Source organism: Balearica regulorum, chromosome 14, assembly GCF_011004875.1.
Source record: "Balearica regulorum gibbericeps isolate bBalReg1 chromosome 14, bBalReg1.pri, whole genome shotgun sequence".
NCBI classification, from domain to species: Eukaryota; Metazoa; Chordata; class Aves; order Gruiformes; family Gruidae; genus Balearica; species Balearica regulorum.
The window spans coordinates 21,581,078-21,688,719 of NC_046197.1; the positions used below are offsets into that span (position 1 = coordinate 21,581,078).

General features: G+C 41.2%; 2 protein-coding genes across 10 annotated transcripts; both read right to left on the bottom strand.

Annotated features, from left to right (window-relative positions):
- Positions 1-1,800: 1,800 nt before the first annotated feature.
- On the bottom strand, positions 1,801-66,795 carry JAKMIP2 (janus kinase and microtubule interacting protein 2). Of its 9 annotated transcripts, none has more exons than XR_012837703.1 (22): positions 66,645-66,795; positions 35,985-36,252; positions 31,030-31,527; positions 28,827-29,036; positions 27,829-27,927; positions 25,754-25,900; positions 23,814-23,954; positions 22,824-22,880; positions 20,828-20,947; positions 20,230-20,358; positions 19,151-19,234; positions 18,786-18,848; positions 17,112-17,210; positions 15,610-15,708; positions 15,220-15,273; positions 14,282-14,347; positions 13,359-13,427; positions 12,221-12,298; positions 11,163-11,324; positions 8,899-8,964; positions 7,427-7,600; positions 1,801-5,858 (listed from the first exon to the last, which is right to left on the bottom strand). XR_012837703.1 is itself a non-coding variant. In XM_075766357.1 (22 exons), the coding sequence occupies exons 2-21, from the start codon at positions 36,111-36,113 to the stop codon at positions 7,652-7,654; spliced, it is 2,421 nt and encodes an 806-aa protein (XP_075622472.1). In that variant the 5' UTR covers positions 36,114-36,252; positions 66,645-66,795; the 3' UTR covers positions 1,801-5,858; positions 7,630-7,651. The 9 variants fall into 9 exon arrangements, 5 of the variants coding, with proteins under 5 accessions (XP_075622472.1, XP_075622468.1, XP_075622470.1 ...); XR_012837701.1 differs by having other exon boundaries at positions 1,801-2,032; positions 11,163-11,366; XR_012837700.1 differs by having other exon boundaries at positions 11,163-11,366.
- A 6,508-nt stretch (positions 66,796-73,303) lies between these two features.
- CDC23 (cell division cycle 23) lies at positions 73,304-84,594 on the bottom strand. The gene is made up of 16 exons (XM_075766450.1): positions 84,414-84,594; positions 84,270-84,342; positions 83,109-83,246; positions 82,801-82,843; positions 82,334-82,439; positions 82,115-82,247; positions 80,702-80,879; positions 80,511-80,608; positions 80,196-80,277; positions 79,451-79,604; positions 79,180-79,299; positions 78,924-78,999; positions 78,544-78,605; positions 77,598-77,676; positions 77,379-77,498; positions 73,304-76,524 (listed from the first exon to the last, which is right to left on the bottom strand). The coding sequence occupies exons 1-16, from the start codon at positions 84,539-84,541 to the stop codon at positions 76,354-76,356; spliced, it is 1,761 nt and encodes a 586-aa protein (XP_075622565.1). The 5' UTR covers positions 84,542-84,594; the 3' UTR covers positions 73,304-76,353.
- Between the last annotated feature and the right edge of the window lie 23,048 nt (positions 84,595-107,642).

Here is a 107,642-nt window from a genome sequence, read left to right on the forward strand (position 1 = left end):
GAAACAGACTACTTCAATAAAACGTGGTCATTCTGTAAGTTAAATTAATTTTAAGGAGCAGGAAAAAAAATCACTTGCTAATAGCTTCTAAGCTTTGATGGAAGACTTAACACAGTCTCAGGGCACGCAAGAAATGAGGGTGTTAGGAGACTTTGTGAAGAAATGGAGCCCAGCCTTGCAATCCAGTTGGGTGAATGGAAATTAATGATTAAAAGCTATACTAGCCAAAAAATATCCTCAGTACTAGAGGAACTTCATCCCTGCAGTAGCTGAGGAACTGCTTTTGACCTGCTGAGTTGCTACGACAAGTTACTTCACTGCTTTGTGCCTCAGTTGCTTCATCTGTGAAAATAAACAAGCAAAGGAGAGACTCTAAAACACTTTTAAAGCTTCTGATGGGCGGAGTCTGTGTGCATAAGGTGTTGGTACATGTGAGCCCTGTTTTGAAGGTTTAAGTAATGCACAGGCTGTAATTCCGGCTCTTAGTTTTCTGTTTTGTAATGCAGACATCCGTTTCAGTTAAAATCAAGGCTCTGTTGTGGAAGACACAGCTCACATAAGGAGCCTTCTTGCCACAGGAACTTGAAATCTCGACAGGCACAACTGCATTTCCAAGGAAATTAGAGCCACAGAGAAGTGCATTGTCATGCCTAGCTCATATAGCACATCAGTAAGAAAAGGAAAGATGATGCAGCTGGCTGCTTTGCTCCCAGCAGGCACAGGACAGTCACAATGTTTGCTGCAGGCATGACACTCCTCAGGGTTTGTTTCTTACTGACTAGAGGGGGCATGGACCTGTGATGCCTCAGGGAGACACCAGGATTGGGTTCCAGGCTTTGATTAGAGAGGTAAGTAATGCTTTGAAATGCAAACTACTTCTAGTTATTCTTAACTGTAGAAAAATCTAAACAGACTAGTGATACTTCTTACTTCTCTAATAAGGATGTGTTCACACAGCTTTTCCCCATTTTTGGTTTGTGTGTCATTGATCAGCAAGCCAACTAACAAAATTACTTTGACAAGCCAAACCAAAACATTTGTTCCAAGCTGGGACAAAATAGTTGGAAGCTGATGGTTTGTGGACCATACCACACGGACAAGGGGATTGGCTTTTCCCCCCCCCCTCTGTCCTCCAACACATTTCTTTCTCAGAAGCTACTCTGTAGGTCCAATCCAGTGATCCTCAGTGTATTATTCAAATAGTAAAACCAAGTATGGTCGTTATTATCTTAATGGCAGTCTTTAAAGAACATGAAGAGTATCTGACAATAGGGTGTTCTTCATGGAGGGAGTATGGAGAGAGACAAGGCTACAACTGTCAGAAATCCTCCTTAGGCCAGACACCCTCTTCTTCCCTTCCTTTGTTGAGTAGGGTGGTGCTTTGTTACGATCTCAAGAGCAAAACACGGTGCCCTGTCCTGCCCATCCTGCAATAAGCCAGAATGCATTTTTCCTTTCTTCCCCCCACATTGCAGCTGTCATTTGTTCCTGAGGTTAAAACCAAAGAGGGAGAGAAGGAGTCCCTGCAGTGAGAAAGCCAGATAGTTCAAACTGACTGCTGTGTTGTCAGCATCTCGCCACGGCTTGTGTGTGTTTCTCCTGCTCTGTCCTGGTAACGTTTGATCCATTCGTGGGATGACAGTGTCACATTTAAACAATTGCCCTGCACAGCAGGGATAGATTTTTCTGTTGTAACTTTGGTTCCATGCCCAAGACACACTGACTTGATCAGCTGAAAGTGGTTCCTTCCCTTTAACTTCTTCCTAAGTGATGTAGGTTCACAGTTTATTTTTCTTCCCCTTTTGTAATTTCAACATACAGAATTTCGTTAGATGCAGCATATATCATAGCTTTAGACAGGAACTGTCAAGTAACAAATCTTGAGTGATGGCTTTAAAATACAAGGTGGTTGCAGTCTTGGCTACAGGTTGTTCATTTTTATACTTTTTTAAATAGGTGTAAACAATGTTCTCTTCATCGGGGGGGTGGAAGCATTTGCCTTTATAAGGACTTATCTGTGTGGTCGGGCACTCTAAAAGTAAAAAAAAAACAAAACAAAAAAAAATCTGTATCAGATAAGTGGTAAGTTCCTCTACCTACGTATCCCAGCTGACAAGATGCAGTCTATCAATCAGAAAGTTGAAAAGGTCTGTTCTTATAGTTATCAGTGTTAAACTGTTTCTGTCCATATGAAAGGCATTTGTGAAAGTTCTGAGTATTCTGCCAAGCCTGTCCACTTAACCCAACAAAGTACAGCCCTCTGGTCCACAAAACTCCCCATAGGGCATCTTCAGATTAATAGTTACACACCAGTTTCAGTAACTCTTCAACTAAAGCTGCCTAAAATTCACCAGTGACCAGAGAGATGACAGCAGGCGAGATGCTTGTGGTTTCTGGGGTTCCCCTGACCTTTGGCGAATTCAGTAGTGAGGCAAACACAGACTGCTTCTGTTCTGAGGGAGCCTTCCCTACCTATGGGAAAGAACTGTGGGTCTCAGGTTTGAAACCAGGGTAAAAAGGGCATATTTTGTCTTTGCTCTCTCAGCATTCAAGCCTATGTGGTAAAATTCACTGAGTGCAAAATCCATGCAGACCAGACTTCCTTACATGATCACAAATAAGTGAATGTGTGTATTCACAAGCACAGAAGAAATGCAGGTAGGAAAATCCCACATAAACAGGAATTAGAGAGCTGCTGGTCTGGATACTATATATTGCTGCACATCGTTTCATTCATCCTTGTCCTTCCTTACCTGAAAAGAACAGCACTGAGTGCTGTGCCCTCTCAGAGAGAGAAAGAAATCAGAAAGGATTGTCTGCGATTGCATCATGGTTTGCTCTAAGCTAGTTAAAAGGCTGGTAAAGGATAAACTGCAGCAAGTCACGAACAAAACCAAATACCTTTCATCATCAAATGATTCCCAAGGTGCATTTCATGGATGCATTGTGCTTTTTTTGTTGTTGTTTTATCAAGGATCTGTTTGAACTCTCTTATGATAAGGTTAACAAAGTTAACTTGCATCCAGTGGAACTAAAGCAATTTTGCAAAGATCCCCTTGATGATATATATCTCAGTAGTTCTAAGAACCAGAAATGCTGATAGAACATTCCCCATGCCATGCTCATGCTTGATGAGTGACTTACTTCAAATGTCAAAGTCACCTGGGTAGGCAGGTGTTTTTTTAAAGTGAATGGGAAACACAAACCATTGTTAGTTATTCTCTCTGATTCCATGTACTCCAGACTCAGAAAATATGACCTTGCTAAAATCCTTCTCAATCTTGCCACCACCATTCCCAAATTGCTTCTGTCCCGAGATTTCCCCTCAGGTATTGAGGAGTGAGGATCCCATGGAGGGAAATGGAGGGGGTGAAGACTGGGATCAGGCAGGGGACAAGGACCTAACAGCTGCTTACCATAGCCTTGTTTTTAAGGAATTGCTACAAGACTTGATGCTTTGCTCTTGTAGAGTGACTCGCCCTGGTAAAATACTACAGATATGCTTGCTGTGATCCTGGGCCTGCTGCAACTCTCTTTACAGTCCAAGGGAGTTCACAGCAATGCAGATCCTCAGGAAAAGCACAAAGTTTATATATCCCCCCCCCCCCCCCCCCCCCATTCTTCCATTTTCATAGCCAATGTCCCATTTTCTGCATCACTATATCTCCACCACTGTCATGGCTACTTCCTCTGCTGTTCAGCTCACAGTAATCCATCTTCTTGTCCCCTACCTGACATTCATAGCCAAATATACAAACGCAGGATGTGAAAGTGGCAAAAGAATCATTCATCTCCTGGGTGGTCCTAGGAGTGGCACCACACACCAGCAGGCTCTCAGGGGCTGTAAACCACATTTCAGATCTCTCTGATGATTCTCATCCTCCCTATGGGGAGTAGAGACAAGTCATTCGAACTAGACCCTCGTGTACTCCTGGGGCCAGTCCCTATGGAGCAACAGTGAGCAAAACTCTTCTCATGTTGGTGCGGTAGTTAGAGCAGCCTTCCTGGGCTCAGTGAAGTTACACCAAAAGGATTTACACCTGCTAAACCTCAGATGACAAGCAGAAAACCTACTGAAGGAGATTGGGCCAGGGGTGGGAAAGTGAAGCCTTGACACGGTCCTGAGGGAACTTTGTCAAACCCCAGCAATGAAATCGGCCTCAATGCTGCTCTGGTTCCGCTGCAGCTGTGACAGTCCTGCCAGTCCTAGAGGGAGCAGAAAAATGCTTTCTTTTGACTATTAGTCCTACTCAATGAATGCACCAGCAACGACTGCATCAAATTAGCGGAGAGCTTCTGCTAGATGTGACCCACCAGCCACATGCAGGTAGAATGACTGCAAGTGAATAATAATAAATCTGCTACAATTTTAGAAGGAATGTAGAGTTCTGACCTTACGCACCTCGTTAGCTTTTCTAACCAGCCAATACCTGCCCCCAAATTAGGCCAAAAGGGCCTAAGCGTTATCAGCAAATGTGGAGATTTTGTTGTATTTTTTTGATGGTCCTGATTCTTGTCTTTTTATATGTGTGGCTCTCCCGTTTCTGCTTCAGGAAGAGGGAAGGAATGGCTCCTCTGCAACAAAGAATTCAGTCTGTCTTTGAATACATTGCAGAGCTAATTGTGAGGCTGTTAAAACAGCAATCTGAAAGTCACCATGGAACCCACGCACACAGACATATTCTGAAGGGGTTTTTTTTCCTTAGCATGCAGACACTGCCAGGGCACTTTAAGATATTTCCACAGGCTCCAAGACAAAGAGTTAATCAGTACTGCTGGAATTCCGATGCCAGAATAATAGGTGTTTTTCTTCTATTTTGGGAAATGCTAATTTCTAAAGATACTGGTATATAACTGCAATTCCTGAAAAGCCAAGTGACTCATCCATGTTACGTCTATAATTCTCAGTTCGCCTTCCTTTCTCTTCCGCGCTGGCATACCAAAACCATGCATACAGCCTCAGGAAGCATACACTGACATTTTTGTCCTGGGACTAGGGATTTCCTATTCTAAGTTCAATTACAGGTAAATTAAATTTTTCATGTGAATCATGTTTTTCTTTTCTAATGAAAAATGTCATATCCATAAACAAAAAAATATTTATATGCACTTTTTGTGGATCTTTTTGGCATTTGCATCTACCACTGAGGGGTTTTTTTAAGTTTCTGAAAAAAGTTCTTTCCAAAACAAAAAACAATTTTAAAAAATCAGGAAGACAACATTTCCTGATGAGTTCTAATATTATTGAAAATTTTAATTTTGATTTCTCAAGATGCATGCTCTACTGCAAAGACTTCACTGGATGCTCCATCTTAAAAGAGATGGGATTAGGAAAAACTGTTCAGTAGTTTAGTGTCATGAATGCATTTTTAATCAAGGTGACCTAAACTGAGCAAGGTATATCTTTTGAGGCACATTTTCAAAGAAATAAGAAATGTCTCGGTTTCTTATATTTCTTCCACCTTAGTTGATGCCAGCATTGGTAAAACTAGGATGTATGAGCTCCTTAACAATTCTGTAGGTATACAGAGGCATATACTCAATATAAAACCAATTCCATACCCATACAGGTGGAAAATATAGCTGCAAACTATATATACAGAAAATTCTGAACCTCTTATTGCCCCGTTTTTTCTCATATGCTTTACAAGGACTTTATTGTAGCTGTGATGTAAACTTAAAAGAAGGACAACAGTATAGGCAAATGGGAAAAACTCAAACTCATGCAGACAGGGTCTTGCAAATGTCACTATCAATTCCTGTGAGTTTTCAAGATGCACCTTAAATCCAAGGGGGGGTTTTGTTTGGGTTTTTTTGACTCTCCCTCTAGGTTGGCTGCTTGTCCTGGACCCATGATTCTGTGGTACAGCAAAAGACAGAGTCATATACAATTATTTGCTACTACTGTGTACTGTGAAAATTTTGGCTTCTTAAAACTAGCCTATACATAATTTTGCTGTTTCAGAAGACACTCTGATTTTTTTTTCCCCCACTATGAATAAGCAAGAAACTGTAAAAATCAAATTTTCACCATTCATGGCCATTCAAAACATCTCACAGCTGCTGTGCTGTGTCAGGGTTCCCCCAAATGCTGCAGCAGGAACATTAGTGAGTATGCAGTCATAACAATCTGTTTAACGTTCACTGGATCAAGGCAGTATGTTTGAAATAGCAGAAACTCTATAATGATATTGGCCATTATTTACAAGAGCCATGATCACTGATCTGTCCACACTCCTCTGATTCTTTCCTATACATTCCCTATTTAGCCCAACCTACAAGTATATTGCTGCCTCAGCCCAAGAAAATACTCATTTTGAGATCTGGCCAGCCAAGGAGGCAGTGGATTCCAGTTGATGTGGGTAATTCTGGGAGTTATCTCTGCATCATCACAAAACTGCAAAAGAAATCCTTGATCTAGCTGAAATGAAGCACAAAGTAGGGGGCTTTTCCTTAGAGGGAAAAGGAAAACCCACTAAACTGGACCCATGTCACTTAGTTATAATCAATACTTTGAACTGCACCTGGAAACAAAGGCTGAGCCAGTACAAATCGTGGAAGGGCATGGCAAAACATCTTTTACACACAACTGTATTCTCAGCTTGCCTCAAGTGCAGGGCAAAAGAATTTATTCATTGACATAGCTCAAGGCAGATCCAAGAGAAATTTAATGGATTGGGTCTGTCCCCAAATCAGAAAGTTTTGATCTGTCATTGCATGTCCTTGAGTGTTTAACATAACATTATCGAGGCTATGTTCTTCTACTGTTATGCTGGATCAGAAGAAAGATCCTCCTACACCAGTATCCTGGTTCTGAAAGTGGCTAGGCACAGAGGGAAAAATGTGAAGGCCACGCACATTAGAGTTCCCTGATCTATTTCCCCATCTTCATGTTGCTTTTTGAACTCTGAACTTCCAACTGCTAAGTGTGTGTGACAAAGACTTCTTTACGTCCTACATCATTAACTATCAATTTTTGTTTAGTTTAAACTTATTATGTGATAATTGCTTGTACTGGAGGAGACCATGAATGACAGCGATCTATCCATCCAGTCTACAACAAGTTTTCTACACCTCCCCTGTACCTCCTTTTAACAGTGTCTCGCTTTCTCAGCCAGAAAAATCCTTCCATCTCTCTGTCTTGCAGCAGCTAATTATTCTTCCTTGCCTTTCTTTGTACCTCTCCTACTTCTGCCACTGAGATCTGCCTGTTGTAACCTCCTGATCTATGTCATGAGTGTCAGTTCATAGTGTGCATATGGTTGAGATTTATAACTGTTTTCTCCCTGCATCACTTTGGAAATATCAACATTGAATTTCACCTGCAATTCTCTTGGCTATTTGATACTGTGAAATTCTTGTTAGCTTTTAGTTTTACAATTCTGAATAGCAGTGTATCACCAGCAAGCTTACGCAATTCACTTACAAGTATGTTGGATGGTGTTGGTCTGACTGCAACTCTCTGTGTCTACTCAGCAGTGTGACAACCCTCCATTGTGAACTATTACAAATTGACAACGACCTGCTGAGTTCTCTGACGCCAGACATAGGCAAAAAGCACACAAGGATGCGATCCCCAGCTCTGTGCACGAAGTGCTAGCTTTGAGGAAATAAATAAAATAATCTTACCTTTCCAAGAGGCACATTGACATCAAGGCCAAAGAATAAAGGCAAGAGAGAAGAACAAGAATAGAAATAGAAACTGCAGGAGAAAGAGAAGATTGTGTAAAAACTAAAGGTCATGACATTGTAAGCATCATGATTATTTTTGCACTCTGTAGGACAATTAGAATAACTACGTATTCAGAAAACACTGTATTTCACTAGTTACTTCTGTAAGTACCATACCACCTCTCCCAGGCTTAGAAAACAGATCCCATTAATTTCGGTAATGAATTACAATTGGCACTATATTGAAAGCCTGAGGTATAACTGTCACTATGAACCACCACGGGTTGACTGAAGTCACAAAACTGGATATCAAAAATAGCACGGGTAGTATTTTTAAGCGCATTAAAAACCAGTGCCTGCAATCAATGTTGGAAATAGGCTGGGAAAATATATATATACACACACATGCATAATATCAAACCCAAACGATTAAACGTTTAATAATTTTTGGATGTCTCATTTGAATCATGAATGCATTGTCTTCAGAGATGTGAGTTTTTGTGAGTCTGAAGCTCTTTTGAAAATTGACACTAAAGGTCTCCTATTCAAGGTCTCCTTTTGACCATGGCATAAGTTTTGCTTTGTTTTTTTATTTTCATCACGTATTATCATCTGTTATTTTTCCAAGTTAGAAAGACACTGAGTCCTTGTATCACAAAAATATTGGCAGAAAATTGGAAAGAATTACGTGTATCAAGTTTTGCATTATGCCCACTTGTTTCAGTGCATATTTTTAGAGAGGGAGAGAATGTGTGTATATATATTATATATAAAGAATGTGCATATATAGTTCTTTGATCAGTTTAAGAGCAAGATTCTGGTACCAAATTTGTATCTTATAGTCAATTACAAGCTTCAATAAAGAGGACAGCATCAGAACCTGAGTTCTCTAGTCCTGCCAGATAAGGACAATCTTGAAATCTTCACTCGGTTTCATTCAGTCTTTCCTGCTTGCTAGCCTCACCTTGCCTTTAATGGAAGTATTGTCTGTCTACCAACACAGCATTTAACAGCCAATTTAACCACAATTGTGTTTGACGTTTATTTCCTAAAATGAAATGTTGTGGAGGAGACTCTAAAGTCACAAATTGAAAAGAAAGCATAGTAGAACACCACCAACAGGTCCAGCTGATTCAGCTAAACAAAAAGTTAATGTAGTTCAAGAGAACTAAGTCATTACTTTCAAAAAAGTTGATCAGCGTGCTTCAGAAGCATAACAGAACCAACCTTTTCCTCCAGATCCTTAATTTGTCTCTTTTGGATGTCAGTTTTATCTTCTAAATCTCGGATCCTCTGGAAATCAGAAAAGAAAGCATCTAGACTAAATTCTCGGTAAATTTGCTCTGCTGAACAACTAACTTAAATGTTCCAAGTGCCAAAAGCCTAGAAATTAACAAATGCATTTCTTTGGCAGGAATAATCTTTTGTAGTACCATGACTCCATCCACTAACTCTGCCTAACTACAATTTTACCATGTGTACAACTGCTCAGAATACGCTACTGCATATATGTGACTGTATCCCTCAAATGCTGGAAATTAATATCAATAGTGGATCTGTTTCATATTATCTATTTTATATTAATCCTGCGTTAAATAGATGGAAAGCCTAAGATGATGGTTGTATTCTTTAGAATTACATCATGATTCATTAAGATTTCTCAGTTTGATGTGTTGAAAGAGAATTAAAGTGTTATCATTAGATCTGAAATGATAAATGTATAAAATTGTTTGTGTTTTGGCTGAGATAATTTTCTTTCTAGTAGCCAATATAGTGCTGTGTTTTGGATTTAGTATGAGAATAGTGTTGATAACACACTGATATTTTTAGTTGTTGCTGGGTAGTTGATGTGTCTATACAAAGTCAAGGACTTTTGAGCTTCTCACACCCTGCCAGGTGCACAAGAAGCTGGAAGAGCACAGCCAGGACAACTGACCCAGACTGGCCGAAGGGATATTCCCTGCCATATAGTGCCATGCTCTGGATATAACTGGGGAACCTGGCCAGGAGGCAGGATCGCTGCTCGGAAACAGACTGGTTTGTTTTTGTTTTTCCTTGTGCAGGTGTTGAGCAATTGCATTTGTGCATCACTTGTTTTATTACCATCATCATCATCATTATTATTATTACTACTACTATTATTATTATTCTCTTCCTTTGTTATCCTATTAAACTGTATCTCAACCCACAAGATTTTTTTATTCTCCTCCCCATCTCCTTGGGGGTGGGAAGGGGTGAGTGAGCAGCTGCATGGTGCTCAGTTACTGGCTGGGGCAAAACCACGACAACAATACTATGAAAACATTGATTTTGTGGTGAGTGGGATATATGTAACTTAAGAGACAAGGTGTATTTTTTTTAGCAGAGCTAGGTGCTTCTGGAAAGATTATGTAACATGAGTTAAACATTTGGCCCCTCAGGGAGATCCCACAGAATAGGTAGCAGAACTACTAAGTATGAAAAAGGCGGCCTTGAATCTTGGTAGCTTTTCTCTATTTAGTCAGGGCATATGACAGCTGGCCAGCACACAGCAGAGATCCAGAGGGCCAAAGCAGGAGACACCTGGAGCCCCTGGCACTTGGGGAGCAGATGGCACCCCTGTGACCATCTTCCTAATTGTCTCAAGGTGAAATGACTAGCTTATGGCAGCTTTCAAGCACTACCTCTTCCCTTCCTTGCCTCTCAGGTTTTCCCACCCCCACCTGCACTGAGGCTGGCTAAGAGTTGTTCAAGGCAGCCAGAACTGCTGTGGCAGTGTTAACCAGGGCTGAAATCAAGCAGCTCCTCACGCTGCAAAGGCCTGGTAAGAAGAAGTAAGGGTGGACCAGTCTCAAGTCTCCAACTCAGGATCAGGCAGGACTGTGGCAACCAAGTCTTCCTGTGAACCAGAAACTCTGACCACTGGACATATGCTTCGTCTCTAATTCCCATAAACATTTGAGTAAGTTTTGCTTCATGGTGCAGCTGTCGTATTAATCAGCATGCTGTGGCTGTTTGCCATTTTGCTCTGGGACCTCACAGCTTGCATAGCAGCAAACATTGGTCTTTGAACCTGAAACGTAGTACTACCTCTCAGCAGTGAAACATAACAACTGCCCACTTTGGGGGGGGACACAACAGAGCAGAAGTGTCTGGAAAAAAAAGAGCTCTCCTGTGTAACATGAGCCAGAAGCACTCATACAGTTCCTCTTGTGCCCAGTCCAATAACTAGGGATGACCATTTTATTACAAAGCTAGATTCATGTGGACAGAATTCTGGATGAAAACTTTAGTTTGGAATTTTAAGACTCAAAACATGCCAAAACAATCCTCCACAAGCTAGTATCATATGTGTTTATTTACACAGTAAAGACACAAAGTATGGAACAACTCAAAAACCTAGATGCCAGGCTCCCTCAATGACCAGGAGCTTGCCTAAATATGACCTCAGCTTATGTTCTTAGACAGCAAAGCAGAGTAGGTAACGCATGTGCTCGGTTCCTTTTTCTTACCTGATGAGCCTGCTGAAGCAGCTCCATCCTCTCCTGAAGAATCTGGCAATCATATTCTCTGCTTTTCCTCAGCATCTGACGTCTTAGCTTTTCTACAGCTGTCCTCAGCTCTTCCTGCTGTTTTTCAGTGAGTAGTTCCCCGAACTTTATCACGGTTTCTTGCTGCAAAGCATTGTACAAGGTGGCTTCAAGCTCCTGGATCCTCTGGTTGATGCAATACCAAAAGCCAATTAGAGATGAACCATTGTTTAAAACACAGTGGGAACTAAGGGGTTGGTGGCAGATTCAGATGCCTACATGAGAGGTGGTCCCTGTGCTCAAATGTGCAAAAAATGTGAAAAACAGAACTTATAAAATGGTTTGACAAAGGGATATGAACTTTTATTTTTAAAATATCTTAATATTAATTTTCACTGAAATCCCTCACTTTGTTTTGTAAGCAGTTACAAAGATGATTAGGAGTTGGATAGAATATACCTATTTTACAAGCGTAAAGATGAATATTTCACCAATTCTAAAATTTTGACCCATTGTGCTAAAAAACAAAAGAGGAGAGATTGAAGGGTCACTGTCAGACTACTTTGCTTTTAATCCTGCTAATCAATGAGCATTCTCATTAACATGACAAACCAAACATGATGAACTTGCACAACTAGTTATCAGACCTATGTATCAGAATTTCATACAGCAGTGTTTATAGCAGGAACTCTTGCTTTTTGTGGCATATTGTCTTCTTGCTGTGACATGTGCAAAATGGCCAAGATTCCAGACCTGAGTTCTAGTTGGTTGCACTGACTCCAGTTGGACAAGCCAACATTAATGAGAAATATCTGCCTTTAACTGAAGAAGAGTTTCAGACTTCTGCCTTTTCATGACATGAAAAAGCTAGGTGTCACACTGAAGCTGTGCAGATTGCAAGGTAGTGCATTAGAAGAACGGGAGAAAACAAATAAAGTTACTAAGAAAAAAGCAAAAAATCTCTCTTTCTAATCCAACAGGAGTCTGAGTCCTGTCACAGTGCTGGCCAATATGTGCTGTAGAATTTCCTTTGTACATACCATGTATGCTTGGTCAAGAGCTTGCTTCCTGTAGTCTAATTCTTCCTCCAAATAACCTTTTATTTTGCAAAATTGTTCCTACAATGAAGGATCATTTGGACAGAAAAAATAATTAGTTACTCAAAATACTTTGGAAAGTTTTATTAAATCAACTACAGATATCTGACTCAGGCAGGACTAGGAGACTAGTCTTCAACTTACACTCTGCAAAGTTATCAATGACTCAGCTAGAAAAGGAGGAAGGGAAAACAGCTGTGGATTGCTTTCGTGTGGTCATACATCTGATCTATATGGAACTAAATCCATCATCTCTTTGTTAACTTCAGTGACATTGCTTGCCATTTTAGTAGTGTCATTTATGAGTTTCTGTGTGATTTCTAAAGATACCTTCTCTGGCATCATGGACAACTCCTTTTGTGCTTTCTCTTATTTTGGAAGAGGTGTGAAAGTGCAATAAACTGAACAGGCATATTCACGTTCACATGATTTGGGAGAAGCTGCTGTGCTTTAACTTCTCAGCCTACCTTAAGCTGAATTGACTCAAGTACGGACATACCCTAGGAACAGACTGTAAAGCACTACAGCTATCCAATTCTTGTAGTTATGCTTGTTCATCTTGTAGATTAGTTCCATTAACTAGAATAAGAATAGGGTAAGAATACTGGTGCTATAGCAACTTCAGTTCAGCTGTGAATGCTTTGCCTTTAGGATAGTATGGGCTTAAAATGTAATAAAACAAAACAGTGTGATAACTCATTAGTTTCCCACATATTGGTATTGAGTAAAATGTGATGCAACAGCTGATGTTTAGACTGTGAATCTTATGAGACAAAGAGTGCGGTCATTTACATCTGTGAAAATCGCACAGCAACCGTTGAGCCCTTTGTACTTATTAAGAAACAGTCACTCTCATGGAAAGAGAGAGAAAGTTGTCAAACCTTCACTTTCTGTTTCTATGTTATTCTGCTGTTGCACGTGAACCAGACTAGTAACAATTTTATGGATTCACCAATAATCAGAGAAAGCCTGCATACTTAATTTACCAAAAGACCTTTTTAGTTATCTTTTGGCACACCAGGTAAATGTGACACACTCAGTGTCTTGCCCCTAAAATGTGTATTAAGGAAAGTTTGCTGACCATATCACTTTCCAGTTCCATCATCTTCTGATGCAGAGCAGCTTCAGCTCCCTCAATCTGCTGGATCCACTGGAGAGAAGACAATGAGAGCTGTAACCTGCTGTGTTTTCTAGGCACATGTGCAGTGGCAAGCGGGACATCTACAGCATCTTGTTAGTCTATTTTTAGTAACCTGTTGCTAGTTGTGGGCCCTTCTTGAAGCTGTTCTCCTGTGACAGGGGCAGCCACAATGTCTGTGGGTAGCACTTGACAGAGAAGCAGCAAGAAGACCACCATTACCAGATCACTGGAAGATGGAAAAGCACACTTCCTTGGATGGACAGGGAACTCATTTCATCCCACGGATGAGGCCCCACAATGGGGCTCTAGCATCTCACAAATAGCTTAGCTGGGTAGATGGCAATTCTCTTTGCAGAGGAGGAGTTGTTGAGTAGAATCCTTAGAAGCCATCATGTTGACAAAACGGTGTGCTGCATTTGAGCCACAGAAAATAATTTTAACCAACCCTCACTTTCTTTTTAATTTCCAAAAAAAGGAACTTGGACACATACTTTCAGTGGAAATTTTTGCATACAGATCCCTTCAGAAGCTTTGGAAATCTTAGGACTAGAAAAACCCACACTGTAACTATGACTTAGATGTCTGATGGTTTCTCATTCAGTTTACAATTTGACAAGTTTCATTTGACGTTCTTTTTGTATTTGCAGTTGTTTTGACTTCACAGCTTAGAGCAGCTGAATCTGGTATTTTTGCTGCTTTAGCAAGGTGTTTGGGACTGTGCTGGCATAGTTTACTTTATCTGGGGAATCACTTCCTACACTAGAAAGTTTGACAATATCGACAACAACAACAGAGCAGAAAATTTCCAGTGTTAGATGAGGCCGCCTTAGATGACACATGAGAAAAGCAAGCACATGATTTACCTTTTCTGCCAAGGACAACACAGTGGAAGCCTGAATTATGGCCACTTGTTCTTCATTTCTTAAATTCTGTGAAGAGAGAGCGAAGAAGAAAATTGGCAGCAGTTTCCTGCATGAATAAACATAATCCAGGCTACAGACTAGGTCTACAGTTTTCAGGGGATCCCTGTAGTACTGGGTATCCTATTCCCATCAAAACATTCAGAGTCTGTTAACATATTAAAAAGAACACTGCTTTTGCCTTTTTGCATGATATGGACTAACTATATGTTTTCATTCCATTGCATCTTATAAGAAGTGTAAACTAAAATTAGACCCAGTTGTCTGTCTGCATGCTAGTTTTACAAAGCTGAATTTCCATTAAAGCTTTTGTAAAAATAATGCTGATTTACACCATCATGTGAATAGACAATCACGATCCTTCATTTTTATTTCTTGTATACTTTCTTAAAACATACCTAATGTTGGCCAGAGATACAGGATGATCATTTTTACATGGATGACTAAAGTGGGCAGCAGTGCCCACTTAGAAAGCCACAGGGGATTTGATTATTCTTGCCTATATATATGAAACTGTTTGCAGAGGAATCCTAGTCCTGATGCAGATGTGGTTGGTTCAGACTGCCGAACTCATTCAACATGCTTTCCTGAATGACTGGAGTGCAGACCCAGTTCCAAGTATCAGTGGCCTTTGGACATTCTTCTTTGTCTGCTAAACTAGATGTTAAAGCTGCTTCTTCATTACTAGTTCTCTGACTATTGAAATCTCACAAATCCTTAACTTAAGGAAAGAAACACTCCAACACTCCTTAAATGAATTGTTCTGATATTACATAATTTAACAAGTACCTTTGAAAATAGTTGTGATAATTATAGATTTCACTTACTCCACTGTACAAAATGCAGCTTGTAAAGGGAAAATATCTCCCATTTTAACTTACCCCATTATCACCTAGGATGTCTAACTGCTTTATGAGGTCTGGGATGCTGACATCCTGCAAAGAGAGTATAGGGTAAAGGCATGGCATGCACATTTTATCACAGCTGCAATATTCATCCCTCCTACGAACCATGTTGAAATCAACCATTTTGTTTTATCCCATGGAGATGCATCACACACTGATTTCAGTTGCCTTTGAGCCAGGTTTTATCATTATGGTGAAAATTGTGAGTCCAATTCAATTGTGCCAGTCATCACACACACTTGCATTCGACTGAGTTTAAATGCTTAAATTTTAGCGGAGTTATTAGCAGAGATGAATGTAATGGGTTATACAGGCAGCATCCACCACTCCTGTAGACAGAAGTGCTGCCTTACAAAACTGACCTACCTTAACCCCTTCCTTCATGCAGTAGATCTGTAGAGCACTCACACCATCTGAGAATGGGTGAATCTGGAGATTAAATGGTGGGGACCGTCTCTCTCTTTCCTGATAATAAATTGAAGACACCAGAGAACATATTAGAATGAAGGAGATGCAAACAGAACTCATTAAATGCCATAGCTAATGTTTATATCATGCTTTGCAAAGCCAAGCTCTTCATTTTACAAGTCAAAGAAAGAAACATGTAGACCTAGTTTGAAAAACAATGTGACAAGTGGGATAGGATCCTAAACCGGAGCTAATTATGTTACAGGAGGTTATTTGATGAATTATGTCAATTTGCAAATTGTCTACAGAAAGGCTGTCACCTGGCTAAGACTCGAGTGATTTGCTTAATGAAGTGTTGAAGAACTACATATTGTTGTAAATATTCCCTTTATTTCACTTAAGACTACTAGGATACTCAGATTACACATTTGTTCATCCTGGTACGTTTTATGTTCTGTGGAAAGTAGGAAGTTCAAAAAAGTTGATCAACCTGGCTGTTTATACATTTTCATTGCATAAAATCTACAAATATTTGTCTGCTTTTAAAGCACCAAAGACAAAAATAAAAATTTGAAGATGTTATTTCTTATCCCTTTCAGGTATTCAGGCAAGCACAGAAGTGAAGATCAGATTTCACTTTCAAATACATTTTTGGTTTACAAACATATAATTCACTTGATCAGTCCAGTTCCATTGACCTAATGGAACTCTTGTTGAAAGAGGGGAAAAAAAACAAAGCCAGCATAGTTTATAGATTAGCAGTGAGATTTTCACAGGGGGAAAGGACTTTGAAGACCCTGAAGAAGGAACTGTACCTGCGTCTCTGACTTCTTAGAGGAACACTCTACTCTTCAGCTATTAGAGATAAAAGTACGCTCAACATTTATTTCTCCTCCAAGATCTGCTCAGGTTCATGGAAAAAAACAAAACAAAACAAAAAACAACAACAAAAAACCCAACCCAAAAGAACACCTGGATGTCTACTCTCAGGAGAGATCTTAGCTGTGAATCAGGATGCAGCCCTGAGCAAAGTACATGAGGATGGGGTTTAAGCCTTGCTTATTTGGTTAATTTAAATGTAATTAATTTCTGTTGATTTTAGTAGCCTCCAGGCCAGCAATAAGAACAAAGCATGTTGACAACAGACTGCTCCAAAGTACTAGAAAAAACATACCCGCAAGTGTGGTAACCAAGAGCCACAATGACATCAATCAGCTAAGCTTATCTGTGCACACTGAGCACCTAGCTCAGAGAGAGGTGAACCAGACAAGTATGGAGCTTGCTATTTCCAGGATATTAGAGCTGACATCTTCAGCTCACAATTGAAAATGCTGGGCTTGATTTGTTACTGTGTTATATCACTACAACGCTGGTGTAAACACTTGATTAAAGTTGGTTTCCAGTGCAAGTGCACTAGTTTAATTTGCTACCAGCTCTACTGTAACGAGCTTATCCATCACCTCCAGCTCAAGGTTGCGGAACTCCAGCAGCTCATTCTGGTCTCGGGCATCCTGCAGCTCCTGTTGCAGACGGTTGTTTTCTGCTTCCAGTTTCTCTATCTAACAGAAATATGTAAATTCAGGATCTGTGTGACTGGTACAAGAATCATTCAATATTTGGTGACTAGTAGTTGAGGTAGCATAGGCAGTGTAAAATCCAAACTCTAGAGATGATTCACTGCTTGCTGGTTTACCTCAGTGAGTCTTTAGTTCACAAGTGAACTTCTGCTCATCAACTTCCTAAACATCATAAAATGCTTAGGCTGGAGGTTTTCCTAAAAGCGTCCAATCCTAGTGAAGATCAGTGGGGAAGTTAACACTACAGAGGTGTCAGGTTAGCTATTAGATTAGTCTGCATTAGCTATTAAACACGCTGCTCTCATGGTAAAGCACTGGAGTAGATTATCTGGGGAGGGATGTGGAGACATCTTTGTTGGAGGAGTCTGGGAACAGGTTGGATAAATGTCTATCAGGATTGACACAGAAACAGCTGCATCTGCCTTGGAGAAGAGCTTGGGCTAGATCAGAGATGCCCAGTGTGTAGTACATGAAGCACAGATGGCATGCAGGGAAAGCTATCTTTGTGGAGGCAGTTACCTGAGCAGCCATCCCACCCCATGCAAGCACTTGCATGAACTGCACAGCAAGCATCTCCACACAAGTAGTTGTGTCAATTAGCAGATAGACTTAAATACCACCCATTGGCCAACTGTCTATAGCTTGCTTGTTGTGGACAGCTCCACCACTAGCTCCTCAGCCTGCTCTCTTCTGCAAGTCTCCAGACAGTGCCAGGACATGTATTTTGCAGTCAGTATTTCTGAGTAGGGCCCAGACAAGGGAGCATGGTAAGACTGAGGTCAAATGAGCCCCCATGGGACAGTTTGTCTGGATGGGGAAGGATGGCACAGGGCTGGAGACTTATAGATGTGTTTATGGAAGGGGAGAAACACAGGCTAAGAAACCTCATCTGGGGAGGTGAAAGATGGCAGGAGACCGGGTGCTGGGAGTTCTGGCCTCTTGCTGATGGCAGTCATATGTACGGCAACTGCTGTTACTGTTGGTGATACGCAAGCAATGTTGAGGTCCTTTGTATCCTTATATTCCATGATTAAAAATATATGCATACAAACATACAAATATATATATACACACACATACAACAGGTGATATTCCTAAATGTACCAAGGGACTGAGCAGCACAAGTTCCACTGGTCATAAGGACGACTTTAAGCCTTTACAAACATACAGAATGCACAGGGACTAGGAGTATGAAAGGGCCCTGCTCTTAGAGGGTGACTGCATTTCTACTGCTGTTTCACACTCAGAAGCTAAGCTCAAAACATCCTGACAGCACAGCAGCAGACTCTTCAGTGCAATGCTACTGGAACACAAAGGTCTGCACCTCGGAGCCAGAACGACAAGTAGAGCTTCCAGATCTGAGGCTGGAGCTTGCCAGCAACAACAGTGCCTGAGCAGAGCTGGAGAGGGCTTGTCTTTCCATATGTTATCCTGTCCATATTAATCTATGCTGTTCTATCCTTATACTACACCTATAAGCACCAGGCTACATCCAAAAAGTGTATTGTAGGATCCACATTACCCTTCAGGGCGGGCACGCAAAACTTGGGAACATACCTTGTCTAAAAGCTCTTGGTTCCTTTTAATGAAAAGCTGTTTGTCTTCCACCCAGTGTGAGTCCTGTTGGGTGAAGCAGTACTGTTACAGAATAATCGAATTCCATGAGGTTGGGCGTGTTTATTGAAAATTTGACCCACTATATTCAGGCTTTAAAAACCTACAGGAACAAGCTGTCATTTACAGAACAACAACATATTAGTCTACCAAGCTGTAGCAAGGCTTCTGAATGCACTAGATCTGCCTCTTTACTGTACAGTGACATTACATCTCATGGAAGTCTATACTGAAATTGTGCTAGGTATTTTGTAAGCAGAGCAGGTAACATCCAAAATAGGAAAAGAAAATACACAAGAAATGCTTACCTGCCCTTTCTGTGCCAAAGTTTTCTCCAGATCTTCTATTTTGGCTTTATATCTCTGGACTTCAGCTTGGAGCTGCTCCTGAGCCTGTTGAAGTCAGACAAAGCATTAAACAGTAACTAAACCAGCAATGTGACTGGTATTAAAGGAAACCAAACACAGCAGAGTCTAGGTTTATGCTGTTGCTTCCACTCAGTGAGTAACTGTTACAAAGATTCTGTCTCAGTGATGTTTTGTGCCACCCCTCAGATTGGCATACAGACGACACAAGGGAACAGAGTGGTGTATCAGCCCCTTCTCCCCACCCAAGCCTATTATTACCGTGTCTTGCATTAGAGTAGCGAAACACAAGCTCAGGTATTCGGGATGACAGGTTTGGCTCAAAGACCATAGTAAGGGGCAGTCCCTGGATTGAAAAAAGTGCTTAGTACATGAGAGTGCCAAAAGGTAGTAGAAAGAAGTAATTATAACTATTGGGGTGTCTTCAAGGACTGACTCAACTAAGCGTTAAACAACCTGGTGTGATCTCACAGCTGGCATTGCTTTGAGCAGGAGTTTGGGCCAGAGACTGCCGGAGGTCCCTTCCAGCCTGAATAATCCTATAATTTTATTAGAGGGGCAACATTTTTAGCCTTGGAGGGTTTACTGTAGTCTGCATCACATTCAAATTTGAATGTGGTTTGCATTTCTCTGTTAGAAACATTCGGGTGAATATTCCTAAAGTTGGTGCAATGCGTGTCTTTGTGAAAACCCACAGGCCTCCATTTACCTTTAAAATCCAACCCCTTCACACCTGGGCAAAAGACAAGAAAACCTTTGTGATTCTGTGCCAAATTGCAGAATTACCTGCTTTGGCACATCTGCCTAACTGCAGAGTTTTCAGGTTGAGGTGGAAGACAGCCCCTTGTAAACTGAGCAATGTGTCCATTTTTAATTGTCACTCTCTTTAAATGTACTCAACAAATTGGTGAAACGGACACCTCTGTTGTATGCATGTTGCATGTAACTGCATTCCTTTGTATGTCACTTCAAGGGGCTTGTATGTCCTGATAGCAATGAAATGCTCTCAAACAAATACTGACCTTGGCTTCTCTTTCAGCATCTATGATGCCTCCTGTCTGCTCCTGCAGTAATGCATACGCTCTCTGCAGGGCCTGGTACTCCTTTGTCAGCTGTCGAAACCGCAGCTCTGATTCTTCTGCTGCTAAACCCTGAAGGATAAGAAAGGACATGTCTAAGCACCAGACAGCAGAGCACTGCCAAAGCAAAGAATGCAAGTGTGATCTGTTAAGCACAACAGTTTGTTTACAGGTCTTGATTCAAATAGCTTTTTTGGTGAGGTTGCTGTGATATGAAGTAACAAGAATGTGGAATTTATACAGTGTTTATATGTCTTTTAGCTTAAAGACATGTGACAGGTTTATTTTCTTGAAGGGGGAGAGGAAAAACATCATCTCAGATTACAATGAAGTCATAGCTGTAGATTCTATGGACTAGATCTTGAAAGAACCTCTCAGCATTTCAGTATATCAGTAACCAAAATTGAGGCCAAACTTCATAAAGAACTTATCATTCAATATGCACGGTAAAAACCTAAGTGTTTGAGACCCTGGCCACTTGTTTTAGAAGTCAAAGTCTCTTGAAAACTTGTCCTTGCCCATGGAAAGAGTCAAATCTTACCTCATCCAGATCATCATCTGGGGTTGCTGGTGTTCTGTCTGTTCTATATGAGGCCACAGAGGATGTTTCAGAGTCCATGGAATCATCATCGTACCCAAAAACTGTATCCACCACATGTCTCTAAAGAAGGGAAAACATGATTTCTGAATCTCCTTGGAAACAGGTAGCACAAGTTTCTGATGGGGGGGGTAGTTAGTTGAAAATCACATTGCTAGTTACTTAAAAAAGGCAAGACATGAAAAAGAGCAATGGGCAACTCCTGCATTTATCATCTCCAAACAAACCCAAAGGGTTTGAAGATTAGGTCTTGTACTGTGGAGAATGAGTTTGCTGACTAATTTTTCTGAGCTGAGGATCTGGCTCAGTCTAAAACTTGGAAAACATAATGGGAGCAGCAACATGCTAAAGGAAAAGTCTCTGCCTCTCTCTGGCAGGATAATTGTTTGTTAACCCCAAAGCTGTTCAGAAGACATCTATCAACATGCAGACTGGTGTGCAAAGATAACACCATAAGGAGCTGGAAATGCGTGCAGAATAGGGAACCCTTCTTCTTCTCTCACTGACACTGCTGATATTTGTAATATCTCAGTGCTTCTCTCACAGATATTGCTGTTGGAGTGAGTGAAAGCTATGCTAATACAAAACTAGCGTGAAGGAACTTTTAATCTCGCACATCTCTACAGTACTATAGTAACTGCTACACATTGTATGAGATTGCTCACACCACACAATTTAGTTGTATGCCTGACACCTCACTATCTCCAATCTCAGTAACTAAATTAAATCAAATGAAAACTGTGAGTCATGTCCTATTGAAGGTATAGATGCTTGACCCTGCGGGCTTGGCTTCAGAGTACAGATTTGAGTATTTAAATATTTGCCTTATGAATAATTCTGCAGACAAAATGATCGACGAGCTATTAAGATGCATTTCTGCTTTGCAACATTTTTCACTTTTGCTGACAGGTTACAACCTTCTAAACCTGGCATTTGAATCACACAAAAAACATGTACCAAAGATGCTGATAACCTTTTGCATATATTATCTTTTTTTGTTCATTATTTTTCCAACTGAAGACAATAGCCGTATTCTCCCATGTTATAATCTCTGGTTTAAAAATAAAGTTGACTGATGAAAACACTTTCTAGTCCCTATCTCCCAGTTACGTCCACTGTGTATTGCTTCAAAACCATATAGAAACAAAGTGACGACACATCTAGGATTTACTGGTCTGAAATCCTCTGTGTGTAGGAAAGTGTTGCATTACTTTCACAGAACATGGCTGACGTACTAAGGGATGTCCTTGGAGGGCAAAGAGCAACCAAGCTCTGTTTCCTGCACAGTATTTCCACTTTCTGGAGGTGGGATGGGTCTGTTGCAAAGTCATTCTTCACATCTAGCTGATAAAGGAGCTATTTGAACTACTACTGACTACTCAGCTCTAAAATTGTTGTAAATTATACCAGCTTTGGTCTTGACCCAATTCAGGGTAATACAAGGGGTAGCCAAAGGACTGTGGAACTGAGCAGGAGAGAATGACACTCAATTTCTCAAGGCAGTAACTTCCACTTGAAAAATAAAGATGCACAAGGATTTTCTTTTAGCCCATATGTGCTGTGAAAAATAGACAGCAGAAGATAGATGGGAAAGTCTATGGAAATGTAAATACATCTCAGCCTAATAGATCTTGAGACCAGTATTTATAGAAACCAGATGGGAGGAAGATTACTATATGGGGGGGGACGGGGACGGACAGACACGGACAGGACACAGGGACGACCCTCATTTTGCTGAAAATTAAATAGCTATGCACCTTTAACTGCATTTCAAAGTGGACTTAAAAAGTTCTCCCAATGTAATTAAGGTGTTTATAAACCCAATCACTAAAGCAGATTGTTATAATCTGCAAAGCTCTCTTTAATCAGATTGCTAAAGTGTGTTTTTCTACAGAGCCTACTAGTATTTTCATAAGCTAAAAACAATTTTTCCTCTTACCTTAATTGGCTTTGAGCTTCTTTTATGCTTTCTGCGACGAATGAGTTTCTCCCTGTCCTGGAAAATAAGATTAAAAAGTTACTCTCTCTTCTCTTCTTTGCAGCTGTAGAAGGCCAAATGTACAGAGAAAATAAATCATTTGGCTTCCACCAACTGTGCATATGTTCAGACAGGAATCTGATTCCAGGTGGAAGGGAGGATTCATATCCAAATCTGTATGTGTGTCAGCTGAAAACCACTTGAAGAAGGGAAGATGGGATATCTGAAAAAAATCCCTTGTTGTGCAGTTGCCTTGACAGGCTGTCAAACAACAGGCACTGATGGGTTTCTTGTTAAAATCCCTGGGAGGCCTGTTGTAGGGGACCCGTTTGGGCTTTGTATGAGAGGCTGTCTGCCTTCCCTGCAGAGGAGATGCTGCCTCAGTCTCAAAGTCATTGAATGATGGTAGTGTTGATCTCACCACTCCTAGCAGTGATGTCTTAGAAGAGGCAACAGCCTGTTTTGGAGTCCCTTTCTCTTTCCCCTCAACAGCATAATGCAAAGTCAGCTGAAAAAGGGATTGTCAGTATTAAATGACAGAAGGACTAGTAAACCACTGTCTAGCAGCACAGTTTTCCAGCACATGATATTGCACTATGTGCCTGCATCTTGTTAAGGAAACTTTTTAATGGTACCTTAGTTACAATGGTAAAACAGCTTGGCACAGCCCTGCCTTGGGAACATGTAGGTATCTTCCCAAGCTCCATGGTTCTTAGTCTGCATTCACTTCCAGAGCAAAATTCACACACAAAAGTTATACTTTTGAGTTGTAGGGGCTGATGCCCCACTAGAAGTTCAGTTAAATTGCACCCATACACACCTACATCTGAAAATTTGCAGGTGTTAAAAGATATGATATGAACCCTCAAACTTTTAGTTATAAGAAGAAATACTATCAGTGGTGAACTGTACACAGGAATCATTCCTAATTTCCTGGTGCTCTGGACATACCCGTGTTAACTCATCAATTATGTTCTGTTGTTCTATGACCTGAAGCTTTAAGAATTCCGTTTCTTGTTCCTCATTAGCCTGATCCAGGTCATTGAGAGATCTTAATTTCTTTAGAGGAGGATGTGATGTAATTTTTTCTCTCTGTGTTAAGAAGAAACATAAAATAAGATCCAGGAGTTAAGAGACAAAAAGACCATCTTTCAGTTAAAAATTAGGCATTACCTTTCATTTAAGCTGTACAGTCCTTTAAATATGCTTCAGCTACACTATTTTTATAACTTTATTAATACCCATCAGCACTTCTTAATAATAAAGCAGCACAGCAAGGCTGAGTTCTTCAACCAGAACTACAAAGCTTTATCTATTCACTTATTGCGTGGCAATATAGCCTCTACAGCAGCCCTTAAAGGTCGTATACCATAGTTCTTCCTCTGCCATGCATCAAGATGCCCCAACATGTGGCAAATATAGTTGAACTCCCAACCTGTCCGTACCTGCCTGAGTATGCAACCTGAGTATCTACTCCCATGACCCTGTGCCCTTACTGATACCCACCAAATGACCATACACGATGAGGAAATGGACATGCTTTAGTCATGTGAAAGACATGCATCCAGTCAGAAGAGGAGGAAAGGCAAAAAATATGGTACCAGATCTATTTTAAGCAGAAGTCCACGTCCTGCCTGCTCCTGAGCATGTGTGGGAGAAGGGATGGCTACAGCCTATGAGAATTACTCTAGTCACCCACAGCTTGCTACCTTCTATCATTTGTGCATCTGTAGTGTAAAAAGCAGATGTCAGGAGAGCTAAGTTAGAACATACGTGCTGTGTGCGCATATATGCGCCAGTAGCACTGCCCACTGACACCTAATGCATACAGGTTCCCAAGTCCCTTCTCTTTGCTGTGGGAGAGCCCAAGGGGCTGTGATCTGTACTACCACAGTTGTGGAAGAAGAATTCTGACCCGTGACACCTGCAATAGGTTTATCTGTCTTCTGGGCATGGGTGAATTGCAGAGTCCTAAAGTGGATTAACCTCGTAACACTAAAGCCTTTTTTCTATAAGACAAGAAAGTGAATCCGATTGTCTCATCCTAATCAGCGGGAAAGCTGTATCCATTGCAGAACAGTCAGTCTGCTCAAGATGAGGACAGTGGCTATTGCAAGCCAGACACAAGACACACAAACTCACTTAGCAGGGGAAGCCTTCTCAACCTGCCAGCTTACATCTGGCAACCCAGAACTTCCACCTCATTTTTTTATTAATGCCAAAGCAACATCACTGCATGTGTAGGCACTGGATTCTAACTGATATTCAGGGCAATTCTGTTTGAAGGATATACAGACATAACTGCTGATCCTGCTTCAAATAGCCCTGATATGTGAAATTAATAACCCTCGTCAAATTTATAACACTACCATTCTCCCTTTCCCATATCCATGTACCATGCATATGTTTTATGGAAAGAGTGTATGTGCTCAGTGGCAGAGCAGAACTTTACTTTGCCCTCATCAGCTCTAACAAGAATGTGTTCATTCAAAGATGAACATCATGCTGGCTGAAAACATTGCTCTTAACAGCTTCCTTTTTGAGTTCCAGATGCAAAATAGAACAGTGGGATATGACTCAATGATACAACTTTTTTTTTCTTTTTTTTTTTTTTTAAGCAATTGAAACTCAATATTCTAATTTTGGGGATAGTATTAAAGACTGTGATTATGCATTCACTTAAATATATTGCACACGTATGCATAATGTACAATGTTATAGTATGTACGTCTATTATATACAGGCCTAAGCATGGCTATATCTTATCAATATATTATACACTACATACAACACATTTTCTCTATGTATATACATGCATATGCTATGCAGACGTGGCCACCATAACAGACATAGATCACACAGTAATCCTCATTTTGCTTTTCAGTACCAACCATTTCTATATTTTCTTTAGTGACTGCCTTGAGTTTATCTTCCATGCGCTGCAAAGACTGCATAAGTTCATCATTTCTCTTCGTGAGGCACTTGTTCTTTTCCAGAAGAGGTTTACATTGTTTCTCAGCTTCTCGGACACGCTTCAACTGGATTGATAATAGCAATTAATAATTGTAAATAATACAAATAAAAGATATTTTTTCTCCCTCCTTTGTTAGAAGTATTTTTGTTACTTCCCTGTTGGACTACTGTCCCCGTAAAATGTCAAAGTGATCTAATGGAATTGGTGCTTACAGCTTCCATAACTTACTTTATCTGTAAATCTCAAAGCATAATTCTGCACATCTGTTTCCAAAAGATGGCTTTATCTACGGGAAAACTCAGACATAGAGATGAAGCAACCCAACACACAGGCAATTGCAAAGCTGCTACAAAAGTCTGAAATTACCTGTGCTCTATATGCAAGAAACCCACTGATTTTCTCATTGAAAGACAGATTTGCATAGGTACCTACTCAGTCTGGATGACAGCAATAACAACATAGTTGTAAGCCTGTTTCTTAATGCCACACAGTGAAATACTTGTGCACGTGCACAATGAACTTTGTTTTAATCAACAAATCACATAACATTTAAACAACAAAACCCATAAGATAGGAAGGTATCTTAGGGCATGCTTGGAAGTTCCAGTATTGGTACAACTAGAGTTTTAACTAAGATCTCTTCCTCCGAAAGATTAGTTCCATCCAGTAATACCGAGTGTTTTATAGGTATAATTTCTTGTTCTAAGGGAGGAGAAAGAAGATGGCACATGGCTGTGGAAAGCCATCTTTGTGCTCAGATGATCTACCTAACAAAGGCACCCTCCCAATTCTGCATTACTGTTCATCACTGGGAGGTTCCTGCCCCTTGCAGTTCTGTGAGGAAAGGACTGCAAGAGTTTTCTGTAGCTATTAAGGGCAGTTAACCACATTTGCTTACATCATCACATCATCTTACTAGACTATTTAAACTAATCCAGTGATTTGGTCTGAAGCAGGTTAGCAAGTACCTGAAGATCCCTTCTGCTAACAGAAAAGGGGGGAGCAGCCAGGAAGTGATTACATCTTTGATCAGCACAGTTGTGGGTAAAACTACCATTTGTCCTACCCTAAGAATTAAGTTGTTTGTTGCTAGGCCAAATGTATCTTAAAGTGTACGGTATTTCCAGCAGTACTCCTGGTCACATTTAACAGAATGTGTTTCTTGTAGTCACGTTGTGCAAGATAAAGCTTAGAAGCCTTTTAAAATTATTTTTTCCTTGTGGCTGCATATTTAATGACATGCAATAGCTAATCAAGCTGACTCAGCAGCAGACTCCAAGCTATTCAGTAGCACAGAAATTTGGGGCTTGAGAGCTTTTCATAACCGAAGAGAGGCACGTGAACATATTTGCAATTTGCAATCTTGATAAGATTATTTTGCAAATATTACATTAAGAACATTGAGGAGATCCAAGCCAGCTAAAGTGATATGAAAAGAGAACATTAGGACTCCTAGCTCAGGAATTAAAAAAAAAATCTAGAGTTGAATTTCACTACCCTCATCCTTAATCACAGAAGTAGAAATATGGAGAGGTTAAAAAGCCACGGTGCTGACTTCAACACACAGGTATCACCACCTAGGAGTAAATCAGATCAAGGAATCAATTCTCTGTTGTCCATTCTCCCTAGATCAGATACTTAACTATTCTCAACCTGGACAAATACTGGACTACAGACATTATTTCATTTACAAGGTAAGTCTTACCATACATTGTTTATGCTCAAAAGGTCAAGGAGGGAACATAAGCATTCATATAGAACCTACAAGCCTCTTTGTCTCAACTTCCGTTGTGATTTTGTACTCGTATAACTTCAGCAAAATTACTGATTAAATCTAGGATAAAAAAAAAAATCACCCTCCGCCTCCTGAGTGACTAGGCTGATGGATGGAAAAGGCATATTCATCACTGGCTATCACCCTTGGATCCTCCTCCCTCTGCCTTTCCCTATGTCTCCCAACCTCCTCTGTCTCACAGTGCAAAGCTCACACACCAGTTCATTTCGTTCATCAACAAGCAACGTGTTCCTGTCTTCCAGCTTCCGGATTGTGGCATTCAGCTCTGCTATCCTCTTCTGGTTTCTGCGCAAGTCCTGTTCATTGGCAACAACATAATACAGTTACTGATTCTTTTCAGAATACATGCTTGGGAAAAGAATCCTCAAAAACCACACACCACTCAAGCTGTCATCGTCATCATGAACAAATTATATTTATGGATTTTTTATAATATTGAACATGCTGGCAAATACATATATATTTTTGGAAGAAAGTATCTGGTTTGGGGGATATTTTAATTGAAAATTCTCAGCTGTTTAAAAAAAAAATAAAGAGAAAACAACCAAACAGATGTCGATATTCTGATGGGGAAGAAAAAACAAAAAGCTAAAAGATTCTAATTTTTATTGCCTTTTCCTATACATTGCTTCTATTTGCTGCACCACTATGTCAGGTGAAAAAGGACATCCCTTTCAGCATCAATTGCATTTACTTTCTTATTCCTCATTTGTGTATGTATGTATATATATACACACACACATTTGTTGTGTAAACATCATATATTTATTCACACAACCAGTGAACTGCATGCTTTGTGAATGACAGCAAGGGCAGTATATGTGGAGAATGAGAAAGAGGAGGATCTCCTAAGAGTCTCCCGCATCGCTCCTTCCTCCCCTGCAGCCTTCTCCCTGCCAATCTTCCCAATTCTGTCTGCTTTTGAGAATACATGCTATCCAGGTAGTTATGTTCATGGAATGAATCTTTCAAAGGGGCACTAATTATTTAAGATGTTTTATATTTGTAAATACAGCAACCGAGGAAACAGCCCAGCAAAGCTTTGTCCCACTAGCATTCTCTCTGGAGAATCTATGGACATAACTGCTCTGTAGTGAGTAAGAGTGGGAATGTTTTCCCAGGGCCTGAGAAAATATTTAAGCAAGAGAAACACAGCTATGTTTCTGTTTTGCAGGGGCCAGTAAAACCTGCATACAGGGCTGCTGCAGTGCTCCGAACCATCTCCGGCCCTTCCTGGGATCTCTCTCTTGGGACTGCTCATGTTACATTCTGCCTCCTTCACCAAGAAGAGCTGTTCATCCAGAGCTTCCTTCTGCAGCTGCAGCTTCTGCACATAGCCTGTCTGCGTCTCCAGTTCCTTCTCCAAGGAAAATATGATCCTGTCTTTAGCCTTGATCTCGTCCATCTGAATGAGAGAAACACCAGAACGATACTACTGTGTAAAGGCAACAGCACTTCAGCCTACTCCAATCCAGTAGTATATGATTTACTTAATAGCAGTGTTCACCACTTAAATCTGCTATATCATACTGCACCAGGCTTGTAAAACAATACACTTTGAGGTTTCAGCCATAACTGTATGTTGGCACAGTAGCAGATTCACCAGCGTTACACAGGGTGAAGCCCAGGAACTGAGCGTGGTGTGATGTGTTAATGGCTAACGGGATGAAACATTCAGGCTTGGACATTGCATTTTGGTCAGTTATTTATAGTAGTGAAAAATAAGTATAAACTCTGACAAGCCCAAGAAGGTTAGACTAGCTCCTGCTTGTGTAAATGGAGCTACATTAGCTGAGACAGTAGAGGTTACAGTCTGATTCTCACAAACGGAAGATCTGTGCTGACCTGGTATTTCTTAAAGCTAATCACCATATTATTAATCTTCTACTGAGTGCAAACTCAAGGCTATTCATTTTATTGGTACTTCATTTCTGCCTAATATCCCAGGACTATCCAAGACAAAAAGAAGTGCCTCTTATTTCATCTCATAGCAACTTTAAGAATGATGGCAGAGAAGAAAATTTTAGATTAAAACTTAGATCAGTCCATACAAGCCTTGCAACCATAAAAATTGATACAAAGCTGCTAACATCATTAAGCTCAAGAAAATTTGGTGAACCAGAATTTGCAAATCACTCTGGCAAAATAAAAGTACAATTATCTGGGAATGATATGAATCATTCCCTGAAAACAAAAATTATATATATGCCAAATTTTGCCTGAAGCTGCCAAAGATACTTCCTGGTCTTGCAGCTTTTTACACTTGCTGAAATCCTCCACAAAGTATTTTTCAAACAAGTAGGGCTAGATTCTGTTCTCCATTAACTAGATGTCACTCTGATGTAACTTCCTCCACTCTGATAGCAATAAAATTGATTTAGAAACCACTTGTATAAGTCAGATAGATAAAAATAATTCTGGACTTGTTCAAGGTTCTTATGAAAGTAAATAGCCTTCAAAAAGCCTTTCATCAGTTGATAAAGATAAATTCACACAATACATAGGTGGAACCTGAGTTGATCTTAATGTTACTAAATGTCTCAGTTTTATCCTAAATTTCACTATAGGTCCTTTTTATATTAATCCCCTGAAAAAATAGATCCTCAATTTCAGATGAGAAAAAAAGAACAGCAGTTTGTCCTCATGGCTACACAGAACTGCAAATGGGAATCAAAATAACAGGAAGGGTCAAAATTCAGAAGGCAGATAAGAAGAATCCACCACTACTACTCTGTACTATGTTATTGAGCATTTTAGCAACACAAGAATATACTTCCAGTACACAGATTTTGAATTGAGGAAAACAAACCAACAATCATTCTTGACAGTTCTATTTACCATTTATATTACCTAACTGTCAAATCTTGAATTCCAGTTTTCAAGCCAAATTTTCCACTGCTGCAAGCAGGTCCAACTCCCTGGATGACAGGGAAACATGGCAACTTGGACCATTGCTGACATGGGCCTCATTTTGTTCATTTTCCCCAGTAATTACTGAAGGCTATGCCAAGATCAAACCAAAAGACATCTCCCCTCCTGCCATGGTTTCATGTGTTTAGGATACCACCACAAGGGCTAGAGAAACTAACAAACTGCAAGTGCAGATGCAAACACTCTTTTTCTAATATTTGTATTGCACATGTATTAGCATCTCAGCAAGACAAATCCTTAGGGACTAGGCCAATCGCTCTTACTTTAAGGTGTTAGCTGCCATCACAGTGGTTGCTCTAGCCAGCTCACCGTGATCTATTTACTGCTGAGAAACAACAGTAAGAAGTTTGTAATGCTTTTGCAAACAGAGGTGCATTGCAGAGTTCTGTTATTCACAAAAACCAAGAGGCACAAGGGACAAACTCACTACAGCATAAGAGAACACATGAACTGTTTTGGTTACTGACCAGGCGGCGAATATCCCTTTCACTCTCCCATTTGATCTTGGAAATGGCTTCCTGGTGGGACTGATGCTCACTCCGAAGATCCCCTGCCTTGATCTTATCAGCTTGGATCATGTTGTTAAGGGCCTCATCTACCTGCTTTTTGGCAGACTTCAGTTCAGTAATTTCCTGTAGAAGTTTAAGGCGCTCGGAGTCAAACTGTTTTCTGGCCTCTTCACGAGCCTCAATAGTCAGCGCTGTCCTTACTTTATCACTGCTCCCATCCCGCAGCGCGCACAGCGCTGACTTGAGGCGCTGAATTTCACTGTCTCGGACTTTCACCATCCGCGTCATCTCCTGCTCATGCTGTTTGATGAGGTTCTCCCTCACAGCCTGCAGCTCCTTCATTTTCTCCTCATGGAGTTTTGCTTTTAGCTCTGTGATCTGCACCGTCTGCTTGCGCTGCTCCACCTCGCGGATACGCTTAGTTTCTTGTGTCTTCTCTCTTTCAAGTTTAGCAACCTACATTGAGATAAAATGAAAGTCACCTGCTACCAACATAATGTTATCAAAACAAGCCCACCCAGACATACAGTCACATCAAATTGAGGAAGACCCTGCATCCTCCTACAACAAAATATGGGCCAACTCCTGAGGCATTCACATAGGCAAACGAGAGAGAAGTGCTTGCCTCTATATGATCCCAACTGAGGTAAGGTGCAAGTCTGAAAGTCCAGGAAACATTTCATCTTTTACAGATGTTCTTACCCATACATAGAGCTTTAATGGGCATTTGTAGTCACTTCTTAGACACGTATCTACAGAAAAGCATGCTTCACTCATTATTATGCTTATGGAACAGCTAGCTTTACTTAAAATATGTCCTTTGCTACTCTTTAAAAATTGTTGTTAATTAAGTTCTTTGTCCATTGCTTTGGAATCAAAGTTACACAGCAACCCACCAGTCCTCAGTACACTTACACTAATATATCTTTAGGTGCAACTTCAGACCCCTGAGCAATTCCACAATAGAAACCTGTGTGAATCTACACCAAGAGAAAGTAACGGATAAGGAATGGTTTCAGTTCAAAGCAAACTCGGTAGGTTTGTTATTTACAGTGAAAAAGAATGTGGTTCCAAAGATTGTTAAGAACTTCCTTGTTAAGTCCTTTTTAAATAAAGACCACAAAGAACGAGGAAGAGTGAGCAAACCTTTCAGAAAGAAAAGCCAGAGGAAAAACCAGTAAATATGAATAAGCATAGTAGTAGGTGATCTGAAAGCCCTCCAAGAGACACTGGTGGTCCAGTTTGCAGGCCTAATTGATTACTTGGAGAGGATTTAGTGAAGGTAGAAAGTGCTGTTAACTATATGCAGAGCTGATGATTGACATTCTTTTTTCTCCCATGCTATCCTCATCTTATTTCAGATATACGTTTCCCAAAATAAGCCATTAGAAGAGTTTGAAAGCATACTTTTTACTCTGGTTTCAATAACCAAAGTCATTCTGACAAGTAACAGACTCTAAAAATGAGAGACATCTTCCTCAGAACACTCCAGGGAAAACAAATCTGAAAGATTCTCCTAGGACGCAAAAAGCTTTTCAAAGCAAAAGTATTCAAAACATGTTTTTTAAAGGTGGTCTACACTTGCAACTGCCACTGACTTCTCCGAAGGACTTCAGAGGCTATTGATACAGTAACTCTGTGTAATAATACACGTCATACAACAAGATTTTGCAGCCAGGGACTAAAAAGCAGATGCTTTTAATCACATCTGTACAATTCATGTGAGATATTAAAATGCCTTTACTACATAGATCACTTCTGATAAGAAAGCCACACATAACCTTAGCGCCTCAGCTCCCAAGTCCTTAGGACAGGTTTTCGGTTTGCGTTCACTCCTTTTTCATTCTAGGTTCATCCTTGATTTTGAATACTCATGACTAAAAATGAGCCTGATGCCCTCTTTCTTTCTTGTAACACATCTCTTCCTGTTTAATAAAAAGACAGTTGAATGCACTGCAAAACAAGGTACAATTATTGTAAGTGATCCCTTCTGGCATGACATAGAAAAATACACCTAAACTTTCACAGTAGTTTGAGTATCCACAATGGCGCAATGCAGACCCAGCCAGGGCCCAAGTACAACCCCAGCTAAGCTCTAGGATGCCTGGTTTTATGGCTATTAGTTTCCAGGCTGCCTAGTTTATTAAACTGAAAAGCCATCAGATGTTAGGCTGACTTGTAGATGTACCATTCTGATGGGAAGAAAGGGAAAGTGAATGAGGGCCTTGTAAGAAAAAAAATTATATCTGAAGTAATGGAAAAGAGACCTGCTCAATAAAAGACCACAATGGCCCAGAGGTTTCTACCCTCTTTGGATTCATTGGTAGAGTGAACTTATTGCTAGCAGAGACAGGAAAAGTCCAAAGGTCCTATTTGTTTGACCCCTTTGTGGGATGAACACTTTCTAAAAGCTCCTTCTGATGTGGGCAACTGCCCAGTTCGGTGTCCTATTTCTAACCTGATTTTACAAACAAGGTTGTACCACAATGTCCAATCTGAACCTGCTTATGTCTACACAAAAAGGAGGAAAGAGCTAAAATCTGAATTCTAGGTTGAAATAAAATTTTCAACGATGCCTACTCCTCTCAATCCAAACTGCAGAACAATTCAGAAGTGTGATCTGCTTCCTGAGATTGTATTTTTTAGCCCCTCACTACTCCATGATGACAATTCCTTTAATACCCTGAGCACTCAGTCCAATTTAGTTGCAGGAATGGATGACAGCACCTATGGATGGGCATCCCAAGAGGTACTGAAGCACGCTATTTCATTATCTTGTTCATGTTCTGCTCTCCTTTCCAGCATTACTCAAGCACATCTAAATATATTTTAGATAAGCTTTTCTTGGTTTTGTTTTCAAGACTTACTTATTCTTGTAACTCTCATTATTTTGGGCCATCCTTGAAGTGATATCTGGCAACAAAAATCTGCACTGGCAACTTCCGTATTGGAATTCCATAGCCACAGTGATAACAAAAGCAGCAAGACTCAGAATATAGTGGAAAGCATTACAGAAGCTCCTAGCCATCAGTTATCTGGCAGCCAGCCTGTGGCTCCTTAAAAGAATAACTAAGTCTTGCCTGTGTGCAACACATGAATGCCAAAGCTTGCAGGGAAAGCAAAAGAATCGCAAAACATTTTTGCTTTCCAAGACTGTCATTGACTATCTATGAAAGAAAAGGACGCAGAACGAGCTTGAAAGAGTGATGATTTGAAAGAGTCCGCTTTGTTGCAGCTTGCAAATCTTGTCTATTTTAAAAGGTTGTAAATTAATGGATATAAATCTCACTAGTAGGTGAGGGGAGAATGCCCCCAAAGGTTCTCAGAACATCAGATAACACAGAACTGGCTATTCTTGCTTTCATTTAGCTTCTCCTAAATTATACAAACCAACTTCCACTATGCTGGCTAATAGCTGTCTGAGATTACCAGTATGATTAACCTTAAGATATTGGCATGAACATCTGTCCCTAAAAGAAAGAAATTATGAAAAAGACCTCTTAGAGGCTGAAGGATTTGTAGTTATTCAGGTTTGGAAGATAGAGGCAAGTCATTCTGGGTTTATTTGCCCAGGATATATGCTTATCTGTGAAGGAATGAGAGCCAGGTTGACGAACTTCAATTATATTCCATTTGGAAAAAAACAATATATCACCAGGCATCATCCTTTGAAAATGTGGCTGCCACCAGACTGCAGGTAGGGGCTGCCTGGCTGCAGTTAGCACTGCCTCTAGTCCACTTTGTAAGAATTCACCAGGAGTTATTAAACAGACATTTGTTATCTTCACGGCTCATAAAGAACACACTGCTAAACCTGAAGACTGCCTTAATCTCACCAATGTTCAGGGAACTTTAGCCCTTACCATGTAAGGGTTTATTGCACAAAACCCTTACTCTGACTATAAAACAGTCATATTGTACTTGCCGCTAGAAGCATCTCTAAATGAAGAGGGAGCAACACTGTGGATAGCAAAAAGTACACATTTTTGCAAAACCACTTCACCATCACCTGCGGGAAAATTGATGCTGCTTGCAAGGATTTTAATAGAATGTGGGCAGGGTACATGCAGAGTAAAACAACAGCAAGTATTTTATACTTGGATAACACCCAGCCTGTTACCTCTTTACAGCTTACAAAAGCTGTACTAGTGTAATGAGATAGTGTGTGTTTCACAAGGGCTGTCCTAGCATAGGCAACACAGGAAAAGAGGGTGAAAAGTTCAGTAGATGTAGGCAAGAGCTGAAACTGCAGCACACAGCCCTGAGGTTGTACCAAAGGCTTCTAAAGTAGATGGGAGGCATGTCAATACTTCACAGGTACGTCTATACTATAGGGCCATGGCTATACCCTGTGTGCATGATACTCAGATGGCTTTAGACTAACTACATATCTGAGACTAACTTGGGCAGATTATTGGTACCTGAACAAGCTTTAAACAACGCACACATACCCTGGTGTATACAACACAGCTGGGCTGCACTGCAGATCGATTACAAGGGTCGACATGAATTGTCATGCTACACATTTAAGGAATACTTCACTCAACTTTGAAATAAGGGAATCTCTTGCTGAAATATCAGCCATTGGAAAACAGCAACACTACACAATTTCTAAACAGTGAGTGGATAGGATGAAACCTACTAACTGGAATATGGCCAAAGACGTTACAAAAGACATATTGCTCTATTTGAGAGCCAGAGGCTTCTTAAACTTGTACCTCAGTAAAAAAGGAGTCTTTTCCACAGAAGCAACAGGATATCCACAATAAGAAAATATTGTACGTGGGAAAAGAATCAGACCACTGTTCTAGGAAAGAGTTATGTTGCATCTGTTGATTTTTGTGATACTATTTTTTCCATGTGTTTCTCTCCTTCAGCACAGACACTGTTATTTAAACCAAACCCTCACTCACCTTAGACTTCTCCTGATGCAGCTCAATTTGAATGTCTGTTAGCTTGGTCCTGAGTTCCTCATTGGCAGCCTGTAGGGCAACAATCAGTGCCTCAGGCTTTTCGCCCTTGCTACGTCCTTTTTTTGACATGGTTTTTCTTATCAGCAAGAGTCCACGTGTTTATTTCAAATATGGACTGCCATCTTTTTCTGTTCCTTCCAGTGCCAGTTAATTCAGCACCTACTGCATGATATTCCTTAAGGTCCTGGAGTCAGCTGCTTTGGAAGTCCTGTGAGAAAGAAGACATACTATTATTTGTCAGCAGACACTGCAGCATGACAGCTCACATGGTTACAGAATACAAGAGATAGCTCACTTCTCCAAACACTGCAATCTTTGTCTGAAAACCTGCAAGGGAGATCCCGGCACAATCAGGCTTCTGTAGGCGAGTCTGGCATACTAGGGGAGATTCCATATATGCCCTTTTTCTGTTCTTAGAAAGGGGCACCATGCAATGAAGACAGGAGTTTGTTTACCATAAGGATTAGTGCTGTTGAGAGTACAGGACTAGAAAGGACAGGCCGTTTAATCCAAGCCTTGCAGTCTGAGATAACCACAAATTGGGCACTTTAATCTCAAGGATCTACCAACAATATCTTCCTCTTACCCTTCCCAGCCCTTGATCCACCCCAAGATCCTGTTCCAAACTCAAAGACTTTTCACAACACGCCTACAATGCCTCTGGAAGAGAGGGGAAGTGCTGAAGTCCTCACTAGCATTCTGGGTCTCTGTAGAAGGAGAGAACTAACAACATGCAAAAGCCTGTATCAGACTAGATATTGTCCATTTTGCCATTTCCAAGGGAATGCAAAAAAAATCCAGCAATGGTTTCCATCAACTGATTTTTTGGGGAAAATTCTGTCCTAAGCCAAAGTGTGTGGTAAGCTTAAACCCAAGCACATCAGCAAGATATACAGCTCAGGAAGCCAAGGAGGGTTTCCATATCACTAAGAACACAAGTGTGCCTCTGTCCCATCTACCTGTTGTTTTGAGTTGGTTTTGTTTTGGTTGGGTTTTGTGGGGGTTGCAGGGGGAGGGATATGGGTGTTGGTTTTTTTAGCATTTCTCTTGGTTATTGGCACTGACTGACAGTCTTGGATAAAGAGGTATTTTGTCTACCCACAAAATAAACGTGGATTTAATAAGCTCCCTAGAAATTTCTGTGTCCTTGTGTCTCAGCACTGAACAGGGATTGAGAGATGGTGCCATGTTCATGTTCACACAGTCACTTGGACATTCCTACCACATCCACAAAACGTGCAGAAATGACACACATCCTTTGAGATGACAGCAGAATCCTGAGTAAAGAATGTCATTGCAATTTGAACAACACAGATTCACTTCTTGCCATACTGATCCTGTTATCCTGAAAACACTGCCCTGTATCACCTGGGGGTTCCTATGTTGCTTCCAGTTACAATACCTCTGAAGTCTTGGCATTGCATTGTATACATACAGCTACAAATGAGAGCAGGATCTGATCCATATTTCCCACAGCGTCTCATATTCAATACTGATAACAAAGGATCCAATCATGCTAGTTACACAACAACTTTTTCACCAGGAGGACTGAAACCGTACAACATCAGAGCTGAGCCTGCTGTAGGTACAGATGATTGAGAAAGAAAATGGGCTTTGGAAAGCACTTAATAAAAATGGCTTGTTCTTGTAATGTATCATGTAGCACAGCACATATATATCTGATTTACTGCTGGCTTGAAAAAAAATCAGGTACAGATGGGACAGAAATGGTCAGGATGGCACAAATTTTTGGTTGTCAATACCAAATGAATACTAATACATGAAGACTTGTTGGGTTTGAGCAAAGGGTGACACTTTCACCAGATTAACCATGCAAAGGATGGCTTTTGAGGAGGAAAACAGTACATAAGCAAAGCAGTAAGGACAATAGATTTAAAAAAAAAAAAAAAAAATCACAGATTATCTTCTGCATAGGGAAAATGCTTCTTTGCTGTGTCATTCAAGATCCTCACCCACTCTAAAAGCAGCAAGCGCTTTCAGAGACTCCTCTGGCCCAGAGGCCCCTTCAGCAGAAAGCACAAGAGGCTTTGCGCACGCATGGCAGCTCTCGCTGGCGGAGGCTGCCCTCACAACCAGCACATTTCAATAACCACTGCAGCTGGCACGCAGCACCAAGGGCAGCCCTACAGTCATGGATGTCACATCACGTCATGCAATGAGCTGCTGTTGGGTCAGTCTCCCAGAGGCTAGCAGTAGTTCATAAAAGATTAATGTTTTCATTCAGGAATGAGATACCTTGGATGTTTGGCTTGAAAGAATAAAGACAGGTGATTACAGATATCACCCTGCAGATGGAACACTGCCGTGCTACCCAAACAGGCATGGCATTTGGACAGTGCAGACTGGAACAGCAGCAAAAAAGCTCACATCAAGTGGCAACAGAGCATGCACACGAGTTAGGGAAAAAACACAGGAAAGGGAAAATACAGAATGGGGTGCAAAAAACATGTTCTCAGTCTTATACAAAAGGATAATTTACACCCTAACAGCTAATCAAGCAAGAATTTATATTTTTTTCTCTGCAGATAAAAAATTACAGGCTTAACATTTGTATACAAAGCCATTCTAGAGGCAGCAGTGATATACTGTAGCACTGAGATAACAGAAAGTTCTACTAATGCATTGAGGCCATATAGTCCAAACGTGACAGGGATGCTATTTACTGGGGCGTTCTTGTGATTACTTCTGCTGCCTCTTTCCAGACATGGAGTCAGCAGTCAGCCACAGCTTTAGTGAGGCCAGGTTTTTCCAGTTTTCCCTGAGAGAAATTTAGAAAGGTAATCGGGTAGGGATGGGTTAGGGGAAAAATATCCATCAAAAAAAAGAAAAAAGAACTGAGGCAAAATTTCTGTTACCTGCAAGATGGGCTACAGGAAACATTCCTAACAGTGGAAAATGCTTTAACAGAAACAGAGAAGTGTTTCCGAGCCTAGGAAAGGCACAGTTCCAAAGAGGAAAAGAAGTGAGAGAGGCCTAATTGGTCACTTTCATCTTTTAGTGCTATTCTTCTTTGATTACTGAAATAAAGTAACTACCTCTGAGGATGCCAGGGGGATGATATTAGGCCTAGAATACATTAATGCAGCTGACATTACAGCAGATACGGCATGTATATGAAGCTATACACATACATATGCATATACTCCATTGAGCAGAAAGAGCAGGCTGCTTCATTTTTTCCTCTTCCAGAGTCACCCCCAGATGATGTTACCCTGCAGTTACTTGGAAAAAACCCACTATTTGCAGAGTTTTACTCTGTCAGCAATGAATGTGGGAGCTGTAGCCTCCAACATTGACTAAAACATATCTATAAAACTCAGAATGCTGTCAGTCACTTCATTTTTGCTTCCTTATCTGTATTTCCTTTCTTAAAAGCACTTAGCACTTCTCTGTTAAATTCCCTCACTTCTCCTGCTTTCACCTCTTCCAAGACCTTTTTGAAGAGCAGTGTTCTACAGGGCTCCTCTCAGCATGGGGCCAAGGTGCCCTGGCAGTAAGGGTGCAGCCCTGCTCTCACCTGAGCCCTTGGGTGTTCTGTCACTTACACACAATATTGATGTACAGGCTGCGTATTGCGGGCGGAGGACCACAATGTACGTCTAGGATGGTCTTACTGTCACTGGAGTCTCCTGGCTTATCTAACAGCCATTCCTGCCTTTCTCTATGCATGCACTCAAGGGCTGATAAAGCCACACACACATAGCTGGAAGCCTCAAGGAGAGAGAATGGAGAGTCATTACAGGAAGCATGGGTTGCATCCAGAACAGATAAGGGTGTTTAGGAAAGAAAGTGGGTATATTTGCTATTTTAAAAACATAGGGACAGTTCAACAACAACAAAATGCCCTGGAATGTCTCCCTGCAAGAATATTCTGAAGTTGTGAATGTCAGTCAAGTTTTTAAAATCAGAAGCTGGAGGATAAACAAACAAGCATGAAGCTGGGAGCATTCCATAAAACTGCCTTTACAGTGTGCTGTGTTCTGAATTAAACATAGAATTATTGCTGCATAAACTGCAACAAGTATCCTTCTTATTTATAGTTCAAGCACCTTAAGGCAAAATATGAGGATTTAGACAGTCTTTGCCTTTGTTCTCATTGCTCTCTGCTCTCTCCCTCCTCAGCTCTCTCTGGATCCCAGTGCCCATCTCGTTCCCTTCTTTTTTTCCAAACCTTTTGGACTCTTCCAGGCAATCCCTGAGACCACTGAGTGTGGGACCCCAGGACTGATAACAATCAGAGCACTGCTGAGCTGCTGATCATAAGCCGAGCAGACAAGGCTTCAAGGAAAGTAGGAAAGGGCAAACAGACAAAGCAGAACATTTTCTACTCCTGTGAAAGGAAAATGAGATATAAAGCATGAAATTATTCTCATTCTCCTGTGACAAAACACCACAACTCAATGATTTAGAAGCTGAAGGTGTTTTGTTGGGTTTTTTTGCTTAGGAGTCCCCTTCCTTCCTTACTGCAAGCCTACATGGTTCATTGCTTCCACTAGCATTGTCAGGTTTAATATTATCCTGCAGGCTCTTCCAGTGAAGTCCAGCTCTCACAGACATGCTGCTAACAGTAAATAAACAACAACTTCAGGAATTCTGTTATTCTGCATGCAGTTTGCCCTTTGATACAACTGATACTTGGTCAAAACGTGAAGATTTGCTCTGGAAAGCAAAAGACATCATTCAATAACTAAAGCTGGCATGATAATCTTTTGACATGCAGAACACTGAGAACCAGGAAGCACCGGAACCATATAAAAGGGAATGACAAGTGTAGGTACATGCTCTCTGTCTACCTGGCCTGCAGAGAATCAATGTGATAAGAGCTGTGGGAACAATATCACCAGGAGTTCAGTGTTGTGTGCAACTTTCCTGGTGAATGGAAAGAAAATCTGTATGGCATAAGGATGAAGCAGATGTCAAGGATGGCAGAATGACTGATGAAGGTGCAACTGCTCTTCAGCAGTCAGTGTAAACTGCATCCCAAAGGGCCACAATCTTATTCCTGCCAAAATCACTGCAGACTGTCATCTGCCTTTTCTGAACTGTCTCTGAGAAACAGACAAACAAAATCTTTCAATTTGCCCAAATTAAATGGAGCTTTGAAACAGGAATAAGCCCAGGAGCAGTACTGTCCTCCTCAATCTTCCGATAGCTTTTAAAATTGAAACTAGATGCAGATAACTCCCGAGTCTGGATGCAACAGTAGGGAGGCCCTAAACACCCCCAAAGCTCCTGTACACCTTGGAAGATAGCAGATGGCAAGTCCTTCAGTTACAGCACATCCACCACCCCACATCAGGTTACCTAACAGAGGAGAATGTGAGCTGGGTTACCAAAGCTGAACAAAGCACTTCAGGTATTAATGGCAATTAATTTCAAGAAGTCCCAGACTGGCTGCAGCTCTGTTCAGGAATTATCTAGTAACAGGAATGACTGCTCAGGAAGTGTAACCGCCACTGGTCACATTATCACTTCCTCACCTTATCTGCCATTGAAAGGAGAGCTGCAAGGTTTGGAAGAGAACCACAGCATATTCCTACTGGGTCTCTTGACCTGGACATCAGGCGGGAGAACCAGACTTCACAGCAAGCTATGGGGCACATTTGCTCTGCAGTCTGAATGTGGTTTTCGGTGCCCAATACCAGAGCTTTAAACTTTTTTCCAATTTTTTCTTTAATAAAAGCATTTGGCAGCTGTCTCAAAATGCCTCTGATAATGCCAAGATTATTTGCACTGGTGTAGCTACAGAATAATAACCCTGAAGTCATGGAAGAGATGCCAGTTAGACCACAGTAATTAGAAAGGAAAAAAATCTACCTCCTGCATGGAAATTTTACCCTTAGATCCAACAAGAGGTCTACTCAGTTATCTAGGGTACTGCTCCACAACCAAACCAAAAAGTACAATGGTGATTTTCAGCCATTTTCTTACGCCACCCAGTGGAAGTGATGTGTGGAATAAGTTTTACTGATGCAAAATCTTGGGACAGGTGCACAGTACACAAAAACAATTCTTACATTGCTAAGTTTTCACCTGTGTCTGGTAGAATCACAGAATGGTAGGGGTTGGAAGGGACCTCTGGAAATAGCCTAGTCCAACTGCCCTGCTAAAGCAGGATCACCTAGAGCAGGTTAACAAATGTTCTCTCTTTCCCAAATCACAGCAAAATAGGGTTTGGTTAGACCAATTGTAATTAAACAAGGATCAACACTGGGTTTAATGCAAGAAGCAGAAGAGATGAGTCACAGAGGCATAAGCTCTTCCACCTTCTCTTGCAAACTGGTGAAATACTGCTCCCAGGAATTCACCTGTCTTATGTCAAAACAGCAGTACTCATATCCACAGCAAAAAAACAAAGCTGCATCAGAAGAAGTTCAGACTTGACATGAGGAAGCATTTCTTTACCAAGAAGGTGGTCAAACACGGGAACAGGCTTCTTCGAGAGGTGGTCAATGTCCCAAGCCGATCAGTGTTTATGAGGCATTTGGACAATGCCCTTAATAACATGCTTTAACTTTTGGTCAGCCCTGAAGTGGTCAGGCAGTTGGACTAGATGATCATTGTAGGCCCCTTGCAACTGAAATATTCTTTTCTGTTCTAACACGAAGGATAACGGACCAGACCAACCTTTAAAATTTAGTCTATTGATTTGAATGAGTATCCCATTAAGACATGGGGAGGTATGTAATTGTAAAGATATATTACTCTATTTTATGCAAAGCAGGTCTAAATAGGTAGAGTGAGGTTGGTCAAAAAATACACCCCTGAAACTGCTTTTTCACTGGCACTTCCATTTAATTTAAGTAAATTAATATTTTAGGCAAGAATCATCTTCTTTCTGTGGAACTCTTTTTCACTGAAAGAGCGTTGTGAAATTCAGATGCCCAAAGTTGTATCTTTTCACCTGTCAAGGTAGCCTACCATTCTTTCAGAGCGAAGGGTCCAGTGATTTTGTCAGTTCTCCATCATACTGCTTTAAATGCATAAAGTTTGAATTTTATGCCAAAGCATTTCTAAATATCTGTATTACCAATGCTTGCTCATAGACTGCAGTGAGGGAATAACCTTTCATAAAAATCCCTAGTATCCTGCAATACCACATACTCCCCACAGGGTGCTAATTATATTACTTAAGAGCACTGTCCCTGCAGTCTGCTGTGGCAACCTAGGCAAGTTAGGAGGTTAATTTCTCCAGCTGCCATGTCCTTACTGCACAGAGCACTCTCAATTCCAAAGGACGGAAGGGAGCCAATAAGATGTATTGGTTCTCAGCAGTGCACATGATCAAATTCTAGATTTTACATCTGAGAAGAAGTTTAGTTCCCTAAATAAATTCCCTCGATTTCAGTGGGATGCAGCCTTCAGTATATAGACCTTTCTATGAAGTACACAGGGCACAGTGCTGATACCATTAGCCATATCAACTCAAGGAAATTAAAAACACCACAGCAGTCCCAGATTGTGGGACTAATGCGACCCTAGTAACTGTTTCAAAACCTGGTAGTCTATTTGGCAATGCAACTATTTAGAGATTGCTAGAAGCATCTGTCAGATGTCTGTAAGCAAAAAGACCGGCAGAATTATTTATGATGAATGACTGCCAAGTACAATAGCAGCTGAAGTATCCTATGAGCTGAAGCTCCTATCAGCTTTATCCCCTACCAGCACATGTCAGTATAATCTGTAGGAATTACTGTTGGAGCCCTTGGAGCCATGAAAACCTCTGGTTAAGCAAAAGAAGTCTTAAAAAAAAAAAATAAATAAAAAATCCTATATGCAGACTTCCATCCAAGATGGCAGGATTAAACCCATTCCTAAAGCATAATACATTCAGTCTGGAGCTCACAAGGAAAGATTCTATTTTGCTCCTCTCCCCAGAAAATCCATCCAGTAAATTCTGCAGTAACAGCTGCACACATTTCTGTTGATGCATCTTGAATGAAAATCAAAATGAATTCACTGAAGAATTTGCCACACTTTTTATAAGAATTAGTAACACATTGCTATAAGGCTGTGGAGTATTTATCAGCAAGAGATCATGGCTACACTTGAACTTAAATTAGAAATGCTACTGTGTGAAAAGGCATATTTGAATTTCAAGGTTTGTTTGTTGGTTTGGGGTTTTTTTGTTTTGTTTTGTTGTTTTTTTTTTAAGATCAATTCAAGCTTAGCTGCATGATATAAGCAGGTAGAAGTTTATTTATATTCACACTCCAAGAGGTCTGAAGCAAATATTATTCTCATAGTATGACAAGCATTGAGTGTGTAGATAACGGTGTGCTGCTTCCTGTGGCAAAACAAGCCATAAAAAGCATAAATGCCTTGAGGAAAACACTCCGTAATCTTTAAGTCTGAATGTAACAAGACAAGTACAACAGGATGAGCAATCCCACTAGAAGCTTCTTCCTACCTAGCCTCTTTAATCTTCTATTTTCCTTCCTTCCTACAAATTTCACCCATTGTTATTAATTTTCTTTAGGCTTCCATGCTTTCCTTTTTAAATTCTTTCTTTTCCATGGCATTCTAGGTTACCTTTGTGTTAACACCTGCGTTTGGTAACATGCTAGCAAAAGTACAGAGGAAAACTACAGCTACCTACATGTGCTCCCAGATAACACCATTATCCCTTATCTGAAGCAGCAAAGGAATCTGCTCTGAACATTGCTCCCAATGATAATCTGTGGCTAGTCCATTTTTCTCCCTTTTTCTTCTAGTCATAAGTTGCTTTGTTTTCTCCAAGCCAATTAACAGTTTATTTCCAAAAACGGGCTTTGCATATTATAGAAGTGGATAAATACCTTTCTCTGTCTTTACAAGAGACACCTAGGGATAGAAACACCTTGGAAAGAAGAAAAGAGCAGTTCACCACCACAGACTTTACCCTATTGAATCAGAGTGTTCTGGGCTCTCAGGTAGGTGGGGATACCAAAGTGCTACAAAGCCCTGTGCCTCTGCTTCAAGAATGTTCAGGATCAGTTAATCATTTTCATCAGTAGCTTTCATGCTTTTATTCTCTGCTAAATTGCCCCTGCATGATATTGTCCAGAGCAGGAAAACAGTCAAGGATGTCTAGCACCTTGACCATGAAGTATATGGGTCTCCCTACAGAGGCACAAAGCCTCCACAGGTTACACCTAGATCTCAGAAGCAAAGAATACAAAGGACAGTCCAAACCCACTCCTATCACTCATTTCCCTATTACTTATGCCCTAAAACCTAATTTCAGGCTGAAGATAAAAAAGCAGGGGAATGTAGCTGGCTTTGAATACTTTTTTCCTCCCTCTTGCAGTGCATATCCTGCTGCTGAGGCCTTGGGAATGATCGTTTCATTTCAAATTTCGAATACTTTTTTCCTCCCTCTTGCAGTGCATATCCTGCTGCTGAGGCCTTGGGAATGATTGTTTCATTTCAAATTTCTTTTTAAGCCAGGCATCCCTTTCCCAGGAAAGCCCAGTTAACTGCTCTCTGAGCAATTCCTTAACACAAGACACAGACGTGATCTGTGAGTACATGGGCAGTCAATCAGAATCCTTGGCAGATGAAGAGGTGGCTCTGGTATGGCTGCTGAGAGCTGAATTCTACTGGGTTTGGCAAAGAGAAGCCAAATCGACCTCAGTCAGGCAGCCATACTCATGGCCACAGTCAGACCCCAGACTCACCGCTGCTACTGCAAGTCTTAGCAGGACGTGAACATACCACAGGCCGCTTCCCCCAAGCTCACATGAAAGGCTACCATGATCTTAGGCTAAATGGTCTTCAGCCTCTGAGGTGGTGAGGCCAACCCAGAAGGATTAGTAGAGGCAGGACTCATCTGCTAACATAGGTTTCCCACCTGGCTTGTCTCCTGAAGCTGCCTTTGCAGTCAGTTCAGACACATGCTTGCTTATTCACACCAGGAAAAGGTAGGTCACACTCCCTGATCTAAAGGGATCCAGGACAAAACAATCCTACTAAAGATACTTGAAAGTTTGGGGCAGGGTGGAGCTTAGTATGTATGAAAGCCTTCCCACTGTATTTTTCAAGGCTAGAAGCTCATGCAAACTGCACTCAGACACGTTTCACTGGACACCCTTATTAGTGTAACCACCACGCAGGCTCAGCCCCAAGTAGGGGCACTGAACTAGAGTCTTATATCCAAGGCAGTCCACAGGTGAATCTGGGGAAATGCTCCATGTATATATCGTGGTTTCTACAGTTATGCGGAAGATGCTTTCCAAAAAAGCTATCAGTAGAAAGCCCTCTTGCTGCCTTCCCCTGTAAATACGTAAAAATCACTATGATCATACTGAATGTTAATTTGATAAGTTGGAGGTCAGGCTATTTCAAAACAATCTGTCTTTAGCGAAGGCCTTTGTCGTGGGAGTTGAAGGCTCAAAATTGGCTCCTTTCTCTGTTTTGGTTTGCAATGAATGAGACAAGTTTCAGAAAAATGCCTTCCCAGTCTCACTGGAATAACAGCACAAGCACAAGAGAAACTACACACTCTTTATCGGGGAAGTACAGCCGAGTATGAAGAGGCATGAGCATGTACCAATCCAACAGCCATAGGCATATATGCTCTAGTTTGCACATGTGACAGGCGAGCCTGTATTTCTATTACAGAAATTGCCTGGGGCCTTGGCAGGAAAATAACTGAGGCCATCGTTCTCTTACAGCATTGCAACAGTTCCCTACTTGACTCTCCCCATTTGTAGTAAGAATCTTAGCCATTTTATCTTGTTTTACTGTAATAAAATACATTAGAGGAATCTAGCCAGACCATTTTTGTCTTCTGAACCATGGGTTTGTTTCTTCTATGAATTACGTACAAGATCCACCTGAAATGGCATGCCTAAATTATGTGTGCAAAATTAACTTAATGTAGAGGACAAACATAGTGGACATAACTTGGCTGTGGGTGCAAAGAGGGTCAAGGTCACGCACTTAGAAAATAATACGCCTAATGCCAATTTTGCTCCTGCCCCAGGAAACACTATGTTATACACCTTTTATGTGTGGCTAGACATACAGACCTATGTTCAAGTGCATAGATCTAATGGCATAACTTCAGGCTATGTCTTTTCCACATAGTAGTTACTTGGTAGTTTTTCTTTGTCTAAGAATTTCAAAACTGTCAACAATGCAAAGCTACATCAGCTCAAAGCCACCATTAAAACAGTAGTCCTGAGCTCCTTCTGGCCTCTGGGAAATAATCCTGGGCACATTATCCTCTGTGGGACAAGGACATACTTTACTCTCTCTGTTGACCTCACGTTTAAACTGTCACATCCATGAGCAACACAGGAGGGTTTCACTGGCAACTTGTGACTCAGAAGAATTGGACCAGCCTAACAAGGTATTAAAAAAAACAGTAAAATTATGTTGCACTCCCATGACTCATCTCAATTGAAAAAGACCTGCTGCTATATTTTGGGAATTCCTTGGGATTCCACGAAAAATCTTTTTTCTTATGGGGAATCAGTTTCAAATAAAAAGTGAAGAGACACCAGGCCCAGCAATCCCTCTGCCCCAGCCAATTCTACAGCTTCACATGCTCCTCCTCGGTGCCCCAAGGAAGCTGGTTTAGGATATGGGGGACCGGGAGGATGGGGGTGACACGCAGATAGTTAACCACTAATCATGTACACCCAGGCATCCAGGCACGAGAACATGGGTTCTGGCATTCAGCGTTTCCAAAACAAAAAAGCTCGCACTCGGGAGCACTGCAGCCTTCCCAGGCAGCCAAGGAAAAGCAGCTACCCACTAGCCCATACAGACACAGCTCCGCGTGCCTGGGCCCCTTTGTTTTCCATCTCTCTCAGCTCTTCCTCTCCACCACTCACTGCACTATCTTCTTTCATCGACCCTCCAAAATACCAGGCCTGGAGAGCCATGTAGTGCCAGGTGGCCACTGCAGTTTTTCCTGCTGACAGAGCCTACCTATCTCCTGCCACGGGAGCCCAGCTTTCCACTGAGTGTGAGACGCAGCCAGCCACGGCTATACCAAACAGCCACAAGTGACTATGGCAATACTCTGACCACAGAGGGCAGGTTCCAAAAATTACTTGTTTCTAGGCATCTTTCCTTTATCAGAAATAGATGGTTCTCAAAATAAGACATCATTTTGTCTAAAACTTTTGTCACCTCTTAAGGTAAGCATGCTGGAAGGTGAAGGTTCACAGTGCCTTACGGTGGCGCAGCAGGTTACACGCCACTGGAAGACCTGAGGTGATTTTTTGCAGCTCTGTGCACTTTCTAGGTCCCCACACAGCATGGCCAGAGGAGGAATAAGGCCTCAGCATACTTAGAAAAATGCAGCAAATTGGAATTGATCTAGGTGATGTGGGAATAAGAACAGTTGAAGACTCTGGATCCAAGAGGGCCCCAAGGAGGCCTTGCAGAGCGTGTTCCTCAGGCCCATCTCAGCACTGGAAGCTATGTCTTCGCTTAGGCCCCGCTGAAGTTTCTGTTTAGATCTAGGGCTGTAGCAATGAGCTCCCCTGAAACCCAGCTGGAATTCTGACTCAGAGATCAAGCCTGAACAGTAATTTTTCAGAAAAGCAGTAGCATGGCAGTTTCCACAGAATTTAGAGAATCAATCAAAATACCTTTAAAACACATCCTAAAGCATAAACCCTCCTTAGAGCAAAGCGTCTCATGAGCTAAATTTGACTCACTCCTGAATAAGTTTTGGGCTGTTTGTCCTCTACACATGAAATTTGTAAGTCTCAACACAGGAATAACCTTGATTATGAATGAACAAAACCACATGCTGCGCCTCCTGAGGAACAAGGAAACCTACATTAATTCAAAGTGGTAGAGATCACAGTGCAGGCATCTAGCAAAGGCAAAACTAAAACCAAACACATGCTCCTAATAGCCTTTTGCAAGGGCAGAGAAATCAGCTCATCCCGATGACTCTTTTGTCATCTGGCCTTCAAACACACAATAGAAATGGACCCAAAAAATAGACTAAGAATGCCTCCTCTGCATATTTTGTGCCCAAATATTCAGTGGAGTTTGGGCCTATAACTCTTTTAGGGCTTTATGAAAATTCCAGCTGTAATATTTTCCTTTAAACAAATAAAAACATCATCAGTTCAAAAAAACTTTTTTCTCATTAGTGTTGGGAAAAATACAAAGTATTTAAATCCCATGCATCAGCACGCTGTTTGCTCTGACAGGTGGCAATAGAGTATAACTGTTCAGTATATATTTTGCTTTCCCCTCTGCGCCTGATCTACAGAGAACAGAAGCCTCCCAAAGCTACCATCTGTGGGAATGCATGACCAGATTTATAAAGGTAATAGTGTGCCAAAACATTCACAAGGGATTCTCAGCACTGTCTGGGCCCTCACTCCCTTGTGAAGTGGGGACAGTTTTTCAAAAATAGCACCAGTCCTGTCCTCACTCTTAATGGTCTAAGTAGTTTTAATATAAATAGTCAGGTCCTGCATCCCTGGGTGTACACTTTAACATCTCAAGTTTCAGAACTAGAAACCTCCAGTTCAGGTCCTAGCAATAACTAAGACAGCAGTAACAGATTAACTACCACATCCTCTTGCTTGGTGGCTTCTTTTTTTCCAGTCCACATCCAAGAGGACTTTTAGCAGCTGATGTCTAAGTAGCGGGTCAGATGCTCAAGTAACAAAGATGCATTGTTTTTGATGATCTAGTCCCATCTATCCTGTTGAATTCTGCCCCCAGGAAGGAATAATGACCAACACAAGTCTAAACTGGGAGAGGAGTGGCTGGAGAGCAGCCCCGCAGAATGGGATCTGGGGCGCTGGTGGCAACAGGCTCAATAGGAGCCCGCAGTGTGCCCTGGCAGCCCAGAGGGCTCCTGGGAGGTATCAAACACAGCAGGACCAGCCAGTCCAGAGAGGGGATTGTCCCGCTGTGTTCAGCGTTGGTGCAGCCTCACCTGGAACGCTGCGTGTGGTGATGGGCCCTGCCATTTGAGAAGGATGTGAAGGTCCTCAAGTGCGTCCAGAGGACGGCAACCACGCTGCTGAAGGGCTGGAAGGCATGTCCTGTGAGGAGCGGCTGAGTACTCCAGGTTTGTCTAGTTTGGAGAGAAGGAGGCTGAGGAGCGACCTCATCGCTCTCTGCAGCTTTCTGAGGAGGGGACATGGAGAGGGAGGTGCTGATCTCTTCTCCCTGAGATCCAGGGACAGGACACCTGGGAATGGGTCAAAGCTGTGTCCATCAGGGGAGGTTCAGTCTCGACATGAGGAAGCATTTCTTTACCAAGAGGGTGGTCAAACACTGGAACAGGCTACCTCGAGAGGTGGTCGATGCTCAGTGTTTAGGAGGCATTTGGACAGTGCCCTTAATAGCATGCTCTAACTTTTAGTCAGCCCTGAAGTGGTCAGGCAGTTGGAGTAGATGATCATTGTAGGTCCCTTGCAACTGAAATATTCTATTTCATTTATAATTCCAGAAAGCCTCTAAGGCTATTGCGCTTCCAAATAAATCATGCTATCTAGCTACAGAATAAGGCAAGATACTGGCCACTAAATCTAAAGCACAGGCAATGCAAGATGTTAATCCCAAGGATTTATTTTTAGCATGTAGTATCTTACAATCTGTCACAGGGCGAGAAATGAGTGCCTATGCCTTCAGGAGGGTAAGATCCTAGCTTACAAATGACACAAGAATTGGCAATATTACACCATAATATAACCATTAGGTTTTTAACATCTAGTTGCTATCTGTATAAAATAAAATTCTGGACATTAGACAAGAATCATCATCATCCCTGTATTCACTTCCATTTGATGGCATTATTATTCCCAGTTGTGGCGGCTAGCAGAGGGAATGCTTGGAGATTTGGTTTGCAATGTTGGAAAAAATCTAGTTTGTCTGTTTGGAGACGGGCAAAGTGCTGAAAAATGAAGCCTGCAAAGAAGACGATAGTGAATACTGCACCAACGGTCACGAAGCTTTGCAGGAACAACAATCAGCACTCTGATGCTAAGGCAAGCTTTCCTGCATTATTGTCAGGCTGCACATTAATTTTCATTTTCTACTTACTTCAAGTACAAAACAAACAGAATCATAATCTCCTGTGCTCAAACAGAAATAGAGACCTCCAAATATAAAAGTCTGTTTAACTCAACAAAAACTTGCATGCATCAATAGAAGGAAGGGAAAGAAAAGAGCTTAATTTTCCTGTTTTTTAACCCAAGAGGGAATTTTGAGACTGTTCCAGTGAACCTGACCAAACTCTCATTTGAGAGTACAGAACTTCTTGTGGCCCTTTACTCATCCCTGTCCTTCTCTAGAGTGCTACAATGACAGCATCAGTGCATAATGACAGCCGCTTAATACTAAGGCTGATAGAGAAAGGTCATTTGCAAACCGTAGACCTGGCATGCTCCAGCTGCAGAGTGCATTTTTTATAATGGAGAGCAACCACAGACCTTGTTTAGCCAGAAAATCAAATGGGATTTACCATCAATATCACAAAGCAAAGCAGGCAAAACACAGTAACAAATCTCCTTTTAATGTATGGAGATGGATATGACCTACAGAATTCAAACCTGCATTTTAGAACAAAAGTTCCTGCTTCAGCAATAATATTTCAGTTCAAATCCAGAGCACAGATCTCACACACTAACAAATCCTCAGAATTAAGGTTTCCTCAGTTAGTTATTATATACCGTAGGGATAAGACAGAGGAAAAATTAAGATGCAGTCTCTGCCTCAGTGATCTTTCAACTTGTTCAAAAATTCTATTCAAATTGTGAACAAGTACCTTCCAGAAGACAGAAAGAACTACCCTTTTGCTAACCTCGGATGCTGCTGTCCACTTTGATTGTACAGCATGCATCTGCACAACAGTCATCACAGTTACTTAAGTCTGTCATTAATGCATCTCACAGCAGGCCTCATTACAGAAGAATATGGGCATAGCTGTACATTTATAGCAAGAAGAAAGACCCTGCTAGTTATGCAAGAGCTGCCTAATATGAGGGCCACCAAATACAAGAGGTATCTGAAATAGCAAAACTCAGAGAACACTTGTGTGAAATAACTCTACAGAGAACCATTGAAAAACTGTTGGACTGAGGTTTTCATTTTCCTTCCCTAAAACAAGAAGCTCCCATGGAATAGTTGTCCACTTGTCTATCAAACTGCAGTTAAAAAAATCATACTTGAAATATGAAAAAGTGCCTTCAGTTGAAAACTGCTTTACCAGTATGTCTGTACAGTGCTAAAGTAAAAGGGAACTTTGCCATTGACTGCAACAGGAGCAGAAAGTAGGAGACCAATTATGTTCCCAGAGTAAGTGAATTCATAAGACATACTTACAGTTGAGTCTGGGGACTTTGGAAAAAAATGATGAAACAGGCTTCTATTTACTCTTAGAATCTTAATCAGCCATACTGCCTTTCATCTTGATGAATGAATAAATTAATGTACTGATGGTTTTTCTTGTTCTTCGAACAATGCCACACATGTACTAGAATGCTGTAGTGATGGGTGGGTAGTGAGAGGCTGAGAATTCATAACTCTGGTTTGACTAAGAACACTTCAGCAGTGTTAACCAGCATTCAGATTATTCATAATAACCCATCTTAATTTCCTCTCCCAAGAGAGATCCAGAGAAGTATCATTTAGCCCAACTGAAGTTTAAATATGAAATTAGGTTTAAAGTAAAACATAATTGAACAGTCCCCCTTGCTGTACAGGTATTGTCTGCTCTAGATGTATATTGAAGATGGGCACAAGTACCCAACTCTCATCTCTGCTGAGTAATTTCTCCAATGCATGCTTGGGCTCTTTACACTTTCTTTACCACAAACTTGAATGCTAGAAGACACGTATTGTAATTACAGATGTGTTTGGCATACTAGACTGGGATTCAATTTAAAATAACTTGGAACAAAGTAGACAAAACTCTGTGCAGGGCAAGATGGAGAGAAGAATAGAAAATATTCACTAACAGGTGTTGCATTCTTTAAAGGAGATGAATATAATTGTACCACAATTCAAAGTGGTGATTTATTAGACCCAGCCATAGGAGTCCTAAACACCCTGTGTTATTGTGAAAAATCAAGAACAGACTCAGCAGTCTCCTCTCAAAATAGAAATTTCTTTTTCCAGATAAGAAAAAGGTATCTGAGCTAAGAGATCTATGAAGTATCTTTGGATTCAAAGCAAAAGAAGTGAAAGAAATGCTGCCCTTATGAAGTTAAGTGTAGCTTTGGCTGAATAGCTAGTGAAGGCTATAGCTAGTACACAGTGGTTGAACTTTGCTTTTGAGAAATCCTATGTTTCTGTTTGTGTGATATGAATTTATCAAGGGGGGGGGAAATTACAACGACTCATTATTATAATTTACATTTAAAAGAATTATTTGTTTTAAATAAAAGCATATATCTACATATGAAATATATACTGAAGTATTTTGGATAATTGTATCACCCCAGGTTTCTGTTTTATGAGGCATATCAAGCTGCTTTAGGCATATTGTACTGATTTCTGGAGTTAAACATGGTATGCACAACACTGTTTGTTTTATCAAGAAGTAGCAGGTCAAAACATTGCAGAACAGAATAAATTCTGCTCAGGCACAGTTTTATGATCTCATTCCACGTGGTGGAATTTCAAGTACTTAACATATTTTCTGCCTTTCCAATGCAGGAGGTAAATCACGCCAATTATTTTACCACTTCTGTAATAAAATAAAGTGTTGGGGTTTTTTTGTGAAGTATTAGTCGTATTGCCAACTATCATATTTGCTACTAATTTGTTACTAATAGTATAAAATAAACTGTATGCATAATTGTGAGGAAGTGTTATTCATGGACTTCGAGCCCCACACAGGGATGTGCTGCATGTAATTTTATCGTATCCCATGATGCTAAGATGCAACTGCAGTAATAAGATAGGAAAGATGTATGATTTTAAACTGAAAAAGGGTAGGTTTAGACTGGACATAAGGAAGAAATTTTTTTTATAATAAGGATGATGAGACTCTGGAACAGGTTCCCCAGAGAAGCTGTGGCTGCCCCTGTTCAAGGCCAGGTTGGATGGGACTTTGGGCAACTTGGTCTAGTGGAGGGTGTCCCTGCCCATGGCAGGGTGGGTAGAACTAGATGGGCTGTGAGGCCCCTTCCAACCCAAACCATTCTATGATTCTATGACCTGAAGATAGTGTCCTTTTTTCTGGCTAGATGTTAAAAGATTCCCTGAAGTTTTCATGTTTCCAAGAAAACCTTTTGGTAGCACTGCATTCTTCACTAATAGAATCACTGAGTTTGCAGACTTCTAATCTGGGCAATAGTTTGGCACTTCCCATATATACACAGGGGATTTGATGCCGTTTTCTTTAGCACTACATAGATTATTTCTGTTGAGTCTTAAGTGACAGAGGACAATGTTTTACTAGAACTGGATCAAATACTTCAGTTACTTGCTAATACATTGACTGTTCCCTGCCATCCTCACCTCCTTTTTCCAGATCCTTGAAAACAGTTATTTAAATAATGAAAACATTAAAAACTATTATTTTTACTTTCTGTCTCTCCTACCTGCAAAGGAGGTCACAGAAGATTATTTTTTTTTCCTCCAAATGGAATCTCCACCTCAAGCCTATGCAGATCCCTAAGAAATTATTCGGGCATAGAAAAGATCTGTGTTAAGATTTGAAGTTCTTTTTAGTGATCAAAATCTTAACTAACAAATATAAAACTACACTTTGTGGAGGAAATTTTCATCTAGGAGAATTACTGGACATCTCATATGTACTGTTTATACAATTGTGAAACAGATAGATGGCCTCCATTTGCCAGTAAAGATTCTCTTCAGGCATTCACTTTTAAAGACTCAAAGGAAAATACATTGTCGTTTTGGCAGCTGTGTCCTCCAGGAGGTCTAAGGGCATATGGTGTTTTTAAAAACACATTTGCCTGTATAGAAGTCAAAAATAAGCAGCTTCAGCAGCCACTAACTTGACATCTTTCAATGGTTAACGTATCTCAAATATGAGCATAACACAAATAACTTGATGGCCAATGCCCTTCTCAGAGGTCCGCGTGTCTGTGGGAGGTAGAAATGTATTCCAGATTGACGAGAAAGCACATCCAGATACCATGAGGGCAAGAGAGGATTAGACATCTGTGTACCTTTGCACATGTCAAAAAATTGAGCAGTTCTCCAACGTAGGATAGCTCCTTTCAGATAGCAGGTATTCTTAATCACTTTTGAAAGCAATAGCTTAAATATGAGCAATGGCATGGGTACAATAGAGACCAGTCATTTTAAGCATAGATTAAGCTAGAATTAGGAACACAAAATGCCAACCAAGAGACAAGCATGTATTTATGCATTAAAAAGTGACATAGAAGTCCACTGTCATAAGAATATTTACTGGCGTGCAGTAGAAAAAGTATAATATTTTGTCATATCACTAAAAGTAATCAGAAACATTAGGCTTGTATTTTTTGTTTCCAAATTTAACAGCGCTATGATTTTCTTGGTCAACATTATTTACTTCTTTGTCCCCTTCAAAGACCCCAGCATCATCAATAAAGAAAATATAATTATCTGCACAACACATCAAGATCTTCACAGAGCCCCATAAGTTCACAGTATGACCCTATTAACGAGAGGGTTGCATCTGTTCCTAAAATTGTACTGACCATATTGAGTCTGAAGGCATGAAATTCTAGACCAGATCATGATTAATACTGTAAGACAAATCCTCTCTGTGTAATTTCTAAATCTCTTCCTTTCTCAGCATTAAAAAAAAAAAAAAAAATAGAAAGTCCTGCAGGATGGGGGGAGGGAAGAAAAGGGGTCAAATCTAAGTAGATTTCAATACAGTCTCAAAACCTAGAGCTGATTTTAAAAAGTATCATAATTTATGTAGTGTGCAAAATCTTGAAAATGAAGAATTTATCTGCCTAGCAGAAAAGAAATGGAAACTTTCAATATTTCCAAAAGAGAAATACCAAAGTATCTCATTAAATTGCCCAGCTATTGTGAAGTCAATGCATCATTGTTGAGAATACTATTTTGATTTATATACCATGTCAAACAAACAGCTGTGTCAAAACCAAGCAACTCCATCAAACCAAGCACTAACTAAATGTTGTTGAAAATTGTAGCAAAAGGGTTGCTTCAGTTCGCAACACCTGTTAGTTTTGTGAACATTTATTTACCAAATCTGACATCAACTAATTGTTTGGCAGAACAGCTTTTACAGAATAAAGGAAAAAAAATATCTTAATAGATAGCAGCCGCTCTTCCCCAACTTCCATTCTCAAGCTGATCTACGGAGTTGCAAGAAAGACCCGCATCTTTCAGGGATATGAAAGCAGACTGAAGAAGCAGTAAACCCTCATCAGGTTGAATTCTAATGTACAGCATCACCAAACATAAATTTCATAACCAAATCATCATTGCATGCTAACTCTGCAAAGGACTCTGCCTCCATAAGTTACTGTCAGGCCAGTCCCTTGCCAAGTTTGGATTTTGTGGTCTCACAGAACCTAGCCTGCGGTTCAGAACTACATCAGCATTTCCGTAAGTGCTAACGTTCTCCTTGTAGCAACAGAGTAAGGTGCTTAATGCAAATCTGCTCACTATTCATACTAGTATACATGATTGTGAGGCTTATCAAAAAGGAAAAAGTATCAACGGACTCAGGATTTCGGGGGGGGGTGTCGGTTTCAGCTCCTCTGTGCATGAGAGGACAACAGAAACATGAGTGCACGCTGTGCCGTTCAGTACTACTGACAATCACTAAATTAAAAAAATTAATAATAATAATCACAATTTAAAAGTTAATACCTCAGTGAACTGTTAATGTCAACCTGCTCCATCAACAATGAGAAAGAAGGCACATGTGACTGAGTATGCTTACTTAATCCCAGTACTTCAGACTGATATTCACCTTTCTCAGAAGTCCCTACTACAAAGGAAAAAAATACTTCAGTTGGTACAAGCACTAGCTCTTATCTTCTGTCTCTTTCAAGGGATCAACTGATAACTAGTAACAGAACAGCTTTCCATTCTCTGACTGTATCCTCCAAAATCCATAAAGTACCAGGAGGAAGTTTCTGGGGATAACCTAAAATATTAGGGGGGGGACTATCAGGAATTCTTGAACTGTCTCATTTGTGTAATATCTATATTCTACTAAAGAGGAACTTGTCACATGGGCAAGTCATTTTATCACCACTGAACAAGTTGCTTATATCTGAAATTGCAATTAAAGGGGCTTTTATTTATTTTGCCCCATCTGAGCTCGCTCTAAGGGTCATATTTCAATTTCAGTTACTCTTTAATTTTCTGTTTTGCAAGGGCAAGAGCAGATAGGCATCCCAAGTCATAGGCGTGCTCCTCCCAGAACTCTGCTATCAGACACTTGGCTCTGCTCAAGGAGGGAATGACATTCATTCCACTGTGAAGTGGATTTAGCTATGTGAACAAGCAGAAACTCTAATGAGTTTAAACTTGTTTTCTTCAGGGCTCAGAGCCAGCATTTCAACTCTTGCCAAGATAATTATTAACATGCTAATTCAGAACTCCACTGACCCAACTGTCCACCAGACAATGGTGCTGGGATTAAGGTTAGCTAACCCTAACATCAGGGGTTTTTCCAAATCGTGACTGCTGATCCAAGCACCCTGGCTCCAGATCCCAGTGCTGACTCTAGAACTAGAACTTCAGAACATAGCAAGTCAAAAACCAAATCTAGCTGTTACACCTTTGCATCAATTAGACAAGCTTGATGGTGGTTCAGGGATACAAATAGATATCCATCCCTATGGCAGAGAAAAAGACAACTTCCACAAACTTTAGTCAAACAACACTCTGTGGCCTTTAGTAGTTCTTCCCTGAGTTTGCCGGTTCTTAATGCATATTAAGAAAACTAATGCAAATAGCACTGTGAAGGTTTTTCATCCTCAGCAAATCCTTGTTTACTTCACCATCTCTGCCAACAACCTGCAACAATTTTGAGAAATATTTTCTACTCCCACAACACAGTGAAACTCCCTTGGAACTAGAGGATCAGTTCCAGTGCTTACCTGCTGGAAATTTCACCCCAGTAGCTAGATGGGATTCATGCTTCTTTGTTCACCTGCTCTTAAGTGATATTTTTAGGAAATAACATTTCCACATAAGCCAATTCCTATCACTGCAACAATTCTGTTAGCTACAAGGGGAACACTGGCCATACACATTTCCCTATCTCTCCAAAGCCTGTCTCATTTTGCTAGTGGGATTTGAATAAATCCAAAATTAAGTCTTTGCTTTTGCTTACCCGGTTTCACCTATGCTGTGCGTGTTAGGTCACATAGAATATATGACTAATGAAAATGGTTTTATATTATTTTAGTATGAAATCATAACTCAGCATCCCAAGATCAACCCAAAAAACTTAGCTCAGACTTACTGCAAATATTTGCAGTGTTTATACAATTCTGTTCTGTATTTCTTTTTATAGTCAGGACACGGCAAATTTCACGTGCTAGTAGCTTACATGTGTTTTATTCCACCAAATGGTGATAAACAGCTCTTCAGAACAAATCCTAACCACCCCCTGCTTTTGACTATACAAAAAATCATAGTCTTGTAGTTAGATTGTTAATCAATACCACAATAATTTTCAGGAACATTAAAATACCTTCAGAACTGAACTCACAATATCCTTCAGGTTCGGGGCTCTGCACAAGGAATACAGGATGAATCTGGTGCTGCTAGGCCACTCACGCTAAAATTACCATTGGCCCTTGCTCTAAAACATGAACCAAAACACTCTATCCAAGTTGCTGGCGGCTCCATGGAAACAGTCAAAAGGGGACAGAAGCATTATTGTTATCCGCAGCAAAGCTGAGGAGATTTGTTAAACCAATATTCTAGTATTCTATGGCTAAAATGCCATCTGTCTCTTTTTCATACAATTATTTGCCTAGAAGTTGCCATAACACAATGCACACTGAGAAGAACACTACTAGTGAAAATATGAAATCCTGCCCTATCCTGAAAGGAAACGGAAGTTTTCTGGAATCAATATTTTTCAGAATGACATGTACACGGACACAGATTAGACACACTATTTAAGAATGGCAGGATTGTTAGGAAAAGGATGAACTCTATCAACCTGCCCAGCTCATTCAAGATGGGGGTCTAAGAAAACATTTCAGTGGTTTTCTACTTTGAGCATTATTCGAGGCCAATTCTTAGTTGACAAAAAACATGTTTTTGTAAATGTATTTTATGCAGGTAGGGTCACACTCAACCACTGCCAGGGACAACACCTACAGCCTGAAAGAGATACGTTGCAGTTCCCAGAGTTTATGGTATCAGGCTCTGCTTTCTTTGATTTTGATTTTCACAAGCCAGCAAAACCATCTTTTATTTAATTTAAATGCATATAAAAAATTAAAAAACCCAAACAGTGAGGGAAAGTTCATGCCCCATCTTTCTCCTGGAAACTTTTCCTTTTCTTCATTCTAAGGCCATAAACATGGTTATCTATTGTCTTACAGGTATGAGGAGGATATTTTATGTTCGCTACCAAAGATTGTCAGATATTTAAGTAAATTTTCTACTTAGAGTAAGAGGGTTAACTTGTGAAAGTGTTTGTAATTTTTTGCTCAGCTCTTGCTATAGCCAACAAAGGTAAATATTGATGTCAGAATGAGTAAGAAAAATCTGCGTTCTGGCCTCCTGCGTTCACTTTCAACAATGTAGATCTCTACGATGAACCGCTGTCTTTTCTGCACACCTCACTTCCAACCAGATCACTACCATCTTGCAGTTTCTTATCAGCTTGCAGTTCAATATAACTTGAAAACGTGCATTCTCTTCTCCCACCATATCACTATCAATGCCTTGCAGAACCTCATGTATATGTTGCTCTAATTTCCCATGTCCTATATCCCTCTTGCCCTTTCCTTCCATTTTTCGGGAAAAGAATCTGAATAGTCCATTATCTTGGAAGCTCAGCAAAAACTAAGCCAACATGGATTGCAGTTTGTCTCTTTACATCAACTTTTCAGCAGAAATGGAAACACGTATGCGAATATCCTATTATCCATTTCTATCCATCTTTTAGAGTCAAGCTACCTTTAAAAATAAAAGCATTACAAGCAACATTCACTAGAAACACTCACAATTATTCACTTATGAATATACTGTGACCAGAGTTGGTCTTTTTAATTTCTGAATTGTTGTGATTCTTACCCTTCTATCATATGTTGAACAGAGGTTCCTTCAACATCCCTAGAGTCTGTGAGCTCTTTAACAATGGTCCAAAGCAGGACTTTCACCAGGTAACACAGAATTCTTCTTTTCTGTTAATGATCAGCTAAGGGACAAGTAACTGTCATTCCCTGCCCTCTCAACAGAACAAATCAAATTAAAACATACAACGTAACACCATACATGCTGACTTACGTAGCTCTACTCATAATGGGAAGAACAGGACTCAACTAATGAACAGCCAAAATAAAATGAAACTCCTGCTAAATGTAGAATTTATCCTTACAGTTTACTACTTAAAAACTGCCCCTGAAATTTAGAGGGTGATTTTTAGCTGAACTCTGCTGCTTTAAAAATGGAAGCATGAGCTAATAGTGATCAGGGCAGCAGCATTCTCCTCCCATGTAAGCAGGGTTGGATGGGGTGGATGCTCAGCTGGCAAAGGTGTAACCATGCAAAACCACTCGTTAAACCCAGCTGAGATGATGGTTCATACATGAGGTAGCAAAGTAAAAAAAAAAAAAATTAAAAGATTTCACTTATGAGACATTCGGGATACTGTTTTGAACACACATGTTTCCAATAAGGCTGCATCTGAAACCAGAAAAATATCTCATGGTAATTTCTGAGAGATTTTAATATGCATTAAGCTATTGTATATAATTTCAAATCCATTTCCAAAAGACAATGCTTACATCTTCATTGAGTTCGCCTAACACAGGCTACCACACACATCACCAACACTCACTGCATATTCCAGGAAAACAGCAACACGTAGGTTGTGCTGTGACCTACAAAAATGTGTGACGCAAATCAGAAGGGATCTGCTAACACAGAACCTTGCAAACATGGGCTGAATACCACTAGGTCAGTAATACTTACCACTGGATATGCATGGATGCTTATTAGCTATGTCGTGCCCCTGTGTCCAGTAAGTGTTTCACTCTAAACTTACAGGCTCATTCTTAAAAGCATTTCCAAATTAATTAATGCAACCTCTTGCTTAGTTATAAGCTACCAAATAGTAACCAACACAATTGTTCTTTCAGCTGTAAATTACTCAGTGTTCTTCAAGTGCAAGAGTCCCCATATACTCTTAGTTTGTCTAACACTGATTATAACTGATTATAATTCCCCATCAGAGACGGGAGATGAAAAGGGGATATTACTAAGGGTTGTATTAAATTAAAGCAGATTCTCCTAGCTGATCATCCAAAAATGACTGCATCTCATTTTGTTCCTCACCAATGCACAGAGAGAGAATATAGCAGCTTGCAGAACCTTAAATATTAAGTACAAATAAATACAGCGTAAAAAAACTCAATGACTTATCTACAAATAACAGAACTTCAAGAACAAAAATAACATTCACGTTCACAAAAATGTAAGTGTGTATTATGTATTAATACAATTCTAAATCTTTTTAAAATTCATCACTAAAATATTTGTACACCAAGCCTACCCCAAATACATGCAAAACAGTATAGTATTGATTCTTATTAATTACTATCACCTGTAACATTAAGAGTTCTAAGGATTTTGCATACACCATAGAAATGAATAATGAAAAACATTTCTGCATCCATTTTAAAAGAAAATCAACTTAGTGAATTTTAGCAAGACAGTGCACATGCAAAAAAAAAAAAAAATCCAGAAGCCCTGACTCCCCCATTTCTCCCAACTTTATTTGCTGTCACTCATTATTGATTACCCTAAACCACCTGGAACCTCAGTGCAATTTTCAACTGCTGCTGCTGCTTCTTTTCAGTTTTAATTTCCATATTACTTAGACCTTTTGTTTACAGTCTATGCAGTGTAAACATTAACAAGTCTTTTGCCTAAACACTCAAAAAGAATACTATAATAAACAATTTTAACAAAATTCAACAAATAGCTTGACAAATTGAGTACAGGTGTTAAATGGTAACTGTGAGATATTACCTCCTACGTGTAGATGGGAGGAATGCATAAAGTGAAAATAGGAGACAACATGCATTTTAAGATCAGCTGTTCTCAATTAATTCAAAGAATTCACTTTGTTATTTTTGATAAAATAATCTGAGATAATGTTATACTTTGCATTATCATTTTCAACATAAAAGAAGACTTGGCATACCACACCAGCTCTTCTATCTAAACAGTTTTCTCAGGTACATCAGTTTGCTTTATCATTCATCACAGAGTTACATTTCATCCAAAGTTAGAAATGCAACTGTGGTCTATCCAGACTTCATTTGTATTCCTTATTTGTTGGTGTTTGTTAAACTGTTAGCTAAGAGGATTTCATTATGCAGCTATGTACTAAAAGGTTTGCTGCATTTGTTTGCCTCTTTCTTGTTTAACTGTGCTATGTGGATGGTCACATACATCAGTTCACTTTGCCTCTCTTCTGACAACAGCTGATTCAGACTATTTAACATAGGGAACTGGCTGTGATCTTCCAGATAAAACACAGGTCCTAAAGGTTACAGGAGGTGTGACAGTTTCTCAGCTACCCACCCAGTGACCCAAATGCATGGCAAGCAAAGCATACAGCACCATAAATTTTAGCGAGATGAACTGAAAGCCTGAATTCCTGAAAGTGCTTGCATGTCGTTATTTTTAAGTTCACTGGATGTTTTAGAATCCAAATTGCAAACTGTGATCCACACTTTCTGTCATTTTCAGAGGTTGTATTTACACTCATTTATCTTGACAATGCTCAGTGTGGCTAGACTATAGAGCTTTTTCATGACTCTTCCAATACGCTGTTGAATTTTCTATTTAAAGTCCCACCTCCTGGAACAAAGATTTCTAGTCCTCATAGTTTAAAGGAGAAATTTAAATGGACCTTCAAGATACAGGAACTAGAAGTACTAAAAAAAAAAAAAAAAAAAAATTTACATTTTTCTACCCTCATGGATTCTGGATCGTGAGCGCTGATGACACGGAGAATTGCACAGTTGTAGATGATTACTAAAAAGAAGGCAGCAGAGACTGCATCTCTGAGGATGGCAAGATAAATTTGCTATAATCTGCTAAAGACCAGATCTTCAAGTGATAGAGATTTATAGATGAACTTTGAAGAGGTTACCTGCTGGGAATTTGAGCAAGCTATTGATTTAGAAACACATAATGCAAAAATGCCATTATAAATAGTAAAATAATTATTTTTTAAAACCAAAGCATTTGTTTTGCAGTCTTGTAACCCAAATATTGCATTGCCATGCACAAAGATTAAAAAGAAATCTGACAGAACCCAGAAGATACAAAGAATGGTGACTAGAAAGCAATCCAAAATTCAGGTATCTGGTAAAGGACTATTTTGCTGCCTCACAATTTCACAGAGCAAACAGAAAGCATAAATATTGACCACAATTAAAAATGACCATGACTCAGTAGTGAAAGCCAAGTTGTAAGCATCTTCAGTCTCCCATAGTTTGGTTCAAAATAAGAGATTAAAACAAACAAAAAAAGTTATAATTAACAAACTACTTGGATTTCAATTGCTCAAGTTACACCTATGTTATACCAGCGTTATGACAGTAGTATCCATCACCATACCTTTTTTACAGTTGAAGGACTATTTTTATACACTTTTTAAACCACAATATCAACTGTCTATCAAATGGACTAATAGAAATCAAAATTTAAAATTATTCTGGGCATCCTTTTGCCAGTTATGTTTCACAGCATTTTCCTGACATGAATACCCTGAGCCACTTATCCTTTGCAATGACAGAGAAATTATGCAGCATCTTTCCAGCTACACTAAGGTCTTGAAAATAAAATGTCTAGCAGAACCCAGCAAAGATTTACAAATTACAATAGCCAATCAACTCGTTAACACACAGTCATGTTTCAGTTGTACCTTATGTCCAGTTCCTAATAAGTAGGATACAGAATTTCTTATTCAGAAGATTATTTAGCTGGGAATGGCCTCTTGAAGCAGAGGGATTATCAGAAGCCACTGAAAGGTGACAGGGACAAGGTTATCAGAAGGGAGGTTGAGGCAATGCATTAGTATCTGCAACATCACAGAATCTGAAGTTAGGCTTCTGGACACTGTGGAAATACCTCGCTTGAATTCATCTCCAAGGTGAGGGCCATGTCTCTCCGCCTTAGGCACTAACAGAACAGTCAGTCCAAGATCAGCAAGTCAGAAAGGCTGCAGCACCTGTCACTGGCAGCCTGCTCCTGGCTGGAGCTGTGCTGACAACCAGAAAATCCCAGCAGTCCACCACACTGCCACAGTTCTGGGAATGGGACAAGGCCAAAGGCACAATCACATCAACAGCTCCTGGCAGCCACCTCCACCAGGCAACTCCTATGGAAATCCCAACGGAAACTTTCCAGCCTTTTCTCCCTGAGGCTCCTCCTCAGGATTTTGTTCACTGGGGAAGCAAGGGTGGAACAGGCTGCAACCCCATTAACTTGATTAGAATCACAGAATATCTTGAGTTGGAAGGGACCCATAAGGATGATCAAGTCCAACTCCCTGCTCCTTGCAGGACCAGCTAAAACTAAACCATATGACTAAGAGCCTTGTCCAGATGCTCCCTGAACTCTGACAGGCTTGGTACCATGACCACTTCCCTGGGAGCCTGTTCCAGGGACCGACCATCCTCTCAGTTTAGGACCTTTTCCTAATGTCCAATCTCAACTTTCCCCAGTGCAGCTTCATTGCATTTCCTTGTGTCCTACTGCTGGTCACCAGAGAGAAGAGATCAGCACCTTCCCTTCTGCTGCCTCCCCTGAGGAAGTTGTAGACTGCGATGAGGTCACCCCTTGGCCTTCTCTTCTCCAAGCTGAAGAAACCAAGTGATTCCAGCCGCTGCTCCTAAGTCTTGTCCTCAAGACCTTTCACCATCCTGGCCACCCTCCTCTGGGCACACCCTAACAGCTTGATGTCCTTCTTGTATTGAGGCACCCATGCTGTCTTTCGATTGCTACAGAACTACATGTTCTACAGCACCCATGTTCTACCCCCTCTTCAACAATTACCAGCTAACCACTCTCAGACTTCACCAATATCATAACCATTTCCAGAGAACCTCTTAGAATCACCAGATATCTACCTCACTCAAGCATCAATCTAAACTTGGTCAAGTGCCAGCAAAGCTAGCCTTTACAGCACAGCAGGCCTGGATTTGAAATTTCTATGTAGAGCAGCAGGCCAGATCAATAGAAACAAAACCTGAGTCAGAGCAGAAGCAATAAACCTCACATTATTGCTTGAAAAGGGGCAAAACATTCTCCTGGTGAGCCACTCAGACTGCTAGACCAGGCATGATATGAGCACCAGTGCAGAATTTGACCCAGCGCATCAGAGATATTGAAAATGGGACTCCAATGTATCACTTTACAGGGATGCACAGGACAGTATCAGAATGCAAATGTTTTTAAAAATACATCTCATTCTTTTTTTTCTTACAGGGGTTAAAATTAAACTTCTAAAATATGTACTTCTCTATGTTCTAAGGTATACTCAGCATCTTCTATATATTTGCATTCACAGCAAAAAACAGAAACAGACTACAAATAAATATTCAATGCCGTAAGATAGCCCAAATGTACAATCTAGATCTGTCCTAAGTAGCCATAATGAAATTGAGGAACAGCAATCCGGTAATTTAAGAATAAATTGCACATCAGCCCAAGTGGCATGTTTCATCAGTTAATGGCTGTGAAACAAGGCATGTGTTGCACGTACAAAGAGATGCATCTTGCGGGGTGTGTGTCTACAAGAGAGGGTCTTCACCCACACGTCCACAAACACACCAACCCTGACACCCCAAGACACACACAGGTGCATCTCTAAAAAGACACGCTCAGCAAGAAGCCTTGTGCAATGCTGTGCGTATAATGGAACAGGCAAAGATGCACCGCGAGTAAAAATAAACCAGGGGAGTGCCTTTACAGCTGCTCTCCGCTCAGCTGCGCTGACTGCCCACCCCCAGATGCCATCTCACCGAGGCCCAGCCCAGGCTCTGCCGGCTGCAGTGTCCGCACATCACATTCAGCCCTGGAAAAATCCCTTCCTTTGTAACCAGCAATCCCACCCAGCACACCGCACTCAGCACGGGAAGGCAAGACAATGACCAACCTGGAACACAATAGTGCGGGACCGGGGAGAGGCTGAGGTGGCTCCGGCACGGCGCTGCGGGCTGCGTCCTGCCACACCTCTCCCTCCATCTCCTCTCCATCACCACTCCAGCTCGCCTCCCCGCCTCCCCATCACCTCCAGCTCACCGCCATCGCTCCCTCTCCCCCACACGCCGCCGCCCCGGCCCCTCGCCCCGCGCCACCGCCCTCGCCCCGGCCCCCCGCAGCTGGGCGAAGTCATTGTTCCGCCGCCGCGGGGACCGGGCGACCCTCCCGGCCGCCACCACTCACCGTGCCGCGGCCAGGAGAGGATGCCGAGCGACAAGCACGACACATCCATCTTCCCGCCGCCGCGGCGGCCGCAGCGCCCAGCACCGGCCCTGCCGGCCTCCTGCGCGCCGACGCTGAGGGCGGGCGCCCGCCCCGCCGCCTCCCCGCGGCGGAGGCCTGCGCTGCCGGGCCGGGGTCTGCGGCAGGCCCCGCCCCGCCGCCGCAGCGCCCGGCCGCCATGGCAACGCCGCGGCACGGTGAGCGGCGGCGGCGGCGAGGGGAGCCGCGGGGCAGCCGCGGCGGCGGGAGGCGGTGGCAGCACCCGCGGAGGGGCTCCGGCCGCACCCCGAGCCGCACTGCGGCCACCGGCGGGAGCTGACCCCTCCGCCAGCGGGGCCGAGGGGTCTGTCAGGGCGCCGTGCACGCCCTGCCCCGGCGGGCAGTGTGAGAGCCGCTCAGGGTGGGCCTGGCGACGCCGACCGGGCGCTCGCTGAGGGTGACAGGCCGTAGCCCTCGGACTAGAGCTTGGGCGACCACCACAGTCTACGGGGCCACGGCGCTTGGGAGCTCTCCCTTAGAAAACTTGTGTAGACCGGGAGCGAGAGAGGGCCCAACATCCCCACACCTGAAATCGCACCCTAGGCCAAAAAAATGCCTTCAAGAAGGAGCAAGCTGTCAACAGGATGGGTGTTAGACCATGAGGCCGTGAACCTCAACGGAAAGGCACCATAATGTTCTGGGGAACAAACTCCAGCCCAGACTGAGTTAATCAGAACTGTTTATACATCTGAATTAACTGCGAAAGCAGTCACACTTTTGCATAGCCCAAACATCAGTGCGGCAGTCATGCAAACAATGACCGCAGAAGCCTCTGCTCTTTGCGTTCTTCAGACACTTCCTCATCTCCATCCTTCTGAAGACTGACAGTGATATCCCTGAAAGAGGTTGGTAGGCTGACAATAAATATATCAAGAATTCCAATCATTATCCTTTGGGCACTTTACAGAGAAGATAAGCATAGCTATTAGACCTTGTCACATAAGGTGTTAGTTTTTCTGCAAAAATAGACTCTTCTTTTTGTGGACAAACTGAAGACAAATGTGGGATTTGGTTGGGTTTTTTCTAACGACAGCAACATGCAGGAAAAAAATTTGTAAAAACTAAAAGATACTTTAGCTGGGTACTGGATTTGCAGATTATCTCCATTCTATAAAAGTGATTCCCTGGTCAGTGGCAAAATCAGAACAAAACTAGTGACGAAGTCTGAATTTTATTTTTTTCCTCCACCCTGAACACCAAGTTCCATCAGAGTCCCCCTTAACAGGTAGTTGTTAGGCCTCACTTTAAGTGCCAGTGTTTCAAACCTTTACTGTGAAATCTTTCAGAAAAAGAAAGGGGAATCTCTATCCTTTATTGGATGCGGAGGGGAACATGGCCACCGAGGATGAAGAAAAGGCTGAGGTACTTAATGCCTTCTTTGCCTCAGTCTTCAATAGTCAGACCAGCTGCCCCTGGGACATTCATCCCCCTGAGCTGGAAGACAGGGACAGAGGGCAGAATAAACCCCCCATGACCCAGGAGGAAGCAGTTCATGACCTACTATGCCACCTGGACGCTCACAAATCTATGGGGCCGGATGGGATCCACCTGAGAGTGCTGAGGGAGCTAGCAGAGGAGCTTGCCAAGCCACTCTCCATCATTTATCAACAGTCATGGTTAACAGGGGAGGTCCCAGATGACTGGAGGCTTGCCAGTGTGACGCTCATCTACAAGAAGGGCCCGAAAGAGGATCCGGGGAACTACAGGTCAGTCAGCCTGACCTCGGTATCGGGGAAGGTTATGGAACAGTTTATCCTGGGTGCGCTCACCAAGTGTGTGCAAGACAACCAGGGCGTCAGGCCCAGCCAGCATGGGTTCATGAAAGGCAGATCGTGCCTGACCAACCTGATCTTCTTCTGTGACCTGGTGACCCGCCTAGTGGATAAATGAAAGGCTGTGGATGTTATCTACCTGGACTTCAGTAAAGCCTTTGACACAGTCTCCCACAGCATTCTCCTAGAGAAGCTGGTGGCTCATGGCTTAGACAGGTGCACTCTTCGCTGGGTAAAAAACTGGCTGGAAGGCCAAGCCCAGAGAGTAGTGGTGAACAGAGTTAAATCCAGCTGGTGGCCGGTCACAAGCGGTGTTCCCCAGGGCCAATGTTGTTTAATATCTTTATCAATATCTTTATCAATGCTCTGGATGAGGGGATCGAGTGCGCCCTCAGTAAGTTTGTGGATGACACTGAGTTGGGAGGGAGTGTCAATCTGCTGGAGGGTAGGAAGGCTCTGCAGAGGCGTCTGGACAGGCTGGATCGATGGGCCGAGGCCAACTGTATGAGGTTTAACAAGGCCAAATGCTGGGTCCTGCACTTCAGTCACAACAACCCCAGGCAACGCTACAGGCTTGGGGCAGAGTGTCTGGAAAGCTGCCTGGAGGAAAAGGACCTAGGGGTGCTGGTTGACAGCCAGCTGAACATGAGCCGGCAGTGTGCCTAGGTGGCCAAGGCAGCCAACAGCATCCTGGCTTGCATCAGGAGTAATGTGGCCAGCAGGAGTAGGGAAGTGATCATCCCCCTGTGCTTGGCTGTAGTGAGGCTGCATCTCAAGTACTGTGTTCAGTTTTGGGCCCCTCAGTACAAGAAGGACATTGAGGTGCTGGAGCGAGTCCAGAGAAGGGCAACAAAGCTGGTGAAGGGTCTCGAGCGCAACTCTTACGAGGAGCGGCTGAGGGAACTGGGGTTGTTTAGTCTGGAGAAGAGGATGCTGAGGGGAGACCTTATTGCTCTCTACAACTACCTGAAAGGAGGTTGTGGTGAGGTGGGTGTTGGTCTCTTCTCCCAAGCAACAAGTGATAGGACAAGAGGAAACTACCTCAAATTGCTCCAGGGGAGGTTTAGGTTTGATATTAGGAAAAATTTCTTCACTGAAAGGGTGGTCAGACATTGGAACAGGCTCCCCATTGAAGTGGTGGAGTCACCGTCCCTGGAGGTGTTCAAAAAGCATGTAGACATGGCACTTCCGGGACATGGTCTAGTAGACATGGTGGTGGTGGGTTGACGGTTGGACTTGATGATACTAGAGGTCTTTTTTGACCTTAAAGATCCTATGATTCTATGAGAAGGAAACCCAGCACTAGAAGCAGAGGTCTCAGAGCAAAGACACTGGCACTGTATGCCTGACTCATGGCTGACCAGTTTGTCCTGGCTTCAGCTTCCTCACCCGTAAAGTGGAGGCATTTAGTTTTTCTCAGAGTGGTGTAAGAGATTCAGTAATTTTAATTTTTTTTTCATTTTGTTTAGCAGGACCTGTAACATAGTACCAAGGGATCCACATGAGCATGAGATGCATATAGTAGAGCCTAACACTTACCAAAGAGTGCAATAGGTTCCTCTGTTCAGCCCCACATGAACTCTGTCCTTACACACCTAAACTCACCTCAAAAGGAAAAGCACTTGCCATTTATATGACAAGCTCTAAGAGCCCGAAGTGGAAGATGCTATAAATGGGCTTTATAGAATTACAGTGTTTTCATAAGAAAAATCCCATGGGCAGTTAACACATTCAGTGATTGGGGGAAAAAAAAAAAAGCTTCAATGCCCAAAATAAACCAAAGTTCTGTTTTTTAAAAGATGCTGTTTGTATATGTCTAGCCTAAATGTTTTATTTTGCATGTCTTGGTTATTGATTGCATAGCTCTGGAAATGGCCTTCTGAGGCCAATGGAAGGTCTGAAGTACATCGAAAAGGGAAAAAACAACTGTGAAGAATACTAGGGTGCATATAACATGGCATGATTCCTCTGGGACTGCAGGCACAAAGAGACCGTAACATTAGCCTAACAGGTTCTGGGAGGGTCAGTTCAGTGTCCTAGGGCAAAGAGTCAGCAAAATAGCAATAGCTTGTAGGCCTCTTCCTCTGTCTGCAGGCTCCTTAGGAGGCAAGGCTGTGCTGTCATAGAACAGTTTAGGTTGGAAGGGACCTTAATGCCCATCTAGTTCCAACCCCCTGCCACGGGCAGGGACACCCTCCACTAGCCCAAGTTGCCCAAAGCCCCATTCAACACGGCCTTCCAGGGATGGGGGAGCCACAGCTTCTCTGGGCAACCTGTGCCGGGGCCTCACAACCTTGACATGGAAGAATTTCTTCCTAATATCTAATCTAAATCACCCCTCCTTCAGCTTAAGGCTATTCCCCCTTGTCCTGTCACTCCCTGCCCTTGTAAACAATCCCTCTCCAGCTTTTCTGTAGGCCTCTTTAGGTACTGGAAGTGGCTCTAAGGTCTCCCCAGAGCCTTCTCTTCTCCAGACTGAACAATCCCAACTCTCTCAGCCTGTCTCCATAGTAGAGGTGCTCCAGTCCTCTGACCATTTTTGTGGCCTCCTCTGGACTCGCTCCAACAGCTCCATGTCCTTCTTATGTTGGGGGCTTCAGACCTGAAAACAGTACTCCAGGTGGGGTCTCATGAGAGCGGAGTAGAGGGGGAGAATCCCCTCCCTTGACCTGCTGGTCACACTGCTTTTGATGCAGCCCAGGACACGGTTGGCTTTCTGGGCTGTTGGCACACATTGCCAGGCTCATGTTGAGCTTCTTGCCCACCAACACCCCCAAGTCCTTCTCCTCAGGGCTGTTCTCAATCCATTCCCCACCCCGCCTGTTTGAGACCATCTAAGGAACCTGAAGATGCACAAGTCCGTGGGACCTGATGAGATGCATCTACAGGTCCTGAGGGAAGCGGTGGATGAATTTGCTCAGCCACTCTCCCTATTTGAGAGGTCATGGCAGTCCAGTGAAGTTCATGCTGACTGGAAGAGGGGAAACATAACCCCCATTTTTAAAAAGGGAAAAAAGGAAGACCTGGGCAACTATAGATCAGCCAGCCTCACCTCTGTGCCCGACAAAATCATGGAGCAGATCCTCCTGGAAACTACACTAAGGTACATGGAAGATAAGGAGGTGATTGGTGACAGCCAACATGACTTCACTAAGAGCGAGTCATGCCTGACAAATGTGGTGGCTTTCTAGGACAAGGTTACAGCGTTGGTAGATAAGGAAAGAGCAACTGATGTCATTTACCTGGACTTGTATAAAGCATTTGACACTGTCCCACATGACATCCTTGACTCTAAATTTGAGAGACATGGATTTGACATATGGACCACTCAGTGGTTGAGGAATTGGCTGGATGGTTTCCAGTGTCAAAGCGGAGATCATGTTGCAGCTGTGCATGCATCTGGCCATGGGTCCTGGTGGCCTGGATCACAACTTGCCTTCCCAGCTGGACCTCAGTGAGCCTTGTCACTGTGGACCTGCCCATCAGCAGGGCCTCCCGGCTGTCCCAGATTAGCATCCCGTGCCAGTCCTGCTCACCTCACCCGGGCACTGTGGGGGAGGCCCCTGCCCTGTCAGCCTTCCTAACGCAGGGGTCCCAGTTCTCCACTCCCTAGGGGAGCCCACGCTGCACCCTGACATGCACCAACAGAGACGGCAGATATCAGCACCACCACTGAGCCTTTCTGATGATGTAGGTTGTTATAACCATCGTACTGGTGTACAGACCTCCCTGTAAGTGTATAAATTCTGCAAAATGCACAGTGGAAAATAGTTTAACAGATGGGATTGAGAGACCTTTTCCTTTACCTCACAAATCATAATTTGGGAGAATAGTACTAACAGTGCATGTGTGTTAAGAAATCCAGATTTTGCTCGTTCCAAGGGGGACTCTTAAAAGAGCATTACATTGCATTTTTCACCCCAAGTTGAGAAGTGTGGTAGCTACCCAACAGAACAAAACAGCTGAGAAGATACTGATGGCAAAATTAACCAATATCTTACTAATTTTTGTTACACATACCAGATTGCAGAGCGATACAGTTATCACAAAATTCTAGGCATGCAAAATAATCAGAAAGGTCAAACGGAGACTGTTCCACAGGCTGCCATGCAGCACAATGAGCATCAAGCAATTCCCATCACAGACTTGAGAACCAGCAGTAAGAGGCTATCATCCCTCTCAAACCCTACTGGGAGGTTAAGGGTAGCACCAATATTTGCATGCTTGCAAAAGCAGGAAAATTATTAAGTAAAATTGAGCCTTAGCAATGGTACTCACTTTATACTCCAAAGGCAAAAAAACTTCTGAACTCTCTCCAATTTGTCCTGCAGGGAAATTCCTTTCTGCTGCCAAATCTGATGATCAGTTTAACTCTGAGCATTTGATCAGTTTCCCTTTATTTGACCTAGTCTATTAGTAAGAGTCTGTTAGAGTTTTCTCACTGATTATTTATTATAGATGTTATTTAGGTCATCTTCTAACAGTGATTCTGTCAATACACTTTACACTTCCAATCAACTAATGCATTAAGCTGCCTACACAGAATGTATGACTAATTTTAGGTTAGCCTGTTTCTTCAAGGTTTTTTTGGTGTAACATTACTATGGTCTGGACCCTGTCATTTTTAATTCAAGGGGAACTAATAATTTCAAAGAATAAGAATCTGGCCCTGTATATTCACAACAGTATACAGCTTTTTTGGTTTTGAAAGGGTCCACTTATTTCAAACTGTAGATCTTACAATATCTCAACTGAAGAAAGTTACATAATAGCAAAGGGCATACAAGTTTTGGGCACACATAACAAAAGTAAAGAAATGCTTCAATTTATTAAGGAAACACAGATGGGAGAAAATGGCAGCACTCCTGGTCTGAAAACATTTCAACTACTCTTGGAATTAAAAATGTTTCTTTTCTGACAAAATACTAATTTTCTAAACAAGCAAATAAATTACTAACCTAAAGTCTCATCACTGAGGCATACGCATTAGTAGATGTCATCAAATACAGAAATCATGTTGATGAATATATGCATAAGTCCTGAGTAGTTGCTTATTTCCTTCTTCCCTTATTTGCTCTCAACAGACAGGATGCTTTCCATATGACTGCGTGTGCTTCGTACAATACCTGTACTCATTTGTGTGAATAATACAATGCTCAGGCAAACAAATAGTTACATAGATATTTAATCTTTACTATTAGCTATTTTTGATAATTAGAAGGTAAGGCTTTAAGTAATGCAAGAGAGGCCACACTGGGCAGCACCTGAGCATGTAGTTCAGCACACGCAGCCTTCAACCACCTCGTCAGCATCCTTCAAACGTACTGTTGCACGGTCCTCTGCTCACTGCTGCAGTAACAGAAAACTTCCAGTATTCAGCAGCCTCAGAAGTAACGTGCTTACCAGCTCTCTGCCAGCAGCAAGGCTGATAGGAGCTGGGAGGTCTCCCAGGACGGGTGTCATGTAATCAGAGGTGGATAAAGAGCCCAGCGCATGCCTTCCTCTGACCCACAGTAGCAGATGTGCACAGGAGTCCTGCTGGAAGAAATCAGGGGTTTTCCCTCCCTACTCACAAACATCACAGTATTTCCAAAGAAGGAAAGTTTATGATGCTCCTCCACACTCCCCTGCTGGTTTATACTGCTAGCAAAATAGTTTAGCATAAACATCTGCAGATTATCTGTAATCACAGATTATTTATAATACATGAATATATTCATAGTTGTTTTTTCATAATTTATAACCCAAAATGTATACAAACCTTAAGTACTTCTTAAAAGACCTCCAGGTTGTATCAAGCTTACAAGTTGTAACTGAACAGCACAGAGACTTTGGCTGAAGTAATCTGAGGTCATAGGTCAAATGGACATCCCAAACTGTTGGTTGTTTTTCACAGGTCACTGCTCAAAACAAAATCATATTCCTCACATGCGGGTGAAGCCCAAACATAACACTGTCTTTGTCTGAAGGGCACTAAGTGTCAACAAGCAAAACGATTCGAGTCAAAGTCACCAATGTTATTAACCTCCATCCTTCATGGCCTCAGTGAAATTGTGAACTAGGTACATGTCCAAGGAAATCTGGTTAACAGCTATTCAATGTAAAAGACAAGACAATGAACAGGACAGGTGATAAAAGCAGCACCTGACAGCAGATAACCAAGAGCAGAGCTCTAACACACAGGTTGATGGGCCATTAAAGGAACCACCCAAGTGCAACTCTGGAGATTCAGCCAGGAGCTTTGTAACCAATAAGACTATGGTTAATTATCAGGAAAGGTCTCATAGGCAAGAACAAATTTATTTTAAGATGCCTGAAGGGGATTGCAGGACCGCTTAAAACATATCATAAGATGTCTCGGGGAACGACCACAGACCCCAAGGGAGGCGGTGAAGATGGGTCAGGGAGAAACAAGCATAGGAAAATGGGGGGTGAGGAGTGAGAGTTGACAGACAGGGGGAGGCAGAAGAGCCACCAACTGCACACAAGTAGGCTGCTGATCATTCACCTTTGTCTGGCTGAGACTTACAACTCATCACCATAGTGTGTTCTACACCTTTATTAATTAAATAGTATTGCAGCCTGTTTTCTCTGTCATTGCAGTCCTTACTGTTTGTATACATACATGAGTGTTCCAACAGCAACCCTAACTGGGACTAGCCAGCAAACAGATGAAACCCAGAATCTGTAAATACCCTAGGTCCAGGGTTGAGACTGAACAAGATACCCAAGATCTAGTCGTGGATATAGAAGAGACTCAAGGTCATGGGCAGCGACTGGAGAGACCAGAGAATGTGAACACATACTTGAATTATATGCTCCACTAGCAAACTTTAAGCAAGTAGGAACAGGATCAGGCCACTTCTATGGTTTCTGTTTTCAGCAAGTGCATCTAAGGGCACTGTCCTCTTGTTTATGTTAATCTGTTAATTTATGGTCATGTCTGTAGTACATAGGCACATGTGTGCATCTCTAAAATTCACACTTAGTCTTACTATTGGCTGGATAGGTGAACAGGGAGAAGCAGCAGCAGCCCCACAGGGGAGGCACCCCATGTACCATACTGTCCACGAGATGTGGTAATCCTTAACAAAATGATCCATTACAGTTCATCCCATTTCATTTGCTATAGTACACGTGAAAGCTGCACCATAAAGAAGCACAAGGACAGTACCTTAACCATTAGTTTTTTTAATTGTGCTATCCCACCTGCTGCTTTTCTGCTGAAAGCCATAGTATCTGTCAGATCCACACAGACAGAAAGGCAAACAGCTGTCACTTGTGGCTACTTGGAATTCCTCTGACCCTTCTCAGTCCTTCAACATAGACGTGGCACCTATATCTAAGTGCCTATATTCTACTGCTTTAGTGGAACATCTTCTGTTTAGTTCAAGACAAGCAAAAATCCTTACGTAGCCAGGCAAGTAACAGTTTCTGATGTAGACAGCAGTGGTACTACTAAGAGTTCATCCAAAGAAGTTCAGTAAAGACCAGAGGTAACAGGGCAGGCAGATAAAATATAATTCAAATCAAACTTGAATTATATTTTATCTCAAGCACACAAGCTCTTCCAAATCCCTCATTTGGAGTAGTCCTGTATTCTGGAACACATCTGCCCTCTGCATGGAATGACTTGGTAAGAAGTACAGCAGGTTCTCACATCTCAGCATAGGCACTTTCATGTAGGCTGCACCTTTGCCTGTTGAGGCACATCCGTCTTCAGCTGTGGGCTCTAGTAACTCCTACCCTTCAAGTGAAGGCAACAATTAATGTAGAAATTTCACTGGAAAGAAATAAGTGGTTGCAAGCCCCATCTGCAATGTCACAATCAATGCACCGGTTAGAAGTATCAGCATTGTTCATGGTGTTACAGAAGACAGATTGAGCGGGGAGACACGACGCGTGGGAGTGTTGTTGGCAGACAATGATGCAGGGAGAAAAAAGGGAGCGGCAATATCTGTGGATGATGTTTCTCCTTGGTTGCGAAGCTGTAAGATCTGCCGCAGCAGGGCCTTTCCTTCTTCTCTAGTCTGAAAAGAATTTGTAAAAAAAAAACAAAAACCAAAACAATACAGCTATGGATGGGTGGTTTCTGAATCAAATTCAGTACGTAAGCAGTGTAAGTTATACTACTATGTCATTCTGTAAGGCTGTAAGCTATAAAACACATCCTCATTTCTTTTTTATTCCGCTAGCTAAAAAGGTTAAGGTATGTCACTTTTTTTTTTCTTTCTTCCTTTTACTCACCTGATTTGCATATGTTACTTGGGTATTTCAGACAGCAGTACCATCAACCACTGAAGCTGCCTAAATATTCCAGTGAAAAGCAGATTGGAGAAGCTTCAAATAAGCTGAATTCAGGTTCTCCGGAGTTCCAGACAGCTTTCTTAAGGATAGGCCACACACCCTGCACTCATGGCTAGTGTCTACCACTAGGCTGAAGTTAAAAATCCCAAACTGCCCACTTACAGATACAGAACATCTCCGAATATGGAGTCACATACAAACCCCATATACTATTATATCCCCTGCACTGTCTACACACAGAAGGTGAGAAAAAAAAAAAAAAGAAGTTATGTGAGTACCATCACAACACAGCGCGTGGGAACCTGTGACCATTTAACCACCTCCTCGAGCCTCAAGTTCTTTTATTTAGTGAACACCAGTAAGACATGGTTCACTTTTACTATCTACACCGTATTCCATTATTTTAGTCAATCATAAGCAGCATTAGTGACCAGGTGTACAACACCACCACTCAGGATGTGACCTGCATGACAGACAGCCCTCACTCCTCCAATAAAGGATTCCTTCTACTCCAAGGGGAGCAAAGCTCAAGTTCATAGATCCCCTAAGAAACACCAAAGGTTGCACAGCTACTCACATCATTGAATGCACAGCATTTCTGAGCACACGCTGAGGCTTCATCCCAGAGCTTACACTTGAAGTAGTACTGGGCTAGGTAACGGAAGGCAGTGCTGACCTCCAGGTGCTCCACTATCTCCTGCAGTGAGGGGGGTAAAAACCATCATCTTTGAGTGCCTCCCAAGGTAGTTTTACCCCAATGCTTACTTCTCCTTTTATTCCCAAGATCCCATCTTACCCCACAGGAATAGATATCCTGGATGTATTTGATATAGCACTGAGCTGCCTGTTCAGATTCATTCAGCTGTTCGTGCAGCCTAGAAAAGGAGAAAAATGGGCCACTGGAACAAGACTGCACTGTCAAAGACCTTCTTGGTCTATGAGAAAGTACCTACTCAACCTGACCTAGACTAAAGCCAGGTCTTTTCCTTCAGAATTTGCAAGACATGCACCATGTACTGCCCCCCATGGAAAGAGATGATCCAGCTTGAGAACATTTAGATTACCAGGAAAGGAGCCAGTCAGATACTAACTGCTAGAAGCAGTGGCAACCGAAGCAGTGGCCTTTGCTTATTCTGTTATATTTTAAAGCTTTTAACAAACCTTTGCTATCCTATTAACTGGCTATTTCCTCCAGTGCTTCTTCCCCTGCAACATCCCAAAAGTCTCTGTACAGCAGCTTCACCTTTCACTTGCTCTTTTCCTTCCCCTTCACATTACTTTATGCCCACCAAAAATTAGTCCTGATGTCAGTGTTCACATTTATTCCACATTAGACCATTTCCCAATGTTACAACCATATACTGGGGGAAGAGGGAATTTAAAAAGAAAAAAAAAAAAAAATCAATCTACAATTTTGTACTTCATCTACCATCATGGATTGCTTTAAGTTTCAATACAACAAATATAACTGCTAGCATTGCCTGCTCACATCACCTTAGGATTCAGAGGTCCCTTGCAACCAACATTATGCTATGATTCCCTCCAGTTATCCTGAGGGAAACTTACAGCTGGACACCAGAATTTGCAGTCACAAGAAACCCAAAGATACCCATTATTACATAGCTCCAGAAGTAATACTACCTAACAGAAATTCCACTTGTTTTACATTTAGTATTTTATCATTAGGTATCAAAGCGCTAGTTGCATCTAACACGATATTGGCAGTGATAATACATACTCACTTTGCTAGTTTCACCAGTGCCATTTTCTCCACATCTCCCACAGCATAAGCTCTCCAATAGCACTGTCAAGGAAGGAAAGTCAGTCCAGCACACCACAAAACCAACTCCAGCTCATGACTCATGCAAGTTAGAAACAGAAAACAATGTGGCTTTCCAGCAAAGGGGCATGTATCAACTGTAGATGACTATTTATCAGCTGCTCTAGTTACATTGCAGCAGAGCTTCCCCAGTTGTAACCACCACAAAAATTATTTTAATAAGCTCCTAACAACACACCGTATGCACTTCTGGAAGCAGCAGCTACACAACTCTGCTGTGACTCTACCTAGTGTCCTGGGAAACATCCTAACATCTTACTCCACACAGCAGTTCTCACTTACCTTTTTAGCTTCCACCAACTGATTGAGCTTCTCATAGCATTCTCCTAGAGCAACCAGCATACGAGAATCATTTGGTCTGCAAAAGAGCAATTCCTAATAACTAATAAACTACAGGATTTGAAATAGTGAGACTGCACAAATCACATAGCATTGATGCTCTCCCTTCCCCAACTTAGTTCCTGTGTGTAAATTCCTTAGCTAGTAGCAACCACTTGAGTGTGAATGTCAATAAACATGGCTCTGTTCTCAAATCTACCTGAGCTGGTGGGCCCGTCGATAGTAATAGAGGCAGTAAAAAGGCATTTTGAGGATTTCATAGGTTTGCCCCAAGCCATACCATGCTCTGTAGTCCCTTTTGTTCACCTCTATTGCATGTCTGTCAAAGAAAAGGAAATAAACTAGTCAGAAAGCAGTCAGGATCAAAACCAAGACAGAATTCAGCAAGACTAACAAAAAATAGAAGATACTACTTCAAGTCCTTACGTATGCAGACTCAAACATTGTTTTGTGCTGTACGTGAGCGATACCTATAAGCCTGGATAGCTGCAGATGTATTCTTCATTTCCATATACTCATGTCCCATGAGTGTCCAGGCTCCCAGGTAACGAGGATTCAGTTTCAAGGCCCTCTGGAAATAGAGCGCCGCTTTTTCATGCTGGGAACGCAAGCTATAATAATTCCCTAAAGCAAAAGTCACAATGTTCAAATAAATTTTAAAAAAACCACACAAGCAAACAAAAAAACAGCAAAGAAGTAGAGAACAAATGGAAGAGGTATTATTTACTACCTCCTAACTCAAATTATAAAAAGAAAAAGTCCTATTAAAGGCAGATCTGATTCAAACCTCAACACACCCAATAGCACTCTGTTCTCCAGTGTTCTGGTCAATGAATTTCCAGTTGTACCAATCAATTAAGATCCCATTCCCCTGGCCTTAAGACTTACGTCATGATTAACATTAATTTCCTGGTCCTGACACACCATTATTTCCACTGGAGTTTCAAGACTATAAATAAAGGAATTATCAGCTACGTGGACCTTCACAATGATTTCCTCAACTCCTTTCTGCACTGATAGTATTACAGCAGCTCTTTCAGAGAGAAATGAGGGAAAAGGGTACTCTGTCATTTGGTCTGTTTTTTAGGCTGCTTGAAACCACATTCACCAAGTGGTTTTGATAGTCTTGCTGGCTGATCATTTTCACAAGTGTTTCTAAGATTTCCTTGCACAGCCTGCAGACAGTATAACAAACATAAAAGAGCTGGCTCTCACCAATTACACAGCAGGTCTCAACACGATACTTGTCTATCTCACAGAGATTGTGAGCCAGGTAGCTCAACTCAGGCTTCATGCTCTAGTGAAAGACAGAAATGAAAGTGATGAGAAAAGGAGCGTGTTACAGTTTCAAAGAAAACTTTGGCAGTTAGCAATGCATACACTGCACATATTTAATGGAGTTGTGAGGCAGTAAGCAGAAGCTGAAAGTCTATATTCAGACAGGCTAGACAGAACCAGCTGCTTTGCCAGTGTTTAACATACCTCTGATAAATACCATCATTATGGATAGGCAATAGAAAGAGTGCTTACCCTTACGTATAGCAAGTTGGAGAAAGTGTCCATGTTTTCTATCCTGTAAGGATCTTGTTTCCTTAGCTCGTTAAAGATGGATAAAGCTTTGTCAATATCTGAAGAACAAACAGCAGATGGGAGAACAAGAACAATGCAAGCTTGGCATTCATAAAGGGGCTCATTCCTACTAGTTAGTAAGTATCACTGACCTCGGATATTGTGGTAGGCAACTGCAATCTGAGAGATGATGTAAGTGCTTTTGGAAAATCCTGCATCAATGAGACACTGATACTTCTGCAGAGCCTCCTCTATCAACTGCAGCTCTGTGTAAATGTGTGCAAGAAAGAACTCTTTCATCCATGTATCTGGCAAGGACAGGAACTTCAACTAGCAAGAACCAAAGAAGAGGAGGAAGAGATGACAATCAGTAGTATTCTAAGCCACTTGCAGCAAAGAATCTATTATCTTCCCTCCTGTGATTTAGTAGATACTCTTGAAATAGGAGGCTTTCCCGCAATCGCTTTCTTAAGCCATAACACCAGTTACAAAAGAGCAGTATTGGGACCAAGAATTAATATTAGGTTCTTCCAAAGGAGATACTAAATAATGCCTATAAATTGAGACTATTGAAACTGAAAAGGAGCATTAAGACATCCAGTCTAAAAAGCAGTACAAATGGACCACATAATTATATTTAGTCACTCCAAATCTATTCCCATGACTGCTGAAGTTGCAGAAGAACTGAAGCCATTTCATTTGGTCCATCAGTGAAGGAATTATTGTTTTCAAATCTGACAGCAGCTGGCTTCTGCTTCAGCCACTAGCCTTATTTCTCCGTTAAATTCAGAAGTCCTTTGAAAGACTGTATTTTCTTCCTATGTTTGAACATCAACATCACATCACTATTTTTGATAACCTAAGTGAACAGACTCCAAATAATCTCATCAAAAATGCATTCTCCTTTTTTTTCCACAAATCAGTAAGGCTCACTTTTGTGCCACCTCTACTTTTTTTTTTTTTAAATACTCCACCAGCCAGAACTGACTGGAGAATTCCAGGAGCTGTCTTGAAATCCCATGCATAAAGAAAAATAATCTATTTTGGTTTTATATCAAGTTGAATTCTTTGATACAGTTCATCTCATATATGTGGTTTTGTATTTAACGAAGGGAACACCTACATTAGTGTTTTAGTTTTAAAAGCAGTGATTCTGTATATCCTTTGAGGCCACCAAAAATGCTCAATAACTGTGGAACTAGAACCAGATTAAGCAAAAAAAAAGAAAAAAAGAAAAAGAAAATGTGAAGTATCTTAGGAGGTTCTCCTTCATGTGACAAGGCAATAACCCTGCTGACAACTACTTCAGAACACATGAATTAGCCATGTCTTAAACCACTTTGTGGGTGAATAAGAAATTAACTCTGCCCATATAAAGATTCTCATGCTACAACACGGCAAGCAATTAAAGAAAAAAAGGCTTTAACAACATAATTTACAACCTTGCGCTGTCTTGCCTGAGAGAGTCTCACAAAATAAAGCAGTGTAGCAACTGAACCACTGGTTACTGAATGAGGTTAAACTCTGGAATTTGTTGCCACATCTCGATATCCCCCAAGTTTTACCATCTCCTTATCTGTAATCAAGTTGCAAAGTTCCAGCCAGGCTCCCCAATGCAAAGGTAAGACATGGGCAGCTTCAACAAATACATCTATTGCTTCTTTCACCAGGTCCAGCTTCCGCAGCACGACACCATATCTGTAAAGAAAAGTTATCAAGTCAACAAGAATGATAAAACTCTGCATATCTATATAAATACATTAGATAAACATGCAGACACTTACAAATAAAGGCCAAATCCATCCAGTTCCCGTGCCTTGTGTTTCTTGCTGAGCTCAACTCTCAATTCTCTTAGAGCTTCATTTTTCACCTGTCCTTTTTCCAGAGGTCCTGCATGAAGAAAAAGTCAAACAGCTAGCTTTCAATCAAGATTCTTACCACAGCAATTATGAAGTCTAGGTTATATTCAGAATCATCACTGACATGACCTGAAGGCTTATCAGTCTGTGATTATTTTTCTCTTTTTAAAAGAAAATCACTTAGTGTGATCACCTGCTTTAACAGAAAAATAGATGAAAATCTGTAATCTGTACTAAGTCAATGAATTGAGAGAGAATGAAAGAAGTTGTGTTACAGCACACTATTATTCAAAAATTGAGAGGAAAGCCATAAAACCAAGATGATTTACATGAAGAGGCATTACTGGAAGCTTCATTATATTGTCTTGTGTTCCTTGACACCAGAGACCTACCCAAACTATCCACTGTCTCATCATCCTTCTTCTTTTCCCCTGACTGTGGAAAAACAGAGGAAAACCATGATTACATTACAACAGCATATTCCTTATGTTTGTTGCAATATTAGCAGCAGTATGCAAAATGAGTTTTCACAAACATCACGGTTCTAAAAAGAACACTTCTACCGCCCTTCCCCCCAAACAGGTAATTTGGACTTCTAGGTGGTCATTTGGAATAGAATTGGCAAAAAATAAGGTATGCCAGGGAGGGGTAGGAAGCAGAGGAGTTCAATGCTAAAAGGTGACTTTTCTTTCTATCTTACCAGGTATCGAGAGTACATATACAAGAAGTAAGCTTTCTGACTCTTGCAGCCCCGTAGAAAATAGGCAGCCCTTTCATATTCCTTTAGATCAAAGTAAGACTTGGCTAACGTGTAGGCATCCAGATCACGAGCATCCTCCTGCAGGGACACAGAAGAGTTCTGAGACCTCAGAAACTCTGACGTTCTTTAGAAAAATCACCCAGTTACAAATATATCCATGAAACTGCTCTGAAAGCTAAAAATGTAGTTTATTCATCCTCAAAGACGGTTTGAGTGCCATTAGAAAAGTCTCTCCATTCCCTTACATAATCAGATCTCTAGTTCTCAAACAGTGAGTACAGACTAGTTAGAAACATTTAAAATAAGCAGTGCAATTCCAAAACACAAATTGTGGGAAGCTACCAGAAGGCATGAATTAGCTGTTCAATGAGTATGAATAACCATAAATAAGAAACCTACTCCAGAATTCCCTGTCAAACAATACTAACCCGCTAGCTTAAACACAAACATTTCCTTGATAACTATGCCTTGAACTGCATTTATGACATGTTACACTGCTGGAATTTAACAAAACAGCCATGTACCTAAAAGTCCTAGTGTACACCTACGGAGGTGGGGGTGGAGACACAACTTGTCTCTCTTGTGTCCCAAGGAGCACAAGCTTAATGGCACAATGTAATTTGTATTACAATAGATTTTGACCTTGGTAAAGATGAATAAAAATAAAAATTAAGTAGCGTGATTTCAAATTTTGCTTAGAGTATCTCACTCAGGGCACAGCAGCATGTAAAACGGAACGCTTTCACTGCGAAAGCGTATTCAGCTCCGGCACCCCATTAAACATATACTGGAAGGGAATTTCACGGCATCATAAAACAAGCAGCACGCACAACAGCCTCTTGCGCGTTTTTAAAAAGATCGCTATCACATTTGTAGTAGTAGTTGTAGGCAAGATTAAAAAGCAGCCCTGCCAGCAAGAACTACAGCACTTTCTCTTCGGGCTCACAACCCCTTCCACACCCGCGAGCACAGAACGGCCTCAGGCCCGCCCCACCCGGCGGCCGGTACCCGGGCGCGGCAGCGGGCCCCGAGCGGGTCGCGGCGCCGCAGGTCGTCGGAGCCGCGCTCGGCCGGGCCTCCTCCCCGCCCCCCAGGCCGTACCTCCGTGAGCGCAGGGGGCGGCGGCAGCTCACTCAGCGGCAGCGGGTCCAAGGCAAAGGCCAGCTCGGAGGCCCTGCGAGGAGAGAGACCCGTTAGCACAGGGGCCGCTGAGCCGGGGCCCACCCGCCCGCCCGCGGCGCTCACCACTTCCCGCTGTGCTGCAGACCGCGCTCGCGGCTCCGCTCCGCCACGCTCAGCAGCTGCTTCTTGATCTCCCGCAGGTCCGAGAAGTCGCTGCTCCCCAGCCCCGCCGCCACCCCCGCGGCCGCCATCCCGCCGGCGCGCCTCCCGGCCAATCACAGCCCCGCACACTGAGCGCCCTTCCGCTCTATAGACGCAGCCTTCTCCTTGGGTGAGCAAGAGAAGCTGCGCTCCCAATCAAAGGAGGCGCGCTGAGGCCTTGGCGTCTGATTGGCCAGTTGTCGCGGAGCCGCGCTTTCACCGCGTATCGCTCCGCATCGGCCGCGATGCCGGCAGCTGGCCCAGTGTGGCCCGGCCCGGCCCGCTGGGGCGTGGGGTGCTCGACCACCCCGCCTGCGTATCTTCCCGCTCGGAGCGGCCCCGACGCGGCTTGGTGGTGCCGCGGCCTTTCTCGGGGCTGAGGCCGGCTTGTCCTGCCGGGCTCTGTGGCGTAGCCCGGGAGCTCTGTGTTACTCTCGTCGCCCGTGCTGCGGTTCCGGGCGCCGGCACCCGAGCGTGGGTTACACCCCGAGGAATGGGGAGCGGGCCCCGGGGCCCTTGGGGTCCTGCCTGAGGAGCCGCCGCTCCTGGGGCTCCTTCATCCCCTGCACGCTGTCTGGGTGCCTGGAGGCCAGGGCCCTTGCTGGGAAGTATCTCCTTTTGGAGCAGGGAGGCGGAATTGCAGCAAAACAAGATGCTTTGTGAAAGACTAAACATAAGGGTTCTAATTGCTCCTTTACTTTCTGGAAGTGTGGGACTATTTATCGTGGTGCCGTCCTTCCCTCCTCTTTTGTTATTCTTAAGTAGTTTGCACCTGCTTTTTTGCATGCTGTCTGAACATTATTAACTGTTTGGGCTTTGTGCCTTTCCACTAAGGTAAATAATTATCTTTCTTTAACATATGTCTATACTGAGGTGCAGAAGCTAATGTTTTTTGAGGCTACAGAGTGAGGAGAAGCAAGGACTAGAGAAATCTAGAAGAAAGGCCTTTCAGAGAAATCTGAGAACAGGTTAGGACCGTAAGGAGACTTTTTGGAGGGCCTTCCCGCAGTTAATAGCAACTGAAAATCTCATTCACTGCTTAGTGTTCCATTTATTTTGAACTTTCCCTCTCCTTTATGTAATTAAAATTTATCGACTGGCAATGCCTGCTGTTGGATGAAAGCTGGGGACGCAAGTCCGATAACACTGAAGCATCGTAATCATTCTGAGATCAAGAAACACCAAGTTTTCTTCTTTCTAGTTGGTTAGTTCCTAGCTGATAGCAGAAATACTTGTTAGGTAGTGTCTGCGTGCTACCTCGCCCTCAAGTTCTAGTCTTCAGAGTCATCAGATTGTTTCTTAATGGGGTATTTAAATTTGCCTTTGTATTGGTAACACTTCCTAACTTAGTATTATTAGAAAATTTTCACTTGCATACTGCTACTTCCTGTGCTAAAAATCATCATTTAAAAACATTAAGTAGAATCAGTCCTAATACTGGTGTCTCAAGTCTGTACTTTTAACCCAGTATTTTCCTCTCCATTTCAGCTTCTGTTTATTTTCCTGTTATGCTCAGGGAACTTCATTGGAATTACACTAGAATGTAATTTAACTCTGTATCTTTTTTATGGTGTTTGGTTCTAACAGTACAGAAATGTAAGCACTTATTTTAGGATCATTGAGCTCTGCTTTTCCAGAAAGGTAATAGTACACCTCTGTGCTTATTCCAGTATCAGAATGTCAGCTTTAACACTCTCTCTTTTAAAAGAAATTAAGAAATAGCACTGTGAAAATGCATTTTGCCTGTCATTTGCAGGTTACACTTTTATTTTTCTCTTTTTTGGATGGTAAGAGCAGTATATTCTCTGTATCATGAAAGCGTCCTTTATAATCACTTCTTTTATTATAGAAGTGACTTGAATCAGAGGACCCAGTGTTTGAACTGGCTGCAAGCTCACTGGTAGTGAGAGGAGTGTAATTGATTAGCATGAGGTTACCATACTTGATTCACTATGAACATAATGAAAGTTGTTTGGTGGGTTGTTTTTTGGTTTTGTTTTTTTTTGGGGGGGGAGGGGGTTGGTGGGTTTTGGTGTGTTTTTTTGTTGTTGTTTGGTTTGTTTGTTTGGGGCTTTTTTTGGTAAGCTACTGAATGCCACTATTTCTTATTACACGAATCCAGGTTAGATTCTAAGGCTACCACCAGCTTTCAGTTTGTTGATGATTGCTATCACAATTTCTAGGTTGTGACTATGTTGTTCTGGAACCATTTAACCTGGAGCAGCCTGCTAAAATCAAGGTTATCAAGATGACCAAAGGGCATGGGCTGATAGGACAAGAAGGGATCACAGAACCAACAAAATGGGGCTTAAGTGAGGTCACCTTTATCACTTACATGTCAGTGAGAACGTGCCTAAAAGGCACTATTATGGGGAAATCCCCCAAACGCTTTCCAGGAACTTGACGTGCTGGGGTGCTTCTCTAAAGTGCCTGTACACAATGTACAGGTTCTTCTGCAAAGGTTGACAGAAATAGGAATAGCCCAGTTTATTGTTGAAGTGGGAAATGACGGGTTATTTATAGTCTTTCTTAGCCTTTCAACTAGACAAAGCAAATTAGTCCATTGTTTGAAGTCTGATTTTAATATTACGTGTTTTTTTCCTCTCTTAATTTTAGCCAAATATGTTGCAAGTTCGGTTGCAGCTTTGACAGAAAATACTTCTGTTACTCTGCCAGCCTGTATATCTAAAATGTAAATAAAAACTTGTTATTCTTCTTATTACAAAGATGAGTCTAGTCAACACAAAATGCATGACTCATTTCCCATTCCCTCTCTCCTTGCCCACCCCCAAAACACAAATGAAGAGTCAGAATTTTTTTTCTGAAAAATGTTTGTTGTCCTTACAGTCTCTTTTGTGTTCTCCATATCTGGGGATCAGCTGTTAGTGGGCTGTTCTGTATTCCTAGATTTTGTATTTGATATTTGTTTGATAATTACGTTGTTTTAATTTGAGGATGTTCAGTTTTTAGAAGAATTCAATGTGTGATTTTTATTACTTCTGTGTGTGTGAGGTCTGTGAAGTAATTTTTATCGAAGTCTGTTTATCTTCAGTTTTGGGCCCATGGTTATTGCATGCTGCTTTCCTGGCTGGAAGCTGTGACAATATGCTCAAGATGCTGTATGAGATTTCAATAAGAAATACGGAACCTTCTGCAAAAATGCACAAAGTGCTACTTATTTGGATGCTTGCTGAAATCTAGGCAAAATATCCTTTATGTCAGGTTCCTGGTGTGTGCCACTTGGGCAGCTATGCTCTAGCTGTTCATATGATTGTTCTTCTAGAAGAGCAGCATTTCTGACAGGTATGACATACTGAGCCGTTTAGTGAGAAAACATGTTTACTTTTTGGTACCCAACCACCTGAATTTGAATGTGTCAATAGCTGTCACTGCAGTAGCTCACCAGCTGCTGAAATTGTTATTTGTGGTTCCAGCTATTCAGCAGAAGGTGGCGCTTTGGGCTCTTCCCTGAGGCAGCAAGAAAAGGATGAAAAGGATACTCGATGGCTAAGAGTTCAATAATTCAATTTCTCAAGGCTTGCTTCATAATGAGAACTCATAATTCTTCCTGTCATTCCATTGTGTAATAGATGCATCTTTTAAGTGACACCCAGGTCTGGCTTTTAGAGCAGGGACTAATTAAATCCTCTGTGTATGAAAACTGATAATATCTTAGGGAGATACAGATTAACTGAGCTGTACTAACCGGGTGCTGTTGGAAGAGCAGGAGTTTGTTCACCATGTCCTTGCACAGCTACCTGGATGAGATGTCCGTGGTAACAAAAACCAATGAAGGTCACGGGATATGTCGGGGGGGGGGGGGAATTATGTCCATCATACAAATGCGATGTGTAGATACTGTTCTTTAAAAGGATTATTTTTTTTTGCAAAGTTAAAATCTTCAGATGTACAGCTGATGCTCAGTGAAATCCAACGTAAGTGGCCTTTACCAAGTCAAGTGTCTTGTCAATACATGGAATTTAATCTGTTGACAGAGAAATTCCAGACTTCTGCATTATCTGAATTCAACTTCTTTATTATGATGCTATCAAACTATGCTCTTTGACTTGTTTAAAAATCAGCTGTGATTATAGTTTCTTGTATAGTTTTACACTGAAAAATTTGATAAATAAATAAACAAAAACTTCTTTTCTACTGTTGGTTGTATTCTCTATTTTGCACATTTAATGCAACTCCTATTTTTGCTTCTTTTACAGTCTGCCAGGACATCATTAAGATTAGAGCTTGGAAACCATGTGACCCTAAGATGTGAGGGACACCATTTATACTTGATTTACATCGAGACTGAAGAATAAATTCTCACAAACTGTGGATAGTTTCAGAAGACAGGAGATTGCCTGTCAGAAGTGAAAAAGGTTACCCAGAAATTTGCATCAGCTTGGTGACACAGTTATTGAGTTCCTGAGTATGGAATTACTTTTATTTGTTTAAGCGACTCTTGTCAAACTTCTCATCCCATGGAGACAAGCTTTTTTCTCCAATATCCTTTATATTTCTTCTTTCTAATAGTATTCTTCCTTCCAGAAGAGAGAGTTGTATTTCTGTCTCGACTGTATGTGTATGCTATGTCAGACCTCTTTAAGTGACCTTTGGTTAAAAAAAAAAAAAAAAAGTAGTATGAATCTTCTTAAACTCTCTATCCTATAATTGGGTTTTGGATACTTGAATTGTAAGTGAAATTTGAAGGTAACTTCTTTAGCAAACTTTGGTATATATGCATATAAATATTCTGTTCATGTAACAGTCAAGATGTTTCTCATCCTTCAAGACCAGGACATAGGTTACCAGGTACTACCATTTCAAAGAGTGCCGCTAACACCCATGGAAGATCTTTGAACAATTTCTGCCTTTTGAAAAGTTGTACTGCAGAAGGTCTTAGTGTGAAACCAGCATATTTTTAAAGAAAATTCTTTCTCTGCTAGAAAATGAGAACTCGGTAGGTACTTGCTGTATTTCTGTAACTGTTCTGAGCAGAGTTCAGAGTGAGTTTGTTTGATCTGACCTTTTAGGATGTTCTCTAAACAGCATGTTCAATGAACTGTTTAAACTGCATCATCCTTGTGCAATTCCTGTGTGAGATTGCACAAATAGGTACAATTTGTAGATGCTATAAGTACAGTACTAATATATAGATTCTTGCAAGAATCAGCTAGTCAAAGCAATAAATTGATGTATGTAGCTTCATTAGAAAGTGACCAAAATATCTATTTATATTCTGACTTTCACTCTTTGCATTTGTAAAAGGTTCTTAATTGCAGATACACTCCTGCCCTGTAGAGTTGATTATATATATAACCTTTGGTGTTAGTGGGATACCTTTTATTGCGATTTAACTGTAGCCAGATTATCAGTACAGCTTGTAGCAGTTACAAAACTGCCAAATACTTGTCTCAAACTGTATTTGATCTTTCCTTTAGAGTACGTCTTTACCAGGTTTAGCAGCCTAATGCAGTTCATCATTTTTATTGGCAGTATAAGATAAGCCAATGATGCGTCATTCGCCAACCTGTAAGTACCAAGGACAGGATAATCAGAAAGGTACCTGGCTTACTTGGTTAAGCTGAGCTTATTCAAATGAAATGTTTTAACACGGCCAAATGTAAAACTGTATGTTTGAGTATATGTAGCCCATACTCATAAAATGGGAAGGTTTTTTGGAAAGTAGTGGTGCTGAAAAGGATTTGGGAGGTATGCGTACAAGTGAAAGTGAGTTTCTTCCTTGAGGCTGTAGCAAAACCAGGTAACATCATCTTTGGTATGTTTAACCACAAGTAAAGCACATGGAAGCAATTTTACTTTGGCCCAAAATCAGGAAGTTGTCTCAAAGTCTGGGACACAATCCCTATTCTGAAAACTTTAACATTTAAGCTTTGCATAGAGTTGTAGTAATATACATTGGAGGAGATTTTTGGTCATCAGGTCTAACCCCCTGCAGAAAGTAGGACCACCTGTAAAGCAAAACCCAACTCAAGTTTTTTCTGTATGCCTTCTTCATTTAATAAGGTGTGGGGTTTTTTTTTTTAATTATTTTTTTTCTCTTCCCTGTCCCACTGTCCTGCCCCCCCCCCCCCCCCCCCCCCCAACTCAGACTTGGTACTGGGATGAAGAAATGCAGCATAGAGCCTCTCTGGCAACCCTGGTGTAGGCTAGAAGTTGTCAGTAGTCAGTGTAGAAAGAGGAAACTTTAGCCCCTCTCTAGTTCCTCTGCATAGTACTGCTAATACTTGAATTCCTGGTATAGTTGCTTAGAGATAGTACAGTACTGGAGAGAAGTGGCAGAGCCATTCTTGGAATGTGAGAGGGAAGACTGACAAGGAGAGGAAGGCTGATAGGGAATTGGGAGGATATGCAACAAGGTTGATAAGAGCAACACTAGCAGACTGGGATCTCTTGGGTCTCCTGTAAGGGAGGGAGCACCACAGAGAAGAGTGCTTGAGCTGGAGTGGGGTGGCATGCCAATGCCACCAATTCAGCTTTCTCTTAATTTTAGCAGCAGGTAGGGCTTGGCTACACTTGTCCTAGAGCACTTCTGATTTCAGTAACCTCTTTGCAATTCTCCTCACCACGCCAACCTTTTCTTCAGAATGGATGTTAAAATGGGGGGAGAGGGTGTGAGAGGTACAGAAATGTTTAAACAACTCAAAGGTTTACAGAATGCTATTAAACAATGGGACTACAGGGACCGAAGCAGCTGGGACAGGGACTCTGCAAGGTGTGGAGAGTGGTAGGAAGTAGGGAGCGGACGGTTGATGTATGTGAAAAACAGCTGCCATCATCTGTCATCCTTCTTTGGGGTACTGTGGGTTTTCAATAAGGTCAATATGAAGTAGTGAGTGTGTTGAAACATACTGTCTATGTCTGCTATTAGGAAGTTCTCACTGTGGGATTTTTTGCAGTCTGAGAAACAGTTGTCAGAACCAGCCAGCAGAGACTGGGCTATAGGGACCGTTGATTTGGCAGCTTTGTGTTCTTGGTGGCCTTGGCGAAGTTTATGTGTTTGGCTTTTCTGACAGGAACTCTTTTCATACTGATTCTGGCCTGGTTATTACAACAGTGAAAGTGACAATCTGACACTGGTCCCAGTATTTCTGGAGGTGATTACCGGCAGAGTCATTAACAATTGTTTCAGGTAGCGTAAAGACAGATCTGTGAGCAGACAAAGTGGGAGCACTGTGAATAAACACAAAAAGAATGCAAACCCAAGGAGGGGGAAGAATTGTTTAGTATAAAGTGGAGGTCTGACAAGTGACATGAAATTAAGAATGTTATGAAAAAAGCAGAACTAAGCTTCTTAGTGAGGTGCGTTAGTGTGGACAGTGATCTTGTTGGGGCAAAAATAGACACTCTGTGCTGTAAAATGACACTTAAAATGCACTGAAAAGGGCAATGTTTCAGGGTTTGCAATCTTTGGGCAGAGTGGAAGAGGTGGGGTATTTTCCATCTTCAATTTGTGATATTCTCCCCCCCATCCCCCCATTATTCATGTATATACCAATATACATGTTGTATATTATTAATATTGTTAATCTTGTAAATCATATATGCAGCATAACAAAACCAGGGAGCCATTTATTAATTATGGGGAACTGACCACAGGATATCTTATGTGACAAAGTTGCATTATAGTCCACAATCATAGTGCTGACCAGTACAATCTAAAATGTGTGATGTCCAGAGAGCGTGTTAACATGAGTAATAGAGCACAGACTGTGATCTCGATGCAGTGCTATCTACCCTTAGGTGACAGTCGGTGATATGATACTCTGCAGGGGAAGTTTATAACTGTCCTGATTGAAAACAGATGTGTCTTCATTACAGACATGATAGAACAATATCATTCACTGCAACAGTTGTTTTCTCTTTTTCATGAGAATTTAAATGACAGGTACAGTGCAGATAGTCCTGGAAAGCATGTAGTCCTTGTCCAGAAAATTATAGCATGCATAGCAAGGCAGCAAGCTTTCATACTTCACTTGTACATCTGTGTTTTGTGTTACAGGGATTACCTTTGTGATAAGAGGAGAACTTGGGGGTGTGATAGCCAATGGATTTAATGTGGCTGTGGAAAAATCTCCTCTGCCGCCTTGAGACACTTCCATTGGTGGTAGACTAAGCAGCTAGATTTCATATTGCAACAGATGAGTTGTGGGTGCATGTTCTTTTCTGCCCTTCAAGGGCAAAATGCGTGGTTGAGGGACAGTACTTTCTTAAACTGTTGTTGGCAAAAATCTTGAAATGAAATCTTAAAAATGTCTGAACACCTGTAGTTTCCTTTGCCACTTTGCTGAGACCGCAGTTTTCTTCACCCATTCCAGGCTGCTTTATCCTAACGCCTGTGTCGTGCTGGTGATAGCAATTATGCAGTCATACAATCAACTGGATTGGGAAACTGATCTGGCTTTAAAAATATTTTGGGTGACAGACTGTTTTAGCTTTCAACTGAATCACCTTGTCCAGCTTGTGGGGAGACCATAGGACTGCTCACTTGGATGGCAAAAAGACCACAAGTGTATATGGGAAGGATGGGACTGTCCTTCGCATCAGCAGTTCGGGCTTAGTTTGCATTCAGGTGGTTTGGAATCCATGTTTTTCATCTGCTAGTGAGGAGGCAGTGCTAGTTGTGAAGAAAGTTTTGTAGTGTGGGCATCTCTGTGCTGGGGGCTTATGAACTAAAAGAGGTACCAGAGGGCAGTCAAGCTGAAACAGCTCCCTGCTGGAGTTGACCCAGTGGTTTGATACGAAAAACTGTATTTTTCTTCCTAGGATTATCAAGATCTGTGTAAGAACTGCAGAAATGTATGTGCTCTTGTATCCTGATCACATCAGGGTTATTCTAATTTTACTTGAAAGCACTGGTGCTATAATGCTGGATTGCTATAGACATTTTGAGCATCTGGTCCAAACACCATTAAGGCCTGGTTTTGTTAAGGTTACTCATTTTATGATTAATGTATTTTATGTTTGAGATAGGCTCTCTACTGATAAGAATATCTCAGTGTTGTTGGAACTCTACAGGCCTTTGCATATAGCTACAACAATCCTTGTGATTTGTTCTTTTGATTCATTATCACAGACTGCTAGCTTCACGCAACCAAAAAGTATTCCTGCTCCAAAGGAAGTACTGAATTTTCTTGTGTGGAATGCAGTGTAGCATAATGAAAAAAGTGTCTTAAAATTATGTAATGCAGTGCTGATGGTTATTTCTGTTGTTGCTGCTATGTAAAGGGTGATGCTGGAACAACAATGTCAGAACAGGTAGCGGCAGCTATTGAGTTTACAGTAAATTGCTTTTTTTGGAAGTAAGGAGATAGAAAACCATGTTGTGACTCAGAAGCTACTGTGAGAGAGTTAGAACTATTGTATTCTTTGTTTGCGGTATGTGCAAAATTGGGATGGGCAATGTTTCAAAGCTGAATAATGTGTTAAGATGTAGTTTGGAAAGCTTCTTTATCTTTCAGCAGTAATAATACCTTCATCAGCATCTGAAATAATTTCTCCTCTGATTCACGACAGGTAGCTGTTCTTTCTATACTCTTTATCGCCTGCTTTCCTGCTTCACAGCTGAATTCCAGGAAATCTGTCTATGACTCAAGTAATACACCATTATGACATCAGAGTAGGCTTTTGTGTGTTGTCAGTAATGTCTTTTTTTTTTTTTCTCTCTCTCTTGCTCAGATCTGAATTGCTTTCTTGGGAGGTTAATTGAGATGAAATGACATAAAATGCCTCTGAGGACCCTGGAGTCATGCAGCAAAAGTGTTTACTGTGCCTGAATCACTTTATATCTGAGAAATCCATTGACTCATGCCATATATTTTCTGTTTTGAAGATATTTTATCTAATTGCAGCTGCTGCTGAGCTTCAATGTAATATCAGCTATGCATGCATGACTAGCCCAAGTAAGGAAACCAGCATGCACTGTTTGCCTAGCATATTACCCACTAGGACCCTTAGAAACCATAGTGAAACTGTAAAGAACCATGCAGGTTCTTAAGGATTTTCTTATTCAAGAGCCTTCAGATAGTTGCTAAACTGCAGTTCCTGACATAATGGAGCATAGACTTGCTCCCTTTTCAAGAGACCAAGACAATAATTTTAACCAGTCTTCAAAAATTGTGGTTAGGCTGAATTGTAAGAACTGGATTAGTTTGAATGGATTGCACTTACAGTGCTGCTATGCATCCTAGAAGTCACTGAGGAGAAGAGAGACAAGACAATATATTGAGTGGTGGTCTTCACCTTGCAGGTGAGCAGTCGGAATCTGTGACTTATGAGCAGTCCAATCAGTACTGAGATACTGCAGCCTGTGGTTCCACTGTCACTGCTATCTGATGTTTGTGCTGAAAAGGTTAGTCCTATACTTTCCACCCTTGTTTTGATGCTAATAATTGTACACCTACGTGGTAATGAAAGAACTAAATGGGCTGAAAATCCATTGCTGTTTTTTCATGGGGCCACTGGATTTAACATAAGTAGTGAGGGAAGTGAATTGTGGGAAGGCAGAACCACCCGTTTCATTATTGGTGAAAGTTTATGCTGGAAGAAGTAGAAGCTATTGATATGCAATGATTTTTTTCTCCCTTCCCCCTGGGAACTGAGCATGAAAGTAAAATAGTGCTCAAAGCGGCTGGTAGTTTCCTTATGCATCAGAGCTTTGTCACTGAGCAAGTCAGTTCAGATTTCTAATGTCAGGAAACTTTTAAAAGTTCTTTCACAAATCCTTATTTATATTTGGTCTGTCCAGGTTGGTTTTTTGATGGTTTTTTTCCCTTTTTCACTATACTTAGTCTCCATTTGAGAAAAGGAGGATATTTTATGGTGATCAGCAATCCATTACTATGTTTTAAGGCAGCAGCATTTTATACAAATTGGAGCGGTAATTTTGACCTTACAAAATAAATAAATGAGCGGTACCCACAGCCTCTCCTGTTGCAAGAAGGACTTGTGGTTGCTCAACGCATCACAAAATCAGAATGCTTAGTAGCATTTCTGTTTTGCATCTGTGTTATTGAGAGGATGTATTTGATAGCAAGGATGTCATCATCAACTTGATCTGTTTAAATACAGTATTTCTTTAATATTCTTTTGAGCCATAATGTTGGTTTATGTTTTCTGCATACTTCATTAGGAAAAAAAACCTTTAAATAGCTGCTATAAACCCAACTTTTCTCCAGCAAAAAAACGTTGTGACTGTTTTCTGCAGTTTCTGTGGGGCTAATGAAGGCATAGTGCAAAGTAGAGCTGTATATATTGGAGAACAAAACCAAAACAGAGATAGGTAGTTGTCAAAAAGGTGTGATAGTTCCTAAGATGCTGAAGATGCTAGTACTCTGGATACCCTTGTAGAATTTACCTTGAAAAATAGCTTGTCTTGGCAGTTATGGACAGCTTGTGAGAGTTGATGAGTATCATCACTGCTCAATAGCAGAAATCTTAACTGTATTGTCTCAGCAAGATGATAGAATGAAAAGACTCATCTAGGTTTGTTTTGGGTTTGGTTTTGCTTTTGTGTTTGGGGTTTTTTTTTGTTTGGTTGGTTTTCTGGGGGTTTGGGGGGGACGGTTAATAGCTAGAGTAAATAAAAGTTCAGCAGGTAAGAAAATGAAGAATAGTTGAGTTTGTAAAGTGGAACTTTTGGATTGTCTGTTGTCCTTTACCCCTATAGGAAAAAAAATAGACTATGACAGGAAGAAACTTGTATAAAACATGCTACCTTAAAAGACTCTTTGGACTACTTGGAAAACCTTGATTTATGAAATATTCCTGGTTCAGAAAAAGTCCACTAACAGTTAGGCTTGACAAGCAAAGCAGGAATTGTGCAAGACATGTCACAGTGTGGTATTTTAGTAGTTTGTGACTTTTTTCCAATAGACAAGTCTTTGTAGTTGGAAGCAGTGAAGCTGTGTGATCTGTCATGTGTCTCAGACACTGGACTGGAACACAGAACATGAGTTTGGGTACTCATATTGTGCATCGTCTTGTTTGGATTTGGGCAAGTTGCTTAATTTATGCTGTGGTTGTAGATGCAGAAAATTCACAGAGTCACACAATGGTTGAGGTTGGAAGGCACCTCTTGAGGTCACCTGGTCCAACCTCCTTGCTCAAGCAGGTCCACCTAGAGCTGCTTTCCCAGGACCATGTCCTGATGGCTTTTGAATATCTCCAAGGTGGGAGACTCCACCACTTCTCTGGGCAGCCTGTGCTTGGCGGCCCTCACAGTAAAAAAGCATTTCCTGATATTCAGAGGGAACCTCCTGTGTTTCAGTTTGTGCCCATGGCGTCTGGCCCTTGGACTGGGCACTACTGAAAAGACTCTGGTTCCATCTCTTTGTACCCTCCCTTTGGATGTTTGTACACATTGATGAGATCCCTGTTCGAGCCTTCTCTTCTCCAGGCTGAACAATCCCAGCTTTCTCAGCCTTTCCTCATAGCAGAGACACTCTAGTCCCTTCAGCATCTTTGTGGCCCTTTGTGGCACTCTCTCCAGTATGTCTGTGTCTCTACTGGAGAGCCCAGAACTGGACACAGCACTCTGGGTGTGGCTTCACCGGTGCTGAGTAGAGGGTAAAGATCCCTGGACCTGCTTGGCAGTGCTCTTCCTAATGCAGCCTGGGATACCATCAGCCTCCTGTTGGCTTATGTTCAGCTTGGTGTCCACCAGGACCGCCAGGTCCTTTTCTGCAAAGCCACTTTCCAATTGGGTGGCCCCCAGCATGTATTAAGAAAGTAATTTTCTTTCTGCTTCATAGGCCTGGCGTTACACTGAAATTAAAAATATTTTTTAGCAGGTTAGGTTCTACTGTGGTGGTGATAAAATGAATTTTAATTTACTTTCTAGTATAGTCGTGATGACTGCTCAAATTTCACCAGTTCTTTTGGAACTTAATGATTTGTAAGCCTTGCTCAAGTGAAGAATTTCTGAGGACATTGTGAATATCCAAGTAAACAGCAACACTAGATTACAGGAGTTTTATTACCTGTGCTAATTAGATTAAAATTCCTAGCTTGTTAACTGAGCTATACTGATTTGGATGGAAGATAAAGTAGTGCACATGTAGACTTCCACCATGTTGATGAATTGCTGCAAAAGTGGTTTCTGCTGTGACTGGATCTGATATAAATGCAAAATTTATTTCCTTGATGTAACAGTGTATCATATTAGACATCCTGATGAAAATGAAGTTAAATATTACTAAAGTGTGTTCTGCACATAATTGACTTTATTTTCTTTAATTGAGAGTGATGCTGTTCTGAAACAGAATTTAGTACATCTAAATTGTCTGGTGCTAGCCACATTATGATGGATTAGAAAATCCAAGAAACCCAATAGTCACTTCTATGACATAGCTTGTTTATAGTTAATTTTCCACAGGGCAACAGAAATTGGGGTATTAAGGACCTTCAGTTTAACTGGTGGTTTAACTCCAGCATTGATATGTTGAGTGTTAGCTCAAGCCATTGAAGTAATTAATTTAATGATTTCTGTAATCCATGCTTTTAAACTGTTTCTGATAGTTTTGTGAATTTCATCTAGATGCCCAGATTGTTAAAACATATATATAGAATATGTCTCTTCTCCCTTTTAAAAGCAAGAAATATAAACCCCCCACAAACCCTGCTAGATTAATATAATGGAGATGCACTATAAGGGAATTTGTAGGGATGTTTTTAATGAAAGTAGATAACTTTGTTTTTCTTATCATCATGAAAAGTTAGGATGACTCCTGATCATCATGGAGTGCATATTAAAATACAACATTATAAAAATTCCTGGTAACAGTCTTGGTTCAGGAAAGGAAAATACCACTTCATATAGGTTTACTGCCAGTGGTTTGTGATTTACTGCTTATTCTCATTCTGTTTTATTAGGTGCTGACATGATCTGGAAGAACTTTTATGGCACTTGGATGTCTCCTCTTCCCAGGTTGCATAGTGAGTGGCATTTGGTCAGATGACTGTTAATGATTAAGTTAATAGTGATTTAAACTATTACTGCATCTCCTCTGAAATATGTCCCTTTATCTGCTGAAGGATGACAGTTGAATATCACTCTGCTCTCATCTGTTCAAACTAAAACAGGTTAGCTTAAATCACCATGGTGTTTCAGTGGACTAGAAATGTGTAGCCATTTGAAGGACACTCGTGCTTTAAAATTGCTCTAACTTGTCTGAAGTCATCTTCCCATACTGCTATTATGCTGTCAGGGTAGATAAGAAAGAAGATTCTATATTCAAAGGCAAAGAGGAGGCTTTTCATGCTCCCTGAGCCAATGCTTTCTGCCTAATTGAAGACTGAAACTAAATCAAGTGCATGTATTCCTGCTTAGTAATTGAATTTTTCTAGTAGTTTCACTTCAGGGAATGTTGGTGTCCTGTCCTCCTTCATCCTCGTGGCCACTCTAAATAAGTGAGCTAAAAGACATCTGTTGGTACCTAGCTTGTATAATTAATTCAGTTCTACAGACATATCAAATTAATAACCAGCAAAGAAGGACCCAAATATTCTAAGAGTCTGGAGTTTTCTGAGTGACAGGTACAATAAACAGGGATGATTGGACTGAATCCAGTCAGTTTATAAATGGAGAAGTCAGCACTGATGCCATGTCACAAGAGTGTAGGCACAAGATTTATTCAAGGAACATTTAATTAAACTGGAAGGTAATGGAAGATAGAGTGTGTAGCTCTTCCATTATAGAAAGTACTACATGGCTTAGATGATTTATTACTAGGGAGAAATAACAGCTTCATGTTTTTCCAGGACACAGTATGAAAGTGCTATATAACGTTTGAAAGCTGCACAGATTACATTGATACAACCTTCAGTATTTTTATTACGCTGAATTGGTTTTTGGACTGTACATCCAAAAGCAATAAATTCTGGTGGCCCATCTGAAGAGTTCGGGGTACTGTTATTTAAAAAGCACCTTTGACAAATACTGCAAAGTCAGTAGTGGAGCCATAGGTTATAATCTGATTCCTTGTGTCAGCGTGTATGTTTTGTGAATTGATAGCCAGTTCTTGATAGGCATGACACTTCCTTAATATACTCTGTTATGTTGTCATCTGTTAAAAAACTTTAATGGTTCCCTAGCAAGACTTGTAACTCTTTTTTTTTTTCTTTCTTTCTTTTTTTTTCCTTTTTCTTTTTTTTTTTTTCCTCTGTGACTTGGGGTTTTTTTGATGGAGAGAACTTGGGTGAATGTGCTGCTTGTCGGCTGGAGATTTACACTGCTGCATTATTTATGTAGTTGGACAATTATGCACTGTTTTCTATAGAAGTTGCGTGACGGGAAACTGATCTTTGCAATGCATTTTTAAAAACAGTAGTAGCTAGGGGTCAATTTAGCAATACCTTCAAGTTTACACAGCAATACCTTCAAGTTTACATAGCAATAAGGTGCCATGCAGTGAGGGAATGTCAGTTTTCTTGCTGGACTAGGCTGTTATTTTTTTCCAACAGAAATCTTGTGCAGGGAACAGTGCTGGTCCTTTAGGAACATTTTACTTCTTTAAAGAGATGCTGTTCTGTACACTGACTTCAGAAAGTCCAATAGAAAACAGCTCTTTCTATTTTACATTACATAGCAATTCATATATTCTCTCCAGAACCTTGAATGATCCTTCATATTTTCCATTTTCCGGTATGTGGGCTTTCCTCATGAAACCTTTCTGCTGTTTTTTGACCATGAAGTCACTCTTTTCATTTACTATGTTAACTCCACACATAAAATCAAGGCTGATGAAAGATGATACTTTCTGAAAGAGCGTGTATTTTGATGTGACAGTCTTTTAGAAATAACGTTATTAAGAACTGTATATGGATGGGGCAATAAGACACATTTTGGTAAAGTTTGGATAGACTGCAGTATTCAAAAATTTTGAGTGCAGTATATTAAACCAAATGACAGTGTGTAGTAGTAGTTGTGATTCAAAGTTAGAACTTCTACCACATGCAGATATCTACCTGTGCTGTAGCGTGAATACTTTTGCACATGCAGTTACCAGTTTCAAGAAGGCTTTTGGTTGAACACACTGAAAAATAGGGGCAAACGTTGTGTCCTGTTTTAAGCATGAAAGAATGAAGACTTAGTATGAGAAAAGGGAAAGGAAGAGTTGGACAGATGCATCCATTGATGTCAATTGTCATCCTCCTTTTTATGCTTAAGTGAAATGTGAGAAAATAAACTGTATAGCAAGGTCCTACAATAAACTCCAGGGAATGAGTGGGTTGTAGGAGAAGTAAAGAGAGGCTTATATTTTAAGAATATAGGTCTTGAAACAACCTTTAAACAATAAAAGTTAATGAAAGCATTAAGGTTTAGAGAGTTCTTAGGAGGGTGTTGTTTTGAGGGGGAGGATATGAAGACTTTTTATTAATTCAGGCTGTCTTGTTTTTTCTTAAATAACTGTGACATGCAATATTTGTAGAAAAGACATCATGTCCAAATCATTTGTCATGTTCACTTACATTTATTCTTAAGTCCTTTGCAGGACTGCCTGCTGTCAAGAATCCATTCGCTTTGTGACATTTGAGCCTCTCAAGGTGCACAAAATGGAACCAAGGAACTGATCCGGACAGAAGGAAAATTTCAGTCAGAGGGACAGATTAGTACTTAGTTCTAGAAGGTTTTTTGATCACTTCTTTTGACAAAATGGTAGTGTGTAGGTGGGGCTGCCCCAGTAGAATCTCTTACAGTCAGACCTGCAGTATCCAAATCACTGAGACAAAGCACTGTAATCTAAGTTGTCCTCCTGCTGTGCAGTGTCATGGACAGAAGGGAGATAGGACACCAGAACTGTGTTCATGTCTTTGGCTCCCCCAGAACTTTTAGAATGGGATTGTAGAAGCCATACTGTCAAAACTATTTTACCCTCTGTAATGAAAGGGGAACCTATCAGGACTCCCTTGTTTCTGAAGGAATCTCTGCTTCTGAGATGATCAGAAGTTGACTGGGACATTGCGCATTTCTGCTTTGAATGCACTTACTATTTCTCATGTGTATTTTTGTATTCTGTAATCTCTCTGATAATGTGTTTCTCAGTCTGCTATAATGTTCCATGCTGTTATGCTTACCCATCTGTCGTGGTTTAACCCCTGCCAGCAGCTAAGCCCCGCACAGCCGCTCGCTCGCTCACTCCCCCTTGGTGGGATGGGAGAGAAAATCAGAAGGGTAAAAGTGAGAAAACCCGCGGGTTGAGATAAAGACAGTTTAATAGGTAAAGCAAAAGTCACACACGGAAGCAAAGCAAAACAAGGAATTCGTTCTCCACTTTCCACCAGCAGGCAGGTGTTTAGCCATCTCCAGGAAAGCTGGGCTCCATCACGCGTAATGGTGACTTGGGAAGACAAATGCCATCACTCTGAACGTCCTCCCCTTCCTCATTCTTCCCCCAGCTTTATATGCTGAACATGACATCATATGGTATGGCATATCCCTTTGGTCATTGGGGTCAGCTGTCCCGGCTGTGCCCCCTCCCAGTTTCTTGTGCACCCCCAGCTGACTTGCTGGTGGGGTGGTGCGAGGAGCAGAACAGCCCTTGGCTCTGTGTAAGCACTGCTCAGCAATAGCGAAAACATCCCTGTGCTATCAACACTGTTTCCAGCAGAAATCCAAAACATAGCCTCACGCTAGCTACTGTGATGAAAATTAACTCTATCCCAGCCAAAACGAGCACACCATCTAAAGAGGAATAATGAAAATTCCATGTTACTGCTGTTTTCTGCCTTATAGATACTAGTCTCCCTTAACATGTTGTGGATATTGTAGCTACTCCTGTCTGATTCTAGTGCCAGTCAGTACTAGCTGCAGTACTGCCTGTTCCTAGTTGGTTACGGAATTCAAATTTCTGTCAGAAAATATTTAAACTACATATTCTGTGGCATTTTAGATAGAGTCAATGTTTGCTTCTATTCTGTTTGAAATGTCAAAGTTTGAAATGTTGTACACATCTGTGTAATGTGAACATGATCCTTGTTTCTTTTAGTACAGTCCTCTTATAGATGTACTTTTTATTATCTTGTTAAATAAAAAATTTCAGAGGAAAGATTTGGCTTTGTTTTGTAGCATCCACTCCGTTGAGCGGGAAATTTGTAATGTAGATGCTATGTGCTACCTTTAAAACAAAGGTAAAATTCAATACAGTAAAAAGAACTTCCTGGTTAGGCGATAAGACAATATTGAAGTTTTACTTAGGGAATATAAAGAATGGAAAATGTTTTAAGTTTTTGTCATGAAAAGTGTATGCTGCTACATATAATATCGCCGTGTCACATTTTATACCAGTTACGGGAGTTGTCAATTCAGTATTTTACACTTGCTGATTGCAATATCGACTTGTATCCTCTGCAGAGGTTATAAATTCAGGGTAAAAACTGTCAGTCTAGTGTGACTGACACGGTTTTGATTAATGAAGCCCAGGACTGAAGTTGGAAAATGGGGTGGATCTGCTGTTGCCGGTATAGAGATGGCTGTTTTACAGGATGGAGCATCTATATGTAAAGATGCTTTTCAGTCACTCTTTCTTAAGCTAACTGTGAAAATAGTACTGTTAATACATGTTGGAAAGCCAGTGAGGTTTTAATAGAAGTAAGTGTGGCTTCTCCAGACTGTAGGCTGCCAGTCCCATTTGGGAAGGCTTCTATGTTAATCTGACATCTTGTTTAGCACTGATAACACTAGAGAGTCCAATTAAAGTATTTCAAGAAGACATCCCCATACAAGACTACATTGATTGTCTGCTAATGTGTATTGAATTTTAGCTAAATACAGCCCCGGGTGCTGTGCTGGAAAGCAGGGGAGCTTGCTGTCCAAGCCCTTAATTCCTTTTATATCGATTTGGCTGCTAATGATATAACCTTCTACTCTAATTAACTGACATCTGCATTAGGCTGAACAAGAGCCCCCTGCTTGAAGCTGCCCACTTGTTTGTGTTATGAAATGTGTCTTCCTTTTATGTTAGATTTTGTCCAGATTACCTCAGTCTGTGCAAAATAGATCATCTAAAGGATTGACTTTTCTTTTAAATATCTTGTAAAGCAAGTTTGGTTTTCCACAGTCTACATTCTTGCCTAGTGTCCAGTGCTTATGTTGCTGGTGAGCCTGGCCAGAGCTGGTTCACTGGCTGGATGCTTTTCTAATCCTTCTTAATGGACTATTTGCTCCTTTGACTGATTTGAGGCTGCCAAGAAAGGTGTAAATTTAGATAAAGATGGGGTATGAAGACCTGAGGATAAATAGGTCATTTTGTATGTCTTAGGTCATGAAGCAACCATCAGATGTAAATGACTAAGTCAAGCCGAAAACATTGCTAGATTGGAAGGGGTAATCTGATTAGGAAATGGTATTGCCAAATCTACAACTGTCAGTTTCAAATTGGGAATTTTTTATTTCAGCATCTGAAAAATAAAATGCATGTGTTTAGTGCAAAAATGTTTTTACAAGAGTTAAGAAGTTAAAGCCACTAGTTTGCAGAAGTTCATCACAAGCAGCTATTTTGTTTTGTTATGTGTGCTGTTGCCACATATGTGTTTACACGTTTGCTTTGGGAGAAGGCTGTGAGTCTCATTAGTAAAGATGATGTGAAGTCAAGATTCCATTATGTTTTTATCTCTGTAGAAGCTTCGTGCTCAGTGATAGGCACTGCAGGAAGCTGGTTTCTCTTGCCCTGTGTATAAAGTGTTAGGTTTTTCTTTGAAAAACCTAGTGGTTCTACTTGAACCACTTGTTTTTCTATGTTGTTGGTGGGGTTGGACCATCTCCTAAGAAAAAGAGGTATGTATGATTGCATTTCCAGTGTTCATTTGGTGGCTGTTCAGCCAAAATTGGCAGCTGACGACTGTTTCAAGAGTTGTGTGTCTGTGCACTTCTGCAGCTACTAGCTATGAGGAGAGATGAACATTAGTGCTGAGAGGGACAACTGATAGAACTCAGCTAGCAGCTACCAGCTGCTTCAGTCAGCACGTGCTTATGTCACTTAATGGTCAGCACGTACGTAATGCTGAATGGGTTTACAGCAGTTTCCATTTCTTGCCTGGTGGGGATATTGTTAGGAATACAGGCTTATTGTGGGGGCTTATTGTATATATACACACACGCACCACTATATATATATACACACACACACACACACAGTTACTTCAAAGATGACAACTCATCTGCGAAAGCGGGTTTCGTTAGTTCCTTTGCTTAGGGTGCAAGTTGTTTCCCATGTTATTCTAGTCATATAATGATAAACCAAAAAATCTTACTCTAATCTGTGTGTAACAAAATAATTCTAGTTCTAGTTTAGTTATACTGTAATGATGGTCTCATTCCAGTTTCTGCTAAGAAAATGTACAGCTTTCAGTAATTTAAGTATTTATTCACAGTGATAGATTTTCTTTTTTCCTTATCGGACCATATTTGGTAAGAACTAACAAAATAATTTTTATATTATTTTCCTAGTGTTTATCTCAGCACATACTTAGAGAGGTAACTAGATGATGAAAGTAATAATTTTTCTCTCCCTCAGTACTCTACAGATTCTAAGCCTTTCCCCTTCTTTGTCTTTACTTCCTCTTCACTAATTAACTACCTTACTGCACAGTACGCATAGCCTTTCACAAAAGTTACTAGAACAAAAATATGATCAGTACCTGAAGTTCAGTATACTGATAATGTAAAAACAGGAAAGTTCAGGTTAAGTAAGATGTAATGCATCAGTCTTTCTACTGTATTTTCACCTTGCACAGACTGAGAATTAATGGATGTAACAACATTGCATTCCAACTTCAGTGCTGGAAGTTTTTTTGTCTTCCAGAAAAATCTCAACAGAAGCTGAGTGGCTTGTACTTTGTAACTATCTGAGGATCTGAAGGTCACCTTCTTGTCTGAGAACTGGAATTCTTTGATTAGAAAGCAGGCATTTTCCTTTCCAAGGGGACGCTTTTTTTTTTCCCCTTGAGGCATTAATGGAACAGTGTTTCAGTGCTGACAAACAAAATACACAATGAAATGTCTGGTTGTTATTCAGTGTGGTGGGGTCAAGCAGGACAGCTTTTAAATTACACTAATAACAAAATATGTGCCTACGTATTGGTGAAAGACAGTAGAAGTGACTGCTGGTTTCTATTGCTGGCAAGTAATGCTCAGGAAACTGCTTAACACTTGGCCTATACCTCTTTTTATTTTTTTAAGTCCTGTTGATTCCTAGTTATGCTCTTAGGCATATATTGAGTAATTAATTTTACTTGAAGAAACACAACTAGTCCTGATTTAATTCTTGATTCATCACTTTTTTATATGCCACAGACTTGCATGTGTAATTAGTACGGTCACCTTCTGTTAATAGAAAGTCTGTACATGTTGTAGAAGCAATAGTGATATATTCTGCTAGGTCATGGCATTGCTTTTGCATAATCTGGTTTCTTTCCAGCAAGTAGCTGTGAGCAGCAAACAGAGGAATGAGGAAATAGCGCAATCCAGAAAATAGAGAAATAGTAAACAATTTTTCAGTGTGGCAAAAGGTTAACGTGAGTGAGGCCCAAAGGTGGGTTTATCAGCAATTTTAAAAGAAAGGTAATTGGCAAGGAGATGAACAGTACCCAAAATTAGATAGGATGCTTGAGATCCCTGGTCATCAAAGGGATCTAATGAAGCTGAAGGAGTAGGTAACATGATTACAGATGAAATTTGGTGTTGGCACATGTTAGAGAATACATACAAGAAGGAATGATTGGGATACTCATGCTTATGGGGCTCTATATTGCTTATAATCACTTAAAAAGATCCATGTATCACTATGGCCAATACAGTAAAGACTTCTGCTCAGTAAGCAATAGTAGTGGTTGGAAGAGAAATATCCATCTTAAGATTTTGGTTTAAACAATTATTCTGGTGGTCCCATCTCTAGGGCTTCCAAACAGCTAGGCCTCACTACATCTGCTTTGTCTTTCTCTTATTAACTGTTCTATTCAGAGTGCAGAGAAAAAGCAAATCAGACATCAGTATTAAACAGAACAAGCCAGAGAAGGTGTCTGAGTTGGGGATTCCATGTTTGTGTTCCTGGCTGATACCCGGCAGACCAGTGTACTGAATCCTGAAGCCAACTTGCAGTAGTTGGCACTGAGCAATTGGGAGGAAAAGGCAGTCTCATGGAGAATTTATGCAGTCTCCTGTGAGATAGAAAGCCTAGCCTCTGCTGGTGGTGAGGACAGTTGAGTAGAGATGACAGTCACAGCCTAAAAGGAGCACAACACAGAGTAATTGATGCAAATCCACAGTTTAGTTTGCCTTTTTTCCAAAAATCATTACTCTGTAGTTCACATGTAGAGGGAGGGATCTTTTCTTTCCCCTCTCCTCTCTCAAGCGTCTGGCTTTATTCAAGAGCTGGGAACAGAAGAATGCAAGAGAGGTGCTTTATTGGAGCACAGTTTTGATCTATTCCTTCAGGAAGCTTTGCTGCTTTTGCTGAGGAAGTGGCCTGACATGCAGGAAAGTCTTGACACATTAAAGGCACTTCAGTTGATGCTGCTTCTACTTACTTGAGCAATACTGAAGAAGGTTGTGTAACCTTTGACAGAACGTGTTCCTTAGTTAGCCGAGGTCTGTGATACCAGGATGTAGTATGATTGAGCTTAGTTTGAAAGGTTGTGTTTGTATTTTTTTACATATCAGATTATATGAACTTTATCTCAAAAGCAGAAGTGAATTATTAGATTAGCAAGTATGGAGACCATTTTTACTTGTGTCTGTGTTGCATTGCTGGTTGAAGACATAATCAGAACTAAAACATAAAAGACATCTGAAGAAGAAAAAAAAATATTTGTGTCTTAAAACAGGGTGTTAGACTAAGTCTTGGAAATGTTATGCTTTAACATAGGCAACTGGATTTTTAATTGAAAAGTTCATGCTTGAAAATTGGAATGAAAATACAGACTCAGGTGGATACCTGAGTAATGCTATGCTATCATGAATAATAGTAAGATTTCTTGTGAGATTTGCTAAGCTGAGATCGATCAAAAAGAAATTAATAATCTCGTAAATTGATCAACTCATCTTTTCCCTTTCCTAACCATTTTATTGTGCCTGATGTACCAGATGATGATGCTGCTTGAGAACAGATGCCAACCTTGAGCTTCTAGTGTTAGCAT

Bases quoted from the DNA above. Each gene is read 5' to 3' on its own strand.
- JAKMIP2 (XM_075766353.1), bottom strand. From the start codon at position 36,113: ATGTCAAAAAAAGGACGTAGCAAGGGCGAAAAGCCTGAGGCACTGATT. The intron at 25,901-27,828 runs GTGTGTGAGCTT...TTATCAATCCAG, and splicing joins TTGATGAACGAAATGAACTG to TTGAAGCGTGTCCGAGAAGC. The intron at 12,299-13,358 runs GTCAGCAAACTT...CCTTCATTGTAG, and splicing joins TGGAACTGGAAAGTGATATG to GAACAATTTTGCAAAATAAA.
- CDC23 (XM_075766450.1), bottom strand. From the start codon at position 84,541: ATGGCGGCCGCGGGGGTGGCGGCGGGGCTGGGGAGCAGCGACTTCTCG. The intron at 79,605-80,195 runs GTGAGAGCCAGC...CTTTTGCTTTAG, and splicing joins TGAGACCTGCTGTGTAATTG to GGAATTATTATAGCTTGCGT. The intron at 77,499-77,597 runs GTAAGATGGGAT...CCCTCACTGCAG, and splicing joins AGGATATCTATTCCTGTGGG to GAGATAGTGGAGCACCTGGA.